At 34.3% G+C, this 144,179-nt stretch overlaps 7 protein-coding genes and 2 long non-coding RNA genes across 18 annotated transcripts in view; 5 read left to right on the forward strand and 4 right to left on the reverse strand.

Annotated features, from left to right (window-relative positions):
- Nucleotides 1-14,041: 14,041 nt before the first annotated feature.
- On the forward strand, nucleotides 14,042-21,800 carry LOC108224907 (uncharacterized). The gene is made up of 12 exons (XM_017399666.2): nucleotides 14,042-14,243; nucleotides 14,302-14,442; nucleotides 14,726-14,785; nucleotides 15,269-15,398; nucleotides 16,146-16,369; nucleotides 16,464-16,556; nucleotides 16,638-16,709; nucleotides 19,534-19,566; nucleotides 19,982-20,122; nucleotides 20,219-20,275; nucleotides 21,301-21,396; nucleotides 21,504-21,800. Exons 1-12 carry the CDS (start codon nucleotides 14,157-14,159, stop codon nucleotides 21,543-21,545), a joined length of 1,176 nt encoding a protein of 391 aa, XP_017255155.1. The 5' UTR covers nucleotides 14,042-14,156; the 3' UTR covers nucleotides 21,546-21,800.
- Nucleotides 21,801-23,851: 2,051 nt separating this feature from the next.
- On the reverse strand, nucleotides 23,852-29,959 carry LOC108224711 (uncharacterized). Of its 9 annotated transcripts, none has more exons than XR_010284740.1 (5): nucleotides 29,108-29,959; nucleotides 26,596-28,084; nucleotides 25,908-26,291; nucleotides 25,618-25,684; nucleotides 23,852-25,072 (listed from the first exon to the last, which is right to left on the reverse strand). It is a non-coding gene; the product is annotated as an uncharacterized LOC108224711 (long non-coding RNA). The 9 variants fall into 9 exon arrangements; XR_010284737.1 differs by having other exon boundaries at nucleotides 25,908-26,467; XR_010284742.1 differs by having other exon boundaries at nucleotides 26,592-28,084.
- A 1,726-nt stretch (nucleotides 29,960-31,685) lies between these two features.
- On the forward strand, nucleotides 31,686-34,379 carry LOC108224248 (mitogen-activated protein kinase homolog NTF3). 2 transcript variants are annotated; one of them, XM_017398766.2, is made up of 3 exons: nucleotides 31,686-32,094; nucleotides 32,369-32,793; nucleotides 33,374-34,379. In XM_017398766.2, exons 2-3 carry the CDS (start codon nucleotides 32,371-32,373, stop codon nucleotides 34,067-34,069), a joined length of 1,119 nt encoding a protein of 372 aa, XP_017254255.1. In that variant the 5' UTR covers nucleotides 31,686-32,094; nucleotides 32,369-32,370; the 3' UTR covers nucleotides 34,070-34,379. The 2 variants fall into 2 exon arrangements, with proteins under 2 accessions (XP_017254255.1, XP_063935991.1); XM_064079921.1 differs by lacking the exon at nucleotides 31,686-32,094 and having other exon boundaries at nucleotides 32,350-32,793.
- Nucleotides 34,380-43,975: 9,596 nt separating this feature from the next.
- Nucleotides 43,976-45,230, forward strand: LOC108225041 (bZIP transcription factor 11). Its single transcript, XM_017399844.2, has one exon. The coding sequence runs from the start codon at nucleotides 44,469-44,471 to the stop codon at nucleotides 44,955-44,957; it is 489 nt and encodes a 162-aa protein (XP_017255333.1). The 5' UTR covers nucleotides 43,976-44,468; the 3' UTR covers nucleotides 44,958-45,230.
- Nucleotides 45,231-59,627: 14,397 nt separating this feature from the next.
- LOC135147345 (uncharacterized) lies at nucleotides 59,628-73,275 on the reverse strand. Its single transcript, XR_010284883.1, has 6 exons — nucleotides 72,149-73,275; nucleotides 70,169-70,376; nucleotides 65,755-69,290; nucleotides 63,775-63,982; nucleotides 61,779-62,896; nucleotides 59,628-60,875 (listed from the first exon to the last, which is right to left on the reverse strand). It is a non-coding gene; the product is annotated as an uncharacterized LOC135147345 (long non-coding RNA).
- A 24,509-nt stretch (nucleotides 73,276-97,784) lies between these two features.
- On the forward strand, nucleotides 97,785-104,139 carry LOC108224900 (uncharacterized). The gene is made up of 6 exons (XM_017399661.2): nucleotides 97,785-98,169; nucleotides 98,503-98,643; nucleotides 98,844-98,963; nucleotides 99,057-99,152; nucleotides 99,591-99,697; nucleotides 103,967-104,139. Exons 1-6 carry the CDS (start codon nucleotides 97,936-97,938, stop codon nucleotides 103,995-103,997), a joined length of 729 nt encoding a protein of 242 aa, XP_017255150.1. The 5' UTR covers nucleotides 97,785-97,935; the 3' UTR covers nucleotides 103,998-104,139.
- LOC108224899 (BEL1-like homeodomain protein 11) lies at nucleotides 99,910-102,332 on the reverse strand. Its single transcript, XM_017399660.2, has 4 exons — nucleotides 101,002-102,332; nucleotides 100,542-100,903; nucleotides 100,392-100,452; nucleotides 99,910-100,298 (listed from the first exon to the last, which is right to left on the reverse strand). The coding sequence occupies exons 1-4, from the start codon at nucleotides 101,770-101,772 to the stop codon at nucleotides 100,137-100,139; spliced, it is 1,356 nt and encodes a 451-aa protein (XP_017255149.1). The 5' UTR covers nucleotides 101,773-102,332; the 3' UTR covers nucleotides 99,910-100,136.
- A 1,555-nt stretch (nucleotides 104,140-105,694) lies between the features above and the next one.
- On the reverse strand, nucleotides 105,695-111,356 carry LOC108224932 (probable ubiquitin-conjugating enzyme E2 16). The gene is made up of 6 exons (XM_017399697.2): nucleotides 111,146-111,356; nucleotides 110,953-111,056; nucleotides 110,761-110,863; nucleotides 108,935-108,998; nucleotides 106,183-106,271; nucleotides 105,695-106,067 (listed from the first exon to the last, which is right to left on the reverse strand). Exons 1-6 carry the CDS (start codon nucleotides 111,173-111,175, stop codon nucleotides 105,972-105,974), a joined length of 486 nt encoding a protein of 161 aa, XP_017255186.1. The 5' UTR covers nucleotides 111,176-111,356; the 3' UTR covers nucleotides 105,695-105,971.
- Nucleotides 111,357-139,011: 27,655 nt separating this feature from the next.
- LOC108227305 (beta-galactosidase 5-like) overlaps nucleotides 139,012-144,179 on the forward strand; it is a 5,394-nt gene continuing 226 nt past the window's right edge. Inside the window, exons 1-19 of the mRNA XM_064080527.1 lie at nucleotides 139,012-139,513; nucleotides 139,635-139,730; nucleotides 139,839-139,951; nucleotides 140,097-140,163; nucleotides 140,377-140,469; nucleotides 140,577-140,720; nucleotides 140,807-140,895; nucleotides 141,000-141,105; nucleotides 141,192-141,279; nucleotides 141,463-141,581; nucleotides 141,682-141,846; nucleotides 141,998-142,176; nucleotides 142,254-142,363; nucleotides 142,474-142,583; nucleotides 142,825-142,935; nucleotides 143,019-143,132; nucleotides 143,209-143,411; nucleotides 143,513-143,849; nucleotides 143,945-144,179. The exon at nucleotides 143,945-144,179 is cut by the window's right edge and continues 226 nt beyond it. Coding sequence (XP_063936597.1) covers nucleotides 139,343-139,513; nucleotides 139,635-139,730; nucleotides 139,839-139,951; nucleotides 140,097-140,163; nucleotides 140,377-140,469; nucleotides 140,577-140,720; nucleotides 140,807-140,895; nucleotides 141,000-141,105; nucleotides 141,192-141,279; nucleotides 141,463-141,581; nucleotides 141,682-141,846; nucleotides 141,998-142,176; nucleotides 142,254-142,363; nucleotides 142,474-142,583; nucleotides 142,825-142,935; nucleotides 143,019-143,132; nucleotides 143,209-143,411; nucleotides 143,513-143,849; nucleotides 143,945-144,070 — 2,541 coding nt within the window. The 5' untranslated portion in view covers nucleotides 139,012-139,342 and the 3' untranslated portion in view covers nucleotides 144,071-144,179. The remainder of the gene's footprint in view (nucleotides 139,514-139,634; nucleotides 139,731-139,838; nucleotides 139,952-140,096; nucleotides 140,164-140,376; nucleotides 140,470-140,576; nucleotides 140,721-140,806; nucleotides 140,896-140,999; nucleotides 141,106-141,191; nucleotides 141,280-141,462; nucleotides 141,582-141,681; nucleotides 141,847-141,997; nucleotides 142,177-142,253; nucleotides 142,364-142,473; nucleotides 142,584-142,824; nucleotides 142,936-143,018; nucleotides 143,133-143,208; nucleotides 143,412-143,512; nucleotides 143,850-143,944) is intronic.

Here is a 144,179-nt window from a genome sequence, read left to right on the forward strand (position 1 = left end):
CCCTCGATTGACATTGCTACCCCTCGGACCTCATAGTGTTTTTTCTTGACTTTTGTGCTCTAGAATAACCAAAGACGATTTCTTTTCTTATTCGGCAGTAATAATATTTAGAATTCTATCTATGTACGATGTATTAGAAAATTGATCTAAAATGAAGAAAAATAATATTTAAATTTTTTCTTAAAAATTATATGAATCATGAGGAAAAGAATATATAAATGCTACAACCTTGTTTAGATATGAAGAAAGGGATCACAATATTAATCAATAATATTGAAGGTAGTTACTCCGATATAAAAGAATTAGAGCAACTCCAATGCATTGTTATACTTGATTCTATTGCTATATTATAGCATCAAAAATAAAAAAACTCAACTCCAAAGAGGTGCTATATTTGGATGCATCCATGCATGGATCCTTAGTTCTATATTTGAAACCAAGGATGGATCCATCCATGTTGCCACATCATCAATAGCTAGAAATTGGAAACTAGTTAATGAGTTAATGAGTTAGGTTAAAGTTAATGAGTTGGTTCTATATAAAAGTTAGGTTAAAGTTAATAATTTGATTAAATTTGAAACTAGTTATAGAACTTAGGCTAGAAATTGGAAACTAGTTAATGAGTTAATGAGTTAGGTTAAAGTTAATGAGTTGGTTCTATATAAAAGTTAGGTTAAAGTTAATAATTTGATTAAATTTGAAACTAGTTATAGAACTTAGCATTGGAGTGCAAGTTCTATTTTAACACCAAAAATACTATATTATAGCAATAGCAATAGATATATAGCATCTAGCATTGGACTTGCTCTTATAAATATTTACTTTAATAAGAGGTACATGTCAGATATGCCATTTATTTATATCGAAAAATAGGTTTGGATAATGATATGCGAGGTAAGAGATAGGTGGGAGGGTATAATAGACAATTGACATTAAATGATAGCGGTTGTTGAGAAGGTGTGACGTTATGAATAAGGCTGCCGAGTACCGCCTACAAGTTTACATAAGCTTTGCCGGGGTACATGCAGAGACGATGCGTGGATTAGGGACACGTGTATATTAAGGTGAGTGGATAAGGCAATTCGAGGTTGAACATTCCTAGGTGTTTTTCTGGTACATTAAATTCACGGTGACAGAAATAAGTTTATCTGGAGTAAAGAAACTTGGATGTTTATTAAAAGGGTTTGTTTAATGTCCATATCCACAAATTAATTACTAAATTCTACTCTTTCCGTTTTAAAATATAGGTCACTTGATTTTTTGGGACACACTTCTATGTCATTTGACCACATAACTAAAATTTGCAATAAAATACATAATATCAAACGTAATATTAAATTATTGGGCTTTTTTCTTAAATACCCAAGTTTAAAAAACTTTTTGCAAAAATACAGTCACTTTTTAAAACAAATTGCAGAAATATTATATTTCAAAAAATATTTGCAAAAGTACGAAGGTTACCTTTGCAACCATATCTGCAACTGTTAGCAACCACAAATACTGCGAGTGGTTGCAAATGACGAAAAATAAATGTCCGTACTAGGCCAATATTAATAACACAAAAATTACCACAAACTAAACTAAAATCGGCTAAATAACAATTAAATCTAAAAAGTTAAAAATTAAATTTAATACACACAAATCCGAAAAAAAAATATAAAACACATCCTCAAACGAGGATTTTTTTTCTACGTTGCCATCTTTATTGCTTTTGTTATCACAGCGATAAGAGCAACCAATTGACTCAATTGCGCTCATTCGCAGCAACCTAGCCAAACAATAGTTTATTGTTTTTATCACATACACACAGTTTAGTTTCTTATGGATACACATACTTATGTATCTTGGAATATTCGTGGAGCGGCCAGTCAATTGAACAGACAACAGGTGGGGAAGCTCAATTTCTCAGTAAAGCCAACAATTTGCTGCATTCAAGAAACAAAGTGCACAGCTTGGACCCCTAAAATGATTTCACAACTAAATATGGGTCCAAATTTTGACTGGGTTGCTGTACCGTCTAGGGGTCAGTCAGGTGGACTTATCACAATTTGGTCGACTGACCACATTTCAGTCTTGAGCTCCAGAACAACCCAAAACTGGATCCTCATCAAGGGTTTAAATATGACCAGCGGCTGCTATTTTACCTGCTTTAATATCTATGCACCACAAACATCTTCTCAGAAGCAGCTGCTATGGATGGAACTAGAGCAAGTGATTAACTCATTAGAATATCCACATGTGTGTCTACTAGGTGAATTCAATGTGGTGAGGTCCTCAGAAGAAAAGCAACACTGTCTCTTCAATGCTGCAACTTCAAGAGCTTTCAACTCATTCATCTCAAGAACAGGGCTATTGGATGTACCGATTATAAACTCTCTCTTCACCTGGGTTGGACCTGGACAGAAAAGAGGACAACTGGATAGGGCATTGTTATCTCCATCATGGTATGGAAATGGTGACTGGACACTACAAGCTCTGCATCGGAAATTGTCTGACCATAAACCACTAGTTCTCAAAAGCAACATCAATGATTGGGGTCCTAGGCCTTTCAAGTTCTTTCAATGTTGGTTGGAAAATGAAGAACTGGCACTGTTACTGAAAACCACATGGTCCAAATCAACTAGTTTAAATCCCCAGCACAAATTTCGATCTTTAAGACAAGTAGCCCGCCAGTGGAATGAAAAAAAGCTGGGAAACATTGACGTGATGATCAAACAAGCTGAGGATGACCAGGATTGCAGAGATCAAGGTGTGGTAGTTAGCACAAATTCACAGAACAAAGATATGAATCTTAGAGAACTATACAGAATCAGGTCAAGCATGCTATGTCAAAAATCAAAAGCTAACTGGAACCTTCATGGTGAGCGTAACTCTAGATTCTTTCACAGGGCTATGGTCAAGAGGAGAGCTTTCAACTCTGTTAGGAAACTGCAGATAGGAGACAAAATTTTGGCTAAACCATCTCAAATAAAAACAGCTTTAAGAAATCATTTTCACTCTCTGCTCTCTGATGCTGAAGAGGCCAAAGTGTTTAGCATAGGAAGTCTGCTACAAAACAGGCTGGATATGGACCAAAAAAAGGAAATAGAGAAGGAATTCTCTCTTCTTGAGATTGAGCGGGCATTAAAATGCACGGATAAAACCAAGGCACCCGGCCCAGATGGCATTAACGCTGGCGTTTTAGCACTGCTCTGGCCTGAAATCAAAAATGATGTCCTCAAATTCTTTAAGGAATTCCATCAGAGTGGATTCCTACCAAGAGGATGCAACTCTTCATTCATAGCCTTAATTCCAAAACGCCCCAATGCTATTCACCCAACGGATTTCAGGCCCATAAGCCTTATGAACGCGTTAGTCAAGCTCCTCACCAAGGTTATGGCTTCAAGACTCCAATCTATCATGCCCACGCTATTATCAGAACAACAGACAGCGTTCACTAAAGGCAGACAAATATCTGATGGCATTTTGATCACAAGTGAACTAGTCTCAATGTTACAACATCGCAAAACAAGGGGCTTGATTTTCAAGATAGACTTCGAAAAGGCCTTTGACAGAATCAATTGGAACTTTGTCTATGAAGTCTTACAGGCATCAAATTTTGGCCAGAGGTGGATAAACTGGGTACAATCGATCTTTGAATCTTCTCACATTTCAGTGTTGGTTAATGGCTCTCCCACCTCCGAATTCAAGCCTTCGAGAGGGTTAAGACAAGGTGATCCTTTGTCACCCTTGTTATTCAATCTGGTTGGCGAAGCGCTCTCATGCATGCTAACGAAAGGAGCAAAACAAAATCTATATAGGGGCATCTCTATAAATAATGACTCGAATAGAATTACGCATCTGCAGTTTGCAGATGATGTAATCCTATTCCTTAATAACGACCTATCATCGATTTTGGGCATTAAAAGATTACTCCAATGCTTCCAAATAATTTCTGGCATGAAAGTCAACTTCATAAAGAGTCAGGTGTATGGCTTTCACATAAAGGTAAGCACTCTCGAGGAATGGGCCTCTAAATTGAATTGTATGATTGGTACAGTACCCTTCAGGTATCTAGGAGCTTACATTGGCTCCTCTCCAACATCTACCAAGTTTTGGGAACCCTTGATAGAACGCTTCAAGCGAAAAGTTGATGGCTATGACGCTTCTAAAATCTCAATGGCGGGTAGAGCTGTTCTACTCCAAGCTGCTATTGACAGCACCCCCGTATACTGGCTGAATTTATATAAGATCCCTGAGGGTGTTATACAAATCTTAGAACGCATCAGGCGTCGGTTTATGTGGGGTGAAGAAACTGAGGGTTGTCGGAAGATTCACCTCATTAGCTGGAACAAGATCTGTACGGGGAAGTCAGAAGGGGGTCTTAATATCCACTCGCTGAAAGATAGGAACCTTCTGCTTCTCTCCAAATGGTGGTGGAGGGCTTACAATGAGCGTGGCTCTTACTGGAACCAACTTTTCTCTACTCTCTATGGCCCTCAATGGCAATATGACCTCAAACAACTGAAAAACAGGACGACATCACCCATAGTGCGTAGCTTCCAATCTATCATGCACACTAATAGATGCTCGTATGTAACAAGCAATGAAAATTTCAGATGGATCTGTGGGGATGGCTCAAAAATTTACTTCTGGGAGGACAGATGGATAGCTGATCACACCCTAGCTGCCACCTTCCCGGACCTGTACAACACCTCTTTACTTAAGCACTATACAGTAAAGGAAGCTCTCTTCTTAATTCGATCATCCCCTCCCAGAGAATGCATGTGGCTATCCACTCTATCTCCAGACAATCTCGCCATGCTAAAGGAACTAACCTCCAGATTGGCGTTGGTCTCCCTCACAAACACTCCGGACAAGCTAATATGGAAGCTTAATGGTGGGTCTTTTAACTCTAAAGAAGCTCACAAAACCTTATGCACCTCCCATGCAATCCATGCAGGACAACAGTTGCGCCCATTTCCTTGGCACATTATTTGGAAACTAAAGGTTCCTCCTAAAATTCAAAACTTCTTGTGGAAGCTTGCATGGGGAGCCATTCCTACAGCATCAACTCTAAATCTCAGAATGCCATCCATAAATCCATCCTGTAATTGGTGTGACAAACACCCAGAGACGATGCATCACCTTTTTTGGGAATGTGAGGTCGCTTCCTGGGCATGGGCTTTTGTTCTAAAATGGTGGAGTATTACCCAAGATACTTTCAACAGGAGAAATAAAAACATCTTTAGCCTGCTCAGATTCTTTCAGCAAAAGCACATTAATCGAATTTGGCAAATAGTGGTATCTGCCACACTTTGGACCATCTGGCTCTCACGGAATGAAGGTGTTTTCAAAAACATTCGTGTCAATAAATCGATCGTAGAAACACTCATCATGTTAAGAGTTTCAAAGTGGGGGCTTGCTTCTAAATCAATCCTTTATGCTCATGTGCCCACGTGGAAAGTCAACCCAGTTGGAATGATAAATACTCATCATCACTTGGATGTAACACGTTTTTGGAAAGTCAGAATGGAAATGTACCACTCAGTGTGCATGGTCGCTGCTTCATGGGGTGGGTCAAGCTTTCCAGATAAAAAGGGAGGAATAGGAGGTATATTCAAAAATAAACAGGGTAGACCTATCTATCAATTTTCAGGACCTTCGTCAGCCCAAAGCATCATTGAAGCTGAAATTATTGCTCTGCTACATGCTCTAAATGCCATTAGGACAACACACCTGCATCTCCACAAAGTAGTAGTTTGCTCAGCCTCAATCAAAGCGATTGACTCCATTTATGAAGGGCTTCACCAGACATTCCCTTTGTTGGTCCCAAACTTTAATATAAGCAACCTCTTGGAAAATTCTGTCTGCATTAATTTTGTCCCTTCCGACTTAAATGAAGAGGCTCAGACTTTGGCAAATAATGGGGCAACAATTCCCTTCACTTCTTGTAGATGGGCTGTGGATGTGAATTAGTGGAGGCCGTGCAAGTGGGTCTTGATGGAGTGGGCCCATTCTCCTATTCCAGGTTGAATCACTACCGTAATTCTCCCTCCAACCAGTATCCCGGGCTTTTTTTCAAAATAACCTAGCATATAGCTAGGTGTACTCAAGAACCCTATTTATCAGTTACCAAGGATGGATTTGCCTGCTGGATAAAACGATATACCGTACCTCACAACTCCCTAGTATTTCTCCATTTCCCTATGCCCCCTAGCATGCCGTTGAGACCTTGGCACTATTTATGTACTCCCCCCATAACACTTCTTCAATCAACATCCTCACTTTCTTCCTTCTCTATTCTCTGTAACCCAATGGAGCATCTATGGGCAGTTCCGGAGCAGAACGAGGTCAAGATCAATGTCTACTGTGTAGTCGTGCAACAACCATCTGCATATGGCAATACGAAAAGCATAGGTACACTGATAAGAGATGAAGAGGGTGGCAAAGTCTGGGGTGCCATGGGTCCTTTCAACGACTTCACCGAGGAACAAGCTCTTATGGCGGGCATCCAATCAGCCTGTATATACGCACAAGAACACGATCTACAGGTAACTCACATCGAAACCTCTCACCTTGATGTGTTTGAATTGATCAGACTACAGGAACATGTGCCTATCCCTGAGGAACAGCTAGAAGCTTTTCGTCTCTTCAACACAGTGCATGCTAATCATTATGAGGAAGGCAAAACTAACAGGCAAATCTCTTGGGTGCCTGAGCACATGAATGAAGCTGCAAGATACATGGCAGAGTATGGGCTGGAACACTTCTCTAGTTTTGTGGAACTGCCAGGGCTTGAAACAGTTGGAAACCTGCAGTTCTTCATGGATAGAGACATGGGTATGATCATCGCTAACCCTGAAGTTGAACTGCTTCCTAACCTTGGTCTGGGTGAAGTGGTTGATCCCCCCTACCCATCTCCGGCACGGCTCAAAAGGGGATACAACTATCTGAACTCTGATGAGTGCAACTTCTTCTTGGAGAGTGCGTTCAGCACTGCCGCTGCTGAAGCTATTCCACCTTGGGTTCTGTCTGCTCCCACCTGGTCGAACGACCCAATCCTGGCTAAAATTTCCCCGTTTAAACCTTCTGCCTCCACGTCTACGGACCGAGGAAAAGGAAAGGCCAAAATGTATGAAGGCTATGCTTTTTATGAGAATGGCACTTTGTCCAAGCGTGCTGTGGAAATTCTTGAATCTGGTGCGCTGCTGCACTTCTCTGATGTATTCGCAAATCGTCCTCTCGATCTTGAGGCTCATGTTAACAATGGGCTCTACGCAAAGGACATCCTTCACTATGCTGTGCTAGACTGCCTGGGCATGTTTGAACATATGTTGGTTGACAAGCATCCTTTTGTGGCTGACATAGTGAAAAAGAATGAGCTGGATCTCATGCCAGTTAGCTCTGTCCTCTCCCTCATGGGATATGATGATACTGACACCAAGCCTCCCTCCAAGAAATCTCGCAGGGCGGCAAGTGTCTAACTCGCTCTGGCCTCTGACTTCTCAGTAGTGTATCTAGCAGTTATGTTTCTTTTCCTAGGGCTAAGTAGTTTTTGCAGGAGCTAGGTCTCGGGGTCTCTTTCACCTTTTGCTGTTGTTTTGATAGGTGGTTTGGCCATGTGCCTTTTTGGTTTGGCTTCCTTAAGTCAATTTGTAAGATTCTCCGAGATTTTCGTTATATAAAACGTTTGCTTACCAAAAAAAAAACCAATTGAGCACGATGACGACTCTCGCACCAACTTCGGAAGAACAGTTAGCCATCTCATTCGCTTCACCTCCAAGACCTGGCAATATGAGGGCGAGAAACTGGGTACGGTGGTTGTGGTGCATTTTTGGGATCAAAGAGTGGGAGAACGAGAGAAGGGAGGAGAGAGATTGTATTTTTACAATTTAACTAGTGAAAAAAGTCGCGCTTCGCGGCAGCGTTATGAATTTTTTATAAATTTAGACAGGAAATTATTTTAGCTCCCGTCAAACATAATATTAATAGAAAATTTATTATTATTTACATAAAAATTAATTTGGGCCGCCCTCCCCTCAAATATAATACTAATAAAGAATTTTTTTTATAAATTTTGATACAAAAAATATTATAATTGCATAAAGTTATTTTGAATCGTATTCCCGTTAAACATATCACTAATAAAAAATTACCGCTCACTTGTTAAACACAATGCTAATAACAAAATATTATAATATAGATATTAGTTTGAGTCGCCCTACCGTCAAACACAATACTAATTAAAATTATTATATTTATGATAAAGTTAAGGATTATAACTGGATAAAAATTATTTTAAGTTGTGGTCCAATTTTAATTAAAAAAAAATTATAACTTAGATAAAAAAATTATTTTAGCCGTTTTCCCGTCAAACATAATACTAATAGAATTTTTATTATTATTTAGATAAAAATTAATTTGGGCCGCCCTCCCCTCAAATACGATGCTAATCAAGAATCATTTACATTATGATAATATTATAATTATAATTAGATAAATATATCCAATTTCATAGATTTTAGCTATTATATTTTTCTTTAACATTCTTATTTCTTAACTGTTTAGATTATTTTTTTTTAAAGATTTCTATTTTTTCACTACTTAGAATTTCATAGATTTTAGCTATTATATTTTTGTTAAAATTCCTATTTCTTAATTACTTAGAATTGTATCTCTTTTACGATTACTATTTTTTAGCTACTTTATCTATTTTCTCTCAAAAAATTAGAATTTTAAACGGAAAGTTTCTAGAGACTCCACGTAACCTCTCGCGTATCCTCTCAAGAATCAATTACGTTATGATAAAATTATAATCATAATTGGATAAATATATCCATTTCATAAATTTTAGCTATTATATTTTTCTTAAGATTCCTATTTTTAATTTAAGATTCATATTTGTTAACTACTTAGAATTTCACAAATTTTAGCTATTACATTTTAAGATTCCTATTTTTTAATTGATTAGAATTATATCTCTTTTACGATGACTATTTTTAGCTACTTTACCTATTTTCTCTCAAAAAAATTAGAAAAATTAACCGGAGAGTTCCTAGAAACGCGTTAAGATTCCTACTTCTTAACTACTTAGAATTATATCTCTTTTTACGATTACTATTTTTTTAGCTATTTGACCTATTATATTTTCTATCCGAAATTTAAGAAAAATTAGAAGACTGAATCAAACAATTCTAGAGACGCTCTTCCTATTTTTTTAGGATTACTAAATAAGAAAAGAATTGTATCATCTTTATAATTCAATTAGAATACTAAATAAGAAAAGAATTGTATCATCTTTAGAATTCAATAAGAAAAGAATTGTAAAACTTTTAGAATTCTTGAACCTGATTTTTTGAATTATAATTATAATTTCTATCTGAAATTTAAGAAAAATTAGAAGATTGAATCGAACGATTCTAGAGATGTACTTGACTCAATATACAGGAAGATCTAAGCAAGCAAATTTAGGGGAAAATGAAGGCTTTATTTACGTCGCTGTAAAAATAACAAAAGAGCCAGACAGATAAGAATGATGGTGAATAGTAGTTTAGATTTGAAGTAATAATCATTACATTTATAAGAAAATTTATATGTGCGCAAGAAATCAAATAGAGAATGAGAGAGAGCAAGTGGAGTAGCACCTCCTTAGCAGCTAATCTAGCCTTTTCCTTGGAAATATCTTGGGATTCTCCCTGTAATTCCGGAACTGCTGGTGAAGATTAAACAAAAGTCATATACATATATGTGAGAATTAGCCTAAAATAAAGAGAGTGAAACGGAATGGATTGGCCTAAAATAGCTCGCACTTCTTCCAGCTTCTTGGCGATACCGGTGACTTTCTATGGCTGTATCTTGGATGTCTCATTAATTAATGTCGTTATCTGTACAATATTATATTAATATGTAGTTAAAAATAAGAATTCTATTATTTTTATGATTCTTTTTTTAGATGGTAGAGTATTATCTTTAGAATAGGATAAATAAAACACTTGTACTACTTTTAGAATTCTTGAAACTATTTTTTTTGAATTATAACTATACTAGCGAAAAAAGCCGCGCTTCACGGCGGCGTTATGAATTTTTTTTAAATTTAGACAAAAAAATTGTTTTAGCTACTTTCCCGTCAAACATAATACTAATAAAAAAATATTATTATTTAGGTAAAAATTAATTTGGGCCGCCCTCCCCTTAAACACAATACTAATAAATAATCTTTTTTATAAATTTTGATACGAAATAATATTATAATTCCATAAAAGTTATTTTTAGTCGTGTTCCCGTTAAACATATCTTCAATATATCTTAACGAAAATAAGAATTGTATATATTACTTTACATATCTTAAATATAAATTGTATTTTATCTATTATTATTAGTTTGAATAAATATAATCCTATTTCTTTTAGGATTACTAAATAAGAAAAAAATTGTATCATCTTTAGAATTCAATAAGAAATACTATTGTATCATCTTTAGAATTTAATAAGAAATACCAAATAAGAAAAGAACTGTATCATCTTTAGAATTAAATAAGAAAAGAATTGTATTACTTTTAGAATTCTTGGACCTGATTTTTTGAATTATAATTATATTTTATCTCCGAAATTCAAGAAAAATCAGAAGACTGAATCGAACAATCCTAGAGACGCCCGCATCCTCCTTTATATATATATATTGATTGATTGATTATTTGTATGTTTTAAAAGATAGCAAATTTACAAGATTTTAAACAATGAAATTTATTTGCAAATTAATATCCAAAAATTGGTATACCTGTCAAATTCCCAAAATTATTTATGATAGAATTGGCCGAAATGATTGAAAATATTGATTATCTAAAATATATCGGAGCTATAAAATATATTGTTTCAATAGTATTGACTATTGATTATATTGCAAAAACAGTATATTATTATTATTATTATTATTATTATTATTATTATTATTATTATTATTATTATTATTATTATTATTAGTTGGATGATTAACAGAATAATCAGATATTTAATCACTTCCGCGAGTTATGAAACGCGGAACATCCATGATTAGCCTATTTTTAAAACAAAGGTTTGTTTTTTAAGAGTTAAAAATAGAGGTGTTGTTTTCGTATTTTAAATATTAAAAGAAAATAGTGCCTTTTAATAACATGACATAAACGATAATGAAAACTGTTTTTGATTTTTCTTAAAAAATGTGACTCAAGAAAATAGTTTTGGAATATGGTTAATTATCAAACTTATCACTAAAATCGATAAATGATATCAACTTTATCACTTATCTTCATGGGTCTCAAGTGCCTCATTAAACTCGCTTAATGATATCAAACTCATAGCTCCCGTTAAAAAGGTAACGGTTATAGGATTTGACATGTGACAGGCCACATAATTTGAAGTTTATATGAAAATAAAGTGTGTAATCTTTTTATTAAATTGATTTTAGAATATAATTATCTAAATAAATGCATTGAACTAAATTTTAAGATATAATTAACTAAACATCCAAGATTAACTTTTATATTTTTTATTAGATTATAATTATTTTTGAATAATATTGAAATGTTTTCTCTTTTAATAAATTTTATTTATGTGAATATTATTGTTGGCAAAAAAATAGTTTTAAATTTTTTTATATCACCAACTTTTTTAAAGTTTTAAGAAAAATCTAGAGATAGAAATAGAACATAAAGAAAATCTATTCGATTTTTAACACTTGTATTTCTTTTGGAGTTTCTTGTACGGTTGTACCAAACAAAAACATGAAAATAAATATATGTAAATTTAACATATGTAGCGGCATACATTGTTCAAATCTTCAAAAATAACACATAATGTTTCATAATTCTATTCTATTTTTTTTCCTTTTTGATTTTCTTTCATTTGTTTTTCTTCAATCTTTTTAATTAATGTGTTTGTTGCAGTGAAATTATGTAAAGTTCGTTCTCAGGGAAGGACTGAATACAATATCAAACCAAGTATATTATTCCTTTCTATTTAGAAGATTTAGAGAAAAGTTGTGTTTTTTTTTTTGCCAGAAAAGAAACACATTTTCATTAATCAAAATAAAACGTAGTCGGGACAAACCCCCAACTATTTATACAACCAGGTTGGAAAACAAATAACATACTAAAAACAATTAGATGTTTTGTTTCCTGATCGTTTAACACATAGAATTTTAAAATTCTTAAAGCTAAAAATGAACTGAAAGATATTTCAAGCGATCCAAATTGCACCAGCATCCCGAAAAGTAGCAACATCACAATTGACCTTATCACATAAAAGCCAATATTAGACCAGTGTTCAGAAACCCTAATCTCATAAGATGAGATAGGAGAAGCGACACCCCAGCTATCTACGTGCCGGATACCAGCTATAGACATGCCGAAAGTGTAAACCCCTGACGGATGAACAATCTTCAGTTGTGAAAGGTGAGCTTTTGCAATAATTACCACCGGCTCAGATTTGACACGGGTTAACTAAATTGAACTAATAAAGCAATTAAAAGTGTGAATAAACGAAGATAAAAGGCAATCCAAGAATCAGGTTTCTTTGCCGGCTACAATGAATGTCAATCAATTGTGATATGCAAGTCTCTACTCTGCTAAAAACAATCCTTCTATTGAATATAATGTTCTCTCCCAAGATACAAAATAATACCTATAATTTAACCTTGAAGTCACTCCCATGATCAATCAAAACCAAATTATAAGCTATCACGAACCAAGGATTTTCTATTTCACAACTCAGCTAATAATCTCCCGATTAACTAATTGAGTTATGTCTGTCATATCATGTACAAGAAATATAAATCATCTCCCGATTCATTATAAATCCTACATATACAATTACAGGTTCGCGACTCCTATAACTGTGTTATGCGCTCAATAACAGATTAGCATACATAGAGAAATCACAATATTAGATCAAAACATACATATTAAGCCAACAAATACTCCCCAATCCTCGGATTAGAGGATTAGTTACTCATAACAATTAAATAAAACACGAATATATATATATATATATATATATATATATATATATATATTACTGAAATCATGTCACAAGAGTACAAGAGTGAAGAAAATACAACTTGACGAAATCTCTCGAACTTGGACTGAATCCCTTCAATCTTTGCTCAAGTTATCTCCCAAAGCTTTCTCTACCTCTCTCTCTCAACACACACAATATTCGATATATCTCCCCAATAATACAAAACCCTAATAATAATAATAATGTTTTAATGGTTTCCTTGAAAAACAAATCAAATTTCCTAAAACAAGTTGGATTCTTAAAAGAAATTCGTAGACTGACTTTCAGGCCTGATTCTGGGCTGATCCATTTATCTTTAGAGAGCTGGACCACTTTAAACTTGTAGAAAATTCAGATATCTTCGCGTGGGCTGTTGAATCGTTCAATTCTGATGCTTAGAACTCAAGTTATGGTCCAAACAAAATTTGCTGCGGTAGTTCATAAAGTCTTAATTTTCACCTGATTAAGCCAAATCAAGCTTGATTTAATCCAACTTTAGGAATATTTATTTTCCTGCCATTAAACACTTAAAATCAATGAGCAATAATCCGATTATTTACAAAATACTACAATTATGGGAATAAAATCACATAAATGCATATATAAATATATGATTTATAAGTTTCAGTCAACCGCCAGTATGTTACTACTATTTTTAACGTTTAATGATCCACTTGAGACCATGAGTGATGAAGTTGATCATTTGTAATTTGATAATTAACCCTTCTAAAAATATACTCCCTCCGTCCCAGTGAGTTATATACACTGGAATTGGACACGGAGACCAAGAAAATGTGTAAGAAATAAGTAAAGTTAAATGAAAAGTGAGTAAAGTGGTGGGACCCATATATTTTTTAATAATAGATTTGAGATAGTGGAGGAGGTAGTGGGTGTAATAGTGTTTTTATTATTATAAAATGGAGATAGTAGGAGAATGTAGTGGGTGTAGTAGTGTTTTATATCATAAAAAGTTGCTATTTTGGGAATGTATAGAATTGATGGCACATTCCAAAAAGGAAACCGTATAGACAGAGGGACTAATACAGAACAGATTGAGAACGGCGGTCTCTGTCAGTCTATGCAACAAGCAGGAGCTTCTGTTGAAATAAAACGAAAAGCCCTAACTAGAGTAAACACACCAGAATGGAGGGTTTAGAGTTAGTTAGAAAAAGCACCACTCTTCTTCTCCTGGATGTTCCACAATTTACTCTAATTGGCATAGATACTCAGGTAAATCACAATTCATTCTCTCCAATGGCTTCTCCCTATTTATTCGCTTTCTCCGCAGGTGTTTTCAGCTGGTCCGTGTTTTAAGGGCATCAAGATGATTCCTCCTGGTCCGCACTTGTTCTATTATGCTCCGTCTGCCAGAGACGGAGCTCAGTTTTCACCGATTGTAGCCTTCTTCTTTGATGCACCCCCCTCAAAGGTTTCAATACTATAGCCATATAGTCATTTCCGTAACTGTTTACTTAACATGGTATCAGGATAGGTCTCGAGGGGTCTCGGGACCCCCTATATTTTAAATTATTAAATACTGCATAATGTTGGGCCCGTGAGGTACTTACATATAATGGTGGGCCCAAAATGGGAGGAGATCCCCTCCCAGTGATTTAAAAACTGACTGGACATTGTTACCCAATTTTCACCTTACTATTTTATAAGTGTTTGTAGAGAACTCACTTGTTCTGTGACTCATGGTGATGTGACAGGTGATCGTGCGTAGATGGAATGCAGAAGAGGAGTGTTTCATCAAGCTGTCGGAAGAAGAGGTCTGCAAATTATCTAATAGTGCAGGCTGGTTTCTTGTTATTGTTCAGGCTTATGTGCATCGGTCTTCTATGCAAATTAAACCAAATACTTGTACTGCATTAAAATATTGCAGATTAATTTGTATTAGCTAGCTAAAAAATGCCTCCACCCCACTATTATATTTGCTTTAGAATTATAATTTTAACTTAGCCAATCTAGTTTTTACTATTTTCGTAAGTGGAAACATTGCCTGGTTGTTTATTAGCAGTTGTATAAAGTTTTTAGTTGCATTTCTGTATATTTAGCTTGTAAACATCACTTGAATTATTTGTGCACTATCATGCTTTAGTACGTAACTTTCTTACAAATTATTGTAACCCTAAATTGCGGATGGTTAGTACACTCTTGTTGAGACCTTAATCTACATCTTGCAAATTGATTTGTATTGTATGTTCTTGTTACCACAGGCTAATTAATTGGCAATTTTTTTTTTTTTTGTGAAGGAAGAGAGATATGCTCAAGCAGTGAGAAGTCTGGAGTTTGATAGGGAACTTGGACCTTATGCATTGGACCAGTTTAAAGAATGGAAGGTGTTGTCGAACTACATCACACAGAGTACGATCGAACGAATCCGTGAGTATACCTGACCACACTTGCTACATTCTAAAACTAATACGCTTTAATTATCATGCATTTTTTTAGATGTCTTCTTCTTATGCTCAGGCGTAGCGTTTCACATCCAATTTTTCTTTAATACGACGGAATAGGCTTACAAATAGCATGCGATCACGCCATCTACTCTCTTTATTTACTTGCTCTGTGATAGATGCTCTTATATTATGAAATCTGGGTATTGGTACTTTTTTTTTTTTTTTTTGTTGTGGAAACTTATCCTTGCAAATGAGTTTTCTTATATTACTGCAACCTAATTACATAATATTAAATATATAAGTAATTATGTTACAGTTTATCTCCTTTAGTTGTGAAGTTATTTGGTCACTTGGTCAGTATATTATATCGTGAATATTTGGATATATACAGAAATTAAGCAAAGATATAGTATGTTGTGTCATTGTACAACACATAACCATTATTAGAGTTTATTATATGAATGTTTTTCTCTTGTATGAATAGAGAGCAAGATTTATATAATATCACTACATCAGGTTCCTTCTACCTTAGTAGAAGGCCAAAAATGGTGACGAAATATGCTACAACCATGTAGAACTACTTGTAATAAAATAAATTGATTTATCTAAATTTAATGATTTTGTATGGCTTCCTTAGAATCTGTATCGTTTCCCACTGAAAAATATTTGTGTTCCTTTATTACAAGAGGATATAATGAAAAAGAATTCCCATCACATCTCATTTTCGCAGAACCTATAGGAGGGGAAATCTCAATTGCCTCTGAACCTGAAATGTTTGGGAACAGTCCAAAAACAACAAAGGAGAAAGCTCTTGATGAACAGTTATGTAGCAGTAAGTTCTCAAGATCCTCTGATAAACAGCATAAAGTACATTGTTACTACACATCAGTTCCACGAATTATTAAGCACAAGGGGATGTGCGCAAATGATCTGACCTCATTGAACCTTGACAAGGTATGCTTAATTTCAAGATTCTACTTGATAACGAGAATGGATACATATCAGATTTTTTTGCTAGTCTTGATTTACTATATCACCCTTTGTGTAGACCCAATTGTTAGAAGAGATATTGACAAAAGAGTTTGGAGGTGCTGAAGACTTGCTTCTGGGAGAGTTGCAATTTGCATTTATTGCATTTTTGGTACGGACAAGTCAACTTATTTTAACATTCACAACTTGCAATCTAAAATACTGGGATACTAATCAAACTTGTAAATCACAGATGGGGCAATCACTTGAATCCTTTCTACAGTGGAAAGCCTTACTTACACTTTTCTTTGGCTGTACTGAAGCAGTAAGTATTGATATCTTTTAAGCTTTTATATTTATCTGGGTATCTCTGATTTTCTTCTGCTGTTGTGTGTGCCTTCATGCTTTCAAATTTGTGTATTTATTTTGACAGGTATATGACTATTTTTAGCCAATAAATACATTTTTTTGTTAAGTAATCTAATAACCCAAGTACCCAACAAAACAGTACACCAAGAACTAGGGCAAACCCCAGTTTCAACAGGTGATCAGAGCCACTACAACTACAATTAACTTACCTGTAAGCCGCAAGGGAGAAACAAGCAGATAATGAAGGAGAATAGTACAACATGCTACTTAATGTGAAGTCAACAGCAGCTTTTTAGTTTTTAAAGATTTTCCATCCTGGATACCTTCTCTCGAAATTGTTGCTTGATAATTTGCATCAACTTCTTAGGCCTTCAAGCCACCAGATTTTATATTTTTTGCATAAATTGAGGCAGGAAGTTATCTGTTATCTAAATATATCACAAGTGAAGGTGTCTTTTAGGTTACACATTGGAGACCCCACCCTGTCAGAATTTGATGGGTAGAAATTTACTATTTTTCTAGGTACTGCAGTTTACCAACTATCCTAAAAACCTTTTCTATATTGAATTTTATGATGATTTAATTTACAGTTCTTTGTGTCACTCTTTCAGAATCTGCATAAAATTTGGGTTCTGGCAATTCTGATCTTTTACCATAACATTAGAGTTTCTGAAGCCAATCAATTACCAAAGCTTTATGAAATCAGGTCCCCACTGAAATTTTAAAATTATAAAATTTCAATAGCACCTGATTTTTCCTATTGTCCTGGGTGTTACTAGTTCTTTTGTGGTGAACGTGAACTATAAACACTTGATGAGCTTCTGTTGTCAAAAAAACAAGAGAAAGATAAGGTTTTATTTTAGGGCTTTACATATCCTCCCACTGACACACCTCAACCTGTTAGTTCTTTGATACTTTTGGTGAATTTTATATTACATTTCTGTCTGTTCAGCATATGTTATGGTAGTTGACATATAAATATTATTGTTCTCTTCCTTGTAGCGTAAAACTACATTGTTTTACCTCTGTCCAGTACTTTTTTATTTAAGCCTTTCCACATAAATAATTTGTTCTTGAGTATTCTTATTAGTTTATCATCTAATTACGCATATCATCCACACACTTATCTTCAATTCCTGCTATGTAAAGTATCTTTTCTATTTCAGTCTCACTATTAAGTATTTGATTTTATTAAACCATGCTGAGTGAAGAACAATTTAATTTTAGTCGGTGATACGCAAGGAAGTATCATGGCAGGCCACTTGTATACTAAGTATGGTTCTGTCTAGGCTTGCTGAACTCTAGCGTTTATACACCCTGATTTTTTTTTTTATTTGTCAGGACACCCTGAATCTTTTTGTATTCCTATTCAATGAGATTGGTGCTTGGTGATATTAAATTGCCTCATGCTTGAAAATAAAGGAATATTTCTTGGTATCTTATCTTGATAGAGTCACCATTTGTTATATATTTTAGGTGAATTTGAGGTTTGACCAGTGTTGTTGAAGGTGTGAGGCTTCATTTGAAACCAACATTAAAATAAAAAGAGTTGGTTGCAATTTGGTGGCCATAGTTTGCAGTGCAAACTTTGCACTGAGTTTCAAAATAGTGACTATAGTTTCAAATTTACAGATCGGGGAACAAAGTTTTTGCTGAGTTTCAAAATGGTGGCTCCAGTTTATAATTTACAAATCGGTGATTATACCGAATTTTAAAAATATAATTGCGTCTTAATAATTTAATAAATATAAAAACTAAATAATATAACAATATTATAAGAATATAGACCAAGTTGATAAATTGAAAAAAAGATAATGTTGATGTCAAGTACATAAATAAATATCTATCTACATGCAAAAAGATTATTCAATCTAAACAATTCTCCTTGCAAAACTTGTTCCGGTAAAGTTTGAACCATCTTATTAAATTGACTTTGAAATATTTGATTAAAATATGTGAACTAATTATGAATAGTTAAAATATTTGTATAATGAGAGTTGAGACGTTACATAAAAATATATGTGTTTTTAACAGAGAGATGGTGTTTTACAATACATGACCTCGAATGCAACTCATGGAGGTTTTTTTTTTAACTCCAATAGAGGAAAAAGAACATCGAGAATTTGAGGAAAGATTCAACTAATTGACGGAGCTTTTGAATTGTTTAACATCATTATTTGGTGCTTTGTTTTTTTATTTTTCTATTATGTTAGATATGCAATATGCTCAATTGTGTTTGATGCCCGTCATACTTCTCTTGTTAAATTCGTGAATATCTTCTGTTATTATGTAAGATAAATCACGCGATTAATGGCGAAATTGAGTCTTACTTAGAAATTGAATCTTGGACTTTTTAAGAAGATTCGCCATAAACTAGAGTGTACTAAAGACATGAAGATAAAAAGATATACATGTACGGTCTAGTATATATATAAGATAGATTGAAATATGTATTGTAGACAAAATGAAGACACCTGTAAAAGAAGATGTGTGCAGAATAGAGAAGATCTTTAATTACCCCCCGGCCCGCCCCGACCAGAATGATTAATATAAATGTGTTTGAGCTTTAATTTAATAAAATTTTCAGTGTTGAAAGGGATCCAAAAGCAGCAATGGTTACTCGTATTTATTTGCTGGGCTTTAATAAGGATTTCTTTTTTTGTCTGCGCCTGTTTGATGTTGCTGGACTTCCTGCAACTTTTCTTTCTTATTTTATCATTTTCTCTAGTGTAGTGATATTTCAAGCATGTTATAATCTTTTATTCATCATCTTCTTGCAGCCTTTCCACACACGAAGTAAACTATTTACCAAGGTAATTTCTTAAATTCTTAATAACTGTCGCTAAAAATGGTGATGTTAATGGTTTTTGGGTTTTTATGGATCTTTGCACTAAAGATCCATAGTTAAGCAAGATATTCAATTGCTTTGTCATCATAATGAATCATGTCAGACAAATAGTTTATGTACTTGTTCCCTCTGTTCCTTTTTTTTTTTTTTGGGGGGGGGGGGGGGGGGGGCGCGTTAACTTTTCCAACTTAGCATGTTTTTCTCACCCCTATATTCCTTAGAGGTGACAGCTCTATCTTATATCATTTAATGTTAGCTCCACCCTCCTAGTAATGAGTAATGTTACCGGGTTGTCTTCCACTTCGAATATTCTATTTGTCTTTTCCCAGCATAATTTTTGTTCTATTGTGCTAAATTATAATTTGTTATACTCTTTGCAGTTTATCAAAGTCTTGTACTATCAGCTCAAGTTTGGACTCCAAGAAAATAGAAAAGATAGTGACGTTGAACGGAAGAGCACATCGGTACTGCTTGATGAATCTTGGTTATCTGCTGATAGTTTTATGCACCACCTCTGTAAGGTATTTATGGCACTGGACTAATGTTCTGGAGCTATTTCTTATTTATATCACAGATTGCACCATTAAGAAACTGTAATTACGAATCTTATGTTGCAGGATTTCTTTCAGTTAATTCTCGAAGCACCCGTAGTAGATGGAGATCTTCTTTCTTGGGTGTGTATTTTAGACCTTTGCTTGACTTTTGTTTCATGTAGTCTGAAACTTCTCTTCTAGCAGAAACTTCAGAGCAATTAAATGTTCTTAATAAATTTATATCCTTTGTGTGTGTGTGTGTGTGTAGAGAGTAAAGTTCTATGAAGACCGCTTTATTATCGGAGACCTTGGAGTCTATGCATGTTCATCAACCAAAACATTACAAAATAATTACAAAATTTATTATTTTTTACAAAGCATGTTATATAAATTGCGCCAATTTTACTGAATATCTAAAAAAAAATATATGTCTTGCAAGCTAGACATGTTTTGCAGAACCTATGTTTTACAATGTCCTGCTTGCAAAATATATATGATTTTTCAAGATTTTTAATTAAATAAGGATTTTCATAGAATATGATTGCAAAATAAAAGTTTTGCAATGTCTTAATTGCAGAACATGCATGATCTCATCAAAAGCGGTCTCTATAGAACTTTTCTCTTTATCTCTATATATAAACACATCTTATCTCTCATATCTTTTATTCAAAATATATGTGTTATGTAAATTAAAACCCGAAAATGAGAAAAAAAACATGCATTTACAACAAAATTCATGAAAAACTATTTAGAGAACACGTGCATGTTATGTTCAGAACATAGTAGTTTTATAAAATTCATGACATTATTCATTAAGTTTAGATGTGTTATGTAAACAAAAAGGTAACTTTGAGATTATTTTGTGTAATTGAAGCAAAAAATAGTGAAAAAAATATTTACAGAACATTTAAATGTGAGGTACGGAACATACTAGTTCCCCGGGGAACTACTTCTCATTTGAGCCTCATGCTATATCTAGACACACACACACACACACATTGGTCTAGTACGACACGGAGCATAGTTCTGTATTCAAACTGTGAATTTACCTTGAATAGCTAGTTGTCCAACTCTATTTCAAAAATGTTATTTGTAAAAAAATTTCAAGCAGATTAGCTGCTAGTTCCAGCCAAGGGTTGTCTAATATTCTTCTGTTGTTTTACTAGACAAGGAAGGTGAAGGAGCTTCTTGAGACAACTCTTGGATGGAGTTTTCGGCAATTGGATTCTGTCGATGCAATTTACTCTGAAGAAAATGATGAGGTTGGTATCTTTATATCTAAAGTGAGAAGAAGTAAATAATTGGTATATGATTTTAAAATTTCATGCTTCTCTGCATTTTGGCCTTCTCATGGCCTGATTTCATGCAGTTTGCTCCGGTGGTTGAGATGTTGGATGATCACCTTCAGTAACAGAAACTTAAGTGAAGCCAACCATTGCTGGATTAGTATAGCGTGTGAAGGTATCTTTTTTAAAAAAATTGTGCAGAGCAGTTGTTTTAGACATAAAACAGAGACGATATAGACAATTCCGCTTTTTTTTTCTCCATGTGAATACATATACAATATCTTTATTATATGTACATTAAATGTGCTGTACTTGATTTGAAATATGTGTGATGTACTTGGAAGGAAGTAGACAATTGATGACTATATCCTTGGTTTGTATTGGCATGGCATTCTGTATCTAGGATAGAAGTAGGTATCCCCAGAATTCTACCCTCGTTTAGATTGACATGTCTACCTTTATATCTAGACCATTTGTGTAGCCAAATAGCTAAGTTATGACAGAATTGCTTTATTCTTATATAGTTATATGCTTATATGTGGATCCTAATTTTCACTGTTTTAAATTAGATAGCTCAAGCGTTTACACATGGGGGCCGTTTGGCTAAACTTAAAATAAGTTACTTGTTGGTTAGAGTAGAGAGATGGATTATAAATGATGAGTTGAAGATGATTTATAAGTTATTAGAGTGTGTATATCATCGTCCATTTTTTGTTGAAAGAAGTCCGGACTTCTCATAGCCGCCAAATATGCACATGGTGTGCTCATGTATTCTTTAGGAATTTTTTTTAAAGAAGATATGCAGCAAATAATTCCTTTGTAGTTGACCATGTCATGATCCTCAAAAAGAGCTGCCAACTGGGTGGAGATGATGCTGGACGACTCATTGTTATGATTCTCGGTTATATGTTTATGTTTTACTAGCATTAGTGCCCGTGCAAGGCACGGGCCTCGTATGAAACTCATATTATTTTTATAGTACACAAAAAACAGAAAAAAATCTTGCAAATTAATCAAATTGAAGCAAAAGAATATACTCCCACCTTCCTTTTTCACTTGTCCACTATTCACGTTCAATAATCAAATTAATCAAAGATCACATATTATGGACAATTTTTTCATTATTTTAAAAAGCTGACAAATATTTCTTTAAATAAACTGTATATGTTTTATATGATATAAATCTTAAATATTTTTTCAGTTATATAATATATATAAATCAGTCAAATTTTGGTCAATTTGATTGTTTAAAATAAAAATTGGACAACTAAGAAAGGACGGGGGAGTATTATATTTGAAAGTAACGGTTTTGCACGTGGATTTGATTCGTATAGGCTATCCCGGGCCAAATGGAGGGCATCCACATCGACCGCCCAAGGCACAAAAAATTTAGGGGCCAAAAATTATATAACTTAGATATCATTACTAGTATTAGTATACATCGGTGAAATAACTTAAACTTTCTATTAATTTTCTAATTGTTTTAACCTCCGTATATGTTGTGTCTATCCTACCTTCTCTATCTAAACTAATAATATTATCAATTGATCTCACAACTGCTGCACATACATTCACGCGTAAATATCATCAAGCATCTATTTAGTCTTTTGTTTCGTCCTTCCAATATACACACTAAATCGACGAAGTTGTTTTTCGTAGTTTTTATTTTTTTATTAATTGAATTATTGTTAAAACTTGAGGTTTTTTTTAATAATTTTCTTATCAAAGTCGAATAAAATTTGAGTTTGCATTACTACAAGTAATATATTATGAAATTTACGCAAGTAGACAAAATTGGGACCCATTTTCACTTTTCATTTTTAGCACCTCAAAAAGTATAGAACATCCCGACGTATAGCTAGTCCAAAGTCGATTAGATATAAATCCATATAGTTAAAGTATGAAAGTAAAATAATTTATTTAATTATATAAAAATATATAATTAAAACTAAGATTCAATTTCTGAGAAATTATAATAAAGGTAATACAAGTACTTTTTCTCTATAAATTTAAAATAATATACTGAAATATATTTATAATAGATTTAAGTGATTATATTTCAATATATAAACAAAGGAAAATTTAAAAATTAGTATAAATTATGTTATCTCTGATATGTCCTTATTGATGATGCATGCATTGGATTTCCGTACAAATGTGACAACCATGTGCTATGAGCCTATAAGCCCATTTGGATCATAATGAATAATGATTTATGATTCAATGTTGTTGTTTAAAGTAATAATCGAAAATTTAAAATTTAAAATTCTCATGTATTTAGAAATTGTGTGTTATGATTTCAATTAAGTAATAATAATAATTTGAAAGGTGATGATTTTAACTTTTATCATATAAAATATCAATGTGAATTTTATGTTTAGTGAGCGTTTAATAGCAACGACTTTTAACACTTGGCCATAATGCTTTTTACTTGAAGGATAATGGAACATATAATTTCTCGATGATGCACCATACAAAGTCAAGAAAGCATCGACCATGATAAAAACCGAATGAAATTGATGTCCTGCTCCCAAACTTGTACCAACGCTGAAGTCGGGGACTAAACTACAACTTATTGGCTTAGAAGATACCGGGTCTGCTCTCCATAATACGGAATAAGTTTTGTATTCATAGCATCATTTGTATGAATATTTAATTTTTTAGTATCGATAAATTATAAAAAGAAAATACATATACTATCTTTAAACATGATTTGATATTGCAAGGGCTTGACCGCAAAGTAAATTTGACACTGCATGTCGGAAAAATGGCACCACCTGGAAGTAGGTGGCTCGTGGCTTGCCTCTTCATGCTGGAAATTTGGTAACATGTGACCAAATAAAATTTGGGGAATGTTATCAGAAGTCTGAACTGTTAACATAATAAGCACAATAATCATATCTATTACGGTGCATATCAAGTTACGAATCACCAGGTTCAACAAATAAAGGAAGAAAGCTGATTCAAGTGATATATACAATAGGCGAGTTTCTCTGGCGCTTAGTGTACTGAAGGATAGCATCCTTAACTTGTCACCAAAAAAATGAAAAATTAAGTCGGTACAAAAGAGTCGTCAAAGATAATTTGTGCCAGAAAAACTAAATCCCAGCAGACCGTAGAAAGAGAACTAAGAACCTAAAAAAAAATTAAGTACCCGAGCCATCTGCCTATCATATATAAATAGGCCAGACCCATGCCCCTGGTTGCTAATAGATAACGTTGTTGTAGATCAATTCTAGTTCTGAAGCGCACCAAGATATGCAACATTGTTCAAAACATAGTCTACTATGCTAATGTGCAGCAACCACTAAATTTGTTTCACAAAAGAGTCAAGTACTGGATACTGATTACTGATTATTAGCACTTGACTGCTACATGATTCCTAAACATTTTTGGGGAAGGGCAGTGGAGATCACTTTTAAATCACAATACACATAATGGACTTTGAATTGTTCATCTCCAGATCTATTAAAGCAATCATGAAACTGAAAAAAAATTCTAACCTGAAATAACCTGTCGATTTCGTATACCAGTGCGAGTAGAGATCCATTTATCATTAGTTTCTACAAGTTTTGCAAGGTCATCGCTGGACCCCTTTAAGCTTGGTACTGCAGAACCACAACCAACAAGTTTGCAGCCTCAACTGGCAAATCTGTAAACATTAGTAGTTAAAATCAGCATGGGAGAAAGGAATTTTCATGCACTTTTCTTTCGTTCACCAATTTCATGCTAAACGTGAAATCAAAAAAATATATTTCACACTGACTACGACAAATGGTAAATTTCAAACGATTTGCCTAAAGGATGATGAAAACTTAGAAGGAACATTTTTGCTACAGTAAAAAGAGTGTCCTATAGTTGGAAGAGTGAAGTAAAACAATCATCCTTACAGCATGAATGTAATACAATTAATAATGTCTTGAATGTATATTAAATGGACCTATCGCAAGTCGAAAAATATAATTAACATGAATCTCCTAGAGCAGGCAAACAAAATCACCTCATTGCAATTGCTTCAATTATGCTACAGAAAATATTTACACATTCAGGATCTTAAATCATTTTTAAATTTCTTGCTTACACCACATGACATGTTTGCATATTAAAAATCTATTCACTCCTTTACCAGTTTGTCCATAACTTCTGAAACCAGTCAAAAAGAAAGAAAATGGTTAAATGTGTCAAGGATAAATTTACAGGGTAGGTGGCTGTTTCTTTCAACTTTAAATACTAACTGGAACCTCCATGTACCTTCAATCAACACCTGCAATCAAGGAAGGTAAGCATCATACTCAAATTAAGAATGTAATTGTACAACTCACTCATTTGTAAAGGCAAAAATAGTTCTAGAAGGCTGATAGTGGCTGAGACGGATAGCCATGGAGCTAGTTCTGGTCAACACAACTAAGGTCTTCAAGGTGTTAGACCTCATTGTGGCAGACCAAATGGCTAGTGAAAGGTATAAATTTACAAGTTCAGAGTCTTACATTTTTTGAGTTGTCGACTTTGGAAAGATAGATCCGGGACCCGTAGATAGAAATTACATATGATTACCACTATCTGCTAATCATCTGGGTGAACAGAATGTAACTCTTGTCTTACAGACTCGGTGCATGTATAATGTTCCGCTGAAAGCTGAATAGCAAGAAATTCCCCTGTTGCCTTGACAAGTCTGCCTAACACAGCACATGAATCACCAAGATTTGCAATATAGAGATTTCCATTGCATATCACTCCAACCAAGCAACAGGACCCGACTGCGGCAAGTTGTGGTTGTATTGGCTCACGAACAATAGATGTAAAACTATCTTCTGTTGCATAGAATGCTTTTCTTACCCCCTCTAACATGGATTGATGCTCAGATGCAAATTCTGCCAAACATAGACAGATACCTAACCTCAAACCCTCAGAAAAGTAAGAGAGACTAAAAGCATACACATCAATGATTCCTCAATTGTTTACAAGTTCATTTTATTTGGTTCCCCATACATGAATGGAACCATCCTCGGTTTTTTTAAGGAACACGTCAATTTTAATAGGGTTTCGCCTAAAACAAAAACATGTACGGAACAAGTCAGCTACAACTGTGTCATCATGACGGTATCTTATTTCTTGTAAGAAACTAACAAATCCAATACAATGACTTAAAACTCTATTTGAAGAAAAGATACCTACTCTTTAGAAGCTGAAAGAGTTGAACACTGATAAACGCAATGTCTCACGGCCACATGTCCATCATAAACTCCTACAGAAGTACAATACGGGCCTGACTCATTCAAGCTCAGACAGCCTGATTCAAGCTGACTCTGATCCTCCAGTAAATTATTGGCTTGAACTACAGCCATCGAAATGTCCCCATTAAAGTGTTTCCCAGAACCCTTGTATCACAGAAAGGTCTGTAAATGAATCAAGGGTCTTCAGTTGTAATCAGTGTTTAAAATATATCTTTGATTGTTGTTTAATGTTTTTTCGTACTTCTTGTGCTGAAGAAAATATTTTGTAACAAGGGGAAAGAAGGAAGGATTGTTTTGACATTGTTTTTCTACGTCCCTTGCTTATAATTCAAGATTAGAGTATCTCCAATGCTAAGATTTGATATATGTTCAAACATGAGTATTTTTTTAATTTTTTTTGACAATATAGGCTAATATGCCTTACAAATAAGTTTCTAAACTAATACTTCTCGGAATGAGCCAGAGTCAAACCCGAACCCAGGTTTCGCAGAAGAATAGAGGATAAACCCACCACTTGGTTATCCAATCGTGCTCTCCAACAGGAGTATTTAACACAAAAAGACTTGGCACAAAAAATTACTTACTCAATCACCACAAGGCAAAAACAAAGGAACGACATGCAGCTAGCTAAGGCTTGTAAACAAAAAGAATTAATAACACTATTACATATATTTCAATCACACAATATGAGTATCTGGGGTGGTGACACTCAGGTTTGTATATTGGGGAAAACACAACAACTTCTGCTTGAATATTTACCCATTTATGGTGAAAGTTTTTCAGATAATGGAACAGCAGACAAAGATGGCATTATGTACTATGCAGAATTGCATATATATATTTTATATACAGTACTTTCTTTGATAGTTAGTCCGCATTACGAGCAGTTACCTTCAGAAGTTAAAAAAAAGACCCTAAGATAAATTAAAATTTGATAAATAGAACACATCATATATATGGGACCACTAAAAATCTGTCTCATGCATAATTTCTTTTTCACTTGGCATCTCTGACACAATGATTTCTGGTAAAAGCTAAGGACCTGAAAACATACTCAAGTACTAAAGGAGTACCTGCCATCAGAACCATCAGCCAAATAAGCCTCGTAACTCTCCATTGATCACGCAAGAACAATATATTGAACATTTGAGATTCTTCTAAACCTCCACCTCTTCAGAACCAAATTTGAAACAACTTCAGAACTGATATCCCTTGTCGCACGCGCAACTTCATCCTCCTTTTAAGCATATATGAGATTAATTTCTGATTCTGAATAGTCAACATAAAGACGTTGGATGCTTGCTTCGAGCAAGTAAGCTTAAGTTGAGTTCCACACATCGAGATTTCTTACTCATGTAATTATTATTTACATGATAAGGTGCCCTTTGAATTATGATATCTGCCCCAACTTTGAGGTGATTTAGATGAAACTACACGAGAAGAAAAAACTAAATCATTTCAGGATACAAAAAGTGACAACAAAACCTTCGGCCAATATATAAATACATTATATTGAGTACTGTGTTGCCAGTAGAGTACATACATGATAAAAATCCAAGAATTATGCAACTGATTCCAAAACATATATGATGGACGAATTCTTTAGAATCCAAATTACTTGTATTTGAATTTTTTTTTTGAAAAATATAAAGAGCTCAAGTAAGTGAATGACACACCTCAACACATTTCTTGACTTTTAGATACTTGATAGTATTTGTTTCTAACATTTTACACTTGTAATCACAGTCACACCGATATATGGCATGTGCCATCAGCCATGCTATGATCTTGGCAGTAGATGGCAAACTCAAATTTTAGTTGGGTGAAAAAAGTATATAGAAAGCATGCATTTGGCTAGGATTAAGTTGGCAGTGTACATTTCTTGTGACAGAATATTTAATTACCATCAGATTTGTAGTCATGGGCCATTATTTTGAAATATTGTGCCAAATGTACAACAGCCATATGCAGCTACAGCTAGATAGCTAATTTAGAGCATGATCAGGCTCTAATTGCAGTTGGCTGGAAAAACAGTTGTATTTATGTAGAGTTGGTTAAAGTGAACGGTTAGTTAAATTGACTTACTTAAACACCCAATTTAGCAATGATCAAGCGGCTCAGATCTAAACCCTTTGCTATCTTACATTCTTTAGAACAATCTAAGATCCAAATGAATGCCTATATTCATAAACAAATACATATCTAATGCATTTCTGAACCTTCCAAACGGTCAACCGTTTAATTGAACACCAGCAGAATGCTTAAAATGTATACAAAGTTAGGAACTTACATTACTTATTACCTATTACCATTGCATGATCACTTGTGTTACCAATAAATCACTTCATTCTATATCATTATACAAATTTTCCGCTACTTCATATTCAATTACAACAAAATCATGATTCGTGGTAATAATAATAAGTAAACAAAATAGCGAATGCATATCATACCAGAATATAAAGAAACGAAGCAACGATGATCGTCGATAATGCTAAATACGAATCAGCGATAAACGCTCCGAGCAACAGCGTGAACATAGCAGCTCCAGACCAGGCGTTCACATTAGCTGTGGCGGCACCAGAGTTGGGAAAATCCCATATTCCTTCAACTTCAGCATTACAGTCTATGTGTTCGACAGAAGTCCTGGATGAAGAAAATGAGGAAAAAGTGCAGAATCTGCGTGGTTTGGTAAGGGATCTTGAGAAAATGTTTGGTGGGGTTGATTGAAGGAGAGTGATGGAGGAGAGGACGAGATGGCAACGGTGGTGGTGGGTCGGAAAACAGAAACGGCAAGACACATGGGGTAAGTAGTAGAATGATAGGTGCATACAAGGCTGTTATGCATATAGGGGTGGCAATATCAGACACGACCCGAAACCCGACACGAACCCGACCCAACCCGAAACCCGATTTACTGAGACAGAAACCCGAAAGTGACCCGAAAATCACCCGATTGACCCGAAATGGACCCGAAATGACCCGAAATTAGAATTTCATTTCTAATAACTTCAATTTTCAGTTTTATTCAATTTTGAGTGATTTTAGCTTGACCCGAAATCGACCCGATTGCTGACACGAACACGACCCGTTACCCGAAATTGCCACCCCTATATGCATATATCACTAATATGCTAAGAGACCGCTATAGGTGAGGGTTTTCGTGGTGATATAATCATTTCTATATTATGCTAGTTCGTTGACATGAACGGGGACCGGGGAGAAGCTGCAAGTGTCTGTCTGTGAAGATGAAGATGTAGAGATGTCTGGGTTTCTCTATGTGTTAGCAGGTTTGGAAGTAGGCTTGGAGTGCCCGAACCGAGGAATTAATTTGCTCAGGAAAACTACTTGTTCTCGTATACCAGATGGGTAACGGTCCACAGCAGCCGGCTGCTGTGAACGCGTTAAACAACAACCAGTTTTTCGACCGTTGGATGCATATCCAGCGATCAGGATCATACTACAATTTTAATATGTCCAGCGCTTTTTTAGCGCTGGACGGGGATCCAGCGGAATTCCCGTCCAGCGCTAAAATTTTAATATAATCCTGGCCGCTGGATATGCATCCAACGGCCTAGGATGTGGCTGTTGGTTAACCAGTCCCTGACATATGGCTGCCGGGGACCTGGTCCCATAACGGATATAGTAGATTATTGCCTGACGATTTGGAAAAACTGTTTGATCGATGGCAAAATAGCTGGCTACGGAATGGTTTATTTTTCTTAATTTTGCCCCTTCAGTCTAATATAATTCTGAGGCGAAAATGATTTTAAGCATTCTAATAATATTGAAAATAGATCTAATAAGCACTTATATTTGGTTAAAATTTAGAAGATATAAATTAACAATAATATCAGTATAATATATTTATTAAAATAAATATAATTGAAAACACCGTGAAGAATATGAGTTATAAATAAATATATGCCAGTTATTATTGGAACAAATGTATATTAACATTGCAATTCGAAAGAGGCATGCTTTTACGGTAATATTTTAAAGAGAGGAGAATTTAAAGGTCACAAAAGAAAAACTTTCTGTTGGGACATTTTCAGAAACTTTTCTACTAGAGCTAGAGCATCTTTCAGAATTTTATTGTACAGAAGTTAATATCAGGTGAAAATAAGGAAATATATTCAAATAATTTAATGAATTTGGATCATTTATTTTTTTAGCAAAAAGAGTAATCGATTAATCTCTACCATTAAAATTATATAAAAGAATAATGTGATTATAAAGTCAATACTCTGCAACTTAAATTTGTATTAAAAAATTCTAATATTATATTTTAATATAATATTCATACTAATACGGTTGGATCATGAAAAATATTTCTTAAACAAAATTATAGACAACACTAATTCAGAAATATTCAATTAGAACATTTAGAATCTCTAACCCTTTTATAAAAATATAAAAGTTTTTTAAAATAGTTATCCAAGCCTGTTAATGATCGGATATTTCTATTTTGTGCTTGCCTCAACGAGAATCTCTTTGAGAGTGACATGAAGTACAAAAAAACAAAGAACAACAACCTTGTAACCCAAGCCCGACGAGCCCATTGAACACAAAAAGCAAGAGAGCGCAGTACAAGTCATTATTGGGCTTCCTGGGTTCAAAGGTTAGAATCGCCATTTCAATTTAAGAATATCCTCTATTATATACTGTATCAGGATAGAGCAGACTTTTTCATCTCTAATTTATAAACATAACCCTGATTTCTAAATCGTTCAATATTCGTCAAAAAAATCAGATAATTTGAAGACAGTTATGATACTATAAAATGTCAATAATATTATAGTTTTAATATCTTAAATATTTATATATATATATATATATATTTTTTTTTTCTTTATATTAAAAAGATGTATATATTTATCCAATTTATAAGATATTTTCCTCGTTAATAGTCCAGCTGATCCACCCTCCAGAATAGTCTTAAGATCGAAACCGAACACGAACCGCAATAATATGACTTATAAGCATCTCATCTGTGACGTAAATAATATAAAAAAAATAAGCCAAAGGGGTTTGTTTCTGATCTAAAGACGAGATAAGGAATCCCCACTCCCCTTAGATCTCTCTCTGTCCCTTTGCCCTTGTGTTCTGTCTTTATTGTCATATATGATAAATTTCATCACATATCCTCAATATCTAAATACACTTCCTTTATTATTAATTATTATTTTTATTTGTACAACCTTGTTAATTCCGATTCATCAATGATTCTTCTACTTAATTTCACCTCTCGGAACAGTGATCCTTATTTCTTGGAAACCAATTGACTTCTCAGTTCCCATATTTCAACGCTTTTAAGCTGTCTAGACTCTGGACTTACATGTTTATTTAACAACTTTTTTTTATATAAGCAGCCTGTTGAGTATGATCAAGCTGTGATCTTTATATCCCAAGGAGCAGCAGTTCACAAGATTTTCTTTTGGTAAGAACTTCAGTTTTGGTATTTCAATTCTGGGTTTTGTAATTTTGTTGAATTTTTGTTTTTTGGTTTTAGCTTGATTTTGTTTGTGTAAATGTTAGGAATTGAATTGGGGTTTTAAGTTTGTTGTAGTTCTTTAAAAGTTACAATTAAAGATGCAAACTTTATGCGTAAATTTATAGTTCCTTGAAAGGGTTGATTTTTAAGTTTCAGAATTTTGTGGGGTTTGGTTAATTTTAGTGATTATGATGTGCTTAGTGGTGAGAATTTGTTGCAGAGATGGCAACTCCTGTGGAGCCTCCAAATGGGGTTAGAACCTTAGGGAAACATTATTATAGTATGTGGCAGACTTTGTTTGAGATCGATACTAAATATGTTCCGGTTAAGCCTATTGGACGTGGGGCGTATGGCATTGTTTGTTCTTCGATTAATAGAGAAACTAATGAGAAGGTAGCAATTAAGAAGATTCATAATGCATTTGATAATCGGATTGATGCTTTGAGGACGTTACGAGAACTGAAGCTGCTTCGGCATCTTAGACATGATAATGTGATTGGCTTGAAGGATGTTATGATGCCTGTTCAGAGAAGAAGTTTTAAGGATGTTTACTTGGTTTATGAACTTATGGACACCGATTTGCATCAGATTGTCAAGTCTTCTCAAGCACTTACAAATGATCATTGCCAATACTTCCTCTTTCAGGTAACTTGAGCAAATATGTACAGTAAGATTTTATATGCTAATTGTTCACTTTCTTAATTATGCCTTGTTCTACAGTGTGTGTGAGATCTTATCCAAACATCCAAGTTAGTTCTCTGAAGTAGGACTGATAAACTTGAAGTACATTACAATTTTCAATTGAATAGATCGTGCAACGAGTTAATATCTTGGTAGAATATTTACATAATGATGTATTTGAACTCCTATATAGGCCTAATTACGAAACTTGAAAATGGAATGACACCAATTTTACTTGGCTACTCCTGTTTTCGAATAATTGACATTCGACTTTTTGACACAATTTTAAGAGCATTGACCGCATATATAAAATTATTATTTTTAAAATTTTCTTTTTCAGAATAAAAATATTAAACTTATAGTACTTTTTTAACAAAAAAGAAATTTTGAAATATAATAATTTTCACTTAATTACTTAAAAATGTGTGTCAGAAAGTCAAATATCAATTACTTAAAAGCAGAGGGAGCTATTAAATTACAGTAAGAAGTTGTTGGTATACATGACTGGTGACTAATACCTCCTTAATTTGCAATCATTATGCAGCTGCTTCGAGGACTCAAGTATTTACACTCAGCAAATATTCTTCACCGTGATCTAAAGCCTGGTAACCTACTTATCAATGCAAACTGTGACCTCAAAATCTGTGACTTTGGTCTTGCTCGCACGAGTAGTGGTAAGGACCAATTCATGACCGAGTATGTGGTCACTCGTTGGTACAGAGCCCCTGAGCTACTTCTTTGTTGTGACAATTATGGGACATCCATCGATGTGTGGTCTGTTGGCTGTATTTTTGCTGAGCTTCTTGGGCGGAAACCAATATTCCCTGGAACAGAGTGCCTTAACCAGCTTAAACTCATAATCAATATTCTGGGCAGCCAGAGAGAAGAAGATATTCAATTCATTGATAATCCAAAGGCGAGAAAGTTTATCAAATCACTTCCATATTCTCTTGGCACACCATTTTCTCGCCTTTACCCTAATGCCCATCCTATGGCAATAGATCTGCTGCAGAAGATGCTTGTCTTTGACCCTTCGAAGAGAATTAGTGTTACTGAAGCACTCCAGCATCCTTACATGTCTCCTCTATATGATCCCAACTCTGATCCTCCAGCACAAGTCCCAATCAATCTTGATATAGATGAGGATTTAGGAGAAGATATGATACGGGAAATGATGTGGTTCGAAATGCTTCAGTACCATCCTCAAACTGCTGAAGCTATTAGCGGGGTAACCTCATGATCTTCATTGGAAAAGTCTAAACACTTTAGTTATGTTTAAACTATTTTGCATATTTGCTTCTATTATCGTCTTAAATCATGAAAATAATGCAGTAGCAGTTTGTGTTGCTATAGCATAGCAATTACTAAACGCTTGTTTCGAGCTTCAAACTCTTCAGGCCAGGTGCATTTGCAATTTGTACATAAGTGTGTGATAATTCTAAACCCTTTTTGTTCATTGTACATTCTATGGATATGTAATACATATATATGAGACTATCTCCCCATCTTTTGTAAGAAAGCAGCAGCACAAGTTTATGTTTTTTTTGTTATGTTTCACCCAGAGACCCAAATGTATATATTCGTGTTTTGCTGTACCATGTCCTCTAGTCATTTTTGTCATCATTTCTGTGCAAATATATTTGTTTGTTTCTATAATTTTTCGTCTTCGATGGTGTGTAAGTTAATTGTAATAAGCATGATGCTTGGTGCAAAGTAATTTTTTGTCTATGAACTGAAGATTTCCCATAGCTGAGGAGATGCTACTATTATTGTACATGCAATCTGAAACACAGAAAGATAGATTTAGTTTTTTTTTTTTTCTTTTTTTGGGGTGGGGGTGTTTAATTTTTGGAAAGAAGGCCCTCGATATCATAAATTGGAGTTAAAATGTCCTAAATATCATATTCCGAAAAAGAAGCTGAGAATACCCTTTCAAGACGTTGAATTATGTAGCATTAGGTTATAAGGATAAAACGCTGCATGATGGAGCTTGTGAGAGGGATGTTACATGAGCTTGGGCTTAAAATGTTAGATAAAGTAACATTATGACCTAACGTTATGTGAGTTAGATTTTTTTAGGGGTTTTGTGTGTTCACCTTATGGGTTTGGGCTAAAATAAGGAATAAACGCGACATCAATTATGAATGTTACATAATATAACATTATAAAACGAGATTTGAGGCCATAGTTTTCGAATATGATATTTGAGACATTATTACCCGAAATTGTGATACTGAGAGCTAGTATCCTAATTTTTGTCATTTGATATTTTTTTTCCAATTTTCCTGCTTCTCTACTCAACTAGTGGATGGCGCATTCTCATCGGGGCATATCTAAAACACATATACTCCTCAGTCCTTATTAAACACATTCCCTCCTCAATCATGGAATCCTTAACATTCATTCATCAGATCAAGATAACCTTTAACATTACATTAGATAAAGTCGGTTGTAAGAACTCCTAATAGTGATATTATATTTATACACATTACATTAGATAAAGTCGGTTGTAAGAACTCCTAATAGTGATATTATATATATGTATAAGGTATTACTTTAATACAAACCAAATAGCGTAAAAATCTAAAAACCACTGAGTACACTCCCAATTTGGTCATGAGCACTCCATAATTGCTAACTGCACACTACTTCATTTTTTATTTTCTGGAGGACCCACGGCTGACGTGGCAGCAGGTCTAGTGTTGATGTGACATGTCTGCTGACGTGGCTGGTGCCACGCCAGCACTTGCTGACGTGGCAGTGACGTCATGCTGAAATGGCAGTCTGGGTGGACCCTGATGCTGATGTGGCGGGTGACGTGACATCTGGATGGGGTCTTATTGCTAACGTGGCATTTGGGTAGAAAGTGTAAATTTTGGAAAGTTGATAACAAAACTCGGGGGTGCATATTGTAAGTTTTAAAATGTATGAAGAGATATTTGATCATTTTAAAATTAGTTTTTAGACTAAAAATGATTTGTATTTGAGCATCTCTATATATATTATTAGCTGATTTTATTATTGGATTTTTCTTACCGGAATAGTAAGTAAAGTTGTATGACCAAATGTTAATTTCTTCAACTCAGATTCTAATTCTTCCGCCGTCAGTATACAAAACAAAAGATACAATGACACATTAACAAATAACAAAGAAATGCCTAAAGAAAAGGGTATGTAGTCTGTCTATCCTTTGTACAGAGACTCGGAGCCTTTTGAAATGTGTGCCGCTTGTTTATGAATTATTATGAACCTCGTGTATTTATTAAAAACAATGTGGATATTTTTTAATACTTCCCTCCATCATTTATAATACTAGAAACTCGCCAAGTAATCAGACTGTCCCATTTTAACTTATATTTGATTTTTTTAACATGTATATTGAGCTGTAAAAAAATAATATCTACACTCAACAAAAAACTTAATTCTTACATCAAATAAAAGTTTAGATTCCAAATTTTTATTAGATATAAATTTTATAAATAATAATTATGTTTAGATGTGATTTTTTTAACACCTTAGAATACGTATAAAAAAAATCAAAGACAATTAAAATGGGACGGAGGGAGTATAAGATTATGTTTACTAATTCATATATCATCGCATAAATATGTCTGTTTCAAAATAATCACACACAAATAATATTTTTAATATCAATTTTTTTATAGTGTGGAAACACAATAAGTACAAAATATGATAAATTTATCTTATTTTGATTGGCTTACACTCTTTAATAATGATGATTCCATACATTTCCAACAATCACATTAATCAAAAATATCTAAATTCATAAATTTAAGTGCTTAACACGTGTTCAGGTGCACACACAATACACTAGATAAACCGTTCTAATATAATATAAGCTTGAAAACTAGAATAACTTTTGCTTATTTAAATAATGTGAAAATCAAAAATTTGACTTTATATAAAGAATGAGAAGATAAAATATCAGTGTACAAAACCCGTTAATGATTCGCAGATCTTCTTTTTATAAAGCGTGGAATCTGAGGGTTACATATTTCTCGCAGTAAATCTGGATCAGAAAAAGTCGAATAAGAAAGTGTAATCGTGTGTCCGTATATAAGCACATGTGCTTGTCAGATGTTGTTATTCCTCTTACGGTACAAATATACAACTCCGGTTAAGATCCAAAAATCTAAATTTGAGTCAATTTTATCTTAAATCATTTTATCTCTTTATTAAAAAAGTGATCTAAACTTGAGTGAATAATATCGGTACAAATTCAAATCATTCTAATATTACATTATTTATCATTCTAATATTACATTATTATTATTTTTTATTATATTATAATCTTATTTATGTCATTGGCGAGTTAAGAGACTTTGACAATCTGTTGAGCCTACAACCTACGCACGTCATTGATAAGATCACTCTTACACCTAAATTTCAACATGAATTTGATTGATAGGCTAGGCCAGTTTGAAGATGAAGAAGATATTGACGAGTTAAGACTTGGTCCAAAATGAGATACTTGACAGGTGGGCGCCTCCTGCCGAGCCTAAAACCTAGGCACGTCCTGGTTAAAGAAAAAGAAACACTTATTCAACTAGATAAGGAAATGATCTAGATGAAATTGTAAATGGCAGAGAAATGTCACCATGTGTTCATGGGGACGTCTTTGAGCATAAGTATCTTTCTTCGTAAGTTAGAAAACCTAACTCTATATTTCGTTAAGTCATCCACGTCAGGGAGTATCAGGATAATGTTAAGAAGCCTTCTTCGGTTTTTTTTAGGTTGTCCTCATTAGAGAGTTTGTAGAATCTTCTTGACAACATCTTCTCGCAGGCCTTGTTATGGAGTTTGGTAGGTTGTCCTCATTAGGAACTAACGACGCCCTTACATTTGGGTATGTCGTAGAATGATTGCTATGGCTAGTTTAGGATATTCCAAGTTCTCAGTGTGATTCGAAAAGTCTTGGACCGATGAACATATGTATGGTTTTTTAGGCGACAAGAATCACGTATGGTTTGATCCCATATAAATAAGCATATGTAAACAAATCAGGAGGAAATGAGTTGGGATTACAAGAAAGCAACTCGAAACTTTAATCTCAACCACCCCAGCGATGGCACGAGGTCATTTTGGGCTCGAGGAGTACTATCTCCGCACCTGATCCTCGAATTCGATACCGATAACTGAACTCGTCCCGAACCGCGAATGAAGATTCTTCTCCTCCCTAAACCCTATCCCCGCACGGGAAACATGGATCCCCGTAGAAATTCATGAAATTTTATTTTTTGATAAAAATAATAATTTTATATTATATAATATATTTATCAATAAAAAAACAATATATTAACTCGTAATAGACTATTAAAATGATACTCCCTCCGTCCCACAATACAAATCTCTTTTGGAAGAAATTTTTGTCCCATAATACTTGTCCACTTTTAGTTTCCAATGAAAATATATTGATACTATTTCAAATTTACCCTTCTTGAAAGTTGTATAACAATTAATGAGGGTTGAATAATAGTCTACATTCATGCATTTATTAGGGGTACAAGTGAGAATATTTTATCTAATTAATGTTTTCTTAATATGCGTAATTTTTTCAAAAGAGACATGTATTGTGGGACGGAGAGAGTATTATTTTATATTTTTAACATCAAATCATATTAAAAATTGATATATACTTCCTCCGTCCGCCCAAATGTTTACATTTAGATTTGGCACGGAGGTGAAGAATATATATACACAAAGTAGTGCGAAAAGGTAAGAAAATTGAGAATAGTTGTGGGACCCGTTGATAATTAATATATAAAATAAGCATAGTGGAGAAAAGTAGTGGGGTTATTTGATTTTTATTATAAAATTTTATTGTATTTGGTAAGTTTTGAAATGTAAAAAATTGTACGGGACATCCAAAAAACTAAAGTGTAAAGAAGTGGTTGGGACAGAGGGAGTAATACAAATAAATGACAATTTTAACGTTATAAAAATATATTGTATTATAATTTAAAAAATTTATATATATCTATATCTATATATATATTTTATTTTAATAATATTATAAATGATATCTATTTTTAATAATTTATTTAGTACAATATATAAAGATATATTATTATTATATATATATATATATATAGACACACACACACAATCGGAATCGAGGATCAGAACAGGGAGACAATAATTCCCGATTCTCGATTTTTTTTACCAAATTTTAACCGGTCTTCGTCCCCCTCCCGAAAATTCCCAAATGCCTTAACCCGATCGGGACGGGGTTCAGATCGGAATCGAGCGGGGAGGGGTGAATATTAATCCCTATCCATTCTTTTTTTCATCATCACCTCCTCCACTCTTCGGTACAAGTTTAAAAAAAAAATAAAAATTCACAGTTAGAAATCTTAATTCCAGATACAATATGAAATTTTTTTAATCAGTTAATATGTGTGTTTCATCAGAAACTAATCCAATAAATTACAACATTAACAAATAATAATAACAATATTTAGTCAAAAAAAATGCCACATGTATGCCATTGACGTGTTGGAGTTATTATATTTAAACACGAAAGAGTAGTGATGGTGTCTGGGTGAGCTTAAAATAAGTGATTTTTTATTAAGTAAAAAAGTGAAGTAAAAATTAGAAGCAAATTAAAACTTATCCGTAATTAAAATGTTCGAGAAAGAAGTAGAAACTATAAAACAAAAGTTAGCATTCTTGACTTTTTATAAGTATTTATTGACTTTTTAAACAAACGGTAAAATGTCGGGCTTTTAAGTCTCAGCCAAACACCCACGTTATGTTGCATTTTTCTTGCCGTCACATTTTATCGCCCTTTATTTTATCGATTTTTGTATTGTTTGTATGGACACTATTAATTATGAAGATTGTGCTCTTTTTGATGAAATGAATATAGGGATAGAATATCATGAAATTTGTGTTCATTTTTTATGGAATGAAATATGAGGAGAATGTAATGAAATTTATACTATAAATTAGGACCGATTAGATGAAATGTCTAAAATTTTCATTTCCTGAATCATTTCATTCCAAATTTTTGAACTAAAATTCTAACTCATGTGTTGGGAGAAATGCTTATTGAACTTCTGCTTCATGTTTCCCTATAATATTTATTATAAAAAATTTAGATCATTTAGCAAAAAAATAAATAAATCTAGATCTACCACATTTAGTCAGTATTGTCTCATAATTTCTTAATTCTCCGTAAAATGAGTTTTCGTGCCATTATTCCCCAGTACATTTCATCCAAATGAATGTAAACTAAATTTTATAAGTTTAGCTTATTTTTATTAACTCTTACTTCTTAACGATTCAAAACTACACCAATGAAAATGAGTCAAATAGATACTCTCTCCGTTCTAGCAGGTTGTTTACGTTCACTGTTTGCACTTATTTTTGAGATTCCTATAAAATATAGTTCGATAACCATTTTTTATTTATTTTTATTTTTTAAACAAATGCTTAAACGTCAAACTTAAACTTTTATTCAGGGGGAAAAAATTGAAAAAAAATATTATGAAAGTATACTTTATAAAAACCTCAAAATGCATGCCAAAAAGTAATATAAAAAACCTGTTGGGACTATTATTTATCTAAATTTTAAATAAAAAGTAATATATAATAGAATGATTATCTAACAATTAAACTATTTAACATGTTTTTAAATGTTATTACCTGTATCATTTATATTTTATTTCTTCAAAATATGATTGTCAAGTTACTTTTAAATAACAATATGTAATCAGTTTTATTTAAAATAAACTCAATACTATTCGATCTGATACAGCTGTAAGATTATCTTTTCTTCGTACTGGATGCAGTCATGGCCAATTGGCCCTGGGAGAGTAAATGGACCATGATCTCATGAAAAATAATAGAGAGGCACGTGAATACACGATGGGAGTAAAAGATAAAGCAGAGCTACCAGTAACAGTATGTAAGTTTTAGCTTTGCTCAGCACTTAGCAGAGTCGCAGACGAAGAAATATAAAAGCTGAAATATTTAAAAGAAATTTTATTATTTTCAGTAGTACCCGATCCTGTTTGGCCCAGCAATTTTAAGTTGGGATTTAAACTTATTTCTGAGTTTTTAAGTCAAAAAATGTTGAATTTGTATAAAAGTGAAAAATTAATAAAATAAGTCAGAAATTAATTTAAAAACAAAAATTAGTTATTCTTATATTTTTCATTTAAATAATTGATTTATAATGTATATTATTATTATATTATTAATTAATATTTAATAATAATATAACTTAATCTGTCCGCTTAACATGATAATTGGATCTAACTTATAAATAAATATTTCAAGCAGAAGAAACAGGCTGAGAAAAATAAACAAGAAAGCTGGCTGACTGACATTGACAGGGGCTTCGGCCAACCAAAAGCATTTGGCCGACCCTACACACCGCCCTCCTGTCTCTCAGAGATCGCATAAACTCATCTCGAATACTTTACCGACTTATTATTTTTTTAAAGATTTTATTTTTTATAATTTTTAAATTTAAACCTTCATGCGAGGTTATGAAAACAACGATTATTATGCGTGCTTGCTTCCGTCAATTCAATATTTCATGTATATTAAAATAATATATAAATTGTTGGGATTTACGAAAGAAACCAGAGCGTATTGTTATAATAAGTGACATTTGATGTCACGTTAACTGCCGAATTAATATATACCCCCTCCATCCCAATGAATAATATACTCCCTCTGTCCCATTTTAACTGATGTTTGATTTTTTAACACGTATATTGAGGTGTAAAAAACTAATATCTACACTCGATGAAAAATTTCAATTCTTACATCAAATAAAAGTTTAGATTCCAAACTTTTATTTGATATAAATTTTATAAAAAATAATTATGTTTAGGTGTGATTTTCTTAACAATTTAAAATACGTGTAAAAAAGTCAAAAGCAGTTAAAATGGGACGGAGGGAGTACATTGAGATTGGACACGGAAACCAAGAAAAAGTGTAAGAAATGGGTAAAGTTAGATGGAAAGTGGGTGAAGTGGTGGGTCCCACTTATTTTTAATAATAGATTTGAGATTGTGGAGGAAAGTTGTGGGTGTAATAGTGTTTTTATTATTATAGAATGAAGATAGTGGAAGAACGTAGTGGGTGTAATAGTGTTTTATATTATAAAAAGTTGCTATTTTGGGAATGTATAGAAATGATGGGACATCCAAAAAAGGAAACTGTATACAATTGATCGGGACGGAGGAAGTAGAGTTTGTTACATGCACTGGAGGTAAAAAAATGCATAAAGAAACAACAATAACCAGAATGTGCTTGAACCAAGATAACTTTATAAAATGAGTGTGGAGTATTGTCTTTGTTTTATCATTTTTAAAAAATAATATTAATTTAAAAATATTTTTATACATATGATCTTTCATTTCTTTATGAAAAAATATATATTCACAAAAAAAGGAATTTAAAATATGTAGAAATATATTTTCTTACCACTCAAATTATGTTAAAAATTATAAGAAAAACTTATTTTCGTACAAAAAGAAATATAACAACTTTTATAATATGGTCCAATATAGCTGTCGATCACACTTTTGAAGTCGCAAATAACATTGCTTACTTTAGTCCTCGAATAAGATCGCACCCTTTTTATGACGCTGAAAAGGCAACTTTACTTCACCAAACCAAATATTTCGGTTTACTCAAAGCTACGTAATTTTCTACTGAACGTTGATCCAATAACTTATTCCGGTTAAATGCATTTTAATATAAAATTGGAGGGAAAAAACAAAAAAAAAAAAGAGAGAGATTAATTTTTTATTCATAAATATTTAATAAATAATTGCTGATGGTTATCTAAAAATAAGTAATAGTTAGAATATTTGGTGATTTGATAGGGATTTATGTAACCACTATGACGTTGAGTGCATTTTTGTCGCATTATCTAAACTTAAGTTTAGGACATCATTTAACCTATGGGACTTGCTCTTATGTACTCCCTCCGTCCCATTTTAATAGGCTATTAAAATAGCCTATTAAATAGCTTTTTTAGAAATGAATTGTTGTTCCAAAATAAGTGACTTTCTCTTATTTTCATGAATTATTTGATAGGTGAATTTCTATTCTACCCCTCATTAATGCAACTTGTATTTTCTATGCAATATAAATAATAGTTTAGTTTGACTTTATTAGGGGTAACTATGTAAAATTATTCAAATAAACATCTCAATAAATGTAAAAATTGGTTTGTGTGCATCTCTCTAAAAAAGCAGTTAAAATGGGACAGAGGGAGTATAAAAAAGTTTACTGTTGTCAGTTATGGTTAGGGGTGAGCACAACCGAACCGGAACCGAAAAACCGAACCGAACCGTGTAAATTCGGTTCGGTTCGGTCCTAATTTTCTGAAAATTCGGTCCATTCGGTCCGGACCGAATAGACCGAAATAAAGTTCGGTCCGGTCCGGTCCGTAAAAAAATATTTCGGTCCGGACCGAATAGACCGAAATATATATGATTTTAATTAATATTTATATTATATATCTTATATGTTATAATTATAATATCTAATTTGTAAATTTAATTATATCTATGTTTAATGAATTGGGGGTGATTAATTAATATGAAAATTTTAAAATAAAAGATGAATTTTAGTTTTATTTATAATATAATTTTTTATTTTAAAAATAATTTCGGTTCTTTCGGTCCGGACCGGACCGAACCGAATTATTTTGGTTCGGTCCGGTCCGGTCCATTATAAAACTTCGGTCCGGTTCGGTCCGAAAAAAATTAAAACTTCGGTCCTCGGTCTATTCGGTTCGGTCCGGTTTTGGACGGGACCGAATGCTCACCCCTACTTACGGTTACCGTCAAAGTTTATAAGATGCGAGACTGCGAGTAAACGACAGTGGTGAAAAATCGGAAGATACTACTGGTCCAGACAAATTGCTATATTGTTGGTGCTGTCTTTTACCGGTTTTACCAGCTGGAGTGCTGGACTCTCTTGTATCTATTATTCGTACCTAACAACTCTACTCCCTCCATAGGATATTCCGAATCCCTCCTCACTTTTTATCATTTTTCACTCAGTTTCATTTAATTTTATTATTTTAAACAATTTTATATTATTTTTTAATCCTTCCCCACCTTCCTAGCCCCCTATTTCTCATCTATAAATCAACCCTCTTCTCTTTCTCCAAAAATCTCTTCCCCTCACTTCTCTTCTCACCTTCTTCAATTTCTCGTTTCCCTATTATTAGATACAAATTTTGTATCTTTATTCTGCTAATTTAGCCTCTGAAAAATAATTTTCAGGCCTAATCTAGCAGACCCTTTTACTCATCTTGCTTAAATTTGTCATCTGGGTATCAAAAATCCAATCTTTCATTCCAAGATCAAGAAAATATATTATCTATAATATTAATATATATCCACTGTATTGATGTTGCAGATTTATGTCTCCTGTCATAAGTGAAATCCTCCGTTCTGGGTTTATGCTAAATACTTACTTAAGGCACCTTGTTCAATCTTTCTCCGTTTGTTTTCTCTACTGGTTTTATGATTTTTCATAAATAAAAATCTCGTTCCGCAAATTTATTTAAAAAAAATCTTTTTTATTATACCGAGTGTCCGCGCCAGTTTTATTATTACAGGTATTTTATTTGGGTAAATTGCATGGGTAGTTTGAGCGGGAACTCATCCGGGTCAACCCAGATTCAGAACTCGGGTTCTGAGGGAGATTTACAGGTTCTGATGGAGCAGAGGAAGAGAAAAAGAATGCAGTCAAACCGTGAGTCAGCCAGGCGGTCCAGGATGAGAAAGCAGCAGCATCTTGATGAACTGAGTGGGCAAGTGAGTCAACTCACGAGAGAGAATGAAGAGATTCTCACAAAGACCAAGATCACTACACAACACTACATGAATCTTGAGTCTGAGAATCTGGTCTTGAGGGCCCAGATGGATGAGCTGAGCCAGAGGCTTGATTCACTTAATGAGATATTGAACTACATGAACATGAGGAATGTTAATAATAATAATCATAGTGTTGAGATGTTTGAGTCATGTGATAATGTTTTTGGGACAGGTGGTTCGGAGAGTTTCATGAGTCCTTGGTACCTTAATCAACAACCCATCATGGCGGCTGCTGATATGTTTCAGTACTAATCATCATTAGCAAGGAGGATTAAGGAATCATTAGTGTGTGATTGGTCTATGTTTAGTGGCTTAATAGTTGGTCAAATCATGTTTTAGAGTTGTGAGTAGGGACCACTTGATTAGCCAATAAAGAGTGGTGATGAGGGGGGTTGTTTTGGTCAGGTTTGAGATTGTAATGTAAGGCTGCAGATGCAAGTGGTCTCTTTGCTATGTTGTTATATTATGTATGTATGCTTGCAAGTTCCCTTTTTATTTATCTTGCGGTAGATTATTTTTATTGAATTTACTGGCTGTCTATTCAAGAAAAAGGAGAGGAGAAGATGAGCTCATTTATAATTATTGCAACTGAACTGTATTTGCATCTTGAACACATGTTCAACGATGTTGTTTTTTCAAGAGTTCAAGAGAATTATATAATTATAGGATTCCTTCCGGCCCATAATACTTTTCTCGTTTGTCCTTTTCACGTTTGGCAATACACATTTTTAATCGTTAATATTTTTAATTTTGTGTTAGTAGTAAATATAACAATTTCTTTGTATTAAAGTACTTAGAAATACGAATTCAATAAGATCACTCATTAATATATTTAGTCTTATAGTTTAAACCTAAATTAGTAATTTGTCTCATGTCGTGAACAGTACCGACATATGAAATGGGAAAAGTAAAAAGGAACGGAGGGAGTAATATACTTTCATCGTATGATAACAATATAATTGCAGTAACAATATATTTAATATTTTAAATGATGTCTCTATAATTAGAGGGAGATTATAACGATTAACAAAATTATACTCAATTCATAGACACATGATACGGAAGTAAAACCGTATAAATTTTGGGAGTGAGGGAGATTATAGTGGCAGAATCGTTTAATCAAAGTCACACTTTTAACAAGAGTAAACACCATCACACAAATGAGGTGTATAAGTTTAGAGCATCTCCAATGGGTTAGCTATAATGATTGGCAATAATAGTAGAAAATAATGGTTGGCTAAAATTTGTTGAACCTGTAAGGTGCGGGACTCCAATGGGGTTGAATATAATGGTTGGCTATATTTTGAAACTAGTAGTTTATTGTCATTTTGAATACTTTTTAAATTCAAATTACAACGGCTATATTTCCAACAGTCATATTCCAACAGCTATATTTCCAACGGCCATATATTTCAACTTTATTGATTGAACATGAGACTGAGTAAGACACAAACTCAAATTCATTCTCACTTCAGTATTCCTCTATTTTGATGGATAACACCACACAAATGATGATTCTCGACATCATGCAAGCTGAAGAAGAAGAACATCAAGAAAGAATGAGAATTGATGATGTCCACCTTCATCATCGGCGTCAAAGAATGAACTCTCTCTTACAACACGATGTTTCTATAATAAATCATCGTGTAATTGATCGCAACAAAGAAGAAGGTCACGCTAGACTATATCATGATTAATTTTCTGATGCACTTATATACATGGATACACAATTCCGTCGAAGATTTCGAATGCGCAGATCACTATTTTTTCGAATCGAGGAAGCAATTACAACTCACGATAATTATATTACTCAAAGAACCGATGTCCTGGGAGTTCGTGGATTATCATCATTTCAAAGAGTGACAGCTGCAGTTAGTGTTAGGAATCAATAATTTTTGATGATAACATAAACATTTTGTAACATGTCTCACTTAGAATCTTTATCAAATTTCAGTTGTAATTGTTACATTTCTTGTCTTTGGGAATCATCAACGGATGGGTAGAATAGGATGGCTAATTGTAAATATCCAATGCCATGTAATTTTATCTAAGTGAAGGATATTCAACTGATGAGATGTAACTGATTCAACTGATAAAGACTGGATGATGTTTCAACTGATGAAAATCAAGCATTCAACTGAAGACAAAGTATTCAACGGATAATGCTGAGGAATTCAACTGATGAGACTGGAACAGCATTCAACTGATGGAGTTTGTAATTCATTCAACTGATGAGCCAGGCATTCAACTGATAAAGTCAATAGCAGTTGAAAGCAACCAGAACCTTCAACTGATGAAGCAAAGAGCAGTTGAAAGTGACTAGAGCTTAAGTCTGACAAATCACATGGATCGAATTACACTAAAATAGACATGGAAGCCTAATTAGGAAAATAAAGAAGAAGCAGAAACATACTTATCTCATGCAGTGCAATCTGGATCAAATCAAGATGATGGTCAAAGATGAAGACATCTCAGAAAGCATGCATAAGACAAAGTTGTGCAGCATTGTTTTTAGATTAGAGTGCATTTTGTAATCTAGCTAAAAGCTTTGTAAAACTTGGAGTATATAACCAAGTTAGTAGCATCAGTTGAACTTGTTCAAATTACTTAAGAGAAAAATCTGAGAGTTAGAACTTGTTTTGAGTGATGAACCAGCAGCTGTGCGAATTGTAAAACAATCCACAGATTCTTCTATATAAAATCTCACGGGTGGATCATTCAATCCACCCGTATTTTTAATACTTGGTGTTTTTCTGTTTACTGTGTTCTTAGTGTATTATTCTTGAATCTTTTAAATTTGTAAAAGATTGTATTCAACCCCCCCTTCTACAATCTTTCTCATAGTTGGTGTAAAATAACAATTGGTATCAGAGCCAGGTTGCCAACAAACAGGGAAAAAGATCAACACTGCTAGAGAAAGATGGGAAAGAAGGATGCTGGAGTGAAGATTCCTGTTCTTGACAAAGACAACTATTTTCACTGGAAAGTGAGAATGCATCTGCATCTGTTGTCCATTGATGAAAGCTATGTGAACTGCATTGAAAAAGGACCTCATGTCCCCATGAAGGTCTGCACAAGTATGGGAGCTGATGGTGAAGACATGGTAGGTAAGATGATTCCAAAACCTATCCATGAATATTCTCAAGAAGATACTGAAGAAGTGCACAAGGACAAGAAAACCATGAACCTTCTGTTCAATGGTTTGGATCAAGAAATGATTGATAGTGTTATTAGCTGCACAAGTGCCAAAGAAGTTTGGGACACCATCAGGACCATCTGTGAAGGGAATGAGCAAGTGAGAGAGAACAAAATGCAGCTTCTGATTCAACAATATGAGTCATTCCATTTCAAGGCTGGTGAAAGTTTGAGTGATACATTTAACAGATTTCAAAAACTGTTAAATGGTCTAAAGCTCTTTGGAAGAGTATATCAAGTTAAGGATTCAAACTTGAAATTCTTAAGAGCTCTTCCCAAAGAATGGAAACCCATGACAGTCTCTCTCAGAAATACACAAGAGTTTAAAGACTATACTCTAGAGAGACTGTATGGAACCTTAAAGACTTATGAGCTTGAAATGGAGCAAGATGAAGAGATTGAGAAAAGCCAAAAGAAAGGGCATTCATCTGTGGCTCTAGTTGCAACTCTGGAGGATACTGTCAAGGACAAGGGAAAGTCTCAAGTTGAAGAAACTGAGAAGTTGGTCAAAGAGGAGAGCTCAGAGTCAAGCAAAGGAAGAAGAAAGGAGAAAGAAGTAGCTGATTCTGGTGAAGAAAGTGATGGAATTGATGAACATCTAGCCTTCCTGTCAAGAAGATTCTCCAAACTGAAATTCAAAAAGAATTTTAATTCTGCAAAATCTTTTAAAGGCAATCCCAAGTCTGATAGAAGCATGGTAGACAGATCAAAATTCAAGTGCTTCAACTGTGGGAATGCAGGTCACTTTGCAAATGAGTGCAGAAAGCCTAAAGTTGAGAAGAAGTCAAGTGAAAATATTGACTACAAAAAGAAATATTATGAACTTCTCAAACAAAAGGAAAGAGCACTCATCACAAAGGATGATTGGGCAGCTGGAGATGATTCTGATGAAGAGGAGGAGTTTGTCAATCTAGCTCTAATGGCTAACTCCACAGATCAAGAAGAAAACACTGGAAGCAGTAGTCAGGTATTCACTACAAACCTAGTTGAGTTAACTAAAGATGAATGCAATGCTACCATTAATGAAATGTCTACAGAATTGTATCATTTGCATGTTTCTTTAAAATCTCTCACTAAGGAAAATAGTAGAATTAAGGAAGCTAACACCTTTCTTAGTGATAGAAACAGTGTTTTAGAAGCTCAATTTATTGAGTTTGAGAAGCTGAAAATTGAGTGTCAGACAGCCAAGGATGATCTCTTGGTTGTTCTGAAAAGAGAAGAGATCATAAGAAAGCAGCTTGATAAGGAACAAGAGATTATTGCCAAATGGAAATCTGGTAGGGATGTTTCCACCAACATCATCAACATGCAAGGTAGAGAGACCTTTGTAGAGAATGAGTGGAAGAGGAGTAAGAAAGTGCTTGAGATATCTGAGAACAGTTCAGGTGATGAGAATACTGATGATGATCATCAGTTGAAAGGCAAAGTCTCAACTGATGAGGGTCATCAGTTGAACAAAAACTCATCAGTTGACAAGAGTGTTCTCAAGAAGCTTAACAAGAAATATGGTCCTGTTAAAAAGAATTTTGTTAAAGGTGAGAATAGTTCTTCTGAGACCAGTGATAGTATTAATAACACTCTTAATTCCAGTAACAAGAACAAGAAGAAGTTGGATACTAGTGAGCATAAATCTGAGGAGACTAAAAAGAAGAAAGGAAATAGAAATGGCAAAATAGGAGTTAACAAGCACACCAATTACACTCCCAATGCTAGTGCTCTTAGGAAAACCTGCAGCAAGTGTGGTAGTGTAAATCATTTATCTGCCAATTGTAAAACTGTGATTACTCCTAATTTGTCTTTGCCTATTCCTATGACATCTGTTCCTCACATGAATTTATCTGCTATGAATATGATGCCTGGTTTATTGCCTCACAATCCTTATTCTCAGCCTAACATGCCATATATGTTCAATCCTTATTTCAATGCCTTTAACATGCCTCAATTTCATTCAAACTTGCATGGAATGAACAATTTATGCATGTCTCAAAGGCCTGTGTTTGAAAACAGAGTTGATATTCCAGTTTCTCAACCAAAACCAAAGATTGAACCTATTCAATCCAAGGAAAAGGTTGAGAAAGTGGAAAAGGCTGCTAAGACTAACAAATCTGGACCCAAAGCAATTTGGGTACCAAAATCAACTTGATCTGTTTGTGAAATGTGTGCAGGGAAACCACAAGAAGAATTTGTGGTACTTGGATAGTGGATGCTCCAGGCACATGACTGGTGATTCCTCCCTGCTCACAAAGTTTGTGGAGAAAGCTGGCCCTAGCATTACCTTTGGAGATGACAGCAAAGGATATACTATGGGATATGGCTTGATTGCAAAAGAGAATGTCATCATTGATGAAGTTGCATTGGTGTCTGGTCTTAAGCACAACTTGCTTAGCATCAGTCAGCTCTGTGACAAAGGTTACAAAGTCAATTTCACTCCTGCAGCCTGTGTTGTCACCAAAGGAGATGACAACAATGTGGTTCTGATTGGACAAAGAAAAGGAAATGTGTATGTAGCTGACTTCAATTCTGTCAAGTCTGAATCTATTACTTGCCTTCTCAGCAAAGCAAGCTCAGATGAAAGTTGGCTATGGCATAAGAGATTGTCTCATCTAAATTTCAAAACCTTGAATGAGTTAGTAAAGAAGGACTTGGTAAGAGGTCTACCAAAGCTGGAATTCTCAAAAGATGGACTTTGTGGAGCCTGTCAGCTAGGAAAGCAAAAGAGAAGCTCTTTCAAAAGCAAGACTCTTTCATCAATTGTGAAGCCCCTTCAGCTCTTGCATATGGATTTGTTTGGACCAGTCAACATCATGTCTATTTCAAAGAAGAAATATTGCCTAGTGATTGTTGATGATTTTTCAAAATTCACTTGGACCTTCTTCCTGCATTCTAAGGATGAAGCTGGGAAAATCATCATCAATCATATCAAGGCATTAAACAACAATCCAGATGTCAAAATTGGAAGGATAAGAAGTGACAATGGGACAGAATTCAAGAACTCTGTGATGAAAGAATTTTGTGAAGAAGAGGGAATTGTTCATGAGTTCTCTGCACCAAGAACTCCACAACAAAATGGTGTTGTTGAAAGGAAGAATAGAACTCTTATTGAAGCTGCAAGAACCATGATTAATGAAGCTCAACTTCCAACCTATTTTTGGGCTGAAGCTGTAAACACTGCTTGTTTCACTCAAAACATTTCACTAATTACCAAACCTCACAATCTAACTCCCTTTCAACTCTTCAAAGGAAAGAAGCCAACAATTAGCTTTCTTCATGTGTTTGGATGCAAGTGTTATGTTCTAAGAAATCAAGGTGAAAATCTTGGAAAATTTGAGGCCAAGGCAGATGAAGCTATTTTTGTTGGATACTCTGATGGAAAATCATTTAGAGTATATAATCTGAGAACCAACATTGTTATGGAATCAATTCATGTGGTTTTTGATGATAAGAAGATTCAAGGATTCTCAGATGAAGGATTTCATGATAATCTCAGATTTGAGAATGAAGGTGAAGGTGATCTGTATGAGAGTGATGATGATGATGACATTATTCAAAATGTTGGAATTAATCCTGGAATTAATATTCCAACTGATGACTCTCTGGTGCAAGAAACAACTGCAATTGGAAATTCAACTGAAGCATCAGTTGAAACTACATTGGAGGGATCAGTTGAAACACCTCAAGGATCATCAGTTGAAAGAATGTCTCAAAGTTTCAATCAGTTTAGAAATAATGAGATGTCAAATTTAGGGGGAGCTTTCCAACATGGAAACCTGAACTTCAATAATGAAGCCACATCATCAAGACAATCACTTCCACCACAAAGAAAGTGGACAAGGGATCATCCTTATGAGCTAATTATTGGAGATGCAAATGCATCTATACAAACAAGAAGAGCAACTCAAGATGAGTGTTTGTACAGTGCATTCCTTTCACAGGATGAACCTAAAGTCATAGAAGATGCTCTCAAAGATGCTGATTGGGTTCTTGCTATGCAAGAAGAATTAAATCAATTTGAGAGAAACAAAGTATGGAAGCTGGTACCCAAACCTAAAAACAGAACTATTGTAGGAACAAGGTGGGTATTCAGAAACAAGGTGGATGAGAATGGAGTTGTCACCAGAAACAAGGCAAGGCTTGTTGCTAAAGGATATTCTCAATCTGAAGGAATTGATTTTGATGAGACCTTTGCACCAGTTGCAAGACTAGAAGCAATAAGAATCTTCCTGGCCTATGCTGCTCATGCAAACTTTAAAGTTTATCAAATGGATGTCAAGAGTGCTTTTCTAAATGGTGAACTGGAAGAGGAGGTATATGTCAGTCAGCCTCCTGGTTTTGAAGATCCAGAATTTCCAGAGTATGTTTACTTCTTATTAAAAGCACTCTATGGACTAAAGCAAGCACCAAGGGCATGGTATGACACTCTGTCTCAATTCTTGTTAGATAATCATTTTTCCAGAGGAACTGTGGATAAAACACTATTTTACAGAAATGTAAATGGTGCCTTTATTCTGGTTCAAATTTATGTAGATGATATAATCTTTGGTTCTACAGATGAGAAACTTTGCAAGAAGTTTGCTAATCTAATGAAAAGTCAGTATGAAATGAGTATGATGGGAGAGCTCACCTACTTTCTTGGTTTACAAGTTAAACAAGTAAAGGAAGGTATATTCATAAATCAAACTAAGTACATTTATGATCTACTTAAAAAGTTTGATTTATTGGATTGCAAAGAAGCTAAGACTCCCATGCCAACAGCCACCAAATTAGAGTTAAGTCCTAATGAGAAATCTGTGGACATCTCTAATTATAGAGGCATGGTTGGTTCTCTTTTATATTTGACAGCTAGTAGACCAGATATTATGTTCTCTACATGCCTCTGTGCTAGATTTCAATCTGATCCTAAAGAATCACATCTTATTGCTATAAAAAGAATATTCAGATATCTTAAGGGAACACCAAATCTTGGTATTTGGTACCCTAAAGACTCTGGATTTGATCTAATTGGATATTCAGATGCTGATTTTGCAGGATGCAAAATTGATAGAAAAAGTACAACAGGCACCTGTCAATTTCTTGGTGACAGATTGATTTCTTGGTTTAGCAAAAAGCAAAATTCTGTATCAACCTCTACAGCTGAGGCTGAGTACATTGCAGCTGGAAGCTGTTGTGCACAATTATTGTGGATGAGAAATCAATTACTTGATTATGGATTAAATCTCTCAAAAATCCCAATATTTTGTGACAACACCAGTGCTATTGCTATAACTGAAAATCCAGTACAACACTCAAGAACCAAGCACATTGACATCAAATATCACTTCATAAGAGAACATGTGATGGCTGGTACTGTTGAAATGCATTTTGTTCCAAGTGAAGAACAGATTGCAGACATTTTCACAAAGCCTCTTGATGAATCCACATTCACAAGGTTGGTAAGTAAATTAGGTATGTTAAATTTCTCCTAATTTAGAGTGAATTTTTCTGTAATTTGGCAGCCAGAATTTGATTAATTTTGATTTATCAAAATTAAATTAATTATAATTCTGGATGAAGTCTATAATATTTCAACTGATGAACTAGTGAAATTGTTTCAACTGATGCTTGAAACAATATCCTCTTGCGTTGTTTTTCATTCAACTGATGACACCAGTTGAAGACGCCTTCAACTGATCTTCATCAGTTGAATAGGAAGTTTAAAGAGGCGCTTATTTCATCCGTTGAAAGTATTATCAGATCTGAGCCGTTGAAATTTCTTTTGTCTCTCACCTACTTTATACACACGATCGTGTGTGTAATTTTTGTAGAGATAAATAAGAGTAATTTCTTCTCAACGGTAATTTCTCAGCCAATCACAGCAATTTTCTGAGAAAGTATTTAAGTGTTTTAATTCACTTTCATTTCTTTTCATCTCACTCTTTCGAATTCTCAAAGCTCTCTTCTCTCTCTGTGCAAAAACAAGTTCTAATTTCTCTTCAAGCTTTCTCTGTAACTGCAATGGCACCAATGAAGAAGTATACTGCACCAAGTGGGTTTATTTATGAGAAGAACAACTTTGCGTCATTTGTGGATACCAAGGCTGTGGAGGAGAAGGAGTATCACAGGATGATGGAGTTGATCAAGTCAAGCCAGCTCTCTTATGCTATGACTGAAGCTCCCATCATTTACCATGAAATAGTGGAGGAGATGTGGACCTCTGCAGAGTTTAATAGTGAGAATGAAACTCTAACTTTCTCTATTAAAAATGAAACTCATTCTGTTAATGCTGATATTATGAAAGCATGCTTTAAGATTCCTGAAGATACTGTTTTATCTTTGCCTAGTGATGTTCAGTTGGTTAATTTACTTTATGCCATGAATTATGTTTTACCAACTGATGCCTTAGGTAAAATAGAGAGGAGGGGTCTTAGGAGAGAATGGAGTTATTTATGTGATGCTTTTATTAAGGCATTTTCTGGTAAAATTAGTAATTTTAATGCTCTTACTTCCCAGATTTTACAAATGCTTTACATGTACCTGACTAATGAATATTTCAACTTTGGTGGTTTGATGATCCAAGAAATTGGGGAGAAACTAGGTGATAAAACTGATAGACCTAGGAATATTTATTATGTCAGATTTCTTATGATGCTGGCTAATCATCTCAATGATAAGCTAGTTATTACTAACAAGGAAGCCAAGCTTCCCAGTTTTGTGCAGGAAAAGAGAGTCTTTAAAGACCTCTTTAGGATGAATTTATACCCCTCCTTGGAGGTGGTATACCTGCCAACAATGGAGGCTGGAAAGCACAAAGAGGTACATGGCTTTCCTACTACTCTTTCTCAACCCTCACCTTCTTTGCTTTCTGCCATCAGGGCTGTTGAAGAGGCCCATCAACAGTCCACACAAGTGGCAAAACCTTCTAAAAACAAGTCTTCTAAACCAACCTCAGATGCCTCCCAAAAGACATCTGTTGTAAAATCCAAGAAACACAAACCTGAGGGGAGTGTGATTGGAGGTTGTGAGGGGGAGGGAAAGGGTGAACATAAAAGAAGCCCTAAGAATAAGGATGGAGAGATGTGTGTTAACCAGCCAAACCACTCTGCAGTCTCCCAAAAGACTGTAGATGTTAATATGGAATTAAACTCATCCCTAGCAGCATCCTCCCAAAAGGATGTTGCTATTGAAAATAGTCCTCAACCAGGGACACAGTCAAAAAGGGGGAGGGACACCACTTCTTCACCAATAAAAGCCTATGGGAGAAAGAAGCTAAGAAGTGAAAAACTGAAGCACTCTGCACACACACAGGCATCCATTCTGGATTTTATGCCTTTAACTTCTCAAAGTCAGATTGATGTGACTCCAATAAATGTGGAGTCACAGCCCCCTTCTTCATCTCAACCAATCACTCATATTTATGATCTTACCATCTCTACTCCTCAAACACAATCCCCAACCTCTTCTGTGGATGTGGAATTAATTCACACCACACTTGTAAATTCTCCATCTTTGGATTTCATGGAGAAGCCCCCATCTGAGATTGATCATCATCATTTTGATGATTTGTTGGATCTTTCTCTTCCATTTCCTTCTTCTGTGACAGTGTGTTCTGTGGATTTTCCTTTAAAATCAATCACCACAGACTCAACTATCACAGCTTCTAAACCTATTTCTTCATTTTCTTCAACTGATCTCCCTCATCAGTTGACAAGTGTTTGTCCTTCAACTGATCTGCTTAACAGCGCTCATCAGTTGAATGCCTCTTCTACTCATGTTTCAACTGATGTCTCTCATCAGTTGACAACTGCTGCTACTTCAATTAATTTACCTCTTTCTACAGCAGTTGATCACATGGTAGCACAAACACTTTTAGGATTGAGTGGAGTGAGCTATGGAGTGGAGAGGCAGCCTAGTGAGCTGGCAAAAGGAGAGGGTGTGGAGAGTCTGGCATTTTCTTCTAGCCAGGAAAAAGGAGAGGATAAGAGAGACCCTTTAGTAAGGGTAAGTGAGGGAGAGGTGAGTGGTGTGGTGAGCCAAGGGGAGCCCTTGATGCAAGAACAGAGAGAAATTGAGAGAAATGCAGGTGTCAATGAAGGGTTTAGTGAACAAGAGTTTCAAGCTGAATACAGATCCATATTGGATGGTGTTTCACTAGACCCTGAGACTTTTACTCATGGGATGTCCTCCATTCAAGACTTTGCCAGATTGGACAATCAAGCAGCTGAGAGGCACCTCAATCTGATTCACACTACATCTTCAATGCTTAGAGCAAAGGAGGCATTAACAACTCTGCCTGCCAATGCTGGAGATGATTTTCATTATGATGATAGTGATGAAGACCTCAATGATGCTCTTGAGGAATCCCTTGTTGAACAACCTACAACTTCTCTACCTTCATGGCTCTCCATGCAGTCTGCCAATGCAATTGTTGTTAGCATGGAGCTGGAAAGGCAAGCCTCCACCATTCTTCAATCACAACCTGGAAGCTCATCCTCCTCTCCAGCCATCTCTGCCACTATTGCCAGTCAAGCTCTAGAAAACCTCAAGCTTCACAAGTTTCAATCTCTTCATTTTCAGCATGAGATAGAGCATCTCAATTCTCTTATTGCCTCTGTTAAGACTGATCTGACCAAGCAAATTGATGAAAAGCTTCCAGCTCAGGTCAAATCAGCTCTTTCTGCATCTGAGCAAAAACAACTACAATTGGAGAAGCAAGTGGAAGCTCTGGAAGGAAATGTCTACACCTTAAACTCTAGAATGGATGAGATGTTGCAGCATCAAAGAATTCAGACTGGACTGCTTCAACATCTTCTTCTTGCCTCTGGTGTTTCCCTTCCCAGTCCATCCCCTACACTTGCTGCTAACAAAAAGGGGGAGAAAGAATTACCAACTCCTGCAGAATTGATCAGTCAAATTCCTCCCCCTTTCCACACTGAAAGGGAAAAGCAGAAGATTGCAAGGATGAAAGAATTGGACTCCATTGCAAAGAGAGTGGCTCAACTGGGCAAGAAATCATCTACATCTTCTACAGCCACCACAGCTCAAATCTCCTTTCCAACCACAAACCACAATTCTCAGGGTAATTACACCTGAGATTGTTATTCCCTCCAAGACAGAAAAGGGTGAGCCATCATTTCTGAATGAGTTCAAGCCAATTCTGTTTCCAAACAATTGTGGTTACTCCAGGCCTGGAAAAGACTCAAGCTCAATCTACTTTCCACTAGCCAGGCCTGACAAAAATGAATACAAACTTTTGGGCCAAGAAATCAAAAGTTATAAAGATTGTGCAGATGTGGCCTTAAAGGCTCATTTTGCCATCATCTACAGAGAAGGCCAGAAGCTGTTTATTGGAACTGGCCATCCTCATTACTCATTTGCAAAAGCTGAAGAGGTGGCCAGAGAATGTGAAAAAGAGGAGTTTGAATCTCAACTCTCTTTGAACCAAATAGAGGTGGATGAAAGGTATGCTATTGAGCTGGAAGAGGAGTTGGCAGCTGAGCTTTTAAATGAGAAAGGATTGCCTCTTGAATCTTCTCCAAAGAAAAAGAGAGTCAAATCTAAGACTAAGATGCCTGAGGCAGCCAAGAGAAGAGAAGAAGTGCCAGAAAAGCCTATCTCAAAGCATTCTTCTCCAATCAAGGATACCACAGTAGTACATCCAGATGTCAACTTCCATGATGAGCCAATAATGCCAAAGGAGGAGCCAATTGACTTGGAAGATATCCCAATTCCAGCTTTTCTTGTTCAAGAATCTTCCAAGCCAAAGAAGAAAGTCAAGTCTGTGGCTAAGAGGATGGCTAACCCTCCTAAACCTCCAAAAGAACCTGAAAATCCTGATGACTATCTGATCATTGCTAACATTGAAGAAATTTCTGAGTTGGAGCTGGAGCTGGATGATCTTCAAGAAGTAAGAGGAATAGAAGCAACTTCAAAGTTACCTGAAAGATTGGTATTCTCTTACAAAAACAAGGGTGATGTCATCTGGCCTCTTCACAGAGTTCTGAATTCTGAGGGATTCAGTTCTCTAACAAAAATATATGGATCTATGAAGAGGACTGGAGGATTTACACCACCTGCAAAGCAAATGGTACTAAAGAGAATCCTTGAGATCAGGAAGGAATGGAACTCAGATGCTAGTCTACAAAGAAGGCTGAAAATTCCCTACACTGGAAAGAAAATTCATCATGAACCTACTCCAGTCATGGAATTTAGGGACAATCAAGGTGTTAGGAGATTTTTCAGACCTAAAGATCAACTCAAGGTTGCTAGCTTGAATACCCTGAAGACTCTTCAATCCAAGCTCAACAGACAAGATAGTGATGAAGAATGGTTCTACAGGATCTTTCAGAAGCAAATTAATATTCTTGAAGAAAAATTTAAGTCCAGAAGAAGAAGATCTTCTAGGAACAAGTAACTTCTCAGTCTAAAGGAGCATAATCATCTGTAATCTTTTCTAACTCTTGCATTTAAATTCTGCATTTTATTTTATTAATGTTTTGTTATCATCAAGTGTAGAATTTATGTCTGCATCTTCTCCAGTCATAAATTGGGGGAGATTGTTAGGAATCAATAATTTTTGATGATAACATAAACATTTTGTAACATGTCTCACTTAGAATCTTTATCAAATTTCAGTTGTAATTGTTACATTTCTTGTCTTTGGGAATCATCAACGGATGGGTAGAATAGGATGGCTAATTGTAAATATCCAATGCCATGTAATTTTATCTAAGTGAAGGATATTCAACTGATGAGATGTAACTGATTCAACTGATAAAGACTGGATGATGTTTCAACTGATGAAAATCAAGCATTCAACTGAAGACAAAGTATTCAACGGATAATGCTGAGGAATTCAACTGATGAGACTGGAACAGCATTCAACTGATGGAGTTTGTAATTCATTCAACTGATGAGCCAGGCATTCAACTGATAAAGTCAATAGCAGTTGAAAGCAACCAGAACCTTCAACTGATGAAGCAAAGAGCAGTTGAAAGTGACTAGAGCTTAAGTCTGACAAATCACATGGATCGAATTACACTAAAATAGACATGGAAGCCTAATTAGGAAAATAAAGAAGAAGCAGAAACATACTTATCTCATGCAGTGCAATCTGGATCAAATCAAGATGATGGTCAAAGATGAAGACATCTCAGAAAGCATGCATAAGACAAAGTTGTGCAGCATTGTTTTTAGATTAGAGTGCATTTTGTAATCTAGCTAAAAGCTTTGTAAAACTTGGAGTATATAACCAAGTTAGTAGCATCAGTTGAACTTGTTCAAATTACTTAAGAGAACAATCTGAGAGTTAGAACTTGTTTTGAGTGATGAACCAGCAGCTGTGCGAATTGTAAAACAATCCACAGATTCTTCTATATAAAATCTCACGGGTGGATCATTCAATCCACCCGTATTTTTAATACTTGGTGTTTTTCTGTTTACTGTGTTCTTAGTGTATTATTCTTGAATCTTTTAAATTTGTAAAAGATTGTATTCAACCCCCCCTTCTACAATCTTTCTCATAGTTGGTGTAAAATAACAGTTAGGATGCTTGCGTATGGAACGACAGCTGATGCTGTTGATGATTATGTACGTATTGGCGAGAGCACGACAATAGAGAGTTTGAAAAGGTTTGTTAAAGCAATTGTCGAGGTATTTGCGGCAGAATATAGGAGACGACCAAATGCGGAAGATGTGTCTAGATTACTAGCAGAGAACGAACGACGTGGCTTTCCTGAAATGTTAGGATGTATCGATTGTATGCATTGGAAGTGGAAAAATTATCCTACTGTTTGGCAAGGCATGTATTTAGGTCATGTTCGTGAACCAACTATTATATTGGAAGCAATAGCTTCAAAAGACTTGTGAATTTGATATTCTTTTTTTTGGATTACCAAGATCTGTGAACGACATCAATGTATTAGATCGATCGCATCTATTTGAGAATTTGGCTGAAGGTCGTGGACCTGAAGTGAAGTATACTATCAACGGAAATGAATATAACATGGGCTATTATCTTGCTGATGGTATATATCCTCTTTGGCCAACATTTGTTAAAACTATTCCAAGGCCTTAAGGTAATAAAAGTAAGTTTTTTGCGTCAACACAAGAATTTGTGAGAAAAGATGTTGAAAGAGCATTAGGTGTGTTGCAATCTAGATTTGCAATGGTTCGTAACACCATTAGCAATGTTACAAATTTATTTAATATTAGCAATGTTGTACTTCTCAAACAAAATTTAATGGTTTAACAGTTCTAATCTCACACTTTTTACAAGCCATGCACAACTGTCGGCATGAATAGAGCCGCTTCACAAAGCTAATTTCATGCTCTTTCCGGACCTGAATTTGCTCCATCAAACTAAGATCACTTAGAATTGAAGCTACTACTAGTTACTATAATACTGGGCAGGTCTGTTTGGTTTACATATATATATTACTATAAAAGTCCTTGGACTACAAATAATTATCTCCCTAAAGCACAATTTCAGTAAATAAGCAGCTACTTAAAGAAGACAACACATAATTATAAGCAGAGAACACAATGAAAATTACATCAGAAGTGGTTTAAACGATGAGAGCAATAGCTTATCTTGCTAAGTAACACCGTCCTGATTTCTTCCACTAAATTGGTTGTAAAAACCGATAAATTTGCTTACAGAAGTGTTTATTGCGGACCATCTATTACACAAGGAAGTAAACGTCCGATCAATTGCAAATGTCTTGTTTTCATGAAAGTAGTTGCAAATTCTATTCCAATAGGTTATTTGTGTCTAATTGTTGCCTTGAACCGGGTGCAAGCTAACGTTTAACCAACCGAATAATAATAACATGTCCTCCTCAATCAAAAAGTTCTTTGATCATCCTTTTTTCAGTTTGGTTAGCACTTGTTGACTATGCTCCTGTATCAAAGGGGGTGTTGGGGACTAAACAATCTACTCGACTTCATTATATGTGTCGTCGCTTAGTAAAGAAATAAACGTGTTTGTCATTTTTATGATTCCTGCAAAACACAATTTTCTTTATTTCTCTCCAAAACTAGAACATATATAAAGATGCACAGATGCTCAAAGTTCACTCATATTCAACCTATTCAGGAGGTTGAAAACCAGACTTTGTCGAATAGCAAATAAGAGCAAGTCCAACACTATGCTAAGAGGTTCCCTAAAATATTATAAAATAATATGTCTTAGTGATTTAGCACAAGATTTAGCACATGAGCTCCAATAGTATTCCCTATATCCATTCCCTATTACTATAATAATATTAAATAGTGGAGGAGAGAGGGAAAAAAGAGAGGGAAATGATGTGAAGGAGAGAGAGAAATGAATATTTTAATGATAAAAATAGTTTAGAATTGGCTAGCATATTCTAAAAATAGGGAAGGGGAGGCTTGTGCTAGTGATTTAGCACATCACTAGCATAGTGTTGGAGTGCAATTTTATCCCATATTCCCTATTTTTGGATTTAAGACTTGATTTAGCACACCTATTGGACTTGCTCTAACATCAACAAATAACTAGTTATATATTTATTTGATATCAACCAAGCTATATAGTTTCAATAACTTTGAAAAAAGAAAAATAGAGCAGTAATATGATCATTTCAAGAGATTGCTAATCTAAAACAGAACATGACTTAATCATTATAATACAAATCTGATTGACATTATTATACTCATTTAATGATTCAGCATCAAAAAAACTTTACTTCTTCTTAGAGACAATTAATCAAATGAGTGTGATTCGTCATAAATTAATTTCATACATACAACAACACTAAGCTATACTTTAATTTTTCAAGTTTCTCAAAAATCAAAAGTCCTTGATTATACAGTAATCATGTTAATAGACCTAACTTCAAAAACAAAAAATAAAAAAAAAATTAATCAGAGAAGAAACCATACCTCGCTTGTAGAACTGGTGGGAGTGGAGAAGCAAGCAACAGATGGTGAGAGCGGGAGCGCGAAGAGAAACGCGGGCGATGAGGTGGACACTCTTACATATCTGTACAACTTCAGCAAATATAGCCATGCAAATTGAGTTGGCTATATTCTTACCTAACAGCTTTTGTGCGTTGGAGAGGTGCGAAAGATAATCATTGGAATGGGCTGCCAGCCAGGCTTTTTTAGACAAGGGCAACCCGGGTTGGAGTTGCTCTTCGAAAGGGATGTCATAACTCATGACTCGCCCGTGCTCTCTCCGTCCCGGCATCTTCTTTACATTATTTTTTTATAAAGTATAATTTTATAATATTTTTTTCAATTTTTTTATTTTGAATAAAAATTTAATGTTTAAATTTTTATTAAGAAAAGTTCATGAAATTGTTAGGTCCCGATATAGTGGATAATTAAGCTAGAAGGGGGGGTTGAATAGCTTAATGGCCAATTTAAAAATAATAGTGTATTTTTAAAAAGTTTATCCCCTTTTTAAAAGCTTGTATCGAGAGTTTAAGCAGTTATGATGTGCGGAAGTAAATGAAAAGAAAGACAAATTGTGACGGTCCGGGAATCCGGGGGTCTGGATTCTGACGTCACCACACAAAACCCTTTTTAAAATACTTTTGAAACCTGGTATTTTCATTTAAAGATAATGAAAATCCAAAAGAATTTAAAACTTGAAAACATTTAATAAAAACTTTGAATGAGAACATAAATCAGACGATTTCAAAACCTGAATTTCAAACTTGAAAACCATAATAAAAGAATTTCCAGAGAACCTTTAAAATTTAATAAATGATTCGAAAGAGAACATTTTTAACCCCCAAAAACAACAGGATCGCTTCCAGGTTACAGTATTGAAATTAGAATCCACCACTAATATTACACAACATCTCTTACCAAGTCAGATCATCTTCGATAAGAAGAATCACTGTCAGCTATTCCAGCTATGACTTACACTCTAGCTTGCACCAATCTCATCACTTTCCTGAACACTCCTCGACCACTGGATCCTCAACTCTGTCTCCTCGTCTAACATTAGCCTTATTCACAATCTCAGCCAATCATCTCATCTTTCAGCCTTTCTGAAATGGTTAGAAAGGAATAGCAAGAGTGAGCAACAATGCTCAGCAAGTAATAATAAACAATGATAATTCTGAAATGATATAACAGAAGATCACGAATTCAAGATATAAAAGATTCAACCTGAATTCACAAATTCAGGTATTGTGTAAAAGAATCACAATACTTTGCAGCAATGGAAACCTGAGGAATTCAATCCTTCATAAGAGAATTATTGAATTGGACTATCACATTTTAATTAAAAACCAAGGTCAGGATGCTGATCAGTCATACCTAACCCCGAGCAGGCCCCGCCATGCTCTATCACAGGATCCAAGGCACTCATTGGCCTAGCATGACCACGAATCTGGTCTGACCACTAATTTGGTCCACATAATTTTTTTTATAAAAACAATAATCCAATTCCATAATTCAATTCAAGAAGCCAATGTAAGTTAACAGAACATAATCATAATCATCATCAACCACTGAATAATTCCAAATCAAACTTTGATAATAACTTTCCATAAGTCACAGTCCATCCTTCCATAAATCATAGTTCAGGAAATCCCTAACTATTCAATATCCTCCATTATCGGCTATTCAACTGAGTTTAGCCTGCTAAACCAGCATGACAATGGCGGTTTGAATAATCAAGAAGATCCCAATTCATTCAAAGCTCTAACTATCACTGAGCAACACATGCTTCAATGACAATCTGAACTTCGAATTAATTTGTAAAACGGAAATTATCTGAATTTTCGAGGATTAGAAAAGGATGGATAAGAATATTTGCATTTGCCAAATATGAAAAAGAAAGGAACGAATATTTGCAACACATTCGAAAAGAATGGATCAGAATAATCGCAAGATATCCAAAAGAAGGGTATAGGATACTTGCCTTAAACCTGACTCCAGTCTCACAGCTCATTCTCATCTTTCCACTTTCACAATCTCATACTTTATGCATATCATAGTCTCTAGGCCATCTCTGGCTATACTCTATCTACCGTACATCTTCGCTTCGCTTACTTGATTCATCCCTTATTCGCTTTGTAACACCACGTGACTTTCTGAACGTCTTCGGGCATACACGTCTCGTCCAAATCCTTAACGAGAATAAGATAATACTATAGTCACTAATCAATTTATCGCATGTACATATCACGTATATCGATACCCACTTATATATCCCTTTACCTATCAAATATCACTTAACACATAATCATGCTTTGACTCTACCATATAGTCAAGTCATATTCCACATAACATATCACAAATCAATTATCATATAAATCCTATCGATAATCCGGCAGCGTCTCGTCTCTTTGTAAGACTATCCACATGTCAACTTATTCTCAATCAACAACCAATCAACCAATTCCACTTCCTATACTCCATATGTTCTTATATCATATCAGTCAAGTCATGACACTATGTCATTCAAATCATTTATCATGTATATAATATCAAGAATAAGCATATATATCACGTACTCATCAATTAATAGCAATCAAATAACATATAATCACATTCGGCACATTTCACAACAATTATTCACATTCTCGACTCCATCATATTATTATGTCATATCAAACTAGACTTTATAAGCTTTCATCTCTCTTTCGTTTCACTTGATTCCGACTTACGGATCAAAAGTTATGACCAAAACCGTTTTCTGACTCCGCTCTCAACATATAATACCTTACACCGATAGCAGACAACGCATTACACATTAAGTCTCCCATCCCAATTGATCTTAAATCAAGTCTTGGGTTAAAAATGATTTTTCGGGAATTTTCTGGAATTTTTAAACATTTTTCGGAATTAAAATCGATAAAAGAATCACTTTTCGGATAAATAATCAAGTCCCAAATACTTGAAATTGGACTTGAAATCATTCATAAACAATTGACGAACCTTGAACATAATTTAGAAAAATATTTCAAAGCTCGAAACTATTTTTCGGAATTTTTAAATCAAAAAGGATTAATTAAATCCAATTAATTAATCAATTAAAATCAATTAATAATTAATTAAAATAATTAATCAATTAATATTTAAATTAATTGACCAATTAAAATAATTAATTATTAATTAAAATTAATTAATAAATCAAATTAGATTTATTTTTGAATAAACAAATAATTAAAAACTATTTTTGAAATTAACATAAATAATTAAAAACAATTTAAACGAAAAGGTTTAAACTGTAAGTTTTCAAAACTTTTGCGGAGGGTTTAAAATGTAAAGTTGTGAAAGTTGGATGCAACATGTGGAAGTTTTGAAACGACGGTGACTAAAAGTCACCATCTTCAAAACTTCGGTGACCAAGCGGCAAAAAGCCGCCGGCCACCGCCTGCTTCGCCGTAGGTGACGTTACAGACCACCTCCGGCCACCATCTACTGCAGATCACAACCCCATGCGACCAGGAATCACCTCACCCATCTACTTTCTCCAGATTCACGGTGATTTGGCCGTAATTTCAACTAATGCTTCGCCGCCGGCGAAGCTTCATAAAAACGGATGAGCTCGATGCTCCATCCTCCACACAAACTGATGATACACATAGGTTTATCTAGTTGCTATCTATCCAATGGTGTAATCAGATGCTACCCAGGTTCAACGAATCAAAATACCGACCAAAACAAGAAACTTCCGGCGAGCTTCCTCAAGAACACCAAGAACAATCAATTTCAAAGATTAAACTGCCTTTTCGAGGTGTTATAGAACTCAAAAATCAACATATAATATACCAAAACGACGAGAAAAACATGCTCTACAACATGGAATCATCAAAACAATCAAACAATCACGTTTGCAAAAATTCACTATTTAAATCATATTAATTCGAAATTTAAAACTTCAATTACTCCCTACCTGTGAATCTCAGGTTGTTTTTGATTGCAGATATAGATTCTACTCTTCGATATCTTCGATTTGACTATTCGCACGCTTGATTCTGACTCCAATAACGCCTTCAAATCTTCGTTTGATTATGAAGAACACGAAGAACACCGCTCGGTTTCTCTCGGTTTTCGTGCAGAGAAACCGGTGAAATGATTTTACGGGTGAAAATAAGCTCTAAAAAGGTATATTTATATTTACAAATAATTGGTACCCCTTTGGATCGTTTATGGCATGAAAATACGTATTTAATAACTTTATATTAAGAAAATGGGGTCCAATCGGTACTAGTTTTCAAGATAATCATCAAAACGGGGCTTTTTAACTCAATTATTGGTCTGCGGGTCCCACTGCAATTATTACATGATAAGGATGAAGAAAATATCCCGTTTCACGTTTATCGAGACAAACGGATAATTATCGACAATTACAATACCCGAAAAACTCCGCCGGACCGACTCCAGGGAAAACCGTACTCCGGATCGAAAAAGTCAAAACACGAAAAATGTCCGGAATATTCAAATTAGGCTAAAGGTGAGTTTTGTTGAAACTCCCGGGAAGAAAATTTTCTACCTCGTTACGAGTGGACGGTTTTACGGAAGTCAAATAATTAATAAATAAATATAGATATACACAATTAAATCCGTAAATCGATTATAAAATCATCTAACATTCCATAAATCGATATGAAAATATCCAAATAAACTATATTTTCTCCTGAGCATATAGAAATTGAACTCTCTCAAATACGAACACATATGATCAGTTAACGCAATAAACCAGATAATATAAAATTCACAAAAATTCATATATTAATCATATAATACTCATAATTAACCATAATTAATTAACCAACAAATCCACCAATACCACTTACTCACATCACACATATATTCACATAATAATCATCTAGAATTTTCGAAACAATATATGAAAATCAGTTTTAAAAATATAATCATTTATCAATAACACCATAACCCGGGGTTTAATATAAAATTTTGAAAACTCATTAAACTGGAATAAAATATTACATCTTATTCCTTTCTTTTTAAGAAAATCATTTATAATATTAATAAAAATATTTTTAAAATCCGGGTCATTACAATCTACCCTCCTTATAGGGATTCCGTCCTCGGAATCAGAGAAAGAAGGAGGACGCATAATCAGTATAATCCATATTAATCCACAGAACAAGTATAATCATATAAAACTATTCACATAATCAATTCACTTTTCAACTAAAGCCAACAATAATATTTAGACAAATAGATTTATAATAATCAATTGTAAATTTAATAATATGGGATATTACATTCTACCCCCCTTATAAGGATTCCGTCCTCGGAATCCTCCGAAGAAACTAAAACGTATTACTTAGGAGATTCCACTATACGCTTCGTCATAACTTATCATCATTCACCTTCGATCGGCCTTGGCATACCTTTAACTTTAAAGAAATTTGGAGAATCAACTTTCACAATTACAGAATTCATTTCCCCAAAAATCAATCTTTGAAAATTTTGAGGAATAAGATGTTTTGAAATTAGGTCACATTTGAATACAAGAGTGACTGGGAGATCGATACGATCAATTGAACTTAATGTTGCGTGTCCATTTTAGACACTACTAAAGGTTGTTAACCTTCTTGTAATCACAACACACACAAGTGATGGCGTCCCATCCAACTCCTATCACACAGACAGGTATACCTTGTGTCCCCTATAAATAGGGTTGTTCATCCCAATCAAATTGAAGAAATGTCAAGGAATATCAACGAATGTCAAGGAATATCAACTATATCAAAGAACATCAAGGAATATCAAAGAAGATGAAAGAGTATCAAGGAATGTCAAGAAATGTTAAACAATATCAAGAAACATCACTGTCTCTTCACAACAACCTTTATCACACATCTTTGCCTTCCAACTCATACCAATAGTCAATACCAATATCATCTTAGAATTTGAGAAATTGAAGATCTCATTTATCAAAACTTTTGTAGAAAAGACATCATGATAATATCTCACTGATGAGAAAACAATCAAAAGAATCTTTAGTTGAAGAGAGGTATTGCCAAGGTCTTCTCCAATTTCCACTCTACCCCATGAAATCGTTATTCAATTTATGTCATCTTTTCAACGTTCTCGATAGTCGATTGACGTGCATTTGTAGCAACCTTGTAGAATTTCATCGTAGACGTTATCGTTCGTAATAAGTCTTGGCCTCCACTTCATCCCCATTATCTGTGAAGTCAATAGCAAAACACGTAGCATATCATCGATTGTCTGGATCATCAACCTGTGGGTTATGGGCCCACCCTGATGCCATTTGAAATCCCGATTAGCTCGAAGCGTTGTCGTCGAGGACTAACGTTCTAACTTACTCGTAGACATCATCTCTAATAACTGGACTCAATTCCACGTACTCTCTATCATTGACTTCTCATCTATCAACCTCTATCTACAAATCTCTCCTTCTGATTCAATACAATTCAGATCTTACAGTAACTCTTCATATCTTCACTCAAAACAATATACATCTTCCAAATATCTGACATGGTCAACATACTATGAACCATGCATTTATATCATTCTCAATTCAATACAATAGACCATTTTCAACTATGCAGTATAGTCAGAATACTCTGAACTCTGCATTTTCACCATTCTCAACTCAATCATTCATTATCAAACTCTTCTGTCTAGGTCTAATACTGACCTTTTCCACAATTCACCATCTTAATTAATCAACATACTAGAAATCATATGTCTAACCTTAAGAATCCTAATCTCTTTAAATATCCACACTTAATTTGATCATTTAACTAGACTCTATGCTTCACTCACATCTCTAGACTATGTCCAAATAGTCTCACAATACCTCGATACGAGGTCACACTACGTCTAACCTATATAAAACTTAAAACTATAATCTATATTCAAATTCCAATAACTTGTAACCTGTGGCTCTGATACCAACTGTGACGGTCCGGGAATCCGGGGGTCTGGATTCTGACGTCACCACACAAAACCCTTTTTAAAATACTTTTGAAACCTGGTATTTTCATTTAAAGATAATGAAAATCCAAAAGAATTTAAAACTTGAAAACATTTAATAAAAACTTTGAATGAGAACATAAATCAGACGATTTCAAAACCTGAATTTCAAACTTGAAAACCATAATAAAAGAATTTCCAGAGAACCTTTAAAATTTAATAAATGATTCGAAAGAGAACATTTTTAACCCCCAAAAACAACAGGATCGCTTCCAGGTTACAGTATTGAAATTAGAATCCACCACTAATATTACACAACATCTCTTACCAAGTCAGATCATCTTCGATAAGAAGAATCACTGTCAGCTATTCCAGCTATGACTTACACTCTAGCTTGCACCAATCTCATCACTTTCCTGAACACTCCTCGACCACTGGATCCTCAACTCTGTCTCCTCGTCTAACATTAGCCTTATTCACAATCTCAGCCAATCATCTCATCTTTCAGCCTTTCTGAAATGGTTAGAAAGGAATAGCAAGAGTGAGCAACAATGCTCAGCAAGTAATAATAAACAATGATAATTCTGAAATGATATAACAGAAGATCACGAATTCAAGATATAAAAGATTCAACCTGAATTCACAAATTCAGGTATTGTGTAAAAGAATCACAATACTTTGCAGCAATGGAAACCTGAGGAATTCAATCCTTCATAAGAGAATTATTGAATTGGACTATCACATTTTAATTAAAAACCAAGGTCAGGATGCTGATCAGTCATACCTAACCCCGAGCAGGCCCCGCCATGCTCTATCACAGGATCCAAGGCACTCATTGGCCTAGCATGACCACGAATCTGGTCTGACCACTAATTTGGTCCACATAATTTTTTTTATAAAAACAATAATCCAATTCCATAATTCAATTCAAGAAGCCAATGTAAGTTAACAGAACATAATCATAATCATCATCAACCACTGAATAATTCCAAATCAAACTTTGATAATAACTTTCCATAAGTCACAGTCCATCCTTCCATAAATCATAGTTCAGGAAATCCCTAACTATTCAATATCCTCCATTATCGGCTATTCAACTGAGTTTAGCCTGCTAAACCAGCATGACAATGGCGGTTTGAATAATCAAGAAGATCCCAATTCATTCAAAGCTCTAACTATCACTGAGCAACACATGCTTCAATGACAATCTGAACTTCGAATTAATTTGTAAAACGGAAATTATCTGAATTTTCGAGGATTAGAAAAGGATGGATAAGAATATTTGCATTTGCCAAATATGAAAAAGAAAGGAACGAATATTTGCAACACATTCGAAAAGAATGGATCAGAATAATCGCAAGATATCCAAAAGAAGGGTATAGGATACTTGCCTTAAACCTGACTCCAGTCTCACAGCTCATTCTCATCTTTCCACTTTCACAATCTCATACTTTATGCATATCATAGTCTCTAGGCCATCTCTGGCTATACTCTATCTACCGTACATCTTCGCTTCGCTTACTTGATTCATCCCTTATTCGCTTTGTAACACCACGTGACTTTCTGAACGTCTTCGGGCATACACGTCTCGTCCAAATCCTTAACGAGAATAAGATAATACTATAGTCACTAATCAATTTATCGCATGTACATATCACGTATATCGATACCCACTTATATATCCCTTTACCTATCAAATATCACTTAACACATAATCATGCTTTGACTCTACCATATAGTCAAGTCATATTCCACATAACATATCACAAATCAATTATCATATAAATCCTATCGATAATCCGGCAGCGTCTCGTCTCTTTGTAAGACTATCCACATGTCAACTTATTCTCAATCAACAACCAATCAACCAATTCCACTTCCTATACTCCATATGTTCTTATATCATATCAGTCAAGTCATGACACTATGTCATTCAAATCATTTATCATGTATATAATATCAAGAATAAGCATATATATCACGTACTCATCAATTAATAGCAATCAAATAACATATAATCACATTCGGCACATTTCACAACAATTATTCACATTCTCGACTCCATCATATTATTATGTCATATCAAACTAGACTTTATAAGCTTTCATCTCTCTTTCGTTTCACTTGATTCCGACTTACGGATCAAAAGTTATGACCAAAACCGTTTTCTGACTCCGCTCTCAACATATAATACCTTACACCGATAGCAGACAACGCATTACACATTAAGTCTCCCATCCCAATTGATCTTAAATCAAGTCTTGGGTTAAAAATGATTTTTCGGGAATTTTCTGGAATTTTTAAACATTTTTCGGAATTAAAATCGATAAAAGAATCACTTTTCGGATAAATAATCAAGTCCCAAATACTTGAAATTGGACTTGAAATCATTCATAAACAATTGACGAACCTTGAACATAATTTAGAAAAATATTTCAAAGCTCGAAACTATTTTTCGGAATTTTTAAATCAAAAAGGATTAATTAAATCCAATTAATTAATCAATTAAAATCAATTAATAATTAATTAAAATAATTAATCAATTAATATTTAAATTAATTGACCAATTAAAATAATTAATTATTAATTAAAATTAATTAATAAATCAAATTAGATTTATTTTTGAATAAACAAATAATTAAAAACTATTTTTGAAATTAACATAAATAATTAAAAACAATTTAAACGAAAAGGTTTAAACTGTAAGTTTTCAAAACTTTTGCGGAGGGTTTAAAATGTAAAGTTGTGAAAGTTGGATGCAACATGTGGAAGTTTTGAAACGACGGTGACTAAAAGTCACCATCTTCAAAACTTCGGTGACCAAGCGGCAAAAAGCCGCCGGCCACCGCCTGCTTCGCCGTAGGTGACGTTACAGACCACCTCCGGCCACCATCTACTGCAGATCACAACCCCATGCGACCAGGAATCACCTCACCCATCTACTTTCTCCAGATTCACGGTGATTTGGCCGTAATTTCAACTAATGCTTCGCCGCCGGCGAAGCTTCATAAAAACGGATGAGCTCGATGCTCCATCCTCCACACAAACTGATGATACACATAGGTTTATCTAGTTGCTATCTATCCAATGGTGTAATCAGATGCTACCCAGGTTCAACGAATCAAAATACCGACCAAAACAAGAAACTTCCGGCGAGCTTCCTCAAGAACACCAAGAACAATCAATTTCAAAGATTAAACTGCCTTTTCGAGGTGTTATAGAACTCAAAAATCAACATATAATATACCAAAACGACGAGAAAAACATGCTCTACAACATGGAATCATCAAAACAATCAAACAATCACGTTTGCAAAAATTCACTATTTAAATCATATTAATTCGAAATTTAAAACTTCAATTACTCCCTACCTGTGAATCTCAGGTTGTTTTTGATTGCAGATATAGATTCTACTCTTCGATATCTTCGATTTGACTATTCGCACGCTTGATTCTGACTCCAATAACGCCTTCAAATCTTCGTTTGATTATGAAGAACACGAAGAACACCGCTCGGTTTCTCTCGGTTTTCGTGCAGAGAAACCGGTGAAATGATTTTACGGGTGAAAATAAGCTCTAAAAAGGTATATTTATATTTACAAATAATTGGTACCCCTTTGGATCGTTTATGGCATGAAAATACGTATTTAATAACTTTATATTAAGAAAATGGGGTCCAATCGGTACTAGTTTTCAAGATAATCATCAAAACGGGGCTTTTTAACTCAATTATTGGTCTGCGGGTCCCACTGCAATTATTACATGATAAGGATGAAGAAAATATCCCGTTTCACGTTTATCGAGACAAACGGATAATTATCGACAATTACAATACCCGAAAAACTCCGCCGGACCGACTCCAGGGAAAACCGTACTCCGGATCGAAAAAGTCAAAACACGAAAAATGTCCGGAATATTCAAATTAGGCTAAAGGTGAGTTTTGTTGAAACTCCCGGGAAGAAAATTTTCTACCTCGTTACGAGTGGACGGTTTTACGGAAGTCAAATAATTAATAAATAAATATAGATATACACAATTAAATCCGTAAATCGATTATAAAATCATCTAACATTCCATAAATCGATATGAAAATATCCAAATAAACTATATTTTCTCCTGAGCATATAGAAATTGAACTCTCTCAAATACGAACACATATGATCAGTTAACGCAATAAACCAGATAATATAAAATTCACAAAAATTCATATATTAATCATATAATACTCATAATTAACCATAATTAATTAACCAACAAATCCACCAATACCACTTACTCACATCACACATATATTCACATAATAATCATCTAGAATTTTCGAAACAATATATGAAAATCAGTTTTAAAAATATAATCATTTATCAATAACACCATAACCCGGGGTTTAATATAAAATTTTGAAAACTCATTAAACTGGAATAAAATATTACATCTTATTCCTTTCTTTTTAAGAAAATCATTTATAATATTAATAAAAATATTTTTAAAATCCGGGTCATTACACAAATACCACACGAGCGATTTTATCCTGGTTCGCGGTGGCTAACTCAACCCTTGGAGTCCACTCACCCCTACTCCAATCCCCGAGCTCCTCCCCGGACTCGAGATTTTCTCTACTATAAAGAAACTCCTTTACAGTAGGCGGAGAAGCCTTTACAAATATATATCTTGGAGCGTAACTTCCCGTTACCTCCTCACTATAAATGTAAATTACAAGACTTGTCTTGGAGCGTAACTCCCCGTCACCTCCTCAAAATCTTTGTATCTCTCAATGTGTTGTCTTTGTTCTTCTAGCCTTAAGCGGGTCTTGGATCTTAGATCTTAGGTCTTGGGTCTTTCCTCTTCCTCACGGTGCGAAGACGACTAACTCCCCGTTAGCTCGTCTAGGACTTGGGTCTTAGAACGAAGATCACCTCACTTCACTTCACCTCACTGCAAAATCTAGAAAACAATATCTACGAAAGACAACCTTGGTTATAAAAAGGGTTTTGGACAAGATTCACTAGTCCGAGTGTTTCAATAATATTCTTGGTCTTAGAATATTAAAGATCAAGTGTTTTTAAGCTTTTATAAAGCTTAAGACCTTGCAAGTATTCTTTTTCGATAGATTTGTATTTATAATCGAAGAATACGTTTATCGTACAAAATCCTCCAAATAAATGATATTTGAGTGTCTTGGAGTTTGTAGATAAAATAAGTCCTTTTAAGCTCTTTTGGCTATATGGACGAATATACTTGTCTTTGACTAAGTATATGAAATACTTCGGGTATGATAACCTTCGAAGTGAATATTACGAAGTGTTTTATTTTACAACTTCGTTTCAAGATAACCCCTCTTTAAATATAAATATCGTTTTGCACGAGAGAGTGAGTTCTTGACTATCTTTAACAATTGCACTATGATATAGAGTTTTGGGCCACAATAATCCGCGATAATATCCGCGCTATAATATGTGTATATAGTTGATTTTAGAAATACCGAGCGAATCTCGCGTGGGACAAGCTACGGGTATTTTGTGGTGTGTGAACAAAGTGTTGGTGATATATATAAATATACGTATAAATCAACTCACTAAGGTGAGGACCACCACCAAACTCGTTTAAGCAAATATTCTCACGAAAGCTCAGCACGTATGAGAATCTTCACGTCAACAAGATAGGGTATAACACACACACGCACACGTAGGTATATTATAGATAATACGAGCGGCCAACTCTTGTGCTTTGTATTGTTAAAGAAAAAGAGAGCTTTGAGATGAAGAGAAATTTGACTTGATAGCTCTTTTAAATTCGGTCGGTTAAGACTCGGATAAGACGAAGCTAAAGAAACCACTTACACGATTTTCGTAAAAAGTTCGCCGGAAAAATTCGCCGGAGGTTCGGTAGGAATTTGGCTTATGGACGAACTTCGGACAGCCCTTCGGGAGGTCGGAAAGAGTGGTTTGGGTGCAAGCAAAGTGGTACGGGGCTTGGTTGGGTGAAGCAAAGCCTCGGTGTTTAAAACCTCGAGAATATACGAATATACCGAGCGAGACGGAGGTTTTAAAGATGAAGTAGATGAAAAATGTGTTTGTGTGAATTTGGAGAGAGCTTCTACTTGCAAAATCTCAGCACTTTGTTGCTTTCTAGCTTGTGAGAAATGAATGGGGGAAGCCTTGTATTTATAGGCAAAATTGGTGGAACCATTTGAATTTAAAATGATTAAATTCAAATTAAAAACACATTGGCCCCACTTGCCCATGCTTGTCATTCTTGTCCCCCATGCTTGCCAATGCATTAAGTACACTAGTTGACCTGCATTTATTGGCACACATCTCAATGCTCCATGCTTGTGGATAAGGTGGCACGCATTTCGAGAAACCGATTAAATTCCGTTACACTAAATATTACGAGATTTCGAACGTGCTCAATAAATTCCGGAAAAAATATGATAATTCTTAGAATATTGGAAAATGGTATTCTGCCAAGTTTGGTAATTTTTGGTCAACTCTAACTTGGTCAAACGTTCGGTGGAAGATCGGGACGACAGACAGAAAAACGCTCCCGAACGAAAGTCCTCGAAAAATTACGAAACTTTAACCATGCACTAAGAAAAATATATAACTGGCTAATCTCAAGTTTCAAGTCATTTGGACAAGTGGAAGTATTTTATTTGGAATTAAAACGATTAAAACGTTTTTCGGGTCCAAATAACGAGCGAAAATTCTTTTGAGATTTAGAATAGAGTTTTTGACCAAAGTTAAGATTTGATTAAATACTTAAAATACATTCCCTTAAATATAAAATACTTTTGAGGATGGGGAAATATTTTAGAGTATTTAAATCAATTTTCTTAACGAATACCGATATTTGAAAAACCGATACAGTTCGTCTTTTAGTCAAATCGCGTAGACTCTTTGACGAAAGTTTTTATCCCAAAATACTTAGAAAAATATTGTTCATGATAAATCATGATTTTGATAAGTTGAAGGAGCTTTCTAAGTATCGGAAATATTTTTCTTTGAAAAATAATGAATTTGAGAGACCGAGAAGAAATTTCCCAAAAATGAGATAAAATTTGATATTAATATTTTTGAGATAAATATTAATATGGGGAATATAAATCCTTCTAGAGAAAAATAAAACCTTTGAAAAATGAAGGATCTATAATTTTTGAAATATTTAAAATAATTTATTCCGAAAGATAAAAAATTGTTTGAATATGGAATAAATTACCTTAAATATATTTTGAAAATAATGTTACATGAGATATTTAAAGAATATCATATGTAGATGATATTTCATCCTTGCTCATGTATTTTTGATGTTACAATAGTAAGAGAGAGGCAATTGATAAATACCGAAATTCCTCAGCATGACTATTGCGTAATGAAAATTCTTTTTGAAAAACAAATGTATTTTGGTAAAAAGGTATTTTAGAGATACTTGCCAAAAATGACTATCCACCTTTGATTAATCAATTATATTAATGACCTATTGGGAGGATTACTAAATGAATTTAAATTTAATGTTTGTCACAAATACCAAAACAAATATATAAATAATTGTTTATCGAAGATATCCTTTCAATCTTCCCCTTTTTGGTATTTGTCGAACAAACACAAAATTTAAATTTTAAAAGTGTGTGCTTCCCCTTAGTGTATGCATGAGTTTTGAAAAATAAATTTTTCACACACGAAAATCCTAGAAGCACTAGTAATCCTTGATAGTCCCTGCAAAAATAAACATTTGTTAGAATAAAATATATTTTGTCTATTTTTGGCCTTGGAAAAATTTTAAATTTTGATAGCTATATAACTTAAATTTAGATACCACATGTTATGATACCAAATGTTATGAATAAGTTATATAGCTTCTCTTCCCCTTTTGTTTGACAAAAGACCAAAAAGAATTGTTATACTCTTTTCGAAAAAAAACTTTACTTCCCCGTTTTTAATTGTTGGGAGGAAAAATAATTTTTCTTTCCTTAAAAATAATTGCTTCCCCTTAATTGTAGAGGGGTATAATACAATCTCTTTCCATTTTCTTGAAATAGAGAGACATGATTGAGAGATATAATTTTTAGGGAGATATTTTTCTCTTCTAAAAAATTTGTTCCCCCTTTTTTTTTATAATATTTTAAGGAGGTATTAATCTCTTCCCCTTTTTCAATGATAAAAGAGACCATTTCTTCCTTTTGGTTTTTATTTGAATATGCTAGTTATTTAAGCTTGACTTTGGAGGTTTTTTTTTTTAATTCAACCAAGTCCAATCCGTGCAAGTCGAATCTTTCAGAAGATTTCGAAATGAAGATATGTCGAATAAAGTTAAGAAATTTTGGAGTTCAAAAATTTTGCTTGAACTTATAAAATTCGAAAGTCATATTGATTTTCGTATTAATTTTAAGTTTATTCAAAAAAAAAATTATTCGAATAAAATTAATAATTTAAAAAACTGATAGATCGAAATGGCATAAATATTTCGAGATGCATTTGTATCGAAATAAGTTGCTTAGTTATTTCGAAATTCAGATTATAATTCCTGTAATTTCTTTTCGAATAGAACAGGTAATCGAAGTACAAATAAATTCGATTTGTAACATTGAATCTGCATAAAACAAATTTTGTGTGTGTATGTGTTTTTGCAGAAGTACCACAATATATAATAAGCTAGATTTTTATTAAAAGTAACAAACTTCCTAATCAGTATATCACAACTGACTAGTGGAAATACACACGAGTTAATACAATGAAAGAAAAAAACTTCTTCCTTCCAGCTTATTGAAATAGCACACCTGAAAACAGAAACAAAAACAGAAAAGAAACACACAAACCTTTATTTTAAGTTCCAACTCCAGGAACTATTACAACAGCCACATCACAAGAGTCAGTCAGTTGAGTGACAAGACTCTGCAAACCGTCAGGACCACAAAAGCTTCATTCCACCATTTCAGAGTATCACTCATTGACAATTTTCTCAATAGTAGCAACAAATCCCAAATTAGGATCAAAATCAGTCAAACCAGGCAGATTTTCAAGATCAGCAGTAGCAACCATAGCAACATTCTTTTTCTCATCAACATCTTCATTCAAGCCAACACTCTTTTCATTTGGTTCAGACACACATTCTTCTTTAGGCATTCCTAACTTAGACTCAATCACAGCAAGCTTAGAGTTGATTTCTATGTTCTCATCTTCCAATCCCCTAATTTTGGTATTATTATCATTGATTTTAACATCCAAGTCATTGATAATTTTCCTTAATATCTCATTTTCCTTATCAGGGTTGTGAGAGGCATCCACCCTTGCTTTTTCTAAGGAGGAGAACTTATAAGGTTTGATTTCACTTAGGGGTACTTGGGGGGTTACAAGATCCTCCACATAGCAGAATTCAGCCCTTTCTACAATGTTTCTAGGCATAGGAATGTGATACATGTCAAATATAGCAGTGAGAAGCAATCCAAATGGCATAAAGTCAAGTTGGTAAGCTAAAAACATGTGTAAAATGATCACATAAATGATGTTGAACTCAACTGAATTAGTGATCATTTGAAACATAACTTTCATGTCAACAAAGTCAAGGTACTTATCCATAAAAGGTTTGGGTAAGATATTGGCTTTAAGGATAAAAGCAAGTTGTTGATAAACAGGCAAGAGATGAGCAAAACTAATACCACAGTTTTCAACACATAAGCCAGTTGGAACTTCAGACCCACAAAATAGCTTGATATATTTTTCAAACTCATCTTTGTCAAACTTAAATGCATCATACACATTAATGCAAGGCTGTGTAAATAAGTTAGGATCAATTTTTAGAGCCTTACACAAGACATTCACATCAACATGCACGTGCTTATCATGAACCAAAGTATCTATCTCAAATAAGCCTCTATGATTAGTAGTAGTGATCATATTTCCATAGAACTCTCCCATAATATGAGTGTGAAAATTTTGACCCCTATAGAAAATAAGATTATCCCACTTAGCTTTTAAGATCAGGCTATGAACAAGGCCTTGTTTGGGAACAGATACCATCATGCCAGGTTGACACGCCATGAGCATCTTCCTTACTTTTCCTATGTTGGACAAGTTAACAAGTTTAGGTCCTGGGGAGAAGGCTTTCTTCTTATGAGATAGGATCTGAGATGAGGAGTGAGGGTATGGTAATTTTTGATTGAGGTCAAAAGGTCTAGCAAAGGAGAGTTGGTTTGTTTTAGGGTTAGGGTTAGGGTTAGGGTTAGGGTTTCTTAGGAAAGGGTTTCCTGTGTAGGTTTCATGTTGGTTGTTTGATTTGTGTTTCTTGTTATGAGATGAGGAGGCAGTGTTGTATTTGTAGCTAGTGTAAGGTGTGGTTTGGGTATTGAAGAATTGGTTCATCTCCATTTGGGTTAGTAGGTTAGGGTTGTAGTTTGGGTTAGGGTTAGGGTCTTCTATGTGTTTGTATTCCATCAGTGAAGTTGAAGGAGATGTGTAAAGGTGATGAAATGGAAGTGTGTGCATGTGCAAGAGTGTGTTTGGCCTTATATAGTAAAGGTCAGGGGTTGGTAAGGTTAAATAAATCGAAGTGGAAGTGTTTGAGTAATGTCAGAGAAGTACAAGTTGATTCTATGGGCCCAGTGCATGTGAAGATGTGTATTATCATATATATGTATGTGTAGTGCCTAGGTTATAGGTGTAGTAATAAACAAATAGGCACTCAAGTACTTCTGTGCATATACAAACAAGCACATAAAAGAAAAAGCACATGCAAGTGGTTTCTTAAAAGTTTATGTCAAGTGGACCCCATCAAATCAACTTTTGCAGTGAATAGTTTTTGAAAGACAATCATTCTCCCTTTTACTTTATATAAAAATATAATTTTCAAAGTTCAAGATAGGGAGACAAACTACTGATCTTGTAAAAAGCTTAGAAGGATGATATTTTGGCTTTTCTACTAGGGACAAATTCAATTATACTCAATTACACATTCCATACAAGTAATCAGATAGCTCATGCAGATATGCACATATTTAAATAGTTACACAATAAACATACAAATCACTAACACTATAGTCCTGTTTATGTATTTATTTCTTCCACTCAAGTACATATCATATCTACTCATACAATTTGAATTTCACAAGCAAGTACAGAGCAAATATGTCAGTTAAAGATAATGAGTACAATTTCACAGTTACTGGTATGCTCATAAGATAAGTCAGAGAAGATACTAGTTCACAGCAGTGGTAGCAAATATACATCCAAGTTGCATTTAAATCTTAAACAGTTGCATGTAGATATAATGACATGGCTAGCACAGAACACATACTCATCTTCAAATTATATATATTTGCCAATTTATCAGTTTATACATCATGTTGGCAAAAATATACAATAATCAGACCATGCAGCATATAGCAATTAATTTCATATCAAGCAAAGCATGCAATTTTACCAACTAACTCATGGCATTTCACATAATACAGGTATCAATTAGCAATTAAGTAGTTCAAGCAGTCATGGCCTTTAACTGAATGCTGATAAAAGGTCAGATAGTGTACATATCAACAACAGACCATATGCAAGTATCACATGACATTCACAGTTTGGATTTTACTACTAACAGATTAAGATTAATAAGTCAGATATGTTTAGTATCAAGTTTCATAATCATGTTATTAAAAGTTAATCACACAGGATATGGCATCAATCATTATCCAATTAATCATGTTAATGTACAAACCAGAGTACTATAATCCACATCATCAACAAATCACATACTTATAAATCACAGAATTAATTCAAATGAATACTCCCCAAAATTACCACTTTTAGACCCTTGAACTATAGATAGAGTGTCAGATCATCATGAATATATTAGTTTTTACAGAGTTTATCCTAAAACCAAAATACATATCAACAGCAAAATTTCAAATAATCAGAAATACCATTTTCAACTAACAAATATTCATTTAAGCACAGAATCACCAAAAACATCACCTATGTCTAATTTTTATTGTAGAATTTCCTAGGACATCTTTCTAACTTATTAAAAATTCTAATGAGTCATAATTTTCTTAATTTTGCCCTGAGATCACTAAGTTAAGGTTGAAGCTAATTCTATAAGTTTACACAATGGAAATTTTTACAAAAAATTTGTAAATATTTCAAATAGCTCAGTCACATCAATTTGCAACGTTTGTGGCTTAAAACTCTCCATAGCAGTTTGAATATGTTAAAATAATATATTTCACATACAAAACATTTAACCAGCCAGAAAAGTCAATAAGACTCAAATACATCTCAGTTTGCACAATTCAGTCCAGAGGCTATCAAAACTTCACAAATCAGCAGAGTCGAAAACAAATCAACCCAAAATCACAAATTTCAGCTCAAAATAATATAGAATCACAACATGCAATCCACAAATCATCATCAGCAGTCAAAAATATCCTCATACATCACTTGGAACATTTCACAACTCCAATAATCCCAACAAACAGTCCAATACATACAAGGTGCGAGTGATTTATGATTAAATTCGTGTTCTAATTACTAAGGGCCGGATGCACATCCGTCTAGAACCCCTCACCTTGTCCAAGCACTTCGTACAAGCTTGGATCCTTACCTTTTTCGCTGAATGCAGTTTAGATGGAGATGTTGGAGTCTTTGTCTCGTTAAATCGACTGTGATTTAATCGAGCTCAGGTCTTCAAAATCTTCTTGAACAGCCTCCAATGGTCTCGAAACATCGAATACAGGCTCCGATTCGAGCTGCTATGCTGTGCTCACCATTTGATTCACAAACCCCAATCGGGGTTTCGCTTCTTCAGCAACTATCATGCATTTCAGCCTTGATTTGACTCGCCCTTCTTCCAAAATCGCCTTCACTCCCCTGCTCCTGCAAAATACTCGACGAAACCAGTTAGGGTTTTGAAAAATCAAGCCCAGAAATTTGTGGGTTTCGATCAAAATCAAAGAGACACAGTGTGAGAGCTCTGTTCAGCCACAAAATGTCGAGAAACGACTTAGACTCACCGTCGATTGAGACGCCGGCGAAATTCTCAGTCGAATCTTCTTTGTTTTTACCCAACCCGTACAAATTCGAAGCGAGACTCAATCATAAACGAAAGAGGAGCCTCGATTTGTGTAGCATTTGACAAGATTTTGAGAAAATCAGTGAAAGATTGTCTCGACTCGCCGGAGAGGATCAGAGAACTCGCGAGAGTTCAAGAAGCAACACAGCGAGAGGAGAGTTTTTGTGTAAATAAAAATAATAAATCATATATGTATTTTGTTTTGAACTGCTGAGATTTGTTTCAGGGTTTTTGTTGATGGATCAGATTAAAAGTTTGAAGCCGGGTCGGGTTAGTGTGGATGGGTCGGTTTTTGACCGAAAATCTGGGTCGGTTTTGACCGATTTTTCAGCTTAAAAACTTATTTTTATAAAAGTTTTTGGATTATTTTAATTTTGTAAAATCAAAATAATTTTTGTAAAAATAGATAAAAATAGTATTTCTCATAAATAAATTTTATCCAATATTTTTGAGGAAAGCAAAAATATTTTGAGTACATATTGGACAAAATAATTTATGTGTAATAATAATATTATATAATTCTCCAATCGAAATAATTTGCCCAAAAAATTGATTTCATTGGGTAAAATGTCTCTATATGATATATTGGAGATATAATAGTATTAATAATTTACCCTTTAATTTAGGTAAATAAGTATAATCCATATATATATATATTTTTTTTTAAATGGACTTTTGGCCATTTAACTATTTGTTGTTGTTAAATTAGTAATTATTTTGGCAGGTATACTCTTATACTCATTTAGAACAAATGTCATATACTTAGTATCTTAGAAATATTTCCGGATATCCAAAAATATTCGCTCGCCCAAGTAATACCGTCAATGATTCCAAAAATTAAATTTTGACTCATGAAAATCCGATCAATAAATTAATTATTGACAAATCTGAATTTTCAGAGTATACTTAAAATTTGGTTGACAATACTCCTTACACGTAAGATGACTAATATACATGATAAATATTCTAAAAATTAATTGTAAGCCAAGAATAATTACTTTGAATATTCCAACATTCCTAGATCCAATCGGAGTTTAGCGAATCGTTCGGAACTTAATGGCTTAGTGAAAATGTCTGCGATATTATTCTCAGTTTCTATATGAGATATTTTTATATCGCCTTTATTGACATGATCACGTAAGAAATGATGACGTATATCTATGTGTTTGGATCTTGAGTGTAGCACGGGATTTTTGCTTAAATCAATAGCACTCGTGTTATCACACCAAATCGATATAACATCAAATTTAACATTATAGTCCGCCAATGTTTGTTTCATCCATAATATTTGGGCACAACATTTTGCAGCAGCTATATATTCTGCTTCTGTAGTGGATATAGATACAGAGTTTTGTTTCTTCGAAAACCACGAAACTAAACATCCACCCAGAAATTGACATGTACCACTAGTACTTTTTCTGTCAACTAAATGTCCGGCATAATCCGAATCAGAAAAACATACTAGATCAAATGGTACACCTTTTGGATACCAAAGGCCAAGGTTTATTGTGCCTTTTAAATATCGCAATATCCGTTTGACAGCGGATAAATGAGATTCCTTTGGTGCCGCTTGAAAACGTGCACATTTACAAACACTATATTGTATATCGGGTCTACTAGCGGCAATATATAATAAGCTACCTATTATACCACGATATTTCTTAGTGTCAACTGGAATCCCTTTAGGATCTTCCGTTAATTTATCGGAGGTGGACATAGAGTAGATACGGGTTTTGTATTTTCCATGTCAAATTTCTTTAGCATTTCTTTGCAATATTTAGATTGCGATATATGAATGCCTTCATCGGATTGCCTAATTTGCAAACCCAAAAAGAAATTTAACTCACCCATCATACTCATTTCGAATTCCTTACTCATTTTTTCAGAGAATTCTTTACATAGATCATTATTTGTTGATCCAAAAATAATGTCATCTACGTATATTTGGACAAGTAATATATCATCTTTTTCTTGTCTCGTGAATAATGTTTTATCGGCCGTTCCCATCTTGAAATTATTTTCCAAGAGGAATTTACTTAGCCTTTCGTACCAAGCTCTTGGAGCTTGTTTTAACCCGTATAAAGCCTTATATAGCTTATATACATATTCGGGGTTAGTAGCATCTTCAAAACCGGGAGGTTGTTTAACATAAACTTCTTCTTCTAATATCCCGTTTAAGAAGGCGGATTTAACATCCATTTGATACACTTTGAAATCTTTATGACACGCGAAAGCTAATAGCATACGAATCGATTCAATTCGAGCTACCGGTGCATAAGTTTCATCAAAATCTATTCCTTCCATTTGAGTGTATCCTTGAGCAACTAATCTTGCTTTATTTCGAACTACAGTTCCATTTTCATCAAGTTTATTTCTAAACACCCATTTTGTTCCAATTATGGAAGTATTTTCGGGCTTTGGAACTAGTTCCCAAACTTTGCTGCGAGTGAATTGTGTCAATTCATCTTGCATTGCGGATATCCAATCCTCATCAAGCAAAGCTTCTTTAGCAGTTTTAGGTTCAATTTGTGAAAGAAAACTCAGATGATTCACAACATTTTGAACTTGTGACCGAGTTTGAACTCCTTTAGTTAAGTCCCCTAAAACATTATCCAAAGGATGACTTCGAATAATAGGAACTTCTTTAGGTAGTTCATCTTCGGTTTCTAACAATTCTAATGGATTATTAGGAGGGGAAATACCCATATCCATATTTTCGAATTGTCGAATAACATTTTCAACATTGTCTTGTTGACCATCTTCTTTATCAACAAGATCAATATACTTCGAGGGTGGTTTTGATTCATCAAAAGCAACATTCATTGATTCTTCCACCACAAGAGTTTTAAGATTGAATACTCGGTATGCTTTACTATTGTTTGAATAACCAAGGAATATTCCTTCACTTGATTTAGGATCAAACTTTGTAAGATAATCTTTAGAGTTCAAGATAAAGCATTTACTACCGAATACTCTAAAATAACTCAATTTAGGAGTTTTTCCATAATAAAGCTCGTATGGAGTCTTTTGAGTTATAGGTCTTAATAAGACTCTATTTAGAATATGACAAGCAGTTGACATAGCTTCGGCCCAAAAATATTTTGGTCGCCGATATTCATTTAGCATAGTGCTTGCCATTTCTTGCAAAGTTCTATTTTTCCTTTCTACCACTCCATTTGATTGAGGAGTATATGGGGCAGAAAAGTTGTGAGTGATTCCGTTTTCCTCACAAAAAATAGTAAAACTAGTATTTTCAAATTCTTTGCCATGATCAGTTCTTATATACACAATGGTATTATTTTGTTGATTTTGAATCTTCTTACATAGAGAAGAGAATGATTCAAATGCATCACTTTTTGATTTAAGAAATTCTGTCCAAGTGAAGCGTGAATAATCATCAACAACTACCAAAGTATAAGAACATCCTCCGAGACTTTGGACCGGAACAGGACCAACTAAGTCCATATGTAATAGCTCGAGAGGTCTAGAGGTAGATACCATAAATTTATCTTTGTGAGTGGTACGTATTTGTTTTCCAATCTCACAAGCTTCACAAATATGATCTTTTTGAAAGTTTAATTTTGGTATACCTCTAACATGATCATTTGTTGATATATTTTTAATCAACTTCATGTTAGCATGTCCTAATCTTCGATGCCATAACCAAGGGTCATCTTGAGTAGAGATTAGACATATATTTTTATGTTTACTAATATCACATGTGTACACATTTTTGCTACGAGGACAAGTAAGTACTAATTTTCCATCCTTATTTAAAATAGAACAATGAGTAGGATAGAAAATCACCTTGAATCCATTGTCACATAATTGACTAATGGATAGAAAATTGTACTTTAGTCCCGTAACTAGTTGTACATTAGCAATTTTGAAGTGTTCATTTCCAATATTTCCAATGCCTATGATACTACCTTTGCTGCTATCTCCAAAAGTGACGCTTCCTGCGGTAACCTTTTTAATATCGTTCAAGAGTGACTTGTTACCGGTCATATGTCTCGAACATCCACTATCAAGGTACCACATTTCTTGTTTAGCAACAAGGCACACCTACAAAACAAATCAATTAAATTTGTTGGTACCCTTTTTTCTTGAGGGTCCTCGGGTTAGTGTATCATAAAGTGCATTTGGATTAGCATGATAGAAACTAGGCATGGTATAAGCATAAGTTGACATATAAGAGGTTCTAGATGCATTATTCCTAGCATACATATTGTTGTCAACATATCGAGTGTTTTTCGAGTAATTATATCTTTGTGAGTTTCCACTTTGATACATGTTATTTCTATCATTCCGATAATACATAGCATTTTGATGATGGAATTGTTGACTAGGAGTATAATGACTTCTAGATGATTGACCAATTTGTCGAGCATTATGACTTGAATTTCTATTTTGGTAAGCAATAGGTTTTTGATCATAACTAAACCTTGGTTGCTTTTGAGTAGATGAAACCTTTTTGGTTGGTACATGTTCAACCTTCACATATGGTTTAGTTCCTTTTCGAACCCATATGTGCTTCCCCTTAATCTCACCATTCTTTATTTTGCAGTATTGAACGGTATGCCCATTCTTGTTGCAATAAGAACATTTGTATTTTGGTGTAGCGGGAACAAAGGTAGTTTGTTTATTTTGTACAAACTTCTTTGGTTGAGCATTTTTATCATATCCTAATCCTTCATGATTATAGGATATTTTTGAATGTACCATTTTATCCAACATCTCATTTCCTTTTGTGAACTTTTGAATTGTAATCTCAAGATCTTCTTTTTCTTTGCTCAAGACTTTAATCTTTTCGTTTAAAATCTTTTCTTGATTTAAAACTTGAGCTAAGATCTTAGAATGTTCATCTTTAAGCCTTTGAGTTTCAAACTCGAATTTTTCATCTTTTTCTTTTAAGGCATGAACATTTTTGAGATTGTGTTGGAATAACGAAGTTGACTTCTCATGAGTTAATGACTCATTTTGAATTTTCAAATTTAGTAAGTCAACATGAAGCTTTTGAGTATTCTCATTTAATTGTAGCTTCTCGTTTTCCAATACTTCATTATGTAAGACCAAGGAGGTGTTTTCGATTTCCAGTTTAATCACATCATCCTTGTTCTTATTAATCTCATTTTTCAAGAGATCATTTTGTTCACAAAGGAATGAAATTTCTTCCTCGTATTTGAGGTTTGATTCCATGATCCGAGATAACTCTTTTGTTTGAGTTTTGTATAAATCATCAATCTTTTCTTTCTCGGACCACATAGTAAGGAATCATTGACTAACATCATTATTTTGTCTACCCAATTCCAATAATAGTTCAATCAAATCACTTTTACACATATCTACTAAATTCAAATTTGAAAGACTAAAGAGTTCTTGATTATGTAAAAGCATAGGAGAAGTACTTACCTCTTGATTTGATGTGGAGGCTTCCGTTGAAGTAGCTTCATCATCGAGAGCATTCAAGCATAGATTAACAACTTCATCATTTGTTTCCGATGACTCTTCGTCTTCACTTAAATCCCAACCATTTTCGGCGACGAGAGTTCGTCCTTTAGAAAGCTTAGGACATTCTCGTTTAAAGTGACCGGGTTGCTTACACTCAAAACACACATCTTGTGTTTCCTCCGGAGTTTGTTCCTTCGGTTTTGGAGGAGAGTAAGTATTGTTATTATTGTTGACATTATTATAGCCATTAGGACTTTGATTGATCTTGCCCTTATTATAGCCCGTAGACGGATAATTACTCTTATAGTTTTGAGTATAATTTTGAGAGTAATTTGGCCTTCCATTAGAGTTAAACACTCTTTGTTGATTATTTGATTTAAGGAAGCCTTTTCCGTATCTTTGAGCTTTGCTTTGAAGCACACGACGAAGTTGTCTCGTAAGAAGAGCTATTTCGCTTTCATCGAGATTTTTGATTTCTTCATTTAAATCTTCGTCGTTTTCATCCTCATCGATTAATATGGACTTTAGTGCCATATTTTTCTTCTTGTCTTCCACTTTAGGAGTGACAAGATCCGGAATATTATCTTCTTCGTATGCACGAAGAATTCCGAATAAGTTATCGATGTGGTAATCATTGAGATTATGCATCTCTTTGATTGTAGTAACTTTGACTTTCCAACTCGGAGGCAATGATTTAAGAACTCTACGATTTTTCTCGTTTTGAGTATAGTTCTTTCCGAGTTGAGCTAATTCATCGATTATACGAGTAAATCTCGTTTCCATATCGATGATATTTTCTCCATCTTGGAGTTTAAAGTTCTCGTATTCTTGGATTAATGTATCCATTCGAGAATCTTTAATATCGGTAGTTCCTTCATAGGTAACTACTAATTTGTTCCACATTTCTTGTGCAGACTTGTAATTGTTTACTCTTTTGTATTCTTTTTCTGCAAGTGCACTTGTGAGAACCATTTCCGCTTTAGCGGCAATATTCATACGATCTTCTTCATCGTGTGTATATTCACTTACTTTCTTTTCGATAGTAATATCGTCGACTATTTTTGTCGGGATAATTATACCGTCTTCTATGGCCATCCAAACCTTGACACCTTGACTTCTAGCATATATGCGAAATCGTGTTTTCCAGGTGGCAAAGTTGGTACCATCAAATAAAGGAGGTCTAGAATTTGAGAGACCTTCACTACAACCGATGGCATTGATATAAGCCATATCGGATCTACTTTTGGGAGTGCTTTTGAATCAAATAGCACGTATAAAAGCAACTGCTCTGATACCAATTGTTAGGTCCCGATATAGTGGATAATTAAGCTAGAAGGGGGGGTTGAATAGCTTAATGGCCAATTTAAAAATAATAGTGTATTTTTAAAAAGTTTATCCCCTTTTTAAAAGCTTGTATCGAGAGTTTAAGCAGTTATGATGTGCGGAAGTAAATGAAAAGAAAGACAAATACCACACGAGCGATTTTATCCTGGTTCGCGGTGGCTAACTCAACCCTTGGAGTCCACTCACCCCTACTCCAGTCCCCGAGCTCCTCCCCGGACTCGAGATTTTCTCTACTATAAAGAAACTCCTTTACAGTAGGCGGAGAAGCCTTTACAAATATATATCTTGGAGCGTAACTTCCCGTTACCTCCTCACTATAAATGTAAATTACAAGACTTGTCTTGGAGCGTAACTCCCCGTCACCTCCTCAAAATCGTTGTATCTCTCAATGTGTAGTCTTTGTTCTTCTAGCCTTAAGCGGGTCTTGGATCTTAGATCTTAGGTCTTGGGTCTTTCCTCTTCCTCACGGTGCGAAGACGACTAACTCCCCGTTAGCTCGTCTAGGACTTGGGTCTTAGAACGAAGATCACCTCACTTCACTTCACCTCACTGCAAAATCTAGAAAACAATATCTACGAAAGACAGCCTTGGTTATAAAAAGGGTTTTGGACAAGATTCACTAGTCCGAGTGTTTCAATAATATTCTTGGTCTTAGAATATTAAAGATCAAGTGTCCTTTAAGCTTTTATAAAGCTTAAGACCTTGCAAGTATTCTTTTTCGATAGATTTGTATTTATAATCGAAGAATACGTTTATCGTACAAAATCCTCCAAATAAATGATATTTGAGTGTCTTGGAGTTTGTAGATAAAATAAGTCATTTTAAGCTCTTTTGGCTATATGGACGAATATACTTGTCTTTGACTAAGTATATGAAATACTTCGGGTATGATAACCTTCGAAGTGAATATTACGAAGTGTTTTATTTTACAACTTCGTTTCAAGATAACCCCTCTTTAAATATAAATATCGTTTTGCACGAGAGAGTGAGTTCTTGACTATCTTTAACAATTGCACTATGATATAGAGTTTTGGGCCACAATAATCCGCGATAATATCCGCGCTATAATATGTGTATATAGTTGATTTTAGAAATACCGAGCGAATCTCGCGTGGGACAAGCTACGGGTATTTTGTGGTGTGTGAACAAAGTGTTGGTGATATATATAAATATACGTATAAATCAACTCACTAAGGTGAGGACCACCACCAAACTCGTTTAAGCAAATATTCTCACGAAAGCTCAGCACGTATGAGAATCTTCACGTCAACAAGATAGGGTATAACACACACACGCACACGTAGGTATATTATAGATAATACGAGCGGCCAACTCTTGTGCTTTGTATTGTTAAAGAAAAAGAGAGCTTTGAGATGAAGAGAAATTTGACTTGATAGCACTTTTAAATTCGGTCGGTTAAGACTCGGATAAGACGAAGCTAAAGAAACCACTTACACGATTTTCGTAAAAAGTTCGCTGGAAAAATTCGCCGGAGGTTCGGTAGGAATTTGGCTTATGGACGAACTTCGGACAGCCCTTCGGGAGGTCGGAAAGAGTGGTTTGGGTGCAAGCAAAGTGGTACGGGGCTTGGTTGGGTGAAGCAAAGCCTCGGTGTTTAAAACCTCGAGAATATACGAATATACCGAGCGGGACGAAGGTTTTAAAGATGAAGTAGATGAAAAATGTGTTTGTGTGAATTTGGAGAGAGCTTCTACTTGCAAAATCTCAGCACTTTGTTGCTTTCTAGCTTGTGAGAAATGAATGGGGGAAGCCTTGTATTTATAGGCAAAATTGGTGGAACCATTTGAATTTAAAATGATTAAATTCAAATTAAAAACACATTGGCCCCACTTGCCCATGCTTGTCATTCTTGTCCCCCATGCTTGCCAATGCATTAAGTACACTAGTTGACCTGCATTTATTGGCACACATCTCAATGCTCCATGCTTGTGGATAAGGTGGCACGCATTTCGAGAAACCGATTAAATTCCGTTACACTAAATATTACGAGATTTCGAACGTGCTCAATAAATTCCGGAAAAAATATGATAATTCTTAGAATATTGGAAAATGGTATTCTGCCAAGTTTGGTAATTTTTGGTCAACTCTAGCTTGGTCAAACGTTCGGTGGAAGATCGGGACGACAGACAGAAAAACGCTCCCGAACGAAAGTCCTCGAAAAATTACGAAACTTTAACCATGCACTAAGAAAAATATATAACTGGCTAATCTCAAGTTTCAAGTCATTTGGACAAGTGGAAGTATTTTATTTGGAATTAAAACGATTAAAACGTTTTTCGGGTCCAAATAACGAGCGAAAATTCTTTTGAGATTTAGAATAGAGTTTTTGACCAAAGTTAAGATTTGATTAAGAGGGGTGTATTGGATTGGGATTTTAAAGCATTTTTTTGCATTCATGAAATCCGAGGGTATTCGATTGGGATTGTTTGAAATCCATTAAAATCTTGAGGTATTCAATTGGGATTTTAAATTATGCTACAAAATCTGGTGGTATTCAATTGGGATTTTAAATTATGCTTTAAAATCCGAGGGTATTCAATTGGGATTGTTTAAAATCCATTAAAATCTGATGGTATTCAAATGCTGATGGATTTTTTTTCATTTCATAAAATGATGGATTTTGTGGCATTCTTCAGTGTATTTTAAGTTTTTTGAAATCCCATCAAATTCAATGGGATTTTGAAGCATTGTACCTAAATCCTATAAACTCTGCGACATTTCATCAAGAATCCGCACAAAATCAAAATCCCATACAATCCATTAAAATCCATAGACTAAAAACAATGCATTAAAATCCCAATCGAATACACCCCCGTAAATACTTAAAATACATTCCCTTAAATATAAAATACTTTTGAGGATGGGGAAATATTTTAGAGTATTTAAATCAATTTTCTTAACGAATACCGATATTTGAAAAACCGATACAGTTCGTCTTTTAGTCAAATTGCGTAGACTCTTTGACGAAAGTTTTTATCCCAAAATACTTAGAAAAATATTGTTCATGATAAATCATGATTTTGATAAGTTGAAGGAGCTTTCTAAGTATCGGAAATATTTTTCTTTGAAAAATAATGAATTTGAGAGACCGAGAAGAAATTTCCCAAAAATGAGATAAAATTTGATATTAATATTTTTGAGATAAATATTAATATGGGGAATATAAATCCTTCTAGAGAAAAATAAAACCTTTGAAAAATGAAGGATCTATAATTTTTGAAAGATTTAAAATAATTTATTCCGAAAGATAAAAAATTGTTTGAATATGGAATAAATTACCTTAAATATATTTTGAAAATAATGTTACATGAGATATTTAAAGAATATCATATGTAGATGATATTTCATCCTTGCTCATGTATTTTTGATGTTACAATAGTAAGAGAGAGGCAATTGATAAATACCGAAATTCCTCAGCATGACTATTGCGTAATGAAAATTCTTTTTGAAAAACAAATGTATTTTGGTAAAAAGGTATTTTAGAGATACTTGTCAAAAATGACTATCCACTTTTGATTAATCAATTATATTAATGACCTATTGGGAGGATTACTAAATGAATTTAAATTTAATGTTTGTCACAAATACCAAAACAAATATATAAATAATTGTTTATCGAAGATATCCTTTCAGAAATTATATTTTATAAAAGTATCAAGATACGTGCAAACAGTGAACGTAAAGAACTTGCACGGATGGAGTCACCTATGGGGCATGGTTAGTTTTTGAAATCAGAAGCTGTAAGTCATAAATATTAATATTTTTTTGAGTTTTTTTTATAATGATTTGCATTTTATTATGAAGTTTTTAGATTTTAATATGTAATAAATTTCATTTGTTAATAAAATTTCTTGTATTTTAATAATTTGAATTTTTTAATTTATAAGTTTAATTATCAAACATATAATTGAATTATAAGTACAACTATCCAAATATTTTTAATAATTTATAGGTTAGATCATTATCAATTATAGTTATTTTTTTATTTTAAATAATAAATTACTCATTGTAAAGGAAGTCAAATGGACTGTCCTGAACTCCTGATCTGGATGAAGATTCGATCCCAGCAAGTCAGCAACTGTTGAACCAAGACGCACGGCTCAGGATCATCCTTCTGATATTTAGATTAGTTTCGGGCTGGTTATAATATATTTATTTTAAGCAGAAATAATTTTAGTTATATATTAATATTGTATATTATATATATAATTATAATATATAAAATTTATAACTTTAATATATATTATTTAATTTTATATAATTAATTAAATATTTTGATTTGTATTTCATAATAATTTGAATATGACATATAAATATAAGATATAAATAAAATAGTATATCACATATTTAGATAATATTAGTAACAATGTATTACTTTTATAACTTTAAAAAAACCTAATGAGTATATTATAAAATATATTAATAAAAGATAATAAAGAAAAAAAAAATAGAAAGAGTTTGTGGTGTTTAAGAAGAGAGAAATAGTAGAGCTGTGAAAAACGGGGAGAAAGATTATTTCTGAAATGCACATGGCTATTTGGCTTAGAAATTATTGGTCGAGTGCATGTGGCCGTTTGAGTCTCTTTTCTTTATATATCTTGCAAAGTCGTCCTCGTCCAGTAAATTGTACTCTCTTGATACTAACACGTTCAAAGATAACATATTTTTTGATGAATCTGGTACATTTTTCACATTGAGAATTTTTTTAATTATGCCTTCATGAAGTTTAAGATAAACAACTTCTTAAACTTTCATCATCTCGTCATTTTTCATAATGATATTATCATGATCTTCATCCACGCATAAAGCCTCAAATATCACAAGATTAGTATGCTTTCAACGCTCACAGGCTTAATCAAAAATATTATCCTAAAAAAATAGAAAGTGATTAAGAACGATTCAAAGATTTATGTAAAATCTCAATTATCTTTATTTTATCTCATATTTATAGGATTAGTTTTTCTCAATATTTTAAACAACTTGATCTCCCATGTCTGCCATATAGTTTGAGTTAATCTTTATAAGAGTAGTCTTTCTTAGTATATTAAACAACTTAATCTCGCGAATCTATGCTAGATAAATATCTATGTCTGATTTATCTTGAAATTTCGTACTCATCATACAATGACATTCTATTGTTGACATTATATCTCATATTTATAGGAGTAGTTTTTCTCAATATTTTAAACAACATAATCTCCCAGATCTATGTTATATAATTTGAGTTAATCTATTTTTAAATAGATATAAATTTCATGAACTCAAATTAGGCATTCCAAGCCTTAGTATATATATGGCTACTGGTTTTAATTCACTAATTTGAAAAGTCTTAATACACTTCTCTACATTTGAGTTTGATTTATACATCATATATTAGAGAATCTAGTTTCAGTTCTAAACATTTCCCTTTGTATTGTACATTCGTATTTGTGAGCCGCTGAAAGTAAGTAAGACTTCGAGGAGTAGAACAAAGAAGCTAGGTTGTTAGTCGCGTTGATTTTTACAAAGCAAATAGTTTTAGGAACAAAGAAGCTAGGTTGTTGGTCGCGTTGATTTTTACAAAGCAAATAGTTTTAGGAACAAAGAAGCTAGGTTGTTAGTCGCGTTGATTTTTACAAAGCAAATAGTTTTAGAAATTAGAGGAATTCGAGGAGTGAAACTTACGAAATTTATCGGTTCAAAGAACATATTGCAATGAGAAGTCTGTGTCGAGCTAAAGCCGACGTGCTCAAATTGCAAGGGATAATAACAAGCTATTTTCAGTGACTGAGTTAAATAATGATATTTTTATTCTATAATTGGTGAATTTTAAGTAATAAAATATTATCTTACCAGGTTGTTAATGTATCAAGACATATACCATTAGAATTAAGAGTCGAACTTAGCTATGTCTTATGACTCTTTTACATAATTGCTCATTGTTCTCTTTATCGTGTTGCATGCATGATAACTTGATATAATACCCCACTGAATCGAAAATAGTAAACCATTGTTTAGACACTATAAACTAATTTAATTACAAGTAGTTATTATAATTGTTAAAATTTAAAATCGGTTATAATCAACTTTAATACAACAATAACCATCTAAAAGTGTGTTTTCGTATTAGACATATAAAATGTTAATACATGTCTGGAAAGTTCTCGTATTAGACATACAAGATACTAACACATATTTTTTATATAGTCCAAACTAATATATATATATATATATATATATATATATATATATATATATATATATATATCTGTGTGTGTGTGTGTATTTGGTTTAGTTTTGATAATATAACAACATCATATAATAATAATTAGTCAATTATAGAAAAATATTCTCTAGATACTCTTTTATTTGAGTCAGTTTAACAAGTTATTTTTAAGAATTATATGTTCGACTTTAATTTGAATAAAAAAATATGATAGTGAATATTAGAAAAATACAATATATAATTATAAAAATCTTAAATAAATATATAAAGAGAAGTTTTTTGGGCTTTTTTATTCATAACCACGATTTCAATCTTATTTCTAAAAATACTACCTTATCCAATCTTATTTTCAAAAATACTACCTTCTCTAAAATATTTTCAAAAATACTATGGTTGCATATGCAACCATATATGCAACTGAATCCCTGATTTCAAGTTCCAGATTTCAAATGTCATTTTCGACCTCATCGTTGGAATATATATATATATATATATATATATATATATATATATATATATATATATATATATATATATATATATATATATATATATATATATATATATATATTCCAACGATGAGGTCGAAAATGACATTTGAAATCTGGAACTTGAAATCAGGATTTGTAGTTGCATATATGGTTGCATATGAGGTTGTATTCAGTTGATTCTATTGTAATCTAATGGCCCCGCAGGGGCACCCATACATCAGTTGCAACTTACAGTTTCGGTTGCATATGAGGTTGCATGCAACCTCATATGCAACTAAATGCAACTGAAAACTGTAAGTTCCAAATGATGTATGGGTGCCCCTGGAGGGGCCATTAGATTGCAATAAAATCAACTGAATGCAACCTCATATGCAACTAAATGCAACCTCATATGCAACTAAATGCAACTGAAAACTGTAAGTTCCAACTGAAGTATGGGCGCCCCTGACGGGGCCATTAGATTGCAATAGAATCAACTGAATGCAACCTCATAGGCAACTAAATGCAACCTCATATGCAACTAAATGCAACTGAAAACTGTAAGTTGCAACGGATGTATGGTGTGCCCCTGGCGGGGCCATTAGATTGCAATGGAATCAACTGAATGCAACCATATGCAACTGAATACAACCATATGCAACTGAATTCCTGATTTCGAGTTCCAGTTTTCAAATGTCATTTTCGACCTCATATTTGGAATCCATATATATATATATATATATATATATATATATATATATATATATATATATATATGGATTCCAAATATGAGGTCGAAAATGACATTTGAAAACTGAAACTTGAAATCAGGATTTGTAGTTGCATATATGGTTGCATATGCAACCACCGTATTTTTGGACAATATTTTCAAAAAGGTAGTATTTTTGAAAATATTTTAGAGATTTGAAAATAAGATTGGATAAGGTAGTATTTTTGAAAATAAGATTGAAAAAACAATATACAAGATAATTCCCCAAGTTTTTTTTGACGAAAAACAAAGAATTTTATAAATAATTGAAACCCAGCCAAGACAACCCTCAATTACAACCTGATTAAGATTCAAAAAACGAGCTAAACATATAGGCGCTTTGTTTTGAGATCGCTTAACACATAGAATATTTAAATTCTTTAACCTAAAAAGTATTACAATCAAATCTCGAGCAATCCAACCTGCATCAGTTGTGAACATAGTTACATCGCAATTGACCTTCACATAAGCAGCGGCATCTGTAGCCCAATGTTTAGAATTATCAATTACATCGACTGATATTGGATCAACAAATGACCCCAAGACATGAACAATTTTATGTCGTGAAAGGTGAGTTTTTGCGATATCCACCATCGTGCCATATTTAACCACCGTGTCATATTTGATACACGCTTTACGGATCACCCAAAATACCAGTCAAATTGATTATATTTTGACTGAAATTTTACATATATCATATAATTCAAAAAATAATAAAAATTATATCATTAAAAAGTATATCTAGTGTATTTTAATATGCAACTTTCAGATTTCGAAAATAATGAAGAGATAATTTGTAATGTTAAGTCAAAATTTGGTCAATTTGACTGGTCAAAGGTCAAATGGGGACATGTAAAAGGGGACGGAGGGAGTAATTCACAAGAAATGAAAGAGAGGGAGCAGTGAAGAATGGGAGGCTGAGGGATATTAGTCTAGTGCTGGCCTATTAAACACACAATTCAAATCATGAACATCTACAAATGCCCGGGCAGGTAATTCTATATCGTTGCAACAGTATAACTTTTGCAAACATGATGATAGCTGCAAGTCTGCAACTCATTTTATTGCTTAGAAAAATGATGGAAAGCGACATATGAACAGTATTAATAACAAATATCAATAGGTAAATAGAGAAAAGTGCGGTCCAAATGCGATAACTAAAAAATTCTGTTCATGATACCAAATTTTATGCTTCCATAACCGAATATAGGCTAAATATTGAGAACAAGCTTTGTAGTTTGTTGCTGTTAAACAGACTTTCTTCCCCTTTCTTCATTGTCACAGTGTCCTTCTAAAATCCTGTAAATTTTAAAAATACAAAAACTAGATATCGTTTAATATCATGAAGTTCTTATAGTAATATCCACACAATAAAACAATCTTATTGAAATTTATTATGTGAAGGATAATTTGCTCAAAAGTTTTACTTTTATATGTCTTTTTAGAGATCACAATTTATAGTGTTGAAATGAAAAATAAAATTTATCAGGCTATTCAATAAATTTAATCATTATTAATTATTATTTGTGCAGGCTCAACTATACTACATTTCTTATATCAAACCAAAAAGTATCCAGTTGACAACTAACACAATCATGCAATAATCACCTACCCCACCTAAATACGCATCCACAAATTAAATGAATTCCACCCAGAAATTAGCTAACCGTTTGATTATAAAACAATATAAATTTTCCCAATTTAATGACTTGCGTATGGGACAATACATACAGTTAAGCTGCTTATAGGCTAACCATTTCCTACGAGTTCAATCAACTAATATCTCGTTGGTTTCTCCACATGCATTTCTTAAAAGATTTAGAATTGTGTGTATAGAGATATATTGATGGAGGGAGATGAAGAACATGTAGATGTAGTAAATTGGATAGTGTATGGAGTGATCTTGTGGTCGAGTTTATTTATGCTGACAAGAAAGATATTTCATAACCGATCTTTTGATTTTTGCAACCGGATAGTTTCTACACTTCATGCTTGTTTGGCTGTAACTCTTTCAGTTCTGTCTGTTCAAGATTGGAGTTGCCCTGTTTGCCCTTTAGCTTCTCAGCCTACTCCTCTCCAGGTATTTATTTTTATACATATGTATGTATGAATGCTTCTTATTCGGGTACCGAAAACTGATTTTGACCGACATCCTGTTTATGTCCTTATTTATAGATATATAGTTCTCAGAAAACTGATTTTGACTAAGACTCCGTAAATTTCAGAATTGGTCATGTCTTCACATATGTGTGCATCTTTCTTCGAATTGGTATTCTAGAGTTAGTTTTCTTGTAGTTGTAGACTTGTTGGTCTGTTTATCAGCTAGAACAATATGAAATTTTTTTGGGTTAGGTGGTTAAGCTTAGTTTGTGATTAAGAAAGGATTTTTAAAGTGTTTTTATGGAAAATGCAGGCGCAAACACTGGCAATTAGCGTGGCATATCTGATATATGATCTGATATGTTGCCTGTTCGACAATGAAATTAAGCTCGATAACTCCGTCCACCATATAGTCAGCATTGTTGGACTAGGAGGCGGCCTCGCCTACAAAATGGTAACTTATTCTTATTGACCTTCTTGTCGGACCTATTTCCAAATAAAGGGATATACCAGATATGTTTGGTTAGTTTGATGTCGTTACACCTTGCTTGTTACAAATGATTTACGGATTTCTTCTGCAATCAGCTGTAGCTTTACATAATTACTGTTAATAAATGCAAGTGGTTAGATAATGTAAATTTGGGTGTTGATTAGTGTGGATCAGAGATGGTTGCGGCAATAGCATTAACAGAGATGTCAAGTCCATTTCTTCACATGAGAGAGCTTCTCAAGGAGCTGGGTCACAAGGACTCTGACCTTAATTTAGCTGCTGATGTTAGACTTCTCTCAAGCTTTTCCATTTTCTAATTATATACATATTTGAATCGGATTCCTGTTTTCTAATTTAGTAATTATAATAAATGTCAGATATTATTTGCGGTGATCTTCACACTTGCCAGAATGGGTGGGGGACCATACCTCACTTATGTGACTTTGACTGCCGACATTCCCATTCTCTTGAAGGTAACTCCTTGCTTATACTTCTACTTCTATTCTGGTATAATTTAGGATGCTGCTAATACTAGTAATACAATTGTGCAACTATAAAACAATATGTTTGGACAAATCTTTCCGAATTCTGCAATCAAAAATATTTTGTCTGAAATAACAATGCACCGTGTGTTTTTAACCATTTTGAGAAAATGTGTATCTTGCTTGTTATTTCAAACCATGGTTCCGAGCTGTTTTCTCTTCTTAAAAACAATCGGCATCTTGTCTGATGTTCTGGACCATCCTTCTGAGCTGTCTCATTTTAATCAATTTTTTTAATAAATGTGAATCTGATATATAAGACTTTCTTATGTATTTTAAGTTTATTAAACATGTGTTGGTTCTGTTCTGCACAAATTATCTTCCGTACATGAGTCATGATCATCTGATTACAATATGGTTTGTTTACAGGCAATGGCTTTGGGGCTGCAGCTTGTTAGCGCTTTCTGGTTCTACAAAATTGCCAGAATGGTCAAGTACAAACTAACGAAGAGGACATCAAAACGAGTGCCTCTGGAGTAAAATTCTGCTCCATACCATATTCTTTGTCTTAAATGCAATTTATCATATGTTGTGGCATATATCTTTCTATTGCAAATTAAGATACATTTTCTATTATTCAATTGACATTGAAGAAATATATAGCCATTCTTGTGCTTCTATGCTTGTTCTCAAATACTCTTAATTGTTGGTTTTAGCCTAGCAAATATTATGTCCTCTTAGGAGAGAATCTAAGTAGAAGTGGTAGAAACCCGATTTTGCTGGTATTAAAATTTTTGCAAGATTGGAACAGAAATTACTTGTAAATAGAGATGGAATGCTCATAAATTTTCTTTAACTTCAAGAACTTGGTTTGACTAGAGACTGGATAAGTTAACTTGAAAGTAAAGGAGCTTGCCCTTCTTGAAAAGGAAATATATGTATCAATATAAATCAGCACTAATCATTCAGAGAACCTCAGTTACTCGACTCCTCTGCATCAAATGTGATTCTCTCATTTGAAGTCGAGTTGCTTTCTTGTGCTGGGTTGATCGAGTCATCCGCAAACTCTTCCTTGTACATTTCTTCAATCATTGGTTTCCATAGCCGAACCCGGGCATTTATAAACCAATTCGAAACCTTGAAAACAATTTTTAAATTAAAATAAAAATTGTATAGATTCTAAAGTTAGCGATAGAACAAATAGCAGTGAAAATTATTGGGAGAAATTACTTGATTCTTAGACAAGCCTGTTTGTGATGCCAATACAAGCTTTTCGGAGTCATTGGGATATCTTCAAGAAAGTAAAACAAAAAGGTTAAGTCATTTTAGTTGGCCTAATATAGCAATGATCTTGGTAGGATAACTGTAGAAACAACTTACGGATGGAGAAAGTGCTCGAAAAGCCACGAACGGAGGATTGTGACTGAATTTTCAGGCAATCCTCTGATAGGCCTCCAAGTTTGGCGAGTGCTATGAATCATTCCAAGCTGTTGCAGTGATACCCGATTTTCTTGATCACTCAAGCTAAGTTGTGATAGGCCCATGTTGATTTTTGGCATATGTTTTCTTCTTGTAGCACCGATTTGATATATGATGGCATCCTTTAAGCTGCAAAAATGTCTCGACATTGCTTGAAGTGTAAGAGCAGTGTAAGATTTACCTGCTCCTGAACCAGCTATCACTTCAAATGAAGAAACCACCTCTTCCATGTGGTGATAATATTGCTCAAATGTTCTCTCAACCTGAAAAAAACACACAAGAGAGAACACCTATTAAATATAAGAACTTATATGACAAGATTCTTAGAAGTAGGTAAATTTGTTAGTGTTTCAAAACACACCTCCTCCAACAAAGAAATGAGTTTGGATAGTTTAGCTTCAAGTTGTTTATCCAAGGATGAGGCATTGTTAAACAAGTCTGATCTTAGTTCAGACCAAAGTCCCAAAGAGCCTTTTTTGTCGGCAGGGGATAATCTTTTGATATATTCCTCATTGCTGGCTTGGATTGATCTTCCACCAACACTAACAGCTTCTTCAAGAAGGGACTGAGCTGGTTTTAAATATTTTGATTCCCCTACAGCAAGCATGTAAGACTCTGTTGTTCCACCGAAGTTAAAAGATAACTGGTATTGTGATGGTAAGGAGGAGGCCAAAGAACTACCCGAGACTGAATAGTCATTGCTGGCACGATCCACCGCAGGGTTACAGGAGTAAGCAGGACTCATTAGACTTGAAGTCATGGGTCTTTGCCTGTACTGAGTTGGAGGAAGTAGCATCCATGAGCCTAGAGAAAGCGATAATTTCTGCGTATGAGCCCCCGTGTCATTCGGGGTTTGATCAGGAAGATTCGGCAGGTGTCTGCTATGGTTTATGTCAGATTCATGGGCTGGTGGAGGAACTTGAAGAAGGTTTATTGATCTGGACATTCTTTCTCCAAGAGTCTGTATACTAGGCAATGGCCTAACAGGGTGATGATATGCATGGCCTCTTGAATCAGCTCCAAAAGCATCTAAATGTTGGTTTGCAATCTGTGTTTGGTGACTAGAAATGGAGTCTGGATTAAGAAACTGGTGAAGAGTGTTGGAGTTTGGGGGTGGATCTTGGAGACCCATCAGTATAGTACTGGGAGGGAATGTTGTTGATAATTATAGGGTTAGAAAATCATCAACTGGTAGCAAATATGAACAGCAGATGACTTGGTGACTTTTAAAGAGTTGGTCAATCAATAAAATGGAATTTTGTAAAGCAATCAGTGGATAGAAAGAGATTTTCTAGGTCTTAAGCAGATAAAGACAAGTAACTATCAAGACTTTGAGTTCCCATTTTCATGTCAAATAAGAGTCTCCACACAACAAGTGCATCATGCCCCTCTCTCAGACACTAACTAATCTCTCTCTCTCTCTCTCTCTCTCTCTCTCTCTCTCTCTCCCCCTCCCACCCTCTCTCTCTCTCCCTACCTCTCTCTCTCTCTCTCACGAATATCTCTCTCTCATCTCGCTCTCCCATTCACTGTACAAATAACAACCAAGACTGTACATACGCGTACACACACAAGTAGACTGTAGATACATAGCTCAAGGTCGACCTAGCAAGCTACATGTATGAGAAAGCAGGTGAGAGCTGTAAACCTAGAAACATAGAGCCCTTGAAAAACACAAAGGCAAGTGAAAATGACAAAGAGATGGCCCCATCAACGCTGACTACAAAAAAACAACCAAAAGCATTAATCCACCAGCTTTAATGCCTATTCTTGCATGTCTTCGGGACACTAAAAAAGCAGTACCTCTCAGCGGCTCCGCCTCTCTCTTTCTCTCTGTATGCATGTAATAGTACTGTAGAAAGAACCCAAAATTAGATTGTTCAGCTGATCGGGACTCTGTCATCTGTAAAAAGAAAGAAAAATAAAAGTTTGCTGTCTTTGCACACTCTCAGAGCCAGTTTTAAGATTGTCTGCTGCTTGTGAATTTGCATCTATGGTACCTGTGTTGAGTGGGTTCAACCCAAGTCCCACATCGGAATGATAAAGAAGATTTATCTTGAATATAAGTAGCCAAAGAACTCCATTAGTATGAGGCCTTTTGGGAGGAGCCCGAAAGCAAATCCGTGCGGGCTTGGCCACGGCCCAGAGCGGACAATATCATACTAATGCGGAGTTGACGGGTGTTACGGCCCAACAAGTGGTATCAGTGCGGGCTGTAGTTGTGTGATGTGAGGGAGGCTCTCCAGAACTGCGATTGGAGGTCTTGGACGGCTTGTGTCGAAAGTCTTTCCGACAAAGGTGGTCGGACGGCGTGTCCCGCAAGATGAGGAACCGATGAGGAGCGGCGGTATAAGGGTCACAAGATTGGTGGTTCTTGGATTGAGGGGAGATTGTTGAGTGGGTTCAACCCAAGTCCCACATCGGAATGATAAAGAAGATTTATCTTGAATATAAGCAGCCAAAGAACTCCATTAACATTCTACTAGCTTTCTCTAGTATTTGGAGATAATACCATTAGTTTTACCGTAGTTAGAGCATTTGAGTTATCACCTTATTCAATGTATTAACTTGTTAAAAGTTGCATATTATATTATTTCTTTAAATGTTTTTTTAAGAGCTTGTTGGAGATGCTCTTATTCTCGGCAAGAAAAAGGTCGGTCGATTTTGACACCATTCACGATCATTAGACACCACTTGTGACCATTTTTTCAGTCGTTTGACCTTTTTTCTTGTGGCGATTGATCCTCAAATTTGAATGTTCTCAATAGATAGATAAAAAACCGACAAATGTTAGTTCGGAAAAGTGATACGACCCTCTGCATTCACATAAAAATAAACCAGTCAAGTATAGAAAAAATAGTTGATACTCCCTCTGTCCCAGTCAATTGTATACGTTTCTTTTTCACTGCTCGACATGCTTTTTAAGGCTCTTATAAAACATAGTTCCATAACTTATTTTTAAGATTTTCTTTTTTTGTATAAAAATATAAATGTTATACTTTTATACAAAAAAAGAAAATCTTAAAAATAATTTACAGAACTATACTATATTGAAGCATTAAAGTCCGTGCCGCGCCCCCGTCCCCCAATGTATACTATTGACTGGGACGGAGGGAGTAGTATTTTAGAAACATTCTATAGGAGGTCCGGAACCTACTCTAACCTTAATGTTAAGATTGGTGGCTACTGCTTCTAGTATTCTTGACATCGAAAGATAAAATTTGGTGATGTGATGAGGATATATATCTACATGGAGATTGATTTCTGGGTTGGTCTGTTCTGAGTTATTTTTTCATTACTGAAATAATGATTACTCTGCTTTGTAGTTTTATACAAGAATCGCAACCTTGTGATTAAAGTTGCTGCACAAACTGGCCATTGGGAATCTGTACCATATCTATGTCTCTGTCTTCACCCTGTATCCTTTTTATTTATCCCTATTTTTCTCCTCCATGTTTACTTTTCACATTATAAAGAAAACAAGCAACTCAGTCTTTTTTATTTACGAAGTTTTCTCCTCCATGTTTCCGTATAATCTTTATAACAAAAATTTAAACACATTCATATTTAGAGGGGTGTATTAGATTAGGATATTAAAGATTTTTTTGCATTCATGAAATCCGAAGGTATTCGATTGAGATGGTTTGAAATTCATTAAAATCTTGAGGTATTTAATTGGGATTAAAATCTGATGGTATTCAAATGCTGATGGATTTTTTTGGATTTCATAAAATGATGAATTTTGTGGCATTTTTCGGTGTATTTTAATTTTTTGAAATCCCACCAAAATCAATGAGATTTTGAAGCATTGTGCTTAAATTCTATCAACTCTTCCACATTTTATCAAGAATCCGCATAAAATCAAAATCACATACAATACATTAAAATCCATATACTAAATACAATTCATTAAAATCTCAATCGAATACACCCCTCCTAGTCACTATTATCTTATACTATCTTTTTTCTTCATAAAAATTTCTACATAATTTTAATTTCATTCTATCGAAATGAACATGGCCTAAATAGTGAAAATAACTTAATTAAATTGTTTCAAGCGTATGTAGTTGAGCTTAGTCCTTGAAGGAAAGTTTGACATGAAGTTGGCTTATTTATGATTCAAAGCTCTAATTTTGGTCAAGAGCTTAGTGTTCTGAGAACCACTGGTTTCTTCTCGAGCACAAACCACAGGCTGCGAGAAGCAGCATTGAACAGTATAACTGCACAACGCTGTAAATTTGTGCCTCGAATCCGGGAAATGGTGCAAAGAATCTGTAATAATTGTTAATCATTTTTTTCTTTTTACGAGTAAAACCGATGCACCAGAAGATACATCTGCTGTGGTTTATAATAGAGGTGATACATCGCTATCACATTTCTTGAATATTTGTACTCTTTAACGTGTCCAAGAAAAATGGATACCACAACTTCAGATCGAATATAGCTATTACTCATTCCCGTCCCCTTTTTCTTGTTATCCAAATAGATTCACCTTTTATGCAATTATTTAAAATATATGTTACTAAAATCTTGATTTTCTATAAGATTAGCATATTAAATCTATAATTTATCATATTACGTTAATGTGAACAAATTTTTGGAACAAAAAATAAAGAACTAGAAAACCAAGGAGTATCAAATAACAAATAACCTAAATTTCATGTTTTTGCCCTGCATTTCACAATCTGTATCCGTCTCATGACTCTGCGATTGAAATTTTTTAAACTTAAATGGAAAAATCCAATAATTTAAGAACACGTGAATAAAAATAAGTAAAATCACTAATTTATCCAGCTCAGTTGCAGCATAATAACATTTTCTGTCCCATTCCATGATACAACAAGCATAGAAGGCTATATGGGACATACGTTTCCCCCTTCCCTTCTGACCCTTCACTCATCAAATGTAACAAAGGAATATGAATGTCAATTTTAGCCTTGAAAGCCCGGGATTAGCCTTCAAAATTTGTATATGGGCATTGGCAAATTATTCCCACTTTATAAAACACTTACTTCAAAATATCAAGGGCAGGACTACAACGTTTCTTGAATCCATAAGAAAAAAAGTTAATTGCACTTGACAAAAAAGAGAGTTGAGATTGCAATACATTACAACATGGATAGATACATAGATATCATGTGAAGTCATTTCATAATACATATTAAGCGGCTCCGAGAGGGCCACAAAAAGCCATTAAGACAGCCTATTAGCTTACAGGAAAATTAAGTTTTTGCCTGGCATATAAACTGTCTCGCACTTCAATTTGGGGATCCATTTTCTTTTTATAACTTGCATAAAATGAGTAGTTAGAGAACAGTCGAACATTTACATTCACACTTTATCATCATGGAACCACCACCTTGTCTCTTTTGGAGATCTGCCATTCCTACAATTCTTCACGTAACGATCATTGTCAGCTGGCCGTTGCTGCAAAATTCCAGGAGAATAAAATTAGGATACAATCACGCTTTTTTAAGTGCAGATTTATATTTAGCAAACAGAAGTAGTTCCGATTTGATTCTTGAGCAACTTCAAAACAAACCTTCTCCGTGGAGCTTGACAACATGGAGAGAATGCTGAGGCAGACAGAACTTACGGTCATCGCTGGAGACCATGAATCATACAATATATCTGTATGGTAAACAATGCATCAAGCAAAGTGTAAGTATTTCTATTAGTACAGTTCAAGAATTCAACTAAGAAATTATTTTAGACCAGGAAAGAACCAAGACACTCGTGACAAGAGAATTCTCCCTTGCTCGAGCAACATGAATATAAAATCAGAGAAAGCAACACAATTTCACCTTAAACGGGTGCATTGTAGTGTTTCTAGATTTAATCTAAATTTCTTTATCAAAGTATGCATTTTTACTCTGTATTTCCCAACATATATAAGTGAGTCAAATATGAATATTCATGGTCGTGCCTTTAGTGTAACATGTGTTATGAGCGCAGTTGGTATTCCATAACATCTAATATTCTGATATTCCTACAGCAGTGCTCTAGTATAATTTTTTGTACACAAGTCTGCGGAGTTACGAGTGTTTCTGAATATTCTTCGTCTGTTTATATTGACCCTTCTCCTTACATCACTTGCAGCCTTTCTCAGTGTATTATTCCCAATTAGGTTTAAGAAGAACCTTTCTCAGTGCCTCAATAGTTTGAATTTCTGCACTGGACAGTTCAACCCCGGCAGGGAAGGAAACAAACATAATTCTACATTATCATATTTCTTTTTGCAGAATATTCCCAACTAGAATCTAATGATTGATTACAAAACATATCTAAATTTGAATAATAGTAGTAGTAGTAGTAAAAATAATAATAATAATAATGATGATGATGATGATAATAATAATAATAATAATAATAATAATAATAATAATAATAATAATAATAATATATGATTTAATTATTTAATGCTCCTCATCATTCTCCTCAATAAAAAATTCGGCTGCGAGTTTAATGATAAAGAATAGTCAATATTTGGAGTTCCATACAACTCCAAATATTGTTACTAGCGAGAACTTTTGGAAATGATTTCGATGTACAAGTTGATGACGAAGAAGTTGTTGCCCCAAAAATTGATGTTCGGATCCTTCAAGTATTCCATTCTTCAAATACTTGATGAGGTACAAGATGTTAATGATTGTAAGTTTCTTTGAGATATCAAAGAATGTTTACCCATCAATACCATAACTGCTGGCACAGAAAAGACTTGATGATGACAATACTAGAAATTAGGAAGGCAGTCATATACATCATTTCGTATATACTCAAATATATATATGTATGTATATGTATGTATGTATGTATGTGTGTGTGTGTACACACACACATACATACATACCCCTCCAAGATGATGGTCAAAGATACTCCCTCCGTCCCATTTAAGGTTATCACAACCACACATTCATACAATACACTTATTTTAACACCCACTATCTCATTTTTGTGGCTACCATTATGTCAAGTTTTAATTTCTTAAACACCGTGCTAGTCAAACAAGGTCACACAATTTGGGACGGAGGGAGTATCTATTTAGCATTTTGCATATTTTAATTCGTTTTAAAATTATGTTTTTCTTATGAAATATATACAAGTGAAAAAGCATGGTAAACAGAGTACAGTAGAAATAGTCTCACATTGAGAATTCCAGTATGGATTACCCCTTATTCCCCTTTCCGGTGTTATTATTTGGAAAAAAAAGGTTACAGTATGTGGTGTGTCCTTACAATATTAAATCAAGATATGTAGATATTATCAGCAAATATGCCTAAACACGCTACACTATAAGATTGTTCGGAGATGCCTGATGACATCTACAGCTTTTTGTAGAGAGCAAAGAGGCTAATACTTGACCTTGAACCTTGGTACCAAGAATTTTGCCACCCAGACATATTTTCTTGCACTCAATTTAATATGTTACAACATAGCAAGCCACTAGAGCAAGTTCAATCATAGCTATAATTTGGTTGTATACTATAATATAGAACTAAGTTTGCAAAATCACCACTCCGTCCTATAAATGCATAAATGGATAGTTGGTCCTTATTTAGGACTGAAGATAACTATAGCCATCCTTGCCACATCATCTAACCAACTAAACTATGGAGGGATAATGAATTTTAATCATTATCAAACAATGTTAAAATACACTTTGAAGTTTGAACGTAGTTGGTCCTATTTAGAACTATGCATTGGAGAACTAGTTGAATTTTAAGACCTAAAATACTTTTTAGCCTCAAATTATAGCAATGACTATAGCCATTTTAGTTTTAGCATTGGATTTAATCTTCTGTATGCACCAGTACAAGTTAACAACTATAGTGGGTATGTCACCTCAAGACATATTCAACAACTGAAATAACTTCCTGGGAATAATTTTAACAGACACCAAGACAAGCATCCTAGTTTACCAAGGCACATTTTATCAAAAATTACTAAGTTGGGTACTTATGAAGGATTCCACTGTAGATATTGATGTACTTGTGCTAACGATGCTACTTTTGGCGAGTCAAATTGAAGAAGAAGAATCCTCTGTATATTGCTAAAATAGGTACCATGTGTACATACAATTATAGGTGGATATATTGGAACACGAATCGTGAACCTAACACGACAGGTCAAGGCCAAACTTGGCCCTTAGCACCAAGATCTAATAAAATTTTATATCCAAAATTAACTCACGAGAAAATGAAATTGAGCTAGCTACACACTCAATCGACCAATATTTATTGCATACAAAGACTGATTAAAATATGACATTTACAATACATAGTAGAGAAACAAACCTAAACAGATATGACCATTGCTATATATGTGAGGATGAAGTGGAGCCGGAGGAATAAAAACAACCTGTCCATCAAAACAGAAATTAAAAGCAAACAAAACCAATTAGATATTCCTTTAGTACACTAAAAAATTGAAGATTGACAAGGCTAAATAAGCATGTGAAATAAAATGTAATGCTGTCTTTAAATATAATTCAACTACACTAAATAGTAAAAAACTGATTATGTAATCAATTTTATAGCTCCCAACCACATTTCCTCCATTCTTCTATTGGTTGCTCCAGAATAAGTTAAAGCCACAAAATTTTGTTTGATGTGTATGTACTCCGTCAATAATAATATATTTTATAAGTGAACGTTTTAATAAGAATACTGATATCGATAGTTCAAACTAAAACTGTACATTTTGATTTACACATTCACAGATACAAGTGTATCTGAAAACCAAAACTTCACTTGTATTAGAAGATAGAGAGACAGCAATTTTACTTGAATGAATAAGTTAGTAAATTTATCCATCCAGGTACTTAAAAGAGGTTGGTCTTTTGACTAGGATAGCATGTCATGCTGACTATACTAATGCAGTTGTGCGCCGTCCTAATCCAGATACTATAACTTTTGACTTCGACTAGTAGTAAAAAGGGCAAAAGGAATAATAATCCTAACTAATAACAAATCTTAGAAGAGCAAGTAGAATATGAGTGCTTGCTTTTTTTTTATACCCTTCCTAATATTATTAATAACTTAAAAAATTCTCAATGACACACCATCATACCACTGACTTCGGCCAAGGGGCACCCCTGCCTTTCTGCTTCTTGCCTTCTTACATGTAGTATTCACACATACGGCATTGTATTTATAATACCCTTCCTTTATTTAATTGTCAATGAGACGTTAAATGCCTGTTGGTATTGAAAAGCAACATAGTGAAACTTTACATGAAAAAGCAAAACTGAATTTTAGCTTTTGTGGAAGCAAATACAAGTTTCAGTACGAAACCTCACCAAAAAAATCAATTTTTTATATTATACCTAAGATAATGAATCAATCAAAAACATTACCAAATACTGTATTCTGACTTTTGCAACAACACTTTCTGACAACACGGCAGTTTGGCGATTTTGAACAGTATTCCGATAGAAAGAGTCTAATATGTTAAAGAAGGTAATTGTACCACTGGCAAAAGCCAATAGTTTGATGACAATATTCGAAAATATACTAAGAATTAAGTAAAGGCATTTATTTTTTTAAGTGTGATTTGAGTACCTCATATATTATATGAAGGCATACATTTTAGCAATGAAAAGGGAACCACATTAGTTTAAAAAGGGCATGGAGATCTTTTAAGGATATTTAGATATTTTAATAATGTTAGAATAATGGAAGGGTACCATAAATACAAAACAGCGAGTAAGAAGCAAAAAAGTAGTGGTTATTAGTGCTAAGGTACAATTGAGAATATCGCTAGAAACTATTTCATAACAAGTGTGGTGCTCTAGAAAAGCTGCTTTACAGTGGCAGAGGGGCTCCTATGCTAGGAGGATGTCTAGAGTTTAATTCTTGTCTCCCCCTCCCCCGTAGTTAACCAGAGAAATTATAAATCTTATTATAAACAAAAAAAAAAACTTTAAAACAAAGGATTTGCAGATATCCTAGTGGCCAGGTTCCTCCCCCTCCCCGTCTTGATCAACAGGCCATGACTTTAAATCCTCACTCCCTAATCCTAATCCGCATATTAATAATTGTTACAGTGAATCAAAAATACACCCCCGACAAATATAGAATTAAACACACGTAAATGCAATTAGAAAAACTCAAGGGCGAACCTGCGGAGCTTCCATAGGGTAATGTTCAGGAAAATCGACTTGAAGCTGGTACGTCTCATTCGAATACAAAGTCCCCGGGGCACCAATCACTTCAATCACCCATCTTCATTTCACAACACAATTACAATCTTTTATTATGAAACCACCAAAATGATCAACAGAATTAACAATAAACAAAAACAAAAAAAAAACCTCTGGAGATTATCAGTAACTTTGGGTTTAAATCCCGAGGGCGGATTAACTTGCCATTCAAGAAGCTCCTTCTGTAACCTATTGGCCGCGATCTTGCTCAATGCCTGCTCATTTTATCAAAAAACACAGGATTTATGACGTAATTTGGTGGAATATGCATATAATTTGATGAGGAAAAAAGGGGAAATTGAACCTTGCGAGATGAAGCAGAAGCGCTGGTCATTGATTGTTGACGAATAGATACAGAGATAGATATACAGAGGGAGGTTTGTGTGTGTGTCCGTATGAAATCGTTGTTATAAGAGAAGGTGGGTATAATTAATGGAAATAGAATAGGCAGCTTTATTCTTTGCCTTTGTGTTATGCGAATAAGATACTTTGGTTCGGGAATCGTGTGTTGTTGTTGCCTGTTTCTCCATTTATCCCCTAGTATTATTTTAAGCGACACTTTTTCAAGAGGGTGGTGTTAGACACTTGGTTTTGGTTTAATTCAGTTAATATTAAAATTGAAATTGAAAGGTGCAAGGAAACCGTTTCTTCGCGGTGGTTGCGTACATTTTACTCTCCTCAGACCATGCTCTACTCCTCTAATCGGGATATACTGAGTAGGTTTGGTTTCATGTTCAGACCGGACAGTTAAAAATATTATTTTTAACTTTTTTTCTGAATAAAAATATATAATCAAAATTTTAATTCACAAAAAAAATCAATCAAAAATAATATATTTAACTACCAGGTCAAAGTACTTAAAAGTATGTGTCAAAAGTCAAAACGTCAAATAATAAATAATAAAAACAGGAGTATTTGAGATCGTTTTTTGAATTCAGTGATTTAACTGACTATTTGTTTTGATTAATCGTGTAATGTTAATTTTATATAAATATAATAAATAATATATTTAATCAATTAAATCTTATTATATTATTTTAATATATTCGATTAGTTGTTCCGGTTAATCACGTACAGTGTCTTGGTTAAAACTACTAAACTAACGCCCATTTGTGCTTGGGACATCATTTTTTTTTCTTTCATTTTTATTTTTGACTTTTTTTTTTGACAAATATGGCTTATAGCCTTACAAATGAGTATCTGTTCTACGAAACTCTCGGGGTGAGCCAGGGTCGAACCCAGAACCTGCGACGATAGAGGATAAGCTCTTAACCACTGAGCTATCCAACCGTGCTCTTTTATTTTTGACTTAACACAAAGGAATTCGATTAGTCGTGATCCCAATTCCCCAATTATATTTGAATAAAATGATTAATGCATTCTAACAAATGCAATTATACCTTCTTACAAATATGAATATTTTTATTTTTTTAATTAATCTCAAAACAAGTAACGACAGATTATAATTATTTTTGTTCAAGTCATTAGTTATTTTTACATCAAATTTGCCCCCCTTTATTTACATACACTGAATCTACCTTACACACACATATTTTTATACAAAAATAGGATAGTCATTAGCATATACAATTTTAAAAAATTTATAATAAAAGTTCTAACAAAGATGGTTATCTTGTCTTACATTTGATTATTCAAGCACTTTAAACATTACATCCAATACTACAACAACCTTCACTTCAACCACCATCACCGCAAGTAAGAGGAGATTGAAAATTTCAGAAAAGAAACATATTGATCATGTATTGTCTATAAACAACAAGAAACTGAATGATGGACTAATAAATAAAATTAGAGCTGATTATAGTGTTACTAAAGTAACTATATCAAACATATGAAAAGTTGTCCTCAAAACCGGGAAGAAAGTTTGGTTCCTGATGTTGACGAAAAATATAAGGATGAAAATAAAAGGTATGTTTTGGACTTGAAACGGTAATGTTAACTCTATTTCATCTTCACATTTGGTGATCCTTCTCTAATCCACAGAACTTTTACACAAGAATCCGATATAATTTTTGACTTGACACGGGGTCGGGTTCAAAAAAATGAATGGACATACTATACCTTTAGTCTTTCACGGGTTTTGTTATTATTATGGTTGGTCGTCTCTCAATCATAAGTTTCTCCTTAGATTTGCATATTTGGCATTCCTTCACATGGTCAACAAGTGCAAAAAACCTTCATACGTTTTTGGTCGGAGATAGCGCCGGAGGAAATATTGCTCATCATGTGATTGTCAAAGCCGTTGGGTTTTCGTTTCAACAACTCAAGGCATGCGATGATTCCTTCACTTTCTTTATATCACTTGTAATTTACATGCATGCATTTTAATTACTTTATTATGATTATTATACAGATTTCTGACAAAAAATTGTTAGTCTTCAAATATTTGTATATATCGATCAATTGGTTCTCATGCTTCCCACCCGCAAAAGCCTGCAGCGGTTAGATTTTTTACTCAAGTATTTGATTGGTTTTTGTTTGTTTGATGTTTAGGATGGCCGTATTGGGTGTCGGGTCGTGTCGTCTTTAATTTTTCTACTCAAGTATTGTTACAATTTTCATATCATGTTTTTTTTTGTCAGGATCTACATACTCGTAGATGAGTTGTATCATAGATACAATAAGCCGCATCAGGGATTACTTTCATTCAATAAAGTTTATCATCTAACCGAAAGATACGCAAAAATATCTCCGGACGTTTAGATAATAAAACTTTAAAGTCTGATAAGAAAACCCGTAAAGTCTCTTTCCAAGCTCCTGAAAATCAAATCAAGCAAAAAGAAACATGAGAATGATAAATTAAATAAAAGAAAAAGTGTGGGTAAACTAAACCCAATTGCGACATAATTTCCGACCAAAATATATAACAACTTATTAAAAAATAAAAATATTAGAACTTATAAAATATGAAAAGTTATTATGTCTAACCAAAGTAAGAACTTTGGTTAGACACACAATACTAAAGAACTCATAATAAAATACATAAACAAAAATTTAATTTTTTGTTAGGAACAAGAATTAACCATTCTAATATGAAAATTATTTATTAAAAAAATTTAAATCCCAATTAACATAAGTTTATTATTTAATAATTCGATTAGACAACAAAAGTTAACATTAGCATCACAAAGTATAAGAATTAATAAAATCTAATTATTAATCCAGGGAGAAAATTATCCGCACAATATTAATCTAGGACAAAAAAACTTGTCAACCCATAATGTTCCAAAAATATATGCCACCAATTATAGCCACCCAAAAAAATGGTACAAACTCCTTGAACATAATCAAGACTTATAAAAACCATCAGTTATGGCACCCAATAAATTCTAATTAATAATTTATAAAACAACGAATTTATATGTCATTTAAGTCGAATAAATGCACATAAAACACTTACCAAACACACATCTATTCAAAAGCATGAATACAATCAATTAATCCCTAATATGTATATATGTAAATATAAAATCGCATTTAACAATATTTAATTCCTTCTCATATATAACCGAAGAATTTATTTTCTTCCTATCCGAAATTATTACACACTAACATATATACATGTATAATATATAAAATTATGCCATAGTTAAAACAATTGATATTCAAATCATAACAAATCAATAATCTTTTCTCCATGCAACTAAAAACAATTTTAACAACTGAAATTTATAATTTAAAAGATCAAACACACATTAAACACATCCACCAATCAAGAACTACCAAGAACACAAAGAACACATATAGAAACTTAAAACAACCCCGATTTTCGACTAAATTTGTGGCCGACCACAACAAATCTGGCCAAGATAAAACAAGTTAGAAAAATATGACCACTAAACTCAAACAAAATTCACAACATAATCCGAACAAATTTCAATGAAGTTACAAATGAATCCGATCACCTAAAAAACCCGATAACCTCTACAACAGAAGAGAAGATAAATAAAACATGCACTAACGTATATCTACTATCATAATAAAATAAAGAAAGCAACAAAACGCAAGAAAAACACACAACAAACATAAAAAGAAGACGTACCTTCTAAAGAGACGAAAAGAATTTGATTAAAAATAAAATAAAGGAATGATGTTACCGATTTTGAAAAAACCCATAAATCATCATCGGATCAGAATTCTGACAAGGAAGGAGATCGGAGGCTAAAGACAAAACTCGACGGACTTTGCGTCTTTGAATAGGTTAGGTTGAGATTATTTTAGAAGAGTAACAATTACATCTTTTTAGCTCAGTAAATGTGACAGCCCGCAAATCCGGGGGTCTGGATTTGGTGCCACTAAAAAAATAAACAATTTAAACCTGATCATGTTTTTTGGAAAGACTAAAAATTAGCATTATTTTCTTTTATGCTAATAATGATATTTTAGGCTAGAAATTATTATGATTTATATGTTTTAAATGTGTATTTATTGCTCTTTAAATATGTTGAAAGTTGGTCAACTATTATTTATTTGTTGTAATCAGTTAGTTTCTTAATTTGGGAACATATTCCTTTTATTTAGTTTCTAAGTTTCAAATTTTGAATTTTGAATACATCATGAATTTTGAATACATATTGAATACATGTTGAATTTTGAATTTTGAATTTTGAATACATGTTGAATTTTGAATTTTAAATAAAAAATATCATATAATTTTATTGTTCATAAATGATTTTTAATATATGCGGTCAAGCCTTATGGCTTGTTTAGTGACTTTTAATAGTCTGAGTACCATTTTGGGGACCATAATTGATGGCATGATTGTGCTTTTAAGAGGTATTTTGGGGTCATATATGATGACTAGTATATATTAGTATATTATTTTATTGATAATTATTTAGAGTATTATTCATTGTATTAAATTGCACTTATCGCTTGTTAGCTCTATCTTAATTTTTGTGTGTATATAAATCTAAATATCAAATACTACTAGTAAGCTTATATGTACTACTTATGGAATATTTACTTTATTATTTTTATAATTTAATGTCAGTATTTTACAATTTAGAGGTTAAATTATCATCTTTCGGTTAGATGATAAACTTTATTATGGAATATTCACTTTATTATTTTACTTTATATTATAATTTTTTATCAAAACGAGAATGATTAATTTACCGACAATAATATGAAATTTTTAGTTTATGTTATTATTGTTCTCATAAGAAAAGCTTATAATGATTTATGAATATTTTAGTACTTGTGTGTCTAACCAAAGTTCTCGCTTTGGTTAGACATTTAAATTTTTGTTATTATTAACTCATATTTTTATAAGTTCATAACTTTTTGTTAATAAGATGTTATGTGTTTGTCAAGATTTATATGAAATAATTGGATTAATTTTTCCTCCTAATATATATATTTTTTCTACTCAATTAATTTATCTTTCTTATGTTTCTCTTTGCTTGTTTTGATTTTCGGGATCATAGAAGTGGACTTTATGGGTTTTCTTATTCAGACTTTAAAGTCTTATTATCTAAACGTCCGGGGATACTTTCGTATCTTTCGGTTAGATGATAAACTTTATTGGATAAAAGGAATCCTTGTTGCAGTTATTGTATCTATGATACAACTCATCTACGAGTATGTAGATCCTGACAAAAAAAACTCTATTTCATCTTAGAACCAATTTTAGGAGATTCACTATTCACATATCAATTAAAAATAAGTAGATCTACTATATATCCAAGTCAAAGAGATATATAACTAAAAGTAATGTCCTTGATTGTAGTAGCTAGGCCTCAATATAGTCAAGATCGGGTATGTTTATTCAATGAAAAAATAGGAATTTCTCCTTTTACTATCACGAAACCAGCAACTATGTTGATTAAGAATAGAGTTAACGACATTATGAAAGTTTAACCTATCGAAAATATCAATAAATTTGTGATTAGACAATATTTTATTGAGAAAATCATTCTTGCTGTTAAAGAGAAATAACTAACTGATTTTAATAGACATATAATTATTCAACAAGACAACGAAATGCCTTATATCAAAGATAGTAATCAGGATTTTATCAAAGCCTGCCATGCTTACTAATATAACTTGTTACTCTAATATAACTTCACTAAAATGAAGCCAAAACAAAAAACAAAATTGGCAGGTCCTTAGACCATCTCCAATGCAGGCCTGAATGCTTCATAGGAGACTGTGAAACGGATCCGTGATATGATAATTGCATTGGATGAAAAAAGTGGCTAGGCTAGAGCCCAAGTTGGCGGGCTCAGCCAACTCTCAGTTTTATCATTATTTTTGTTGTATAGCCTGATATGTCCAGTACCAGTCAGCAGTAAAAATATATTGTAATTAAAAAGTGGGAGCCGTGCTAGTTATTAGTTTTTCATTTGCACTGGAGCAACTCATCCTCTTTATATATAAAACTGAGATTTTGCTTAGTTGGCACGTTAACGGGACCCAATGAAGTTGGAGATGGGCTCAGCTTTGGAGAAGGTCTTAGTTCAGATGAAAATAGGATGTTCAGCACCAGTTATCCATCGCAAATAAAGTGAGTAGTTTTATTTTTCTTTTCTTTTTTAAGGTGGGCTATAATATAATTTAAAATACATAAGTATAATATCCTTGGGTTGGGTTGGGTTGGCCTAATAAAATTTAAAACCATACCCAACCCATTAAAGCCGGGTTGGAGTCATTTCAACCCAATCAAATAACGGTTTATAATTTTCGGTTTGGTTCGGCCAAAAATAGTGTCGGCTTGGGTCGGGTTGAACGGTTTAAGCGACCCGTGTATGTTAGATATAATTGATGATTACTAATGTTCTTAAAGTTTGTTTTAGAACAGGAGTCATCAGAGTTTAAGCTGGAAGCTGATCAGAGTTTGATGTAGCTGATCAGAGTTTAGTAAAGTCTGACCAGAGTTTGATAAAGTCTGATCAGAGTTTACATAGTCAAGACTTGTCAGAGTTTACACGTGGAAAGAGCTCAGAAGCGGATATACTTCAAGGAAGGATAGAAGCTGAGGAGTGATTTGCTGACTATGGAAACTAAACAGAAAACTGGAGCAATCTTTGATTGATAGATTTATTAGCTGATTTATAGGATATCAAATCAGAGATAGATTTTGTAACTGTGTCTATATAAACACAGATTAGGGTTACTCTATATGAGTTGAGTTATCGAGTATATTGTTAAGAACCCTAGCAGCTCTTAGTGATACAATATAAATCACTGAGAGAGTTTTTGTAACCATTAAAGCTTTGTGAATAAGAGTTTATTGTTTTCAATCTCTCATATTGCTATACTGTGATACAGATTGTGCTTACTATATCATCTTATATAGTGAATTAATAGGACCTAACAAGTGGTATCAGAGCCAGCTCTGTTAAGATTACTACAGTGAGATCTTAATCACAATCATGTCTGAAAAATCACAAGCTTCATCCTTTAGAGTTCCAATCCTTAAGGCATCTGAATATCCAGTCTGGAAAGAAAGAATGATCATATTCTTAGACTCTGTTGATCCAGAATACCTTGACAGGATCTATGATGGACCACATATGCCCACCAAGCTCTCTGTTGGGCTTGCAGATGAACCTCAGAAGATGGTTCCAAAAGAAAAGAAAGATTATACCCCTGAGGACATCTTGTCGATTGGTAAAGACTCTAAGGTGAAACACCTTCTGCACAGTGCCCTTGATAATGCAATGTCTAATAGGGTGATTGGGTGCAAAACTGCTAAACAAATCTGGGATGCTCTGGAAACCAGATGTCAAGGAACTCAGGCCATTAAGAAAAACAGAAAAACAATCCTTACACAGGAGTATGAGCATTTTGACTCAAAATCTGGTGAGTCCTTGACAGATCTGTATGACAGATTTGTCAAACTGTTGAATGACTTATCTCTGGTGAACAAGGAATATGATCTTGAAGACTCAAACCTCAAATTCCTTCTGGCTCTTCCTGAAAAATGGGATTTGAAAGTCACCACAATAAGAGACAATCTTGATCTTGGATAAATGTCTCTTGATGATGTTTATGGAAGACTGAAGACTCATGAACTTGAGATGGAGCAAAGGAGCAAACGTCAAGGAGGAAAATCAAAGTCTGTTGCTCTAAAAGTTCAAGAGGAGGCTGCTAAAAGCAAGGGAAAAGCTCATGTCACAAAGTCTGACATTGAGTCATCAAACTCTGATGACTCAAACTCTGATGTTCCCTCAGACTCTGAAGAAAGTGATGATGAGATGATGCAGTTAGCAGCATTGATGGTAAAAAGCTTCAAGAAATTGGCCTACAAAAAGTTCAACAAAGGCAAAAGTTTTTCAAGGAAAGACAGAAACTCTGACAGAGTTTATGATAAGAAGAACTTTAGGAAGAATGAGAGCAAGGAAGGGAAAGCTGGAAAAGCTGACAAGTATACCTGTTTCAACTGTGGTGAAAAGGGTCACTTTGCATCTGAATGCAAGAAAGCCAAGAAAGAAAAAGAAAAAGCCTTTATCACCAAGAAGGGAAACTGGACAGATACATCTGATTCATAAGAAGAAATCAATTATGCTCTGATGGCAAACACTGACAACAACTCTGAATCTACTGCAAAGGTACCTCATTCTTCTCTTGCCTTTGATACTGAAGATATAACTGAGTTAAGACTGTTCCTTAAAACTTTGCACATCAGCTTTAGAGATCAGACTTTAGAGAATGAAAGATTAAAATCTGAAACTCTAAGTGTAAAGAAAAGGAATGATTATCTAGAAAAAGAATTGGTTCAGATGCTAGAAGTTCAGAAAGAAAGAGATGATGCTGTCATTATCAAAGATGAATTATTAAAGAGGCATGCATCTCTTCAATCAGAACTTGCTAAGGAAAGAGACATTATTAAAACATGGACTAATTCAGGCAAAACCACTCAGGATATCTTAGGTAGTGGAAACTGGAAGAAGGGACTAGGTTACACTGATAACTCAGAAGCTGAGTCATCAAAAACAGAGTTTGTTAAAACTCAAAAACCTAAGGTTAAACCTGTTAAATTTGTTGCTGAATCCTCTAAGTCTAAACAGAATAGACCAAAATCAGAGATTAACAACAATTTAAAAACTGATAAGCCCAAACAGGTTAACATAGGACTGATGACTCAGAAACAGCTTAAACATAAGCTTAAAGAGGTAAAATCTGATGACAAAAACAGGGAACCTAGGAAAAATAGAAATGGCAAGACTGGAATAGACAAGAGTAATAACTACATGCCTATTCCAAATGCTCCTAGGAAGACATGCCATAACTGTGGGAATACTAATCATCTTGCTAATTTTTGCAGGAAGAACAAGGACATTAACTCCTTACCTACAAAGTCTGGAGTTAGAAAAAGTAGTATTAGATATAAACCACAAGATCCATGTTTTCATTGTGGTAGTTTATGGCATTCTATCTATACTTGCAAAGAATATCATAGTTTGTATTATGATTATTATCAATTGAAACCTTCTTTAAAGGTTAATAAAAACTCTGCAAGTACAAACTCTGTTTCTAGTACAAACTCTGTTACAAAGTCTGTTAGCTCAAACTCTGATAATAATAATAATTCCGCTGCAAAAGCTAACAAACTTAATAAGGCCAAGGGATCCAAGCAAGTCTGGGTCCTTAAAACTAACAATTAGTGGTCTTTGTGATTGCAGGGCAACAGGAAGAATATCCTAGTCTTGGACAGTGGATGTTCAGGACACATGACTGGAAATAAGACCCTGCTGTCAGAGTTTGTGGAGAAGGCTGGCCCAAGTGTTTCTTATGGAGATGGCAACATAGGAAGGACTCTGGGATATGGCAACATCAATCTTGGAAAAGTCATCATATCAAATGTAGCTCTTGTTCAAGGGCTAAAACACAATTTACTCTCTGTCAGTCAAATCTGTGACAGAGGATATCATGTTGATTTCTATGAAGAACACAGTGAGATAGTGAGCAAGTCAACAGGCAAAGTGGCAGTGATTGCTCACAGACATGGGAATATTTATGAAATCCACTTGCCTACAAACTCTGAAGGAAAAGCAATCTGCTTGTCTACAAGAATCTCTGCAGAAGAAAGTTGGAAGTGGCACAAGAAACTCTCACATCTCAATTTCAACTCCATAAATGAGCTTATAAAGAAAAAGCTTGTGAGAGGACTTCCTGAATCACTACTCACATCTGATGGATTATGTGATTCATGCCAAAAGGCCAAGCAGAGAAAGACATCTTTCAAGAGTAAGACAGAATTCTCAATAAAGAAACCATATTATCTTCTACATGTTGATCTATTTGGACCAGTTAATGTACCATCCATTGCAAGGAAGAAATATGCTCTTGTCATTGTTGATGAGTATACCAGATACACTTGGGTATATTTTCTTCACTCTAAAGATGAAACAGCCTTGCATCTGATGGATCATGTGAAGCAACTGGATCATGGATCTGAAGACAAAGTGAAGATCATTAGAAGTGATAATGGAACTGAGTTCAGAAATTCAACAATGGAAGAGTTCTGCAAAGAAAGAGGTGTAGTGCAACAATTTTCTGCACCTGGTACACCACAGCAAAATGGTGTAGTTGAAAGGAAAAACAGGACTCTTATAGAAGCTGCCAGAACTATGCTTGATGAGGCTAAATTGCCTACTTATTTCTGGGCAGAAGCTGTTCAAACAGCTTGTTTCACTCAAAATGCAACCTTGATTAATAAGCATGGCAAGACCCCATATGAGATGGTGAAGAAAAAGAAGCCAAATCTGAAGTACTTTCACATATTTGGGTGCAAATGCTTTGTATTGAAGACTCATCCAGAACAGCTTACCAAGTTTGATTTAAAAGTTGATGAAGGCATTTTTGTAGGTTATCCTCTGACAACAAAGGCCTTCAGAGTCTATAATCTGAGAACCAAGGTGATCATGGAATCCATACATGTGTCATTTGATGACAAAAGAATCATGGGATTAGCAGATATGGATGATCATGAAGAACTGCATTTTGAAAATGAAGGAATATTCTCTGATTCAACAAACTCTGATGAACAGTCAAACTCTGACTGTGAACAAAATACAGCAAACTCTGGTGAAAATTTACAAGTTCATGATGATGAAGCAATTGTTGAGGGGGAGCATCGGAATGTTTCAGATTCTACCCAAGACTCATCAGAGAATGCTGACTCAAACTCATCAGAGAATACTGATTCAAACTCTGATAGCACAAATTTAGGGGGAGTTACAGTGAATAATCAACAGAATCAGGAAAGCATGGATCAAGGGGGAGGATCCAATGATGAAAATGGTCAACTTCCACATGCTAGGAAGTGGACAAAATCTCACACACCTGATTTAATAATTGGCAATCCAGAAGCAGGTGTGCAAACAAGGACAGCTACAGCAAATGAATGTTTACATCATTGCTTTCTGTCACAAACTGAACCTAAGAAAGTGGAGGAAGCTCTTCAAGATGCTGACTGGATTCAAGCAATGCAAGAGGAGCTAAATGAGTTTGAGAGAAACAAAGTATGGACCCTAGTACCAAGACCTAAAGACAGATCCATAGTTGGTGCAAAATGGGTGTTCAGAAACAAAACTGACAGTGAGGGTGTCATTACAAGGAATAAAGCAAGGCTTGTGGCAAAAGGGTATTCACAACAGGAAAGTATTGATTATGATGAGACATTTGCTCTAGTTGCAAGATTGGAGGCAATCAGAATCTTTCTGGCCTATGCTGCTCACAAGAAATTCAAGGTATTTCAGATGGATGTCAAAAGTGCTTTTCTAAATGGGAAACTGGATGAGGAGGTATATGTTGAACAACCTCCAGGCTTTGTGGATCCAAAGCATCCAGACTATGTCTATAGACTGGACAAGGCACTTTATGGACTAAAGCAGGCTCCAAGGGCATGGTATGAAACTCTGGCTCAATTTCTTCTTGAAAGTGGATTTACTAGAGGTACCATAGATAAAACCTTGTTTTATTTGAATCATGGTAATGATCTGCTTTTAGTTCAAATCTATGTTGATGACATTATTTTTGGCTCCACTAATGCTAAACTCTGTCAAAGATTTGCCAAGCTCATGCAGTCAAGGTACCAAATGAGCATGATGGGGGAACTCAGCTATTTCCTGGGTTTACAAGTTAAACAGACTGAAGATGGGATTTTTATAAATCAAGCCAAGTATACCAGAAATCTTTTGAAGAAATTTGGTATGCAAGACAGTTCAGCTGCAACTACTCCTATGGCAACAACAACCAAACTAGACAAAGATACTGGTGCATCAGTGGATATCACAAACTATAGAGGAATGATTGGATCCTTGCTTTATCTGACTGCAAGTAGACCAGACATCATGTATGCCACATGTCTATGTGCAAGATTTCAGGCAGATCCAAGAGAACCTCATCTGATTGCAGTAAAGAGGATATTCAGATATCTCAAGGGAACCACATCATTGGGATTATGGTATCCTAGAGAATCAGATTTTAGTCTAATTGGATACTCTGATGCAGATTTTGCAGGTTGCAAAATTGACAGGAAAAGCACAAGTGGGAGTTGTCAATTTCTGGGTGGAAGACTTGTTTCTTGGTATAGCAAGAAGCAAAAGTCCATTTCAACATCAACAGCAGAATCAGAGTATATAGCTGCAGGCAGCTGCTGTGCTCAAATTTTTTGGATGAAGAATCAACTTTTGGACTATGGGTTATCCTTTTCTAAAATTCCTATTTATTGTGATAACCAAAGTGCTATTGCTATGACAGGAAACCCAGTTCAACATTCTCTGACAAAGCACATCAGTATAAGATATCATTTTATAAGGGAGCATGTGGAGGAAGGAACCATTGAACTTCACTTTGTCCCTACTGATCAGCAGCTAGCAGATATATTCACCAAACCACTAAGTGAAGCAACCTTTACTAGGCTGGTGAATGAGCTAGGAATGATATCAGGAACTGAGTAATCATAATGGTCAGATCTTTCAAATTTCAATTGTCAAATTACCATATGTATTACTCACAAATTTGCCATGATATACTCTGATTGTTAAAATCTGATGACATTCTCTGATGATATACTCTGTGTGCTATACTCTGATGATATTCTCTGATCGTCATTCTCTGACGATATTCTCTGATGTTTGTAAACTCTGAATCTTGATTAATGATCTCATTTTTATTTCTCTGAGAAAACAAACCTGTGAAGACACTATGAAGCATGATATGAATTAGTAATCATGAATCTCAGTTCAGTTCCTTAATCTTGATCTCAATTTTGTGCTACTACTTTACACTATATACATGTTGATATCATTGAGACTCTATTACTTCACATATCTTAATTATAAGTGAGACTGACTAATTTGCATTTTCTCTCAGTAAATTAGACAGTGATTATAAACTCTGATGCTATATACATACCCCTGCAAAATAAGCATAGTACTCCTTTGAGATCTTAGATTTCTATATGACAGTGACTGGGAAGACCCAAACACTTACTGGTATTAAGTAATTGCCAAGATTTTATAATCTATGGTGACCAGTCACAATCTCTGATTACTGGAGAAATACTGTTGCAAAATAATATTTAAAGGTCGTGATTCATTCACACTGAAAAGCGTCCTTGAAAAAAAAAAAGAAAAAAAAAGAAAAAAAGAAAAAAGGGGGTTAGTTTATTTTATATTTCTCCATCAAAGGTATGTCTTTTGTCTATATCTTGAGAGTTTAAATAAATTATTCTTGTCTACCTTATAATTACGAAATTGTGAAATTTTCTAGTCTCTGATTAAATATGTTAAATCACACACATTATCTCACAAGCACATTATTGAGCTATAGATTTTATGACAAATTCTGATTTTTTGATGAATTTTTTAAAAATCATGTCTTTATTCTGAGGTATTCAGAATTTATTTTCTTTAATTTAAATCTCAGAGTTTAAAATTCGAGAGATTTGATCTTGATTTTCTAAACTCTTATACATTTCAGGAGTTCAATTTTTCAGAGAATATGAAGGGAGTATTCCAAACGGGTGTATTGTTAGTGGGTTTACATCAAAAACATTTTAATAGGAGAACGTGTAATCAGCATTTATAACTGCACATGTTTTACTGCGCTCATGATTATTACTCTCTTTTCTCCATCCCACTAACTCTCAATTACCAGTTAAAATCTGACAGGTGTCCAAGTGAACAAAGAGCCATGCGTGTACAGCTACACAAAATCTGAAGAGTTTATCCCATCAGATTTTATTGCTTATTCTTCACTTATACACTTAATCCTTACACACACTCTCTTCACAAACTCTTATTTTCTTCTCTCTGAAATTCAAATCTTCTCCCACACATTTTCTCAAACACCTTTCTCTACTCACAATCTCTGTTCTAATGGCCACTACAGCATTCATCTTTGCAGGTGTAGAATTTGTTACCAATAACCATGCTGCCATTCTAAACACTGCCGACGCTCCAAGGGATTATCATCCCATGCAGCAATTTCTGGCACAGAGTGCCATTGCTACCGCTCTCACCGCTCCTGCCAGACTCTCAGGAAGCCAGATCATAAATTTCTGGAGGACGGGTAAGTATGACAACGGTGGTGAAGATGGATCACCATCGATTGTGTTTTCATATGAAGGGGAGGAGTATTTTGTTACTCCAGCCACAGTCAGAACAGCATTCAATCTACCAGAACTTGACACTGCTTATATCACTAATGGAGATGCAAATCTGAGAACAATGATGACTGATTTGGGCTACAATGAATCACTTGAAAAATTGGGACAACTGAAGCGCCCAGGGCTCAGAAGGGAATGGAGTTTCTTTTTCGACTGCATCACCAGGGCTTTTCAAAAGAAGTCTACAAACTGGGATGCCATACCAATGGATATGCTGCAGATTGGGTATTCTCTGATCTACTCTACTAACTTTGATTTTGGTAGATTAGTTCTTAGAAATATTGGTGAAAGAATGCAAGAGAATAGACAAGTGATATATTTCTCAAGATTCTGTCAATTATTGTTTAATGCTACTGTTGGTGAGGTAGATTTTGATGTTGATGATGAGATCAAGCCATTCAGGCTTCATAAAAGAGTGTTTAAGGACCTCATCTCCAAGGATGAGAAGTATCCACTTCAGAGACCTCTTCTGATTCCAGCTCAAGTTAGAGCTAGGATGGACATGCCCCCAGTACAACAACCACAACAACCTCAACCTCCAGTCTCTCCTACAATCCCCAAACAACCCAGAACTTCTGCATCCAAGTCCAAGAGGGCTGCAAAGTCTGATGCAGCCCCCTCCACTGCCAAAAGAACAAGAACCTCTGTTGCTACACATGTTCTGAAAGCAAACTCTGAAGTGCCGACAAACACTGATGAGCCAGTAAACTCTGAGGCTCATTTAAACTCTGAGGCTCCAAACTCTGATATTCCAGTAAACACTGAAGCTGCTTCTCCTCAAAAGCAGAAAAGAAGAAGACTGGTTGCAGCCTATGACTATGATGATCTTGAACCTGCACATGCCGTAAACTCTGAACCTGTTCAAGCCAGTCCTCAAAAGCCAGCTAGATTCAAAAGAAGGGCTCAAAAGCCTGCAAGGGCAAAGGTACCCATAACAGAGATAACAGATTTCACTCTTGAGGAAGAGCAAGCACCATCTACCACACTACCAGAACCTTCTCAAGCTCTGATGGTTCTACCTCTTCAGGCTGTTCCAATCTCTGATGGTGCTACAGCATCTACTACATCCTCTGAAGTAGATGAAGAAATAAGGTGTGATGAACCAGTTACAACTGAAGCTGGAGCACAACTGTCTGATCCTCAAACTCCATTATCTGATCATGGCCCCTCCACTCCAATTCCTCATTCTCCAATGAAAATTCCTGAGGATGCCATTGTTCATGATACAGCTCCAGTAAACTACAAGTCTGATGTAGTTGATGAATCTGACAAAGTAGCTATGGAAGCTCTACAATCTCTTGCTAAGACTGGTGAAGAGCCTAGCAAATCACAGTCTGAAGCTCAAGAAAAATCTGCTCAAGATACTGTTGAGAAAGTTGCTGATCCTGCATCTGATAATGATGAGGATGATGAAAGTTCAGATGATGACAATGATAACAATGATGATGAAGTCCCTCTGTCACATCTACAACAGAAATGGGAGTCTACCAGCCAGTATAATGCCAGGCTACAAACTCTGACCACAGACTCTGAGCCACTACCCAGGGATCTTCAGGTTGATCCACCAAATGACGTATGGGATAAACTCTGGCTGAGCCATCAACATTCTCTGGAGCCAGCAAAAGCTGAAGATTTTCTGTCTATGGCAGAGACTAAAATCACAAACTCTGATGTCATGTCAAGCCTCAAGGCTACAGTTCTTTATTTAAAGACATTTCATCCTGCTCAAGCTCAGACATCTAAGTCTATAGATAGTCTCAGAACAGAGGTAGCTGGTCTCAAGGAAGCTCAAACTATGGAGAAGAAAAGAAACCTCATACCTCTGAAAGATGATGTTCAGAAGTTGGTATCTGCAAATGAATCTCTGGAAAAGAGGATGACTACCATTGAGTCTACTCAAGAGAAGATGTCCAAGCAGCTGGAAGCCATCCAATCTTCACTTTCTCTGATCACATCAATACTGATTCCTGATGAGGATGATGTCAAAAAGAGGGAGAGAGTAGCTAAAGTCAAATGCAAGTCTACTACTCAAACTCTGAAGAGAAAGAAGAAGGATGATGATGATGATGTTGATGATTTCACAAAGCACAAAAGATTTCAATCAGGGACTGGTGGAAGAGTTTCAAACTCTGACAGTCAGAAACAGTCTAAGCAAAGCACAAAGTCTGCTCCAACACATAATTTCACATCTGGATCTAAGCAAAGACCAGTGACTGGATCAGACAAACCCATGACTGATGAAGAGCTTGCTAGATTGATTTTTGAACAAGAAAATCCAGAAGCTAATTTGGATTTGGAGTTGATTGCTGCAGAGGAAGAAGAACTAAAGAAAGAACATGCTGAAGCAATAAAGTCAGGAAAAATCCAGAAACCTGCAAAATCAACTGCCAAACCAAAGGAAAAGGGGATACTGATTAAGGAAGCCACTGTTGCTGATCAGAGTTTGTCTGTCAAAAAGATATACTCTGAGGATGAGTATACATCTAAAGGCAAAAGCAAAGTGGATGAACATCTTGAGAGAGGATTCACTCTGAAGAAATCTACAACCTCTGACAAAGATCAAGTTGTAAAGGAAAAGAAATCAGAAGATGCAATCTCTGACAAAGCTCATGTTGCAGAACCTCAAAAAGAAAGATTAACCTCTGACATAGCTCAAGTTAATAAGGATGCAAAGAAGGACACAACCTCTGACAAAGCTCAAGCTGTGTTCAAACCAACAACTACTCCATTGGCTGGATTTGCAAAGCCAAGTCTGATGACTGAGATAAGCTTTGAAAAGGGCTCAATTCAACCAATCTCTCATCGAAAGGCAGGAAGAGATAAAGGAGGGCTGGGATCCAAATATGAGAAATTTGATCAGAGTATAGGATCAATGTCTACAGACCCCTCATCTCTATGTGCTCCCAAGACTGGAGCATTACAAGAAAAAATGGACAAATTAGATTCAGTCCAGTTGGTGAAGAATGACAGAGGAGATAATATTCTTATCTACTTCATGTCTGATGGAACAGTGTTTAGAGTAATTGAAGCTGATGTATATGCTAAACACTGGGAAGAATTGAGATATGTATCACACATATTTCAAATAAAGAACAAGTCATGCCAACACATCTCCAACCTGCTCAAAGATCAAATCAGAAGAAAGATGGATATTACAGGAAACAAAAATGATGGACCTTTTATTCCTAAATACTTCAATCATAAAGGACAGCTGGTTGAGATGAAGAAAAATTCAGCAAAAATAGTAACAATAGGTGGAATCAGAACTCTTGCATTTAATGAAGAATCTGATAAAGCTTACAATATCAGGCTAGATAGAGACTTGAAAAGAAACAAGATCTATGATCTCAGAGCTGCAATTTATCAAACTGGAGTTTCAGATCCAGAGCTGAGGGAGATCAAGAGACAGATGATTACAGTACTTGAAGAGGCTGAAAGAGAACTCCTCAGAGGATATCTAAAGACAGCTCATGGTGTCTATGAAGCTAGGGAGTAAAGTATCTGTAAGTTTTAAAAAGTTTTCTGTTATATAGCTAAACTCTGTTGCATTTGACTTATTTGTTTTGACATCATCAATTATCTGTTAACTTGCACATAACTTATTTATGCACAAGTTGGGGGAGATTGTTAGATATAATTGATGATTACTAATGTTCTTAAAGTTTGTTTTAGAACAGGAGTCATCAGAGTTTAAGCTGGAAGCTGATCAGAGTTTGATGTAGCTGATCAGAGTTTAGTAAAGTCTGACCAGAGTTTGATAAAGTCTGATCAGAGTTTACATAGTCAAGACTTGTCAGAGTTTACACGTGGAAAGAGCTCAGAAGCGGATATACTTCAAGGAAGGATAGAAGCTGAGGAGTGATTTGCTGACTATGGAAACTAAACAGAAAACTGGAGCAATCTTTGATTGATAGATTTATTAGCTGATTTATAGGATATCAAATCAGAGATTGATTTTGTAACTGTGTCTATATAAACACAGATTAGGGTTACTCTATATGAGTTGAGTTATCGAGTATATTGTTAAGAACCCTAGCAGCTCTTAGTGATACAATATAAATCACTGAGAGAGTTTTTGTAACCATTAAAGCTTTGTGAATAAGAGTTTATTGTTTTCAATCTCTCATATTGCTATACTGTGATACAGATTGTGCTTACTATATCATCTTATATAGTGAATTAATAGGACCTAACAAGTGGTATCAGAGCCAGCTCTGTTAAGATTACTACAGTGAGATCTTAATCACAATCATGTCTTATTCATCAGTTTACAGTTTTTTTACTGCTTAGCACGTATTTTAAAACTCTTATAAAACATTATTTCATAACTTATTTTTGTGTGTAAAAATTCAAATGCGGAATTTTCATTCGAAAGGAAAAAAAAATTATTTATGAAATCACATTTTTTAAAAGCCATAAAATGCATGTAAAAGTCTTATCACCCAAGGTAAACGACCTTGGAGACTTAAAAAAAACTGTATATAAAGATACAAACATATATCAAATCATCAAAATATCACAGAGTACCACTATATTTTAATAATGCTACACATAAAATGTAATGCTAATAATCAAATCCGAACCTAACTTCAGTGAGTAAAATGAAAAAGAAATTATAGTTGAATGGTTAGTTTCTAAAGACGTAATAAGTTTAGTGGCAAAAAAGTATCATAATACTAGTGATCAAATCCGAACCTAAGTTGGTGGCTAAAAAAAATCCAAACCTAACATTAGTGAGTAAAAGGAAAAAAAATTTAGTTGGGTGGTAAGTTTGTAAAAACACATTAAGTTGAGTGGCAAAAAAATCTATTTTCTCTTAAAAAAATTAATCTGTCAACAGAACAAAGATAGGTAGGTTATGACTTGTGAGTCATGAGAGTGTAGCATGTTTAATATTTAAATTTAATAATCAATAAGAGCATCTCCAATCGTCGAAAGTATTTAGCTAAAAAGTGAGTTGACATACTAAAAATAAAAAAATTTAGCCAACATGTCCAAAAACTCAACTCCAACCATACCCAGCTGTTGTCTATAATTTTAGCCAAACTCTTATGGATGGCTAAATTTGTCGAACCTCTACAAGTCTGTAAAAATTCTGTAGTAAGATTGCACATCATTTATTACCAGATTGAATTGATATATTCTATTTTAATAATCTAAAATATTAATAACATACTATTTTTAAATAATTACAGCCAACCAATATAGCTAATACCATTGAAGTAAAATGTCTAACAGATTCAACAAATTTTACATAATGTCTTACAGGTCCTATTTAGCCAACGATTATAACCAATGCCGTTGGAGATGCTCTAACGTCTGTTTGCAAAATAGATGGGAAGGCTGCAATATTAATTATAAATGTCTAGATTCGTTATGCATGAATGAGGAGAGTTTTATGAATAGATATCATTTATTTAGTGCAATATTAGATCACAGATATCAGGTGCTCCATCATGATGGAGATCTGAAACTTAGCCTGAAACTTGACCTCTGATAAATAACGACTCAAGCAACAGGCGAATTCATACCGGATCCAATAATTTATCAAGTTTAAAAGAGCTGACAATCATACATGTTAAAAGCATTTAAATTTTCTTATTTATATGGGAAGTTACATCCTTGTTGGGTCTATGTACTCTTCTTAGTTTTTTTTTTGCTAAGCGCTCTTCGAGTTTTATAGACAAGTAAATTTCAAGGGTGTGGCTGAAATTTACACCGATTTGCAAGTTTGTGGCTGAATTTTAAAAATTACAAAAACGTGGCTCGAGTTCGCCTCCGCCTTTTAAAACTTTGGCTGCCGTTAAGTCCGTTAGATTTTAGTCATTAACTCACTTAGAAATTAGAAAAATAAAAAGGTAGATACGTAAAAATATTTAAATAATTTGTTTGGGGGAAAGGGGAAGAAATAGAGGGGGCGGCGCTGAGCGGCGGTGAAAAACGGAGGATCAAGAACTAGAGAGTCGGGGTTGGAGACGGTGAACACGATGGCAAGAATAAAGTGGTAAAAGGTGAATATTCGATGGTGGTGGCGGTGCCGGAGTTCAGCCTAGATAACCCGGGTTGAGTGTATGACGGCGAGGAGGACAAGTGCTAGGGTTTCTGTTACCTGTACTTGCCCTAGGTATGCTTAGATATATGAGCGTTACGATTGCGATGAAGTCTTCAATTACTGGGAGCCGCTTCACTTTCTTATTTACAAATCTGGCTTTCAAACTTGGGAATACAGGTCATCCCTGCCTCCCTCCCTCCCTCTCCCTCTCATTCTCATTTTTTATTTACTTATATATATGTCTGCGAATTGCTAATCACTTTCTATGTTAATATTTATGTATCTCCGGTTGATTTTCAGAGTATTTGAATTTCGAGATGTGTAGTTGCAGTTACTACTTGTAGCTTGCGGTGATGCTAAGAGGAGTTCAGGTGAGTTTTGGTGATGCGGCAGAAAAGTGAATAGAGTGTGGTGTGGAGAGGGAGAAAAAAAGAGAGAGAGGAGAAGTTTAGAGGGAGAACAGAGGACAGCGGCGGAGCGGTTGAGAAAATAAAGAGGAGAAGAGAAGAATTTCGAAAAATCCAAAAATACCCTCAACTCTGTTAGCTCCGTTAGAGGGCATTTAACGGCAGCCAAAGTTTTAAAAGACGGAGGCGAACTCCAGCCACGCTTTTGTAATTTTTAAAATTCGACCACAAACTTGCAAATCGGTGTAAACTTCAGCTAAACCCTTGAAATTTACTCTTTATAGACTAATGGAACTCAAGTAATACTTCTTTCTTCTAGCCAGAGTTTGGTATCATACATACCGAATTTCAAAAACCCATAATGTGTCAATTAAATTTAAAAATATATTAGTTATTGCCCTCTACCTGAATATAATATAATTTAGTAAATAAATATATAACAGTCATCATGACCAAATGTTTGACAGGATGTCCGGAAAATAAATTGTTGATAAATGGACCAAAATAAGGTCAATTTATAGTCCTAGTTCAGTCCAAAAGAAAAAGAGTTCTAAAATATAATCAAGAGATCTCTGTACTACTGGAATATATAAGGATCTTAGTGAGTGGTTGGGCCATTGTTCCGATTTTAGTTTTGAGTTGGGCTAATTTTATTCAATAATAGCACTTCTCTTTGTGAGATGTGTTTAGCCCAAATGTTCTATTTTGTAAGAATCCTCGTAACTTTCAGCCCTGTTCATTTTTTAATGTCGACATAAGCCTGAATACTGAAAAGCAATTTAAGCCACAAATGATTGATACTGGATTTTGCGAATAGGAAAGCAGTACACCACCAATGATCTCTTGGTCATCAAATTATGAGAGGAGCAAAGTGTAATAAATCAATTGGCAGAAAATTATAACTGAGAATGGAACTTCTTCGGAACATAGAGTCTCACATATTTACACAGCCCACACGTATATAATTCGGCTGCAACTGCAAGAGTTACGGTGTCATAGATAATTGAATGCCCACCGTAAAGTTTGTTTTAATTTCAAAGCACGTGGCATAATATGTTTTTACTCATTTTATGATTTTATTCGAATATTTACCTGACTTGCTTTTATATTCTACTCCTAGTAGAATTCCAAATGTTTAATTATTGGATATGAATGTTAGATCTATAATCTGTCGATAAGTAGGGCTTAGAATATAGAGTAATTGATAGGATCAAACTTTAGATCTTGGAAGATTATGAAATCAATCTTTGTGACAGACTCCTTGCTGGCAAAACAATGACGGTGCATGTGTGGGAGAAGCAAGGTCTATTTTGTTTTAGGATAATATGTAGTGCAAGAGAATGTCCTACAGCCCCCACCAGTCACCCTGCCCCACACTCCGTTGTCGGCCTTTGGGTACAGATGATATATGCATTAGGCCTGACAATTTGATACGTAACACGCTAACAGGAAACGAAACGAAACGATACGAAAAAAATGGATATGAGTTTTGATTTTTGATATACGAAACATGAAAGTATACGAACACGAAATTACACGATAAATTTCGTGTCGGATATGGATTTTCATTTTGGGTACACGAAGTACACGAAATATTTGTACATAGATTTCATTATACAGTATATATGTTATAATATATTACATATATAATTGTGTTAAATAAATATATATTTATATGTATACATTAACAAATTTGTAGATAATTGTATGCGAGCATAAATATATAATTCATATTTAGTAAAATAATACAGAAAAATATATATTAAAGCTATTTTTTGATTAAAAATATATTAATATTTTTATATATAATGTACAGGAAAAGTACACGAAAAATACACGAAACGTTTCGGATCGGATAAGGGTTTCAAATTAGGTACACGAAATTGATAACGGGCGGATACGGGTTTAACCTTTGAGTACACGAAACACGAAAATATACGAAACGAAACGAAACGATTGTCACCTCTAATATGCATGCATCAAGGGACAGAATCAAGGGATTTAACCGGCATTATATGTTCAATTGATATTTGAAAATTCAAAAAAATTATTTAACAAATCATGAATTTTGATTAAACTTCAGGGAGAACATGATTCTCTGACCTTTAAAAATTAAGGATATATTACTTTGGACCTGGGTCTTTTGTGAAAGCTGGTGCTAGAACTACCAATCCACTCCAGTGCAGGGCCACAATTCGATTATTTTTTTCCTTAGTGAAAGCAAAAACATGGGAGAGAACTTTTTTTTTTCTTTTTCTGAAACATAGGAAAGATTATAAATAGTCATGATTGTCGGAATTGTTTGCAAGTTTTACCTCCTGGTTTCATATCAAATTCTCCAGCAAACTAGCAAAACATATCAAGTACGTAGGGCTGTTTGGCTGTGCTTAAAAAAGTGACTTATTCCTTAAAGTAAAGAAGTGGATTAGAAGTGAGAAGTTGGTGTGAACTTATAAGCTAGCAGAAGTGTTTGGATACCATGACTTATAAGCTACCAGAAGTTTTATAAGTTTTAGATAAATTGACTTATAAGTTGGTATAGTTTCGCAATTAATAATATAGTAATTTGTTTCTATTAAAAAATAAATTATAATAATATAAGACATTTTATTATTAATACTGAAATATTTTATAAATACAAAATTTTATTATTAAAATAAATTATGATAATAAATTTAAGATTTATTATGCATCTCGAGTCATGAATTAATTAATTTTTTTTAAAATTATCTCTGGTATATATGATCTCGTGTGTAGATTTATTTACTTCAGATTTTACGATGTTTCTTTAGTATGAGACTAAACAATTGCCTGGGATCCGGTACATTAATCAACAGTGAAGAAGATCAGGAAGAAGTTAGAGTCCCGGAAAAAAGCTAGGTAACCTAACTTTTTTTTATTACAACATTTAAGCACTTCATATAATTTGCCAAACCGTAGCAAAGAAGTGGAACTGGGCTTATGTCTCTTTTAAGTCGAGAAGCACTGCATCCAAACACCCACTCGGTCTCCGCGACGTCTCAATTAAACCGCTAAAATACTCGCATTACTCGAGTCACATTTAATGCGAATATAAAATATAGTTTCATAACTTGTTTTTGAAAATTTAAATTTTAAATTTTCATTCAAAATAAAAAATTTTAAAATAATTTATCAAACTATATTATATGAGAGTATTAAAATGCACGTCGAGCATTAGTTGGAATATCATGCTTGAATATCATGCTTGAAGCTCCTCAACTATATTTGATATATCATCATTTGATTATCTATCAAACTTGCTCAATATCAACTGTTTCAAAATAAAATTATTTAGTTAAAGAATATATGATACTAACTTGAGTAGAATGTAGTTTGAATTTTAAATGAGTTTATGATTCTTCATTGAACATGTATATATTTTTTCAATTCCAAATTTATCTCCGGCCAAACATATATGTTTCCTATATTGTGTGTGCTAAAAGGGAAAAAAAAACAAAACAAAACTTGCCAACTGCATAGGAAAGCACGCAAAAGAAACTTAAAACTTAAATGCGACGGATATCTAGGAATGAAACCAAATTAATAAATTTCGCTGCAACCGGATATGCATAAACTATACACACACACATTTGCACATACAAACTGAGGGATGAAGACAAGACCTCAAATTTACGTAATCTAGAGTTTGGAAATCATGGTTGGTAATTTCATGAACTCGTGACCCTTGCTTGGTTGCATCCTCAACATTATGTTGAAATCTGTCGCATTTCTTGTCTTTTTCTTTTTTATTTCAATTCTCTTACACTTGGTTACTCACACGTCACAGCCAAAACTAATTTACACACCACAGTTCCAGAAACTCGAGCATTTGTTACTTCTCAGCAATAACTTGTGACGGAGGCAAAAAGTGAAATCACAATTTCAAAATTTTTAACAGGAACGAATATACAGCTATATTTAATAGTTCGAGATTCAAAATCATTTTTTTCACTATTTTTAAATAAAAAGAAAATTTATAAAAAGAATTCAAATTAATTTTTGAACGTTAGTCAGAGGCTGAATTTTATGCCATCGGTTGTCCGCATGCGACAGTAGTTTATTAGGATTATATAAGGGCATATTAATTATCAATAATCGATATTTGAAAAGCACAATTAATGAAGAAATTCCCGATGAGATCCGATATTTGCTCTGTATTCGTGGTTCAATGTCGATGCATTTTGCAGTATACGAGCTAGAACCCTTTTTCCCAGGGTTCCAGCCTTTCGTGTTTTCCTCCATGTGTTTCTCATACATAATTTAATCATCTTGTTTATATTTTAAACACTGCTAAATTGAATGTTTCATCATTATATTTATAATTTAATTGTGTGTGCATAGTCATGGAGGTGCAGTAGGTGCTGTGATGTGATAACCATGTGAAAATATTGTGCGTGACAATAATGCAAAATGCATTCGGTATTGAGAATAAGCTCAAGACACATCACATGGCGCAAGCTTTAACCTTATCACATCAAACTACTTCATATAGTATGATTCGTGCTACACATGCCCAATGTTCTTTCAAACTTTCATCCTTTGATAAACCTAATTACATAAGTAATTATTATGACAAGCTATCACGAGAGGAGGGGCAGAGAGTTAAGCTACTTTTTAATAGTTATCCTAGAAATGTGCGAGTTTACAAAGATCATATCATAATCCTGTTTGTCCGATTTAAAGTCGGAACTTAAAACTCTTTCTAATTTTGAACTAAAAAATAACTATTTGTGCAATGAGTTAAAAATTCTTGGTAGTTTGAATAATCTATAAGTTATTGATAGATCAAACTGAGATTCTAAATTCTCAACTCACATTAAGTAATAACTCAGAATTTTAAACTCAGTCATGCGACCTCCCAGTCTGATGTGTTTCGAATCCAAATTTCAATTATCAGCAAAAATCTTATTTCATTTCAAGCTCATCATAATAAAATTTTCAATATTTAGTAAATAAAGATTTTGACTCCCATTTCAAAATCACTCTATTCCGGTTCTTCTAAAATCAGAAAATATTACTATCTCACAAACTTATCTTCTTAACAGGATGACGGTGCCCGGTGTTCCATCAAATTTCCATTCTGGATGAACCTAATCACAAAATTAGTATGACAAGCTGTGATGAGTGAGGGAGAGGGAGAACTACAATTATAAAATGTCACTATCCTATAACAACTTGTTATAATATTATAAAAATGTCACAATCCTAACACAACTAAGAGCAAGTCCAATGGTGGTGTTAAAGAAGGTGCTATTGCTATAATATAGCACCCAAGCAAAAAACTCAACTCCAATGGGTTGCTAAACTTGAATGTAAAATAGCAAAATGTTATACTTGGTTCTAAATATAGAACCAAGTATAGATGGTGCTATAATTGCCACATAAGCATGCAAGTGACAAAATGCATTAATAAAGTAATAGTGACAAATATAGTTATGTACTTTAAGATTATGTAATTAGAATATAGGTTTATTTGGAAATGTTTGGTTCTATTTTGCATTTACCATTGGACCATAAGTTCTATTTTAGCATCAAAAATCACTTTTTGATTTCAAATTATAACAATAGCTACATCTATTTTAGCATCACCATTGGACTTGCTCTAACATAATTATTACTCCAATAGAGTTGCTCAATTCGAATTCAGTTTTTATGAGAAATGTCGGTACTTTACTTCAAAAACAGCTACATAATTAACAAATGTGTACAACGGAGAGCGTTCTCGTAGCTGCCAACTGCTCTAAATGGGATGGGAATTTACTCCGGATAGTAACGAAGATAGCTCATCAATGCAATGTTAGTACTCCCCGTAATATTTGGAGTTGGTAATCCATCTAGATTTTGCCACATTCAATCATCTAATCGAATAGCCTACCTAACTGGAAAGTATTCCTATTCTGTGTATCCCTCATCACTAGTCCCGTCTCGATGGCGGTAACGGAACCAGAATTTCGAAAAATAGAAACTAAAAAACATGTACGGTTAGTTTTTAAAATTTATTCGAGACTCTCAGTATGCTATTCAGTCTGTATCAACTTGGAAAAGAATATAAATTATGAGTGATAATCTGTATAGACTTGTTAATATGTCTGATAAACTACGGTTTCTATTGTCCAGTATATTTCTCTAGTTTATTAAATAAAATATTCTCAGTGCTTTTACTATGATTGCATTTTAATCATTTCGTAATTTATCCTAGTTTATGTTATCCTTTTGCCTTCATATTGATATTTTTTGTAAAGTTTGTTTCCATCCATATAATGAAGATTGAAGAGCCAATGCACGCAATAATTTGATAATGACATCTGAACTATTTTATTAAAGAGTTGGATGAAGAGTTGGATAATATCATAATATACTGTTCGAGTTTTTGCTTCGTCCAATGTCCAACTAAAGTTGCAGATAAGATAATTAGGGTAGCACTCCATAGCATACCCTCATATATGGAGTTACGTGGCACACCATTATAAATATATACAAATCTTTATATTCTATTATATTTTTATGAAATATAATTGCAAATCTTGATTATTAAACCGAAAACGAAGTTATACAATCTTTTTATTCCAAAGATCATCTAAAATTATGCAATATCTTAACATGATTCTATAACAGAATAATAATCATCCAGAATTATTCTGTTGTAGAATCAGTTTCGAAAATATACTTTTTTTAATCAAATTTTAAGTGTTAAATTACTTAAAATAGATTTATTTTATAGTATTTTATATTAGAATCACGTTTTATATGTATTTTATAACAGAATTTATAATAAAATTGATGATTTATAGTGGCGCACTATGTAACTCCATATAAGAAGTCCCTCTTTTGAATGTTGGCCAAGATAATTAAACAAAATTTCTTTCAAATAAAAAAAAAAACTCCCTCCGTCTCGTTTACGTTGTGATTCTGACTAATTCGGTTAATTTGAAATTTTAGTGAAGATATTTACTAGCACAACATTAAAATACGACACTGCTTCTCTCGATAATAAGAAGTTAATATTCTATTGTTTAAATTTTTTGTTTTTGTTAGTACTAGTAAACAAGGAAGAGGATGAAAAAGTGCAATAGGTTCTGGATTCAAAAAAGTGTATTTTAAGGTAAATATAGTACACTATATAGTCCAATGGCCTCTGGATTTGAATAAACATAAGATTCCAAGCAACATAGTTTAAATTTCTGGCACTGCAACTGCAGAGTTGCATTAACTAAGAAGAGATCACAAGTGTGTCTAACCTCCTGCCTGTCTTTCCACACATTCCAACCACCTTATTTCAATTCTTCATGCATTTACTTCCTTTGTTTTAAACATCCTTCCCTCCATCATAAAACAAAGTTTGGGAAAGGTAGGAGCTTCACACAAAAATCACTTAATATGGTGACCAACTCAGTCACCAGATTAGTGCATTTCTTGAGCTTAGTGTTGATTTTAGGTCCCCAGTTGATGCAAGCTACTGTAACTTATGATAAGAAGGCAATCATCATCAATGGCCACCGGAGAATCCTCCTCTCTGGCTCCATACATTATCCAAGAAGCACACCAGAAGTATACCAACATTCTACACTTTAGTTTCTTTGTATTAATATTGATGAGTTTGTCGAGATTTGTTGCTTTCTGCATTGCTTTGATAATGTTGATGTGTTTGATAAACTTGGGTGTTTTTTAGATGTGGGAAGATCTTATATGGAAGGCGAAAAATGGAGGATTAGATGTTATTGATACCTATGTCTTTTGGAATGTTCATGAACCTTCTCCTGGCAATGTGAGTGTTTTAGATCAATTTTTTTGGTTTTGACAATATGCTTTCTTCTGTTCAATTTAATTCTATGTTAAGATCAAAATTACGATGTTTTGAATTCTCCTTTTGCAGTATGATTTTAGGGGAAGATATGATATTGTGAGGTTTATAAAGACAGTGCAAAAACTCGGGCTCTATGTTCATCTTAGGATTGGACCTTATGTTTGTGCTGAATGGAATTTCGGGTAGCTATTTTTTTGCAGAATTATCAGTTTTATTATCTTTTTCTTTGCTGATAAATTTGATTTCATGTTCTTTTTAGTTCTTCTGCTGATAATCAAACTCTATGGCAATGCTAATAAAATCCGGCATTCTCTATTCTTGGTGCAGGGGCTTTCCTGTGTGGTTGAAGTATGTTCCTGGCATTAGCTTCCGAACAGATAATGGACCATTCAAGGTCTTGAACTTATTTCTTTATTGATTAATGCAGCCTACCTGCGATTATTAGATCATGATCGACATTATTATAGGGTGTGTTTTTATGTGTTTATAGTTTGTATCTTGGACGTCGGTTGTAGTGAGTGAAATGATAATCTGATCCGTATAGCAACTACTTGTTCCTTTTGATTAATATACTTGGTTGACATTTTTAAGTTTACTTGCTTTGAAGGCTGCAATGCAAGGATTCACTCAAAAAATTGTTCAGATGATGAAGAGTGAAAGACTATTTGAGTCGCAGGGAGGGCCTATAATCTTATCTCAGGTTTAAATTCTTCGTCATCTAAAAATATGAACAGCAAATTTGTATGCTCTGTTTCTCCTAATAAATAATAGTCCCTAAGTTTTAGCTGTTTGAAACTGATTGTGAAGATTGAGAATGAGTACGGTGCAGAAAGATATGCACTAGGCGCTGCTGGTGCCTCATACATAAATTGGGCGGCAAAGATGGCTCTTGGACTTAATACAGGAGTCCCCTGGGTGATGTGCAAAGAAGATGATGCACCCGATCCTATTGTGAGTTGTTCTTGAAGCCAACTAGACCTCACATTTCAGATTTAATATGGGATATATAATTATTATTATTCATATGCTGGTAACAGATAAATGCCTGCAACGGATTCTACTGTGATGCATTTTCACCAAACAAACCTTACAAACCAAAAATGTGGACAGAGGCTTGGAGTGGCTGGTAAGTTGATATATTTGAATGCAATGTGCCAATGCATAAGATGCAAACATAGCCACTTCATGAATGATCTATTAGTTTATACTTCTCGTGTGTTAAATGATAAGGTTTACCGAGTTTGGTGGCCCCATTTACCAACGTCCAGTTCAAGATCTGGCATTTGGAGTTACTCGATTCATGCTTAAGGGTGGATCATATGTCAATTACTACATGGTTAGTTTCTTTGCATAGTTATGCTCCTCAACTTTTAAGATTAAAGCCAAAACCATAATTCTTTTGCTGACTGCTCCTCCCAACAGTTCCATGGGGGTACCAACTTTGGTCGCAGTGCTGGTGGTCCTTTTATCACGACTAGCTATGACTATGATGCTCCAATTGATGAATATGGTGAGAACTCTTGTCTTGCATTTCAATATAGTTCTCTAAAAATCATCAGAGCGCTTGAGAATTGTTGTAGATGATTAGATTTCAGACAAGATATGTTATACTTTAATGACCACAGCTACAAACCGCTAACTTCTGTGTACTGTCTATACAAGACTAATTGGTACTTTCTTCCACTGTCTTCAGGTCTGATCAGGGAACCTAAATATAGTCACCTAAAGGAACTTCATAAGGCTATCAAACTATGCGAACATGCTTTGGTTTCTTCAGACCCAAACGTTAAATCTATAGGGAGATATCAGCAGGTTGTCCATCTGTAGATAATTATCCCTTTCATGGAGCAATTTGAGCATGATATGTGTAAACCAGTCTACCACTATTTATAAACCAATCATCACTTTCCAGGCACATGTATTCTCCGCTGGTCATGGAAATTGTGCAGCTTTTCTCACAAACATCGATAGCAACTCTGCCGCAAGGGTGATTTTCAATAACATGCATTATGATCTGCCTGCTTGGTCTGTCAGCATCCTTCCTGACTGCAGAAATGAAGTCTTCAACACTGCTAAGGTAAGTGGGTGAGCGAATAGGTTATACTTCAGGGCATTACAATGCTAATTCAGGTTGTATAAGCCATCTTGAGCTATTTTTGAAGAATTAATTTATTTGCTTTTTTCTCCTGTAAAGCTCTGAATTTTGCGATCTCCCTCTGATTATTAAGGTCAAAAGCCAAACATCATGGAGACAAATGCTTCCGACAAATTCCTTCTTGCACTCTTGGCAGACTTATGGTGAAGACATAATGTCTTTGAGTCAAAGTTCCACGTTCACAGTGACTGGGCTTTTGGAACAGCTGAATGTTACCAGAGATAACAGTGACTATCTGTGGTATATGACAAGGTGCGTCTCTGTTAACATAAAAAAGCCTGTTACTGTCGATTAATACTTGTTTTAACTCTAAATTCTTCCCAAACCAGTGTCGACATCAGATCATCAGAATCATTTCTCCGCGGAGGACAAAAACCTACTCTCATTGTGCAGTCAAGAGGCCACGCAGTACATGTCTTTGTCAACGGGCAGTATTCAGGTACCATTAGTTTATGCCTATCATATCCTCTCGTTACATGAGTCGTATTATTCTCCTTTCATATAAAAGCGACATTGCATCATACTGATGATAAATTGTTGAATTTGCAGGTTCTGCTTATGGTACCCGGGAGAACATGAGATTCACATTTACTGGACCAGTTAACTTGCATGCAGGACCAAATAAAATAGCACTACTTAGTGTGGCTGCTGGATTACCAGTAAGTTTCTTGCAATAATTGTACTTGCAGATGCATTGTTAGCTTCTCTAGAATAGCTCTAATATGATCCAATAAAATAAAATGATCAACTGCCCCGAAGGCCTCAGGTATAAACCCGAAGGTTTCCTGTATGTGGCCTGAAGGTCCGAGTAATCACTAATCACAATCATCGCATTATCATAAATCTGAGACACAATTTCCATAGAACGACACTAACCCTAAGAATTATTTTCTTTTGAAGAACATTGGATTGCACTTTGAGAATTGGAATACAGGGATCTTGGGACCAGTTTCGCTGCATGGAGTGGACCAGGGAAAGAGAGACTTATCTTTGCAGAAGTGGACCTATATGGTAAGGGGACACTGTGCATGTAAATGGATCAATGTTTTGTACTCCTAACAATGCATCATGTCCTTACGATTTCCACGACATAGGTTGGACTCAGAGGAGAGGCAAGGAATTTGGTCTCTCCGAGCCAAAGCTCAGCTGTGGAGTGGGTTGGCGGGTCACTATATAACCGTGGCCAACAGCCATTGACATGGTATAAGGTAAGAGCTAGACCTGGGAGAAGTGACAGAAGTTCATTTTAAGCTTTGGCCTTTAAGTAACCTAAGAAATCTGCAGGCTTACTTCAATGCACCGGGAGGAAGTGGACCATTGGCATTGGACCTGAGAAGCATGGGAAAGGGTCAGGCTTGGATCAATGGGCAAAGCATAGGAAGATACTGGATGAAATACGCGAATGGCAATTGTGGCACCTGCAAGTATTCTGGAACTTACCGAGCCCCAAAGTGCCAGCATGGCTGCGGCCAACCAACTCAAAGATGGTGCAGCTTCACAAATGTTTATACTCTTATACTACACTGATCCTTAAAGCAATCCCTTATAACTCATTTTGTGTTTTATTTTGTTGATTTCGCCATACCAGGTATCATGTACCCAGATCTTGGTTGAAACCACAAAACAATCTTCTCGTGCTTCTTGAAGAACTAGGTGGAGATGCATCAAAGATATCTCTAGTGAGAAGAGTAACCGCAAGTGTTTGTGCTGATACATTTGAGCACCACCCAAGTGTTGAGAACTGGCAAATCGACAATACTGGCGAACCAAAAATGCGTCAAGAGGTTAACCTTAATCTAAGTTGTGAGCCTGGCGAGTCAATATCAAGCATAAAATTCGCAAGCTTTGGAACTCCATTAGGAACTTGTGGAAGTTTTAAAAAAGGAGCTTGCCATTCACCGGATTCTCATGCCATCATAGAGAAGGTGATTCTTAACTCTTCAACCTTGTTCATATGCCTTGTCTGATCATTCTTCGACTCTTTTTACTGACATTTTATTCCTGAATGAATACCTTACAGATGTGTGTTGGCAGAAAGAGCTGCAAGGTCACTGCATCTAACAGTTTCTTCCAAGCAGACCCATGTCCCAATGTGTTGAAGAGGTTATCAGTTGAAGCTATTTGTTCTAGCAATACTGTGATTTGAGCTTCTCAACCCAAAACAACAGAATAAGACTGTGGATTGTAATTATCAAACGCATACAGCAAAAACAAAGAGCTATGTGTGATACAACAGGAAAAGATTGGTGATTTCA

This window comes from Daucus carota, chromosome 6 (assembly GCF_001625215.2).
Source record: "Daucus carota subsp. sativus chromosome 6, DH1 v3.0, whole genome shotgun sequence".
NCBI lineage: Eukaryota > Viridiplantae > Streptophyta > Magnoliopsida > Apiales > Apiaceae > Daucus > Daucus carota.

Bases quoted from the DNA above. Each gene is read 5' to 3' on its own strand.
- LOC108224907 (XM_017399666.2), top strand. From the start codon at position 14,157: ATGGAGGGTTTAGAGTTAGTTAGAAAAAGCACCACTCTTCTTCTCCTG. The intron at 16,370-16,463 runs GTATGCTTAATT...CCCTTTGTGTAG, and splicing joins CCTCATTGAACCTTGACAAG to ACCCAATTGTTAGAAGAGAT. The intron at 21,397-21,503 runs GTTGGTATCTTT...GATTTCATGCAG, and splicing joins ACTCTGAAGAAAATGATGAG to TTTGCTCCGGTGGTTGAGAT.
- LOC108224248 (XM_017398766.2), top strand. From the start codon at position 32,371: ATGGCAACTCCTGTGGAGCCTCCAAATGGGGTTAGAACCTTAGGGAAA. The intron at 32,794-33,373 runs GTAACTTGAGCA...ATCATTATGCAG, and splicing joins GCCAATACTTCCTCTTTCAG to CTGCTTCGAGGACTCAAGTA.
- LOC108225041 (XM_017399844.2), top strand. From the start codon at position 44,469: ATGGGTAGTTTGAGCGGGAACTCATCCGGGTCAACCCAGATTCAGAAC.
- LOC108224900 (XM_017399661.2), top strand. From the start codon at position 97,936: ATGGAGGGAGATGAAGAACATGTAGATGTAGTAAATTGGATAGTGTAT. The intron at 98,644-98,843 runs GTAACTTATTCT...GGTGTTGATTAG, and splicing joins GCGGCCTCGCCTACAAAATG to TGTGGATCAGAGATGGTTGC. The intron at 98,964-99,056 runs GTTAGACTTCTC...AATAAATGTCAG, and splicing joins ACCTTAATTTAGCTGCTGAT to ATATTATTTGCGGTGATCTT.
- LOC108224899 (XM_017399660.2), bottom strand. From the start codon at position 101,772: ATGGGTCTCCAAGATCCACCCCCAAACTCCAACACTCTTCACCAGTTT. The intron at 100,453-100,541 runs GTAAGTTGTTTC...ACTTTCTTGAAG, and splicing joins TTCGAGCACTTTCTCCATCC to ATATCCCAATGACTCCGAAA. The intron at 100,299-100,391 runs GTAATTTCTCCC...ATTGTTTTCAAG, and splicing joins CAGGCTTGTCTAAGAATCAA to GTTTCGAATTGGTTTATAAA.
- LOC108224932 (XM_017399697.2), bottom strand. From the start codon at position 111,175: ATGACCAGCGCTTCTGCTTCATCTCGCAAG. The intron at 111,057-111,145 runs GTTCAATTTCCC...TAAAATGAGCAG, and splicing joins CTTCTGCTTCATCTCGCAAG to GCATTGAGCAAGATCGCGGC. The intron at 108,999-110,760 runs GTTCGCCCTTGA...TTTGATGGACAG, and splicing joins ACCCTATGGAAGCTCCGCAG to GTTGTTTTTATTCCTCCGGC.